This window comes from Aythya ferina, assembly GCF_964211825.1.
Source record: "Aythya ferina genome assembly, chromosome: 16".
Classification (NCBI taxonomy): domain Eukaryota; kingdom Metazoa; phylum Chordata; class Aves; order Anseriformes; family Anatidae; genus Aythya; species Aythya ferina.
The window spans coordinates 2435921-2549761 of record NC_140315.1 but is presented as its reverse complement, the minus strand read 5'-3'; the positions used below and the strand labels follow the sequence as shown (position 1 = coordinate 2549761).

The 113841-nt window shown below is 44.3% G+C and overlaps 4 protein-coding genes and 1 long non-coding RNA gene across 33 annotated transcripts; 3 read left to right on the top strand and 2 right to left on the bottom strand.

The window, feature by feature from the left end:
- Positions 1-477: 477 nt before the first annotated feature.
- Positions 478-14728, bottom strand: YTHDF1 (YTH N6-methyladenosine RNA binding protein F1). Of its 2 annotated transcripts, none has more exons than XM_084537659.1 (5): positions 14551-14728; positions 14204-14228; positions 12785-12864; positions 7031-8557; positions 478-1958 (listed from the first exon to the last, which is right to left on the bottom strand). In XM_084537659.1, the coding sequence occupies exons 1-5, from the start codon at positions 14575-14577 to the stop codon at positions 1932-1934; spliced, it is 1686 nt and encodes a 561-aa protein (XP_084393785.1). In that variant the 5' UTR covers positions 14578-14728; the 3' UTR covers positions 478-1931. The 2 variants fall into 2 exon arrangements, with proteins under 2 accessions (XP_084393785.1, XP_084393784.1); XM_084537658.1 differs by having other exon boundaries at positions 1929-1958; positions 6954-8557.
- A 1101-nt stretch (positions 14729-15829) lies between these two features.
- LOC311445785 lies at positions 15830-17306 on the top strand. The gene is made up of 3 exons (XR_014698625.1): positions 15830-15963; positions 16086-16178; positions 17205-17306. It is a non-coding gene; the product is annotated as an uncharacterized lncRNA (long non-coding RNA).
- A 6820-nt stretch (positions 17307-24126) lies between these two features.
- On the top strand, positions 24127-32947 carry BIRC7 (baculoviral IAP repeat containing 7). 16 transcript variants are annotated; one of them, XM_084538240.1, is made up of 8 exons: positions 24127-24445; positions 25693-26218; positions 28909-29008; positions 29610-29688; positions 29786-29831; positions 30794-31009; positions 31920-31976; positions 32477-32947. In XM_084538240.1, exons 2-8 carry the CDS (start codon positions 25702-25704, stop codon positions 32674-32676), a joined length of 1215 nt encoding a protein of 404 aa, XP_084394366.1. In that variant the 5' UTR covers positions 24127-24445; positions 25693-25701; the 3' UTR covers positions 32677-32947. The 16 variants fall into 16 exon arrangements, with proteins under 16 accessions (XP_084394366.1, XP_084394363.1, XP_084394360.1 ...); XM_084538237.1 differs by having other exon boundaries at positions 32474-32947; XM_084538238.1 differs by having other exon boundaries at positions 24255-24454; positions 32474-32947.
- Positions 32948-35210: 2263 nt separating this feature from the next.
- Positions 35211-82338, bottom strand: NKAIN4 (sodium/potassium transporting ATPase interacting 4). 3 transcript variants are annotated; one of them, XR_014698624.1, is made up of 8 exons: positions 82068-82270; positions 59254-59391; positions 58679-58759; positions 50850-51047; positions 44762-44822; positions 41480-41564; positions 36998-37094; positions 35211-36547 (listed from the first exon to the last, which is right to left on the bottom strand). XR_014698624.1 is itself a non-coding variant. In XM_084538246.1 (7 exons), exons 1-7 carry the CDS (start codon positions 82119-82121, stop codon positions 36538-36540), a joined length of 627 nt encoding a protein of 208 aa, XP_084394372.1. In that variant the 5' UTR covers positions 82122-82338; the 3' UTR covers positions 35211-36537. The 3 variants fall into 3 exon arrangements, 2 of the variants coding, with proteins under 2 accessions (XP_084394372.1, XP_084394371.1); XM_084538246.1 differs by lacking the exon at positions 36998-37094 and having other exon boundaries at positions 82068-82338; XM_084538245.1 differs by lacking the exons at positions 36998-37094; positions 41480-41564 and having other exon boundaries at positions 35808-36547.
- A 9473-nt stretch (positions 82339-91811) lies between these two features.
- ARFGAP1 (ARF GTPase activating protein 1) lies at positions 91812-110868 on the top strand. Of its 11 annotated transcripts, none has more exons than XM_084537523.1 (15): positions 91812-91900; positions 92122-92314; positions 95174-95237; positions 96132-96241; positions 97731-97902; positions 98471-98571; positions 99335-99424; positions 100135-100231; positions 102661-102717; positions 103050-103082; positions 104442-104471; positions 106333-106389; positions 108385-108444; positions 109604-109680; positions 110129-110868. In XM_084537523.1, the coding sequence occupies exons 3-15, from the start codon at positions 95178-95180 to the stop codon at positions 110481-110483; spliced, it is 1299 nt and encodes a 432-aa protein (XP_084393649.1). In that variant the 5' UTR covers positions 91812-91900; positions 92122-92314; positions 95174-95177; the 3' UTR covers positions 110484-110868. The 11 variants fall into 11 exon arrangements, with proteins under 11 accessions (XP_084393649.1, XP_084393654.1, XP_084393657.1 ...); XM_084537527.1 differs by having other exon boundaries at positions 91866-91980; positions 99338-99424; XM_084537526.1 differs by having other exon boundaries at positions 91875-91980.
- Positions 110869-113841: the final 2973 nt, after the last annotated feature.

Genomic DNA, 113841 nt, shown 5'->3' with positions numbered 1-113841 from the left:
TGCAGCATTGCTTCAAAAAATCATCTTAAAAAAAAAGTCAAATTACAGAAGTTAGAGTTCTGAAACACAGCCTGCTGTTGTAAAAGGAACAGTTCCGAGAGCTTTAGCTCTATTTGGAAGGTTCTTTTCTCATCCCAGCACCCAGTGTCTGCAGTAACACATCCTGAAGGCTACAGGGCAACTTCCAACTGTTGCTTCAGCTTCTCTATCACACAGAGAGAAAGAAAAGCACAAGCAGCAAACATGCGTTGTACACATGCTTCATCTGAGGAACAGAAACATTCAAAGCAGCTTAGGTGTCCTCCGCAGAGTCCCGGGAAACCCTTCTGCAAATATCAAGCGCGCTGGTAGCGAACAGCCGAGTTATTATGAGCAAAACACTTCTCCAATTAGATCCAATTCGTGAGCTTGCATAATGGGCTGTGTTAACATAGGAAAACAACTGAAAGTAGGGAAAAAACGAAAATGACATCAGGCTTGCTAAATATGTATTGTTTATTAAGGCTTGTATTCTCCTAGAGGAAAAAGTTAATCCGATGCTGTCCATTACCCCTTACAGGCAGTAACAGTCCAGAGACAGAGTTATATGTTCTAAATACAAGTCTAAATGATACAGATTAAACTTTATTTAAATTGGAGGTCCTTTTGGAGTAAATAGTATTCAGAAGATACTTGCTTTCTAATATAGTAAAAGATCCTCTACAATAAACACGTGCAGATTCAGTGTGCTAGAGCAGCGGACATGAGCACCATTTCCATGCTTAATTGGAACTCCAGTTGGTGACAGGTTCTCCGACGGTCCCCTCACTCCACAAAAACATGACAGCAAATTCAGTTTCTTAAAACAGGTTTTTTTACTCATCCAACAGAAAAAAGTTAGACATACACACTGTCAATTTTAAACATCTGAGGCATAATCCATCATATTATCCATACTATTAGTTCCTACGTTAAAGCTCAGCATTATTGGTATAAAAACTTTAAATGGCATTAGGACTCGGGGGGGTGGGAGGGAGTAATGAAGGGAAGGATTAAAAATGATCTGCAATTAACTAATAACACCTGAAGCTGAAACAGGTTTAAACACATTGTCCAAAACCCCTGCAATGTTGATAGCATCACATTATTAATTATTAAGCTACAAAAACCATAAAGCAGAATTATGGCTGAGAGAAAGCATCTCGCTCACCCTCGGCAGGATATGGTATAACGAATGCACACTGAAGCACTGGTTAACAGAATGTGAAAGGGAAATATTTTCCAGAGAAACAGCTTCACTGACAATTTGATCTTCTACTAGACAGAAAAAAACAACAATGGCGCATTAGCAATTTTAAAAGTGTAATTGTACAGATAAATAAAGAGGCGTAGCAGCTGCACAAAGTGATCTGAAATTTAGATTTCTCATTTCAAAATTCCGAAGTGCAGTATCTTAGTTTTGTTTTGTTTTTAAAATGACAAAAATCAATGCATGGTTTCTTACATTTGCCATGAAGAAACACGGGTTGGGTAGAGGATAAAGGAAGATTTGTCATGTATTCTCCATAATCTCTATAACTGGCTAGGAACATAATTTGTGCCAAAATGAAGTCTTTGGGAAGCACTGACACTTTAGTATGCTCGTGTATAGGTCCACATTAGGTTAATATAACTGTTTACCAACTTAAAAAAATAAAAAGAGACACACCTTTATTAATGATTTCTACAGAATTTTACATAGAAAAAAGATACAAATTAATGCAGATCCACTTGGGCAAAAATAAACTACAAAGATGCAACAACTTAATTTCCCCTGCACGAGAAGATATATTGGAGCTGAAAGCTTTAATTTATCCTGATGCCACGATAAAGCACCAGAATACATAAATTTTGTTTCTCAGTCGAATTTAATATCAGTTCTAGTATATATATCAAACTGTATACGTATATTCTTATTGTTTGTTTCGATTCTGACGTTCCTGCAAAGAGAAAAAAAAGTTGAAAATAGTTAAAGATTTTAGTGAAATGAACAAGGAAAAGCATTTTCAGTAGTATAACAGCACTGATGTGATCCCAGACAATGACATGCTTTGTCAAAAAAATTGCCACTACATTTTATAAATATATTGTATATACCTGACAAACCCAAGGATTTGGTAAGAATTTAAAGTGCAGCTTCAAGTGGAACAAAAATGAGGCAGGTAGATTAATGAACTCCACAGAACCAGTATAATCTTGAAGCATTTAAGAGTTAAGACTGAACTTAAGAGTTTAGTCATATTTAATACGACCAGGATTTGATTTCTATAGAAATTCTGTTCCTCAGTCTTTTAACCTGTTCAGCTATCCTGGGAGGCACTGAGGCATTTGTGTTCTCCCAGCAGCAAGCAGGGAGGACATCTTCAATAATTGCTTCAGGAGCCCCTGAAGGTGCAGAACACCAGAATGACTGCAAGAAAACCTGGATAAAACAAGCTGCTATATTTTGAAGCAAGTGCATTTTTCCAGCTAAGACCCCATACAGAATGAACAGAAAAGGTGCAGTCTCACCGCTTTCTGCGTCATCCCTACTGGTGTTTAAAATAGACTGCAAACTTCAAAACAAGCATGTGAAGACTCTACTTTGTGTACTGTACTTAAACACATAGATGTAGCACCAAATCCTAGGCCAAGAGAAACTACTGTGAAACTACCTAAGCACAAAGAAGTGTCAACTCCCAATTCTCATTTTACTTGTTCTGTGGAATCTTTCTGTATAAAGTTTACCTCCAAATTGCTTGTTGCAGTGTAAACATTATTTGCAAATGTGCCAGTCCTTAAGGAAGTTTTCTGATTTTTTGCTGTGACCAGCTAAGTAGCCAATACAATTCCTGTTATGTTTATATATGGAATATTTATGTCCATTCCTGGTTTCTGCATCCAGGCAGAATACTTCAATTTAAAAAAAAAAAAAAAAAAAAAAAGTGAACTAATATCTTGAATAAGCTCTTAACCTAAGATTTAAGACTTAGGAAAGTTGTTTTTACCAAATCAGCAAAACAAACCATGTGGCATGTTCTTGATGAAAAGAACTGACTGCTGCCTGTCATCTCAAACAACAGGTGGTTGGAAAGAGAATTTAAAACTGAACCAAATCAATCCCATTTTCAGACTTCCATGAAAGCAGTTCTATCCCACTTCAATTTCTAAGGTGGCAGTTAACCTTTACTATACGTCATTGCCCAATAGACCATTCCCATTGTCATCTCTGACAACTTTTTTGGGGTATCTATCCAGTGATTCTTATAATTCTAATTCTAAAGAAGTCTTTCACTCTCACAGACTACTCAGACACTCTGCTCAGGCTTTACAATTTCACAGAGAACTATCTATTGAACAAATTTATTAAGCAGTTCTTCCTACCTTGCTGCTCTTTTTTTTTCCCCTCTCAGGGGCTACTCTGAGTCTTCCTTTTAAAAATGTCTGAATCCATATAGATTGACAGGGAGGAGCCTGATGCAACACTTCATGCTCTTGACTATTGCTGCTTTTTGGAAGATCTCTGAAGATCTAACTCAAGTTCTGTCCTGCATTGCTATTTGGCACTACTGCAAGCAAGTACAAGCAACTTTGTAAGTTACTAAAAAGCTTTGTTCTGTTTGGCTCCTAAGATCCATTCGGAGCCTTCGTAATTTCTCTTCTCCAGGGGAATTCTCTGATCTCTCAGCAGGGAGCTCCTGTTGCACGCTGCTTCTCATCATCGACATTAATACGTGCAGTCATCAGGCACGGGGAAGACTGGTTTTCACCAATAAGTTCCATTCTGGAGACACCCTTCTCTGTCAAACTTCTGCTCCCTGCACCCCAGTATAAAGTAGCTGGCAATCTTCCTGCTAAGCTGTGCTTGTTAAGGTCAGTTGGATGAAAGCATTCATGATTTGTGTGGCAGGAAACAATTAGCATCAATTGTAAAATAGCAATGTTTTTAACTAGTTTTGGAGGAAGGACGATATTACATCCCTCAAAGTTCTGTGTCAACGGGCATGTTCACAGAAAGCATACTGAAAGGAAATCTTTACACAACGCTAGAAAACGAGTATGTCTGTCGTGCACTAGCTAACACTTTACAGTATGTACTCCCAAAAGAAGAAATGCTAAGCTGTCGATGCAAGAACTTTCTGAGATAAAGCTACTCAGCCCTTCCAACACGACAGGACGGTACAGACCTTGGACTAGCTGACTGCCATGGCACAGATCAGAAGCAAGAGCACAGCAGCCCTAGCACAATACCAGGGACCATCTCGCGAAGCACACATTGGGGAGGACGAACGGCTGCATTTTACACTCAATCCACCCTGTCCTACCACGATTTGCCAGTGACTATACAAAAATCTGCAACAAGTTTATGTTCTTTACACGCTGTTTTACTTTGCAAGACAATTTTGTAAAGACTATGCAGGCTTGTTTCTAGGGAGTGTTACTTCAGACTACATCATATTGGATTTTCTTTTTAAAGCTTTTCTCATGTGTTGCAACTTTGCATTTTAAGAACATGAGCTCTGACCAGGGAAGTTGCTCCATGTGGACACAGGCATGTTGTAGTGGCCTAGGGAACTGGCTGAGAAAACAAGCAGGGGCCAGAAGAAGCTTCGTACCACTTCTGCTTTGGCTTCCTCATTTATCAGGTGCCAGATCAGACTGGGAGAAAACAGCTTATTACTATGGCAAATCAGAAGCTGGACTTGCACGCCAGCATGAGCACATCTACCATGGCTTCGATCTACACGACACAGCCCTCGTTCATCAGCATGACCAGCGGTGCTGCTTTGGCACTGCAGTGATTTTCACCCAGCATTACATTACACCCAACTAATCCTCATTTGAGGATTTCAAGGAACACAGATGTTCCTAGATGAGTTAAACTCAGAGAGCACACACTGCAGCTTTATGCTGCACCCCTTATTTACTTCAGGAAACAGTGGCTAGCAACAAACCATGAATATCAAAAAAATCCCAAACCCTGGAACGCCAGTGGCTCGCATTGAATACATTACATTAAGTTTTTCTTCCCTTCTAAACATTTGTGTATAAATGAAGTGTTCAAGCTCTCTATTAAGAGATTAAGAATTTTAGCCTTTTGTAATCACTACAGTGATGAAACAGAAGCACAAATGTTCATCAATTTTACAGCTGAACAGAGTATGACCAATTAAAACCATGGCGACTTGCAAACCAATTAAGACGGTACGTATGTACGTATGCAAACAAGCATTAGAAAAAGCCGTTTGAGCCATACGGGTTACCTTAACTGGCAATAAGATTCTTCAAAAATTCACATAGGAAGGATAATTTTGGCATCCTAGGGAGGATTCAACTTCAATAGCAGGAACTTCACAACAATAAGTTTAATTGTGTGTATATCCTGCAAAGAAGCTCTTCTAGTAATCAACTGGACTTCTAAAATCCATTTATTCAAGGGGGTGGAGGGTGGGGATCAACTTTCCAAGACTATTTTTATTGTCTGGAATAAGAGACCACACTCCCTGATAAGGGGAGGTCGTTGTGACAAGACAAGGGGCAATGGCTCTGAACTAAAGGAGATTTAGAGGAGATACCAGTTAGAAATTCTTCCCTCTGAGGGTGGTGAGGCTCTGGCCCAGGCTGCCCAAAGGGGTCCCTGCCATGGGGTTGAAACCAGGTATCTTTAAAGGCTGCTTCCAACCCCAACCATTCTATGATCATTTAAGAATTCTCTCCCACATATGGGAACAGCTCTTCGACATACACATTGCATGAAATATCAAATTGCTAATTGTCTACAGAACAAATGAAGCGTTGAGGTAACAGCTTCAGGTTTTAGCTTGCGGAACCCTGTGGAGAGTACAGAAGAAAAACTTCAAATCTTAAGCTCTCCTTCCCTGCTGTGCTGAAATATGCCAGGCATGTTGTATCAGATGGCTAGAAAAGGTTGAGCTCAAAGTTCTTGATACATTCATCTCCACTCTCTTGGTTGAAGGGTACATTCTATGAATACAATTTAAAGCAATTTTATCTCAATTTTTAAATGCCAATAAAACCTTTAAAACAGCAACTTCGATTTCAGGCCCAGCAATACATATTCTGTTGTTGGGTTTTGCTTCAAGAAGATTTTGAAGCAAGTGAGCTGCATTAAACCAGCCTGGCAAATTCATGCTTTATTTCAAATGCCATACAAAAGAGGCATACGAAACACTATCAAACAGCTTCAAGCACTACGCAACTAGTAACTACACTATTATTTTGTCCCAACAGCTTTTAGTTTGTCAGTCCTTTACTTCCAGACTGCCTAACTGGAGAAGGGCATTCCTGAAGCTGAGGTCCTAGGACAGCTGACTCTTGGGGCCATAAAAACGTACATAAAAGGTTTACCACACTTTCCCAGTTACTGCCCCAGTTTTTCATACATCCTCACTCAAGACTTCTTTTCAAGAATTAGTAGACAGATTAGACCCGGGAACTGAAAGCCTTTAATTACCCAAATAATGCACGTGACTTCAGCAGCAGAAACCTTTCTAGCAGTACTCCAGCAATTTTATGCAACTCCTTTTCCAGAGATCAACTGAACAAACAACACGAGGCCAGACTCTTCTTGCTCTCAGAGGTAATATACAAACTTCAAATGCCACAACAGATACCAATTTTGATAGATTGGTTCCAATCAGTGTTAAAACACCTCTTATCTGTAAGGCAAAGAGCTTGTGTGGCCACCTTTGACAGAACTGCACTCTGAAACAGAAACTAGCTTCTAATCTATTAACCATTTTAAGATAAAAATAACTGAAAAAATGGACATTGACGTCCTTTACCTGCATCACTGCTTGACCTTTTGTTCTGAAACGCATTTGCTACAAAATCATGTCACAGACAAATAAGCATCAGTTTGTTTTCGGTGTTGTCAAACACAAATAAAATCACCAATTTGAGATGTATGAAAAACATTTTGAATTCCTACTTACATTTTTTCCACCAAAGCAGCCTTCACATTTCATTTTCCCCATATCTGTGTATAAAATAAATTTTTTAATAAGTTTACCTTCCGCACCACCTCCTCCTCTTCTTGGCGCTTTTCATAATGAGAAAAGTCATCAAAGATGGAGGTCGTGTGCTTGTAAGTAGCAATAATTTTAAGCACTTGTTTTGCTTTTTCTAAGGGCACCTCCTGTGTGTCACGGGAGTTTGTAACAGGTTTGTTGTCATTGTTCTCCAGCCTGATGTGTCGCAGCTGGTTGTTGGGCACATCCTTCACAAAGATCCACTTGACATCAAACTTCCCCTTCCACTTGTCCTGAGACCAGACACCTGCACTGGTGCCATAGTCCACAGGTGATTTCATCTCTGCAACTCCACAGAAGTGTCCACTACCATTGACACTGAATAGCAAGTAGACCGGGCCCTTACTATTCATGGACCGAAAAGCACTGTCCAGCCGTTTGTTGCCGTGCTCCGTACTACACCAAATAGAATATTTAATGGAACGATGAATATCATCCTCGGAATAACTCTTTATTATGAACACACGTCCATTTTTAAGGTTCCATTCAAAATCTTTAGGGTTATAGCTGTGAGCAGCTTTCAGTTTTTCCAGAACAGGATGGGACTCGCCACTCGGCACAGGGTTAGGCTGGGTGCTGCCAGCTGAGTTGCTGTCGTTACCAGTTCCTCCACTTTGGCCAAAAGCTGCATTTCTGTTGCGAGGCGCTACCCAGCGATTTTGGGGCGGCTGCTGAGGGCTCTGATACTGTGGTTGAGTCAATGGAGGAGGCTGAGCTGGAACAGGCTGAACAATTTGTTGCTGTGGCTGTGGAACAGACTGAGGAGAAGGTATCTGTTGGGGGGCAGGAACTTTTGCCACAGGGCCCTTATTGTCCCAAGTACCTATGTCCATATTATGCTTTATAGGCGGAGGAGGCAACGCTCCTCCGATCACAGGTCCAGTTTTTGTTTTCATTTTAGGCTGTGGTTTTGCAGGCTTGCTAGCTATAGCAGCCCACGAGGTTGGTTTAGATACTGGCAAGTTTACATTAGATCCACCGTTACCAGAGAGAGCACCTGTCATCCCAGCACTGTTGACAACGGAACCTACTGTTTTCACAGCAGAAGTTGTAACATCTCCGCCGATCTTAAGTCCAACCATTCCCTGTTCAATGCTGTTCATTCCGGGAGCTTTATTTAACGTGTCATTATGAAATCCTGTTTGCCCGTCCACGATGGTACCACCCAGTGAACTAGGCGGGTAGCTGTAACTGCTCCCATATGCTGAGCTTTGAGTCTGCTGTCCTTGGGATCCGCTTGTTCCCCAAGCTGAGAAGGCAGGATTTTCAGGGAAAAAGTTAAAACGGTGTTGATAGATATTATTTCCCAGACCCCCAGGCTGTCCAAAAACAGCATCATGCATAAAATGATGATCTCCGTTACTGAGCTGTCCATAGGTGGTAAGATATGGGATTGGAGGATCTCCTCCCGTAGACCATGGTGCTTCACTGAGAGAGTAGGGAAACCCAATCGATGGTGGATAATAACTGGACAGATAAGGATCAGTCATTGATGGATAGCTACTGTTCTGTTAAAGGAAAAAAAAGGTAACTTCAGATATCTAAAACTTGGTTTACAAATAGCCACAACATTGTACATCACCAAACAGAAAAAGAACAATAGGAACAAGGTAATTAATTTCTAATTAAATATCTTAGTTCACACTCCAAAAGTCAGTATCTAGACATTGACAATATGCTCCAGTGCTATTTTTCACAGTGATGTTAGTACCTGAAATTGTATAAGCTTAGTTACACTATTATGGGGTCTTTTGCGGCCTCTTCTAGGACTACTTATCCTGCCAATACTCCAAAACATTTCAAGAAACTTACGTACCAATACATTTTGTGTCTCACAGCATTAAGGATATTTAGTCTATCTTGATTACCAGAAAGAGCTGCATGGGAGAAGTTTAATATTAAATTGCTTTAATATGGCAGCATACAGAAAATACAGTTACAGTCCTTATTACGGGATTGTTTTGAAGAGCCAACAGTTCCTAAAAAGCAAACCATACCTGAAGCAGTAAAACATGCAAAGGCTACTTCTGACACACAAGGGATCAGAGTGAGATCGCATTTTAAGAGGTGTGCCAAGTTTGATTTAAGTAGACCTAATGACTAGAAACTGAAATGAAGATGATGTGCTAGAGACAACTACATACATATACAGCACGTGACATATTCCAGTAAGCCATCCAATGTTTGTGACAAACCCTATCAAACTGTTTCTGAAAGTCTCCTCCTCCCTCAGTAGTAAAGTTACAAGTGGGCAAGACTTCTTCACTGTACTTCCAAACAGGCCACCTTTCCGCTCTATGAAATAAAAGACTGACTTGTTATAACCAAGCAAATCCTTCTCCAAATTTCCAGCTTTTCCTCCCTTTCTCCCTCCTATTTTTTAGTCCAGATTCAGAAGCTTCCTCCATTTTTCCCAACATACAATTATTTCTTAGATTATTCAGAAAATGAAGCAAAAAGACTCCTTGCTGTAGATGAGCATAATACCCAACCGATAAATTAAAGAGTCAGTTTTATTCCTCATTTTTAGACTTCTCATGACACCCAAAGTAATACCCTTACTTTCCATATAAAGAATGGTATCATAAAATGCCACCAAGATTTACATACACTACTGCAAGCACTACTGAGATTTCAACCTGACTGCAATGCTACTGATTCAAAAGACATCATTGCTGCCACTGCTCATGCTCCCATTATGTGCAAATTATATCCATCATTAACAAGAGGAATATTATCTACCTTCCCACTACAAGATCCTTTAAAACACATTACGTTTTCTAAGATTCCCAAACCAGATGAATCAATATTTGTCATGATTTTTTTTCCTGGGAGACTTTAAATTGTGATTGATATTAATGTATTATTTTTCTGATATTAATAATTGAAGAAAAGTAGAAACACATGTTGTTGGAGGGAGGAGGAGACATAAGTTGTTCTTAGGAGATACTTTTCATATTCCACAGATAAAGAACTTCTTAAGAGCAGTAAGAATAGATCTAAAGAAGGCAGGTGTTTTATTCTAAAATATTTCTGCTGAAGATTCTAGACAATCCCTGAGACTGTCACCTCCTGTAAGCAGCCTGCAAAGTTTCCACAAGGATTCTAACAAGATTAAGGGAAGTTTCAGCAGACATCTTTACAAAGCATTCGTCTACTTCAACTGGCTTTATGCCAGGGCATGTATGAGCAGCCCTGACAGAAATCCTTCACTGCAGCAGTGGTACATGCATTCAACACATTTATCCTGGAACTATCTGCACCCTTCCTGTTATAAAAAAACAACACTGAATTAATTAGGAAAGAAACCCTTCCTCCTGAAGTACTCACACTGCTAGTAATAAATACCCTGTCACTTACAAAAAATCTTTTGGTTCTGGCTGACAGCACATGGGGGATTCCTTCCTTGCTTTGAGCATAGCTTTGTATCTGAGTATCAGACACTCAGGTATCTTCTCACTTAAAAGGTACTTTTAGCATAGTTAATAATAGTTATCACACCTTGAACTTGTTCTGCATTAACTGCTGCTATTTGGATACTGGACCTTTCTGTGGAAAGAAAAAGGCATCCCTAATGAGGTGCAGTTTCCAACAGAAAGATGGAGGACAATTACATTTTATTTAATTAGGTAACGTGCTTAGTACTCATTGTAAAGACTAATTTGTAATTGTAAAGTATTAACTTTAACACAGTATTATCAACCTACATTTGAACTTGAACATCAAATACACATTTGTGTCAGGAGAATGTTTAATTTTTAAAGTATTTTTAAGAAAGAATTCAGTTTTGAGTCTTTTTTTGTACATTAATTGTATTTTACAGCAATTAAAAGGGCTGAATTAGTCTGAGTAAATAACTAGAAAAGACTTTGTTCAGAAACATGGCTGTCCTGTACAAAAATCTCAGTCCTAGTCAATGCTACTGCTGCTTTCCAGTTAGAACTGTAAGACCACCTACACAACTGGTTCCTGAAGCATGCCAACTTCTTGTCAGAGCATAAGTACCAGTCAATGTAGCTATGCTTCAATGGACCTAGACTTTATTAGAATTACAGATGTTCTGTGTCATAGTAATTTTTCCATTTTAAACCTAATAACTGGGATTGTTAAGAGCTAGAAAAATATAGAGATATATTTCCTAGAAATTAACTGTAATAGACAGTCTTTGATTTTTTTCTATGTGGAGCTTAATGCTCAGTACAATTCATGTTACAAGACATCTTGTTTTTAAGTAAGTAAGAACTACATACAAATGTAACGAAGTGGGATTTCAAGAAATCAGAAAAAGGATACGACCTTGATCTCTTTCAAAACTAATTTTGCACAAAGAAGTTTTACTTTATTTTTTCCAAAAATTTCATGCCTTTATACCTGCCAGAGCACAAGAGAATGTGCTTCATTCATTCTTCAACACAGCTCCAGAGAAGGGAACATGCTACTTCTTGAATGATTTTAACTTTGTGCAAGTCTGGACCACGTGCCTATGTTGCACACCAAACCTGCATACCAGGTAGTCCACGCGGTGCAGAGCTAAGACAACCCACATTGTCCTAAATGTATTTGTCCCAACTTCCACAGCAGTGTATCTAGATGGCTTCCAGGATGGAAGCGAGCTCTGCAATATCTATGCTGTGCTACAGTCAGCAGCTTTCAGAAAGCTGCAGGATCTAAAACCTGTAACAGTTTCTTCTCTGTGGCTGCCCTAACAGAAGGCTTAATGCACCTTGAAGCTACCCAGTAGGCACCACTAGAACTGAAGTCATTTGCTTCACTGTTCAAGATTAAGTCACAATTTCCTCAAATGAAACAGAACAGCACATTACATGTTTTCTTTCATCCTCTTCCTTTTTTTAAGCATGCACGTGAATGTTCCTTTGCCAGTAAGTTCAGTGATGTCACCAGTATAAACACTGGCATTTATCAGCTTTAGGCTGAATTACAGATTTACTTTTTAAAACCTACCACTTACCCTTTCTGCCAAGAAATAACAACATACCTCTGCCATGCCTCCGTCTTACCAAAGCAGATTTTTGTGTGAAAGAACTTTTTGCATCTCCAGTTTCTAAACATTTTGTTCTCTTTAAAAAGTTTGTATTTTAAGTCTAAAATTACTTGTATTAGAAAATTTTCAATTGCAACGCTATTTAAGTCCTGGATGTTGATTTAATGTACATTATAATGAACTAAGTTACATTCAGAGTTTGCATTACAGTGCCTTATTCTTAAGAGAATACATTTCTAAGTCTTAAGATATTTCAGAGGACACAGAAGAGCAATATTTGCTCAAGTGTATAAAGCAAGCAGGATCTCTCTGCAATCTTTTCTCAAAAGCAATATCCAGATTTCCACTAGGGCAATCTCCAGGATTATTTAAAAAGACAAATCAGGAGACCCTGAAAGCAGAACCTCCAGACTCTCACACGCAACTCATCTTTCAGATAACTGCAAGACTCAGTAGTCTCTCACAGCTCAGCTATGTCAATAACCTGCAATTTGAGGAGCAATCAGCAGACACTAGTTGGAGCATTAACTTCATTTTCACTTGTGGCCATCTGGACATGCACAGTAGCATTAGTTGGGTGAGCACAAGCACTTGTATTACGAAGTAACACTATATGCCAGTCACTTCTTTTTCCGTTTCTATTTAAGGAATTTGCTCCCTTAACACATCCTATGAATTGAGTGCCAACAACATGCCCAAGAAAAAAAAAAAAAAAGGTTAAAAATACACTAACCTGATTTGACTGCCCAGAAAGGTAAGGTTCAAAATCGTTGTCATGAACTGTATCCTTCTGATGTAATGAACCATTTTGTACTAGGGAAAAAAAAAAGTTACAACACATTATAATACTGCTTAGCAGCAAGTAAACAACCCAGTAAACTGCTTCATTTCGTGTTATTTTATGAAAAGCCATACTTCTTCACAGCATGAAGAAACTTAAAGGGATGACTTTTGTTCCCACTGTTTGTCTTTGTATTACTGTTTACAAAACTAAACTTGAGCAAGTTTAGAAAGCCAAGCTTTCCTGCAGGTTTCCTAATAGACAGCCCCTGTGAACCATCTCTGAACCGAGAAATAATAGTTTTTCACAAAAAGTTTGTGAAAAATAGATAACAACAGGTGTTCTGGTACATAATTAGAACTCAAACTAATTCACAGCTTTCCCAGCATGTGTTTCTTCCAATTTTAAGTTGACAAAAATGAAATCAGATGAGGTTACATTTAATTGTAAAATAATGACTGCTCAGTGCCCCGATGTTCTGCCATTTTCAGGCAAAATTTAAGTCTCATCTTTTAAATGCATAAGTTACAGATATTTGCCTTAATCAAACACCTATTATAGCTACTACTTCACAGAACAGCTAAACTAAACTGAAACCACACAAAACAAGCGTTTAGCAAGTAAGTTTGAGAATTTATAAGAGTATTTCCGGAAAGTTTGCCAGGGAGAGTGGAGGCAAGAGAGAGTATACAAACATAGGAAACAGTGTCAAATTTCTTGTGAGTAGAGGCAGCTGGATTTTTAAGGCATGTTAAGATAAATTTAAAAGCACTTATGAAAGACATGGCTAGTTTCAAAACCTTAGCATTTACACACTTATTAGCAATCGTAGCACAAATCAGTGTATTTTCTTGAACAACTTGTTTTTGAAGTTAAATTTCAAATGAAGAATAGGTATTATTATAAGAAGCCTAGTATTTCCAGCAGTTAAGAAATTTTAAATTTAAAAAATAGTTAGGTTTGTAGGCTTACTTATGACATCTAATACATACACAGTCAACTGGAGTCCAGAAACAGGACTGTATTCATACAGAAAAATGAGCAAAAGTATGTAGAGTGTCTATATGTATAAAATCTTGAACAGGCCTACCTTCATATTTTTGCATGGAATTAGGTTATTTTAAGAAAATTAAATCGTTATTACAAACATGCTTAGTACTAACACATTTATTTGGTATGGTAAGTTCTGTAGCATTAAGTGGAATGCAAGCAAATTCACACGAATAGCAGCACTGTATTTTTGCAGCAAGGCCCAGCTTCCTTTGTTATCCAGATCCTACCAGCAACACCTTCCTGCTAACCTACAGGTATGCAAATAACCCAACTCTTGCAGTAACAATTCCAATGGCAAGATCCCCGCGCGATCCTCACCTTTGTTGTCCTGTCCTTTCGGTCTCTGCAAAGCCACGGCAGGCGATCGAGTAAAGAAGGGAAGAAAAAAAAAAAAAAAAAAAAGAGAGAGAGGGAAATAAAAAAAAGTTAATTTTAGACAAACGGTTACATCGTCACTGCAAAACCCACGGCTGACGGGGGAGGGCTGAGGTGAGGGGGGCGGGCTGAGGGCCTGCTCAGGCGCTGCTGGGGTTTGCCTGAGCTGGGGCTGAGGCGCCTCGGGGCCTCCCCAAGACATGGCCACCGCTCCGGGGCGGCGGCGAGGCACCGTGCCCAGAGAGGGGAGGGGGACGAGGAGGCTGGAGAGCTTCTCCCGAGGGTCTTACCTGAGGGTCCACGCTGGTGGCAGACATAATTCATGCACGGGGCCGCCGTGGTGCAGCGGGAGCGGGCGGGAGGCGGGCAGGGCCCGGCGGGGCCTCTCCCCTCAGGCGGCGGCCGCGGGCCGAGGGGGAGGGACGGGGGCCGCTGGCCCGCGCTCAGCGTTTCCTCAGGGGACGGAAGGACCGGATTCAAGGCCGGCGGGGACCGAGCCGTGCCTGGCCTCACCTCGTCTCGCCTCGCCTTGCCTCACGGTGCCGCGGCGGCCCCGTCCCCTCACATCCCCCCCCGGGCCCTGCCCCCGCCGCCCCGCTGCAGCCACGGAGCCGGAGCCGCCGACTCCAATGGCGGCGGTGACGTCAGCGCCCACGGAGCGCGGGGCACGCCGGGAGCGCACGGCTGGGTTGGGAGGGAGGGAGGGGGGGAAGGCGCGCAGAGAGCGCGGCGGCACCTGTCGCGCATGCGCTGTGCGCGCAGGGCCCCCGGGCACCCGCGCCCACCGCTGGGGCCGTGAGGAAATGGCGGCGGGGCCGCTCAGCGCCCCTTCACGTAGCCCCTCACGGTCCCCCTAGCTGCTGGTGCAGCTGATCCCATCCCGTTTTTTTTGTCAGATTAATGGATTTTATTTCCCCTCCAGCTATTACTGTGCTAAATCTGAGTGAAACGTTGCCCCCGTTCGCGTCTCTGATGCTGGTTTCGCAGGGTTCCCAAGCACACAAGTGGTTTTTGAGGGGTGTTGGCACGAAGCAGGGGCAAATAAGGCTGCTGAGTTACAATTGCTGGGTGCTGGCTTCTGCGGAAGCTGGATTTTGGCAGCTTTCAGGGTGGCCTGGTGTTTCCTTAATAAGAAATCGGGTGAAATAAAAGCAGCGCCATTCTAGTATTTGAGTTGTGGATCATCATCAACTTACTGCAACTGCTGCTTGTGCATAGGTTTATATTTTTATTTTATTTTTATTTTTTCCTAAAGGGGTAGAACACATAACAACGAGAACTGTTGCAACTTCTTGTCAGTTTTTAGGATTCCACATAGAACCCTTTGGTCAATATACAATTTTTTCAGTGCTGCACAGAACAAAAAGTCAGCCCATGCCCTCCCCAAGGCATGTTTGTTAGATTACTTACTATAGTACAGAAACTTGTATGATAATCTGCTTTATATCTGAGTTCTGATGAACAGATCATAAACATTTTGTGATGAGACAGAACTCAGCACTGTGTGGCTATCTTACTGTTTATAATTTTGTAATTACAAGAGACTGTATTGCCCTATTGACTTAAAAACTGAACTATTGAACTAGTGATAGTTCAATCATTACTTGATTGGAGTCTGGCGGACTGGGAGCCTCTTAAGCCACACACACACAAAAAAAGTTTTGTCTTAGTACTTCTACGGAACAGTGGAAACATTTTAGTAGGTATTAGAGATTTGTAGAATATAATTCTAGCTTCTTTGAAAGTTGGTGCAGTAATAAGAGTTATAACAGAATTTTCACTGATTAACAGTCTTACTGAAACTGTCCTGTAATGTGTTATATAGGTTCCTGACATCTGGAGAGTGGAAATAAATGTCCAGAAACCTGACTTTTTCTTGAAAGTATCAAAATATCTGCAGGGATTTACATGTAGTTTGGTAGGTCTCTTTTGCCTTTGAATATAATGCTTGTGTAGGTTGCTTAATACAAACATACACCATTTACAGTTACCAGATACACACAACATTAGGAACATATTTAAGAGAAAATTGAATCCAAATTAGGTACACAACATGTGTATAATATATTGTGTACTTGTTTGAGGTAATAACTAGGCCCAAACTGTGCCTAGTACCAACTTGTACAATGCTCAGAGTTAAGAGTGACATACCAAACAGTAGTTCCAGAGATTACAAACCTTTCTCGTAACCTTTTCATGCTTATTTTTGGGGGTAAAATTGATAAATTTTAGTCCTTGTGAATGGTACTATACAATGCAACCATCCCTTCTTTTAGATACAGTTAAAACCAAAGTTTACTCTGTCTTTAGAAGTTCAGGAATTGTTAGTTTGAGTTTGTTATTCCAATAAAAATATCTGAATTGTACAGTCCACTTTTTGTTCTTTTTCTGATCAGTCATCAAGAGATAAGAATATTACATTAATGCTCAGCACCTGGAGATGCTTTGAGTTCTTTGTCTTAGCTTGCAAGTATTAACTGGCATGTTTCATTTTAATTGTTTGCCAAATGGTTTATGTTATGGCCACCTTTAGTAAGTGTGTGCTCGTCAGAGTCCCTGGGTGAGCTGGAATGGCTATCCAGAGAACATTGCTTCAGAAATAAACGTGAGAAAAATCAAACAGCAAGGCATGAGAGTGAAACATCTGTTAGAAAGAAGAAAATGTTTGTCCTGAACACTTGGGTGATGGGCACTGCTGTGAAGTCCATGTGATTGTGTATGTTCACTAGTCTTGATATAGCAGCTATGTGACTATGAATCATCCTAGCCATGAGTGTATGTAGGCAGAACGTTAGAACTGTATTTCTTTCAGCACCCTGAGGTACAGGGAACTAAAGCTATTAGACTATACCTGTTATTTTAGATTCGAAGTCAGAGCATGTCAGGTATATATGCATGTGTTTGTCTAAATCCATGTTTCTGGGCTTTTTCTCATTTGCATTAGGAAAGTGTGAGTTGCTGCTTCTCCCTGGTGACTTTAAGAATGATCTTGCCTGTCCATTGAGAAGTACACAATCTTTTAGAAACAAACCAGTAAGGAGCCTCAATTGAAGCACATGGGTAAGACACAATATTCAGAATGGTTTCAGCTAAATTGAATTGTTTTATCTCTTCTCAGAATACTCTTGGAGAGAAACAGTGTAACCCGTGGGCTAGCACATGTTTTTGTTTGTTTGTTTTGGCTTTGTTGAGACAAACACAGTGGTATGTTCTTCTCATATAAGACATATTTAACAATACATTTTTCTTCCTTTGTTAACCCTTGGAAATCTTGGAAGAGTGTGTGTGTAAATTACAGAAGATCATTTTTTCTTAAATTGGATTTTACAGGAATCTTATGCTGCCCTTTCTGCTATGAGCAGGGAGATAAAATCAAGCACTGTCATGCTGGAATCATCTCCCTCTCTGCTCCCCACACCCCCTGTGGAATGTAACCAAAGCAAGGATCCAGCTTTAATTTCCATCACTTTAGGGTAAAATAAAGGCAGTCACACACAGTAGTATCTGTTCTTTCCCATTTTTCATGTCACTGGCATGCTTTGTGAAAACATGAGAAGGAAAATGCTATGCAAAGAACATGTCCTGTAAACAGATACCTGACATCTTCATCACGTGCTGTTCACTGCAAGACAACTTCATTGGAAAGCTGTAGCAAGGACCTCAACTGAGCAATGACTGATCACAAGTGTCCTTCTCATTCTTTGTCATCAGCAACTCTTTGTTGCTGTTATGTGGTTTCAATTAACTTGTAAGGTCAGTCTTTGCTTACTTCTTTGAATTGTCTCATCCATTTTTCACTTCATCTTTCTGAGGTGTCTTTCGCATTGGTCTGTCATCTTTCTTCCTTACCTTTCATTCTTGCTATTGATTATTGATATGGGGCAAAGCAAACCTATTCTGAGTCAATTTGCTTAGGAGAAACAGGTGATTGTTAGTGTGAAGAGCTCAAGAACATACTTTTCTGCCTGTTGCCCAAGTAATAGGCAGCTAGGCACATCTCTGTGCCATAAAAACATGTTCCAAACTATAGCAGAATTTAGTGGGAAAATCAGATGTTCCATATTCCTCAATGGCTGATTTTCCACCAATTAAAAAATGTGTTCTATTAAAGTCATAACAATGCCTGACAAATCCAAAAAAACAGCTTTCAACCCACTCTATCTTCTATAACATATTTTTGTAATAGACTGGACACTGAAATCACGAATTTAGGAAACCCTACAAAACATAATAATGACTTGTGGCAGAAACACTAATTCTCCTTGTTCCAAGGAACTATAATGTTAATTTGCTTTTCTTTGAAACCCCAGTACTATCAGTTCCTCTACTGATTTTTGACTATCTGCTGTGCTGCGCAGATTTTTCTTTTGATATGTACTGTGTTCTGTTCCTGTGGGCTGGTATATAAATAGCGTTTGATTCTAAGCACTTTTCATGAATAGTGTTGCAAGCTACATTTGAGCTGTTCCTAACCATTACAGTACATAAAGTCTTGAGGCAATCAGATGCTGTGGTAGTTAGGGCTGAAAGAAAGTATTAGGGGAGGAGATTAAAAGGTTGGAATCCTTAGGAAATCACTTAAAACATGCATCTGTTACCTGTGTATTAGTTCTGGCAGTGTAAGCTTATTGTAAGTGTATTCATAGCAACATTTTTCAGCTTGCCTGAATTAATGCTTGTTAACACAGGGAAGGATTAATCTTTTATTATGTTATTAATGTGTTAAATTTGTTCTTGATTGTTGAAATATCCAGTGAGGAATTAAAAATGACCAGTCATCAGGTGGAAAGCACAGCAAGGGAGACAGTGATGAGCAGAGAAGATCCCTTTAGATATGTGGCTCTACTTGTTTTTTTGGCAAAAGAAAGGACCTTGAGCTGAATGGAGAAGCAAAGCGAGACTTTTAAGCTTTGCCCTAGGGGAATGATTTTGTGTTTGTCTCTGGTGTGACCAGTCACTTTTCACTGTGCCTTGCCATCATTCACTGAATTGGATCCTGCTGCCTGTCCACAGCGGATTTGTTTTATGGATGCCTTGGAGTTCGTGTCAACAGACAGCAAGCAGCCTGCTGTGGTCCCTCAGTGCTGCACTGGAAAGCAGCTGGACAGACAGACAGGCGTCCTGAAAGGTTTTAGTGGTGCAGGAAATACATTGCCAGCAGCTCTCATGAGAGCAGCAGAGTGCAGGTGTTTTGCTGCAGGATGATTCCAGCTGGCCATTCAGTGTGAAGGGAGATCAAGGATAATAGATAAGGAAGAGGCAGCCAGAAGATGAAGAGCAAGACCCTAAATGGAGAAACAGAAGCAGTCACCTACTTCTATGGCAACTAATTTAATGCCTCAGCCCAGAAAGCAGTTACCTCACAAGGTCTGAACTGAGCCCTGTTTTGTTCTGAAAAATGGGTGCTTGTCTCCATGGAGCAGTTAAGGGTGGTTCTGAACAAATGGGAACAGGAATTATTGTAAGTTTCCTTGATATCCTGCCCCTTTACAGATCAACTGCAATGTCAAGCAATGGCATCTCAATCCATGCTCCCAGCCTCCTTGCTTCTTTGATAATGCCAGCTGATACACTGTTTTTCCCCTGTTACAAAAGCCTCTTTCCTCAGGATTTTTTGGATTCACTTTTAGCTGAGCAATGAAAGCACAATAGTCTTCCTTGAGCTAAAACCATACAGAACAGCTTTATCCCATTACATACATGTAGAACTTTAAGATTAGAGACACTGAACTCAGCTGGAGTGTTTCCAAGGGTTCCTGTCACTTCAGCCCTTTTAGGCTCTTTCACATCCTGTCTTCAGCTATACTCTGGCCCTTGTATTTGATTGCTTTCCTTCCAAATCAGGCTGATATTAGCAAATATATTTTTGATTAATTATGTTTACATTTATTTCTTCCTAGAGTGTTTCAATTCACTGCCTGGCACGGGCTTCCAGTTACCCCAAAACAAGCTCAGCAGTGTAGAATTTAATGCCTTCCTCATGCAGGGGCATGGTGGTGATGTTGTTGATCATTATCACTGAACTGTCCTGGCCTCCTGGTTGATGCTTACTGTTTTCCACATTTGTTTGTCTTTAGCTCATTATGCTCTTCATTTTAAGACAAGCTCAAAAACTCAGTAGGACATCTTAATCCTCTGAAGAGGAACTAAAAATATATACAGATTGCTAAAAAAAAAAATCTTAATTTCATACAACACGTTATTGAATGTTACTTGCTTTCAAAATTTTTTGTGTGCTAAAATAAAACCCCATCACTCGTTCTTGAGCATGCTGGCTTATTTTTCTCTCTGCATCATACTTGTCACTTCTTCTGCTACAGTCAGTAGTCCTTATGAGCATTCCTTTGTTGGTGAAATGTTCCCTCTAAGATCTGTTATATGAGTGTCCTCCAAAGAAAACCTTAAACCTGTCTTGAAGCTTGTATGATGTTAAAAGAACTCCGTATTAACAGTTACAAAAAAAAAAAAAAAAAAAAAAAGGATCAAAAGATCATCATTGCTAGAATCAGTCAAATTTTGTAAATTAACTTAGAAGCTGTCTTTCAGCTCCTCTGAACTCTTATACAGCTTTTCCCTCTTTAAGAGGCTTGGAAGATAGGGAAAGGACAATATAGAAGAAAAAAAAACAACAAGCTTGTTCTTGACACTGCCCAAGGCACCTCATAAATCTGACAAGTTACTCAGCTGCCCTGTGTTCAATATCACCATCTTTAAAACAGAGGCAGAGGATATCTGTGATGTATTTTGAGATAGTTTGCCCTTGATATAGGCTAAACGTGGAACCATAGCCCCAGCCACCCCACAGGCTCCCCCTAGGAGAAGTGGAATTGAACAGACCTGGCTGCTGAGTACACCTTTACACCAACACGAGGGTGGGTGCAGCAGTGCTGCCCTGTGCTGTGGTCAGACTTTTTAAGCATTTCATGAAAGCATCCCTGCTTTGCAGCCTGCTGCTAAGGGTGAGACTGTGAAGTCAGCAGACCCAGGAGCATGCCACGTTCCCAGTACCTCCTGAGATCAAATTTTAGACACAACGCAGTTAGAAGCGGTAAAAAACCAACCCATTGCTTGTAAAATGTGTCATAAGATGAGAACTGATCATTCTTATCTATTATCAGGTAACTTGCCATAAGCCATAAATAGTCCCCTAACAGCCTCGGTAAGAGGGACGTTTTTTAAGTCTGTATCTTGCATTTTTAGGATACATTCTTCAAGAACAGGATACATGGAGCAGAAGATAATGTGCAATTGCATACAAATTCATTGTGGACAAAAGAAATGAATCACCTCCTCGTTAAAAGATTCTGTAAATTTCATATATAAGCACTGCCCCCTACTGCTCAAGGGATTTTCATAAATGTGTATTTAATTAAAAATGTTTCAACAACAGAATGTTTAATTAAAATATTTGTATAGGCTTGCCTGTAAGAAAAGGACATCTTCTTAGAAGAAAGTTCCCAATTTATCATTTTATGAGCATAAAACACCTGTGCTCTTACGTTAACAGAAGCAATTTGTTTTCTCAAATGCATAGTTTAGAATAAGATACGTGCATCTTCTCAGGCAGAAAGTTAGTAGAGACAACCACATTTCCAAGTAACTGCACCTCTCAAGACTGACCTTAAAGTCCTTCCTTCTGAATTATGACCATGGGAAAGCAAAGGAATAGAAAGATTTCAAGTTGTAAAGGTGACAGTAGCAAAAGAATTAGTGTTTATCCCCAAAGTAAGGGCAACATGATCTATTCAAGCACTCTTCAGTAAATTCTTGTTGCTATTGTCTTTCATTTTATGGTACATTTTCTTGGAAATTGTAAGGTGCAAAGCATGTATGTGTGAGTGCAAGGTGAAGAAGATAGAGTGATGCTATTGTAGTCACAGCATTACTGCAAGCACTTTGTGAGCTGCTGTCACGCCCCTGTGTGACATCGTGGCAGATTTGATGTATGTCATAACTTAACGTCTGACAGCCTCCTTTTAAAATATGATTATGTTTGTCTCTATTGTATGAAGTGGAAATTAAAGAAGAAATCGTAATTGCACACAACATCAGCAATTTAGGAAAATCACTAGTCCTACTGAGAACCCTTTTACTTCCAGCAGTGATCAATGTTCCCAAGGCTCCCACGCTTTTCTGGCATGGCACAGATCAGTGTCAGCTGCTGTGGTTTGAAAGCAACTCCCCCAGAGGACTGCAATGCACTAGTGGTGTTTGGACCTGACTCAGCTGATAATGAAATTCCTCTGTTTCAGTGGGGCTTTTGAAAACTGTCTTAACATGGCTAGACATTTGCTATGGAGGGTAATTTGTGCCCACTGAGACTCCATTACATTGTCAGGGCCTAAAGAGATTTCAGTGGACATCAGAATCAGACTAGTTAATCCTTAGACCACACTTCTGAGGTAGAAGATGCAGTAATACTTAGAGGGACAGGGAAACTGAGGCACAGTCTTTGACAGCCTAAATCTTCCAAGTCTCTAAGCAGCTCCTTCACTCAATTGCCTATTGGAATTGGAACTATTGGAATACCTGCAAAAGCAGGAACATGCTGAAGGCAGCTGTACTTGAGATGTATGATAGAGCCATCCAAGCACAAAGCCTTTTAGCATCACACTATCATAGTCACTGCTATTATTACCATGTGTACATTTTAGTGATTATCTGTACATCTGCAGGAGCGCTAAAACAGATTCTGTTTCTTCATAAGCATGGTGTTTAAGTCACAGCTGCTAACTGAAAAAAAAAAAAAAAAAACATATAAAAAGGACAAAAAAGTGATTTCCCTAGGAGATGGTAGAGCAGAAGGGCTGGGTGTTATGAAGTCCTGCTCAGTCTCTATATCTAGTGGCAAAAACACTACAGCAAAACAGAAGGAGTGCAAGTACTATCTTAAGTCAAGATACCACAGCTAATATGCTAGGTTTTAACCATAGAATCACAGAATCACAGAATCACAGAATTTTCTAGGTTGGAAGAGACCTCAAGGTCATCGAGTCCAACCTCCAACCTAACGCTAACAGCCCTCCACTAAACCATATCCCTAAGCTGTACATCTAAGCGTCTTTTGAAGACTTCCAGGGATGGTGACTCCACCACTTCCCTGGGCAGCCTGTTCCAATGCCTCACAACCCTTTCTGTAAAGAAGTTCTTCCTAACATCTAACCTAAAACTCCCCTGGCTCAACTTAAGCCCATTCCCCCTCGTCCTGTCACCAGGCACGTGGGAGAACAGGCCAACCCCCACCTCTCTACAGCCTCCTTTAAGGTATCTGTAGAGAGCGATAAGGTCACCCCTGAGCCTCCTCTTCTCCAGGCTGAACAAGCCCAGCTCCCTCAGCCGCTCCTCGTAGGACTTGTTCTCCAGGCCCCTCACCAGCTTCGTCGCCCTTCTCTGCACCCGCTCAAGCACCTCGATGTCCTTCTTGTAGCGAGGGGCCCAAAACTGAACACAGTACTCGAGGTGCAGCCTCACCAGAGCTGAGTACAGGGGGACGATCACCTCCCTAGCCCTGCTGGTCACGCTGTTCCTAATACAAGCCAGGATGCCGTTGGCCTTCTTGGCCACCTGAGCACACTGCTGGCTCATATTCAGCCGACTGTCCACCATCACTCCCAGGTCCTTCTCTGCCTGGCAGCTTTCCAACCATTCCTCTCCCAGCCTGTAGCTCTGCTTGGGGTTATTGCGCCCCAGGTGCAGGACCCGGCACTTGGCCTTGTTAAACTTCATGCAGTTGACCTCAGCCCATCGGTGCAGCCTATCCAGATCCTCCTGCAGAGCTTTCCTACCCTCAAGCAGATCGACACACGCACCTAACTTGGTGTCATCTGCGAACTTACTGAGGGTGCACTCGATGCCCTCGTCCATGTCACAGGACTTACTTGTTTCTTAGCATCAAGCAGTTCTTTTCTGGAAAAACCCCAGGATCAACTTCACATCCTCACCAGCTGACTTGCATTGAGAAAATTTGGGCTATTAGGCCAAGAGAGAATTTCAATGCAAACCCAACCAATCAGGGAAAAAGATGCTTTAGAAATGGCCACTGTGCCAGGCAGCACCACTAGCCTTGTGTGAGGGCTTCTGCTCACTTGGAGTAAGGTCTCTGTAGTGTGAAGGAGAGGAGAGTATTGCCTGAAACTTAGGTTGGGAGGGCTTTGGTTATTGGAAGTTGTTTGTAATTTACTTCAGGTAAGCAAGGTGTGTGTTTTTTTTGTGCTTTTGTTTCCCTAATTGTAGAAAATTGTTGATGTTAGCTGTAATGTGGCTTTGAAAGTATGTTGCTAAGTAGGTGTAAGCAGAGGATAGTGAGAGAGCATTATCTTTTATTTGTGCTATAGCTATTTAATATATTGAGTTGGTGTGGAGTGTTGTTATTAGCTATTTATATGCTTTGTAGAAGATTTAATGCCTTTAAAGTAGGCAAACCATAGCAGCTATGTTTTTTTTCTGTAAGCTAAAACTAAACGTATGTTTCTTCTTCCTGTGCCACATCTTTTTTATAAAAAAAAAAAAAAATCAGCTGGTAAGCTTTTGGGTGGAGTAACTCTCTTTTCCTTTTACTGTGAAGCTTGTTCAATGCTCTATTCTGTTAGTCATCTTCTGGGGGGCAATCAATTTGATTCTGTTATGTGAGTGTATGACCCTTCAAAGTGTGTTTACAAGCCATGTAGAAAGTGTTCAAAGCAGTAGCTGAGCTGCAGCCTAAGTTTTGCAGGGGATGGCCCTTCCCTTAGGTAGGATGGGGACTTAGATAACTGGACATTTGTTAACTTTAATTTCCCCTTGTGTAGAACTAGTACAGGCAGAAAGGGTCCTATCTTTCCTTGAGTTAAGGCTGCCTTTCTTTATCAATTGAACTTAATTATTTTGGGCTGTTTCCTGGAGAGTTCTCTGTAACAGAGATATTTCTCTGTTATGTGAATTTGGCATAATAAGGTTATGAGTAGCCTGGTACTGTGAACTGGACATGATCTCTGTGTTTGCTTGGCTGTAGCTGTTTTCTGCCCTGTCTCTCTTTTATGAGCAAAAATGCAGTCTGTTTAATGCTAGCGTGAAGGCTGAGCAAAATGATTGGGGATTTATCTCACAGATCTGAGGCTGAAAGCTGGATTGGCTCTGCAAGAGGTAGCATAGGTTTTGCTCTCCTCCTTTACTATCTGTTCCCACAAGCATCTCTCCGGTAAACTGGCAGAGGGGATCAGAAAGTGCAGGTCTCCTCCCTTCAGACATGCTAGCAAGGACTCAGCAAAGTACACAAACACCAGATCTGCGATTAGGCTGCAATTCTGAAACAAGCTCAGTGTTGTCAAGAGCACGAGATTTCCAGAATATGCGTGGGGGTGAGCAGGGGGGATGTAGGACAAATAATGCAGGGTGAGTGCTGTCTGACCCTGGGAATCCAGCTGACTGCTCTGGATTATCTCATTCTCTTTCAGAACGAGGGCATGGCGGACACAGTACCAGCAGAGGCTTCTCTCAGGACTGCTCACTTCGAGCTCTTCAATTTCAGCATGAGGGACAAAGCAAGAAGACTGAGGACTTTTTCCCAGTGGCCAGACAGCTCACCGGTGCCTGCCTTGGATTTGGCTGAGGCTGGGTTTTATTTTGTGGGTCCAGAAGACCGCGTACAGTGCTTCTGTTGTGGTGGTATCCTGAAGGATTGGAAAGCTGGCGATTGCCCGATGTTGGAGCACCTGAAGTTCTTCCCTTTCTGTGAATTTCTTTTCCATGGGACTGTGCAGAACCAGCAACAGCTTCCTCTCCAGGGAATATTTGACTGTGTGGATGGGCAGCTCCTCAGCCTCCTGCAGTGGATGGACATTGAGGAGGTAGCCGTGCCCAATCTGCCAGCACACCCAGAAATGGTGACAGAGGAGATGAGGCTGTCAACATTTCAGAACTGGCCGCAAAGTAGTGAGATGCGTCCCGAGCAACTGGCTGGAGCAGGATATTTTTACACAGGTAGGAACACCTAAGAAAGTCTCTTTCCATCTGTGTAATGTTGTGAAAGTATGTTTGTGTACAGTGCTTCCTGGGAACCCATAGCTAAATCTGAATTTACTGTACCAAATGCTGGAGGGAATGCAGAAGCAGAAGACTTGGCTAGAGAGAGGAGTTGACTGTGCCTTGTGCAAGTTTTGCTTACCTGAAACATTCTGAAGAGCAAACAACAAAAGCTCTGCAGGGGCTGTAACCAAGTACTTGAGATTGCTGGCTAACAGCACAGTGTGAGTGTTTTATCCACGCTGCACATCAACCTAACATACTCTGCCAAAGCCCTCAAAGAAGCATGCTGTCCTCTGCAAGTGTGGTCCCCTGTAAAGCAGGATCAGTTGCATTTCTATCTTGCTGTCACACAATATCTTCGTGAATGTGCTGCTGATTTGGGATCCTGCAGCACTTTAAGATTTCTGCCTGGCTATTGGTGCTGCTTCCTTTGCTTCTCACAGCTTTATGCTGAAGTATTTACCAGCACTTTGGTGGTGAAATGTTTCTGGCTCTGTTCTGGTGATATGAATGTGTATGTTAGCTGGTATCTTTACACCAGCTTGTAGCTCCTAGACACGGAAGCAAACCTGATGAATTAGCACCTTTTTTAGCTGAAGCTCTACTTTGAAATCCGCAGTGTTTCTTAAAACTCTTATTCAAGGTAGTTTTTGAAGATGTGTTTAATGTTATTGCTCGCCCAGATACTTGCAAGTACACTTGGTATGGTTAGAAACCACATCCTTCCTTCTGCACGTGCTGCTTTATGTACTGCTTGGGCAGAAGACCCTCGTATGCTGAACTCTGGCTTTTGGGTACTGATGAATCCACTAGTAAGTCTGCCTTTCCCCTTACTGACAGGAATGGAAGGATGATGTGTTTTAAGCATATATTTTACTGGAATTAATGGGTGTTGAGCCTATTTATTGCTTGCACTTTTAGAAGGGTTTGAGGCACTTCCTTTGTATGCCATGTTTTGCGTAAGCCCAGGCTCACACCTCAGCCTTCTCAAAAATCCAACTCAAGGAAATTTATAGGTAGATAACCCATTTGTGGCTCATGTTCATAAGGAATAAGGACACTGGACTTGTATTACCAAACTAGAAAAGATGCTTTTTTGAGCAAAATATGTAATGTTTCTTGTTATCATATGAATGTATGGTGGTTCCTCCTTGAAAGCTTTGCTGGATAGGTATCAAGTCGGAGAAAGTGTGAATCCAGCTTCCTGGATTGAGCAGTTGGAGGAAATCCTTCTAGTATAATCATGACTGACTGTAATTAAATGTTGTGGGTGGGAAATCCTTTTTTTGTGATCTAATGTAGTGATAATTGTGTTAGAAATGTTCCTTCTTCCATGTGATGAAGGGATCTATGGGTTTCATATCTGCACATCAGTAACTGAGATGTGGAGGGAAGTGGCAGTCTGCGTCTACAGACTAAAGTTCCCTCTTTGAGAAAAATCCTGGGTATCACGAATGTCTCATGCTCTCATCATTGCAGTAAAACTGACTTGCCTCTTTCTCCATTTGAGTACTATTTCTTAGCAAGGCTGCCCTTTCCTTTCATCTCTAAATGTTGTGATTGCTGCATCTCAAATCTGCACCTCTGGTGTGCATGTAGGAAGGTCTGTCTAAATAACTGACCTGCTCCTCTTAGCAAACAAACTTATTTAACTCAAGCTAATGGCTTTCTACTTCTGTAAGACTTTCACTGAAGCTTTGTAACCTCAATCTTGTGGTAAATGCAGTTAAATACTAAAAATCTGCACCTGTCTGCTCACAGCAGGGAGCAGCATGTCTGTAGCAGAAGAGCATCAGCTACTTCAGTTTACCTGCTGCTGTTTCTGTCCTTATTAAATTTCAAGGAACAGAGAAGACCAGCTTGGCCAGGAGCACAGGATAAACCATAAAGCACTGTCTGCAGCTAAAAGCTGCCTTGTGCTGGACTTGATTTCTCACTTGCAGATCTGCTGTTTAAGAGCCCCCCACAAAGGCTCACCTGGGGACTGTTAGGCAGCAGCCTGTGATGGCAATCCTCTGCTGCCACTTAAGCTGGAGAGCAGTGGAACCAAATGCTCAAAATAAGCCAAATGGTGCTCTGATGTTCAGAAGATCATGTCTCTGACCCAAATTTACTGAAATTGTTCAGGCTGCACTGAAACTTCCATCATCCTTAGGGCAGTGTAGAGAAATCAAAGCCAAGCACAGCTGAGAACTAATCAGATTGTGAAGAGACTTGCAGTAGCAAGGTGGGGAGCTCGGGACCATATTGCCATAAAACTTTATGCTTATGGGATAGCAGCTGTGTGTGTTGTCTGCTGGTTCTAGCAGATCATGGTTAGAAATGGTGTGTTTATAGGTATAACTGCTTATAGCTGTGCTCTAAATGTAGGTGTGTGTGCACGTGAACTAGATGATCACATGTGGGCTGTTAGCTTGTGACCCAGCTCTGGAATCATCTCAGCCAGCTGCAGCTCTGGGATTTCTGACTATCTTTGGATTTCCTGCCTCTAAACAACTTGTACAATGCTGATAAATTTGTCATGTGCTCAACTGGTCTGTCCTGGAGTCTGGGGTTTGTACTGAATCTCTCCCCAGCTTCTCATCTAGGGCTAGGGGAGCATCAGGTGATGTGAGATCTCATACACTGTTTGATGTCTCTTTCAGGACAAGGGGATGTGGTGAGGTGTTATTACTGTAATGGAAGTGTGAGGAACTGGGCTGTTGGAGATGACCCGTGGAGGGAGCATGCCAAATGGAATCCAAGGTAACTTGGTCTTGGCTGACAAATCTGTCTTGTAGCAAGGCCAAAAGGCACATTGTGTGTGTTGTCTGTGTTTTTCTTATTCCATGAGACAAAAGTACCACCAGCTGAGGGACAAGGCAGTCAGACACAGGTGTACAAGTAAAGGGTGCTGCGTCCAGGCCCTGTTATAGCTTAGTTTCTAGGTTTTTCTACCTGGCTAGAGCCAAGTGGGAAGCTAGTTAAGTAAATTCTGTTATGTTTAACTGCATAAGCTGTTGCTATAGTCTGTAACCATCTCAAAGTCTCTGAAACATTGAGAGGCTCCAAATCCTTAAGGCCAAAGTTCCAGGGTAAGGGACCATGTTCAGGTTTTAGTAGTGGGCCAAGACAGAAAACTTGTTTGTAGGTCTGCCACTTAGTCTGTGTTATTCTCTTCACCTGTGGGAGAACCAAAGGTTGGCCTGACAACTTAATCATGTCTCCTCACCTGCTGACTCTCCTATTTCTCCTAAAATGTAGTGTGTGTGTGTGTGTGTGTGTTCGGAGTCTCTCTCCATGTGTTGTCTTAAAGCCAGCTCTTGAGATACCCTGTACTAATGTATTTAAAACTTTCTGCTTACAGGTGTGAATTTCTGTTGGGGTCGAGGGGGAGAGAATTTGTTAACAGTGTTCAGGAGTCCTTTGCCAGCGCTCGCCCTCCAGTAAGTCATGAATATTTTGTGTGTAGTGAATGGGAGTTTGTTAGCTGAAGTCTGGTGTATGTGCTGCTCTTCTGTGACCATCCTGTGATGTTTTCAGGGACGTTCCAGGGATCAGACTGAACAAGACTCTTCTGCTTCCCAAGGTTGGTGCTGTAATTACGTGGAGTCTTGTCTTCTGTCAAAAGTGGTGTTTGTTCTTCCACCTCACCCCAGCTTCTGTGCACTCTGTAGACTTGGTGTTCTTGAGAGGTGTTTTGATGTTCTAGAAGCAGTTTCTCTTTATTCTTAGGAAATGGTCTCTAGCACAAGAAGCAAATGTACTTGCTCTTGAGACCTTTTATCCTGTTCAAAACAGAACATTCAGCTAGTCTGGATGATGATGTGACTTTTGGCTGCTTGCCTAACCCTACCTGGACTTGTTGGTGCTCTGATGGTTCTGTTTCTGTCTGTGGAGTTGTTCAGACTGCAGTGTTTGAAGTGTATTCAGTAGACCAGAGAACAGCTAGAAGGTCCCAGACTGGTTCTGGGGATCTATTACCATCTGTTATTTGCTGCTGAAAACTTAAGTAGGTGAAATTTGGCTCGTGTAACTGGAAAACTGATTTCCTCATGCTCTTGAAGAGCTTGTCCACTAGGTGACCTTAAGAAAGATTTATGCCTTTTGAACAGGCTGCCAGCTGAATTTCCCACTTAGTGTTAACTGATGAATGGTTGAGCTACATTATGAGGTGAGAGAGGCTTCAATTTGAGTGTTCTTGATCTTCATGAAAGCAGTTCTGAGGCTTCTGTTCTGGGATATGAAAACAAGATTCTGGACTAGGGCCAGACATGGAGACTTCATTCACTGGCACTGTCCAATAATACACCTGAAGTTAGTCTCCTGGCTCTCATGGAATTGCTTTCAATGACTTGTGAGTTATGGTTGGAAGTAAAAGCTGTAAATCTTGATGTTGGTCTGCCTATATAGATAACTTGAGGAATGTTGTGAAATTAATGCCACTTTATATATGAATGACTTCAGAGAGCGGCATGCTCTTCGCCCAGTTACCCTCCCCTGCTTTTTTTTTTTTTTTTTTTGGTGAAGTATCTGCTCACTGCTTTACAGATCTTCTAAGGAACTGGAGATCGCTGTCTCTTCCTTCTGTGGATCCGTTTTCTGTAGCACGCAATGTCCTGGAGATGGGCTTTGACCCATTCTTGATGCTTAGCCTGGTAGGCAACAAGTACATGCTGACTGGGACTCACTACCTGTCTGAGTCTGAACTGATTTCTGATCTGCTCCAGCTAGATTTGGAAGAGAACAGTGTGAAGGAAAGCAGAGGTATGCCTGATTTGCCCACCCATGCTCTTGATGGAAGTTTAACCTCTCATTCACTTGATCTTGAGCGCTGTTGGGACTGTCCTGAGGGTCTGCCTCCTCTCTTCCTAGGCTGGAATTAACAGCAGTCATGCACCTAAGCCTGAAGAGGCTGAAGAATAAGGGGCTGTGATTACTGTAGTATCAGTAACTGCACCTCTCCAGTAGGCTGTGGTGTAGCAGACAGTATTGAAGCTGTCTGCCCGTAACTGCAGTAGCAGATGAACATTGTAGGGTTTCTGCACAAACTCACATCCTCACATCAGTTGATGCAGATGGGCGGACAGAGGCAGTTGTGTGAAGCAAGGCTTTTAGGATGAATGTGTACTCTAAGCCTATTTGAAATCCAATCAAGGACTTCATCAAAAATACCCATAGTTCTGTTTGGATAATGTGTTTTATTTATGTCTGTCTTGTGTTACTTGTCTTATGGAGCCTCTGTGACAAGTGAAGTTTATCTAAGATGTAGTTTCCCATAGACTTTTTCTGGTACAAGCCTACTTTCCAAAGCTCCTGTCTCTGTATCAGCAGGCCACCCCTTTAGCTAAAGCAAAAAATAAAATGACTCTCTCAAAGGTGAGAGTGATTAAATAGTGAGTGAGCAGGTGCTGACTCCTGCTGTCTGATAGATAAACCACCTCTGAGGAGAGAATTCGATTTGGACATATGTCAACCTCCTTACAAAAATACAGTGCCCTAAGCACCAGAAAGCATTGGCTTGACCAGGCTGAGTGCATGAGGTTAACAGTTCTGTAAACAAGTGCTTGACTGAGTGGCACTGACATCAAGGACATCGCATCTCTTTCAACAGTACCCTCTGAAGAGGGAAGGAAGGGGTAGCATTTTAATGCCATCTTCTCTCCTGGTTCTACAGATGCTGAAACCTCATGGTCAAGAGAAGAAATGCAGTCTGAGCAACAAAAGGAACCAGGTGCACTGGGGTGACAGTGGTGGGTGAGGGAACTGCCCAGATACAGTCAGGATAGGTTTTTATAGGAACAGCAGCAGTGGTTATTGTATTTGTTGGTTTTAATCCTGAGAAGGAATGTGTAGCAGTCCAAACGGTGGTGGAACACAGGGACCTTGTTGAGGAATTAGATTTCCTTTGTGAAGCAGGCTATTATTTTAAAATAGCTTTTTTAATCAGGGATGTTACATATCTTTATACTACAATATTGACACCTGTCCCTACTCAGTCCAACATGATTAGATATGCTGAGCCTTAGGTAGGTAAGAGTAAGTCTGTAATAGCTGTAGCTTTTCAGTTTGAGTGAAATTTGCCTGAGAAAGGTACTTCTGACACTTTCCCAGTCAGTCACTGAACAAAATGATGAGCAAATTGCTTTGTGACTACTTAAGGTGACAGGACTGGCCCTCTAGAGCTGTCATGATACTAACTCTTTGGGTTTTCTCTTCTTTTTGGTGAAGAAGCAGCTCCGCTGAGCACGGAAGAACAGCTCCGCCGCTTGCAAGAGGAAAGGACATGCAAAGTGTGCATGGAAAGAGACGTGTCTGTTGTGTTTGTTCCATGTGGCCACCTGGTAGCTTGTAGAGAGTGTGCCCTCAACTTGAGACTGTGCCCGATCTGCAGAGCAGTCATCCGGCAGAGTGTGAGGACTTTCATGTCCTGAGCTATGATGTGCTAAAGAGGAAACATTAATCTAAGCAATCCACTCATAAAACAGAGGAAGAAAAGTAGTTTAATACTGTCTTATTTGCAGGGCAGCCTGGCCTAAAACTTAGCCAGTGCCAGGAGGCACATTTAATAAAGTGATGATTTTAAATGTAATATTCTGTCATGTAGCAAATAAAGGTTTGCCAGTACTATAGCTTGCTAACTGCAGGGGAAAAATGTCTTTAAATTAGCTGTTCTTTCACTGAATAAAAGGCTTATCTTATAGAGATCTGAGTATCTGATTCTTGTATGTGCCCTGCTGGTGCGGATCCCACAATGTCAGAGTGGAATCAAGTTGTAGGTAACACTGAAGGACGGAAATCCAAGTTACAGAAGCATGTAGAGGGAGAAACAACCTTATACTATCCACCAGTTTCCTTGGGAATTCACAGAAGATATTGTGAGGGACCTGCAGACTCCTAACCCCAAAAGAAGGGAGGAGGATAAGGACCAAGCATGCCAAGTTGTGTAAGTGGGAATAATTCTGCATCTGAATGTGACTGAGAGATTTGATACCTGTTACTTAAACACAGCTGTGAAGACTGGAGCACGAGCTCTGGAGTCACTTGTTTAGGTCCAACCCCAGGCACTGAACAGGGTCAAAGCCTCATCTCCTTAACTTTAAGGTGTCAGGTAAATATTAATGCAGCTTTTGGCAACGATGAGAAATTACCAGCTGAGCAGTTTAAACTCTCGAACTCCAAGGAGCTGGTGGGTCTCCTGCCAGCCAGCAGCTTTTGCAGTGAGCAGAGCTGTACCACTGTGCTAAATTAAGCATTGCATCTGGGTTCAAGCTATCATTGGCTTTATTTTGCCACTAAAAATAGCAGTGAAAGCTGCATACATTTTAAGTGGGCGTACTAATCTGTGGAGGGGAAAACAGCTCAGTGTTGGATTAGTGTTATTTGCTCTTAAACTTCAGCTCTGCATAGCTGGAACACAGCCTGAGCATCAACGGGATGACAGGAGGCTAAACTGGCCAGCTATTTCTAGGCTTTTTTTTTATTATTATTAAAGTTGGTTTGACTAGCAGTAGTCCCAAGCGATGCCTGTCACCAACAGAGGGCACTCCTAACCTCTGGTAAGAACCCACTTGAGCAAAGCTTTCAGTTGCTCCTAATCTCACGGCTTGCTGGAGATGCAAACAGGGAGTTTCTGCCCTAACAGAATAGTTATTGTGTAGCCTTGCAGTACTGACAGTAGTAGGTCTAGCACAAGCAGACCAGCAGGAAGGGCTGTGAGAGCATGAAGAAGGAATGTCTTTGCTAACAAAACCCAGAGGAGGTAATTAAGCGTGGAATATGATGTGTAGTGTCTTGTCTCGCTTTGTCTTCTCAGAGTGACTTTTTTCATAGCAGTTGCCAATACTAAATATTAGAAGCTCACCTGATCCTTTGTTTTACTTCTAGTGAACGGTACGTAATTACCTGTGTTCATCATAGAATGGGAAGGGTAGTTGTTGAGAAGCTATTCAGTCATCAGACTTGTATACAATTAATCTTTACTGCAGGATTTTGAAGTCAAGAGGCATGCTGTTAAGTGCACAGCTCTGTGCTTAGTCTTGTTAAAGTACTTAGGAAATGTTTTTAGCTTCTGTAGTAGCTGTGGCATTAAGTCTTGGTCAGATGAGAGAGTATTAAACATACAGACAACAAAATAACTTGAGGAATTCCTTTCTGACTTTGCGCTACCATCTAGAATAATTCCCCTGTGTAGTAATTCCTTTGCTAAATGATTAGTGAAACACTTCAGTTCTTCAGAGCTGAAACATTGCTTTCTCCACCACTTGTGCTGAGTTCTGTTTGTTCTCAAACAGGGCCAGTGAAGAATGCTGGCATCTGATGGAATTTCTGAGGAAAAGATTTTTATTAAACCAGGGAGTGTAAATTAAGGATTTTCTAATCATTTATCTGGGGCCTCTAAAATTCATTTTGCCTTTCTTTAAGTTTTAATGCAAAAATCTTGATGATGAGCACTTTTTTTCTACCCCTTTAGGGAACATCAAGCGGGGCAAGTAGGGAAGCGTAATATAGGAATGGGCTGAATCAAAGTAGAGGTGGAGAAAGTGCTAAGCAGCTGTGTACCCACACTGCTATGCCACCTCTCTGAATGGTGTAGTAACTTGTTCTGCTTTTTTTTTTTTTTTTTTTAGGTTGGCACAGCACTGAAGGTAGAGGTAGTATGTTTGGTCAGGCAGAGCTTTTTCTTCCTCAAATTGAGGAAACTGGTGGCAAAGCAGCAACTCCCAGCTGTCTGTTCTGCTCCATCAGAAGCTGTGGCTTGGACTGGCCAGAAGGAAAAACACCCTTAGAAAACTTCAGGAACATGCTGCTTGTATCTGCACCTGATCAGAACATGAAATGTTTGGCTGCAGTAGGCATCTGGAATGCACGTTGCATATAAATTGTGTATATTCTATTAGCACTAATTTTATAGAACAGCATTTTGTTTCCTGGATCCCTTCCGAATGGGACAAATAAAGGTGCGTCATTTTGTCATTGACTTTAGCACTTAATGTTTTTATTTCTTTTTTTCCATCCTTCCACCACACTTTCCTTCCCTAGCATGGCTTCTGGCTTGACTCCTCTGTGAAGCACTGTTCAGAAATCCCAAGGAACCTTGGACTAGGCAAGACAAAGAATTACGACAGCATGTGGAGTGTACCAGCCAAGGAATGCCATGAATGGCTGGACGAGCGCTCCCGCTGCTTGACACGTAACATGCTAGGAGATTTAGTTAACAAAACTGACACTTTTTTAATTGCTGCAACTCATTAATGCAACTTAATTACAGTTATATCACCCCTTTCCTAGTCCCTGTTCCCTCCCGTCCAAGTTATCCTATCACAGAAATGCCTTCCAGCAAGAAACTGTTGGGACTGTGCCTGAAGCGTGGCTGTGTGGTGAAGAAAGCAGGAACAAAAATGTGATCCAGGAGGAACCAGGGGTGTTTTCCAGGGTCCTGCAGCAGGTAGCAGTTGTGCATACGGTTACACCAGTGTTAATTTAATGTGGATGGGCAAACCCAGAGTAAGCTACAGCTGCTCTGAGAATGGCTTGGCACATTGAAATGGGGCTAAGCTCCGTGCTGAGTAAAGATTTGGTGCTTGTGCTAGTTTTTTTTAGCTGTTTAGCATTTATAGTATTTAAGTCACAGAACATTGAAGTCAGTTCTTACTACTAAGGAGTGAATAACTGATAAAGAGCAGAAGAGGGGAAGAGAGTCCTGGGTGAGGGGAAGAAAGGGAAGAGCTCTCATCTATAACTTAAAAAAAAAAAAAAAAAAAAGTTGAGGGTGTGCAAGGAGCCTAAACAACTCAAATGCAAATAGCCCTTACCTAGTTCAATACAGGCAGGGAAGACTTGAGGTTGTGTTAAGGGATTTAGGCTCTTTCCAGAACAAGGGAAAGGAGAAGGGAAGAAACTAACTACAAAACATGAGATGTCCCAGGGTGTTATGGTGTTTCCTTCTCTATGGATCCGTGGCAGAAGGAAGCAGCTCCGACTTCTACTGTATCTCTTGAGAGAGGCTCCTGGTGAACTTCTTCTGCCTGAGGTCTTCAGGCCGCTGCCATCTGTTGGCGAGTACCACCAGGCTATGGTAGGAATGGTTCATCAGGGCACTTGTAGAGTTAAGAACAGACTGCGTGGTCATCCTTCGGTGTACATTCATTGCATATGAAAAGAAGAGAAGGAACAACAAATGGAATGGAGTTCTCCATCCTGCATTTCCTCTGCTGGAGATCCAGGCCACAGGGGATTTTTTCCTGCAGCACCTTTGGAGTGCAAGATTTATCCATCCTCTGGCTCTTCTTTATTTACGCAGGCCTGTAGAGGAAAAAGTGAGGCAGGGCATCAATACGGATCTCGTATTAAACTTGAGTTAAACTGTGAAGACGAGGACAAAATTGGTTCTGTTTTTTCCCCGTTGTGGGCTTTTAAATACAATGGGTTACAAATGAGGAATAGGACTGAGATCAGAGGTAATGGGGTTAATTAGTGTGCAAGTTTGGAAAGAATGTTATGGATATACCAGACCTGAATATACTGCAGTTAGATGAAGGAATAGTTATGAGCTGGAGTGTTAGGTCCATGGATCTTCAGCCTTTGGAGCTGCTCAAAATTTGGTTAGGAATTTTAAAAGCTAGGGGCATCTCTGGAATGAGGTAGCTTCTTAAAGCACATCACTGCAATTTCAGTGCTGAAGCATCAGTATAAGCATATCTACTTTTGTAGCCAGCATTAAGGATGAGTGAAGGCTTTCAGCTGAAACATCACCTCTTAAACATGCAGCTTCAGGTTGATCAAAACAGTTTGCAAATTCAGGTTGATATTCAGCAAATGTTTTTGTTGGGGGGAAGGGGGGAAAGTCTACCTAGAAAGAAAAGCAGAAGGATTTTGATGTATGTAGTGTTGTGTTCTTGTTTTCCAAAGTGGGCTTAGTATCTTGGTCATTTAAAAAAAAAAAAAAAAGTTTGGAGGAAAAAATGAATCCTAAAGAAGTTTTAGTTTTTCCCACTCCCTCCCACGGTGTTTCAGTCTGGCTATTTGCATACTTGTACCTCTCAGTGAAGCTGAGAGGTACAAGTTTATCTACTGAAAAACCCACTTTCAATGCAGTTTAAGTGGGTGACTGTTGTATGGGGTTTACTCCTCTAATTCAGCATGCTCACAGCTGCTTTGTGCCTGGGGCTAGCAGGCAGGCTGCAGTGCAGAAGAGCTGCTGAGGGTTATTAAAGGAAGCAATTACCCCTGAGAGCCTTGGATCCCTAATCAAGCAGTGCCTCCTGTTGCTACCCTGTCAATACTGGTGTCTCCATCTGATAAAAGTCACACCCTTGGTTACCCTCTGGCCCTTTCCAGTGGTAGATCTAAGGGAAGCAAAGTCAGTGAAATCTGGCTCAATAAATAAAGTTACATCGATAACTTATGAGCTTTACGAGAGTATTCAGTGTGCCAGGTTGTGCCCATGTTGTGGACAGGAGCCTTACAACTTTGCAATTCATTATGGGTCATGTAAGTGTGGTGTTCAAAGGCAGGGAGATGTATTTATTATTTGTATTTATTGCCCATCTCTCTACATTTTAAGTAGAGGCTACTTCCCATCATCCAGCTAGCTCTTGGTTTTGCAATAAATTACGTACAGAATCATGTTATGAGACTAATCTGTATTGTAACTGAGCTTACCCAGTACTGAAACACATTGAGAGAATGATGTCAAAGGCCTGAATGGATGCAGCAGGCAGGAAGTGCTGACAAGTTATCGGATGATCTGGGCCTCCTACTGTCTTGGCAGGCATTGCAGGGTACTGGGAGATAACAGCTTTAGTCAAACTTCAAAGCTGGCTGTTAACCCTTCCGTGGTTATAATGTGATCTCTCTTGCTTCAAATGGGAGCTCTGTTACTGCAAATGACCAAGAAAAGCAGCCCTGATGCCTTTTGCAATGAAGCCTAAGAGGAGATGGTAGTGGAAACAGGCGTGGCCTGAATTTGGTCTTTTAGCTAAGGAAAGGCGAGAGCTCAGTCTTTCCTTCCTTCCTGAAATCTCATTGGGAATGTTCTCTTTTGGTCTCAGGAGAATTACTTTGGCTTTAAATAACTGCTTTATTATCCTGTGGTTAAGTACTTTCACTCAGAAAGTCATACACTAAAGATTTAACTTCCATCAAGTAGCCTAATATTTTATTATTAATTAGTGCAATGTGGTGGTGAAAGTATTCTTACACAGAAAAACTTCCAGAAGGCTTTCTTAAGCCTGTGACTTGAAATAGGAGTTATCCCACTCAAAATCCCCTAAAGTCAATGACATGCACAACAGAAACGGTTGTGGAATCTGAAATAACTGTATTTATAGAACAGTGCCACTGTGTGAGTGGTGGAGAGGCTAATTAAGATGAAGAATCCTCAAAATCATGCGGTTGTAAGCACCAGTACGAAACTGTTATTTCAAAGAGAAATAACACCTGGCTTTTATCACTTGTGTGGCATTCTGTTAACTTCCTTGCCACTGAAGTGAAGGAGTTCAGCTTGAGATAAAGCTGGGTGATAACTGGATTATGGGCTGGAAGTATCTGCTATCAGTAACAGTGTTGGGAGGTGTTTTTTTCAACCTAATTCAAGGTAAAGGTATGTGAAAGGTATGTGAGAGCATCTTTCAGTGCAGGGGGTAGAAGCTGAAGGCCAGAAGTACGGGTGCACACTTTTAAATGCCAAATTTAGCAGCTGATAACCACGGAAGTACATTACCAAGGAACACATTCTACTTCGAACTTTGACAGTGTATTGAAAAGTTACTTGACTCAGAGGCTGGGTAGTCAATACGGGAGCAGGTCTAGTCCCAGATTTAAGCAATGCATACCAGCGTAGGCCAATGTCACTGTTCTGGGGGGCCTTCAGAGTATGGAAATCCCTAATTTGGAGAGAGAAAGTAGGGAAATATGCAAGCCAAGACAAGGGAGAGGACACAGAAGAGAGGAAGGAGTGTGATCTCACTGGAAAAGGACAGGTAAAACTAGGTTGTAGAGGGTAATGCAATTAGACAGGGAATGAATGAAAGCGATTCTGTTAGACAGTTGTGGCAACAGGACAAGATCATCATCAGGACAAACTGACTACTGTCAAATGGGGTGATGCCATCCTAAAATTAAAAATGGAAGTTCATAGCTGCAGTTAGCTCAGAGTCAGTTGTAAAATGTACTTGGTTTCATTCAGGGCTTCCATCAACAAAAACGAGAAAAAAACAAAGCACATGCTCCTGACCCCTAGCTGCTCTAAAAATTAAACTTGAATTTGGATGTATTTGTTGTTTTGCATCTTCTTGGAAGGATACAGAATGTTTTCAGCCATCATTAAATGACTTTCATAGCGGGACAAGGGCAGCTGGCCCTCAGTGCCCCATGTTGTAAAGCTCTATAGCATCGTTAGCTGAGAATCAGGTAGGTATCTACTCCTACTCCCACTCCTGCACGTGGAAGAGAGGCAATAACTAGTCTGGAATAAACAAAAATTAGTGTTTGGCTGCTGTGAAATTTATAGAAGGTCATCTTATCTACTCCTTAGCAGCTGTTTTCACCTCTAGTTAGTCAGGAAAGAAATATTATATTGTGCTGGCAGAAGCTATCAGTGTGTGAGTGATGGTCTGAACAATGGAAATGAACGGAATTAGCTGTGCACTTCAGTAGCTTACCATCTTATTAAGACCCTTGTAAGGAATTTTTACATTGCTAGCTTCTCAGTGGGGATTAACATCTCCCCATACAGAAAACTTCATAATTACCAGCTTTTTTTCACATATGGAATTGTCATTTTAAGTAAAAAAGCAGCCCAAGCCCCGTACTGTAAAAGCACACCGCTGCGCCAAGCCAATAAATCAGGGAGCTGCCTACAGAAGTTCCACGGCTTCTGCAGACTGTAGGAAGTTCCATCCCACTGTGACAAAATGAGAGGGAAATCAATATTTAATCTCCTGTAGCATCTCTTCTAATAATGCTATTGCACCCCCAAAGTTACAGGGAATTTAACTGCTTTGCAGCAATGACTTATTCTTCTGGTCTTGTGCTACGTTACAGGGCGACACCTACAGATTTATCTGCGGGTAGTTTTTCTTCTTCCAACCCCACTTTTCTCCTCCATCTTCCCATCTTTCTTTTTGGCAGAACTCTCTACTAATATTATTCCCCAAAACAACCTTCCTGGGTGGCTGCTTTTACAAATTCCTGCAGATTGAACTGCCTTCTGGCAGCTTGATGCAAGAAGCACAAAAAAATCACTCTTATTGCTGCTTTAGATGGATAATGCTAGCCTTTGTTTGAGATTCTCAATAAGTACCAGCTTTAAACTGGACTGTGTAGAAGTGCACTCGTGTGCCGTCAGCAGTGGAAGGAGAGGAGCTGAGGGCAAAAGCAGGGCTTCAACAACAGCTCTATTACACTGGTGTGAGAGGAGCTGCTGAGGATGCCTCCCTTTCCTGCTCCCCCCTCTCAGCTGAGCTCTTGGGATGGCACAAAAAAAGCTGCTGTTCTTGTGGGCAACAGAATTCCAACACAAATGAAACCTGAAGAGCAAACTTTCCCTGTCCTGCATACAAATTAACACTCATTTTAATTTGCTGGTGTGTTAGCTTTGCTCCTTACAGGCTCTCTAGAAGCATGGGCAGATACAGAGGGAAACTGTTACAAGAATCAAAGTTCGATGTGCTGTTATAGGAGGATGCCCAGTGATCAAAACTGCGTGGATGCACAAGTCTAAGTTCAGTTGTGACTGCCCACAAAGCTGAGATATGGCTTAAATAACTAGAAGCTGCATTTATTTTACCCTGGTAGAGATCTGTCGTTGAGCCTGACATGCCATAATTTAACTTTAGGATTGAGAATCATACTCTGCTGTCCCTCTGGCTTATTCTCAACATTCACTTATTCTCAGCTTCCTCACAGCTCCCACCTGTACCTGCTCAGGCAGCATTCAAAGCCTCTCTCTGCTGAAAAGCATCCAGTAGCTTGTTTACAATAGCATCCTGCAGCTGGCCCAAGTGCTTCCTATAAACCTCACTGCCATCAGCCAAGCTTTGCCCTGGAAACCAGGGGCTGAGCAGAGGCAGTTTCACCCTTCCTGGTGTTCTGCAACTTGTTTGTTCCTTCCATACCTGAAAAGCCTGCTGGAGAAATCAACCTGCGAGGAGGAAAAACCCCAAACCAATGGCACCCCTGAGCCGTCAAGCTCAGAGGCATGCACAGCCTCTTAGCGTAGGAGACGATACTTACAGGTATGTCTGCTTGAACAAAAGGTTGGTGGGTTTTTCATTGACATGGTAGAGAGGAAATGGATCAAATCCACCAATGAAATCAACTGAAAAAAAAATCAGAACTCAAATAAACAAACAAACATGGCCAGAAAGTTGGAAGGAAATGAAAGGAAAAGTCGGTTCGTGTCATGGCATAACACAAAAATCAGTGAGAACAGAAAAATGATTCTTCAGGTATGGATTGCCAGGTGGAAAGTTCTCCCTCTTTTCCTGGATGGATCCCCAAGGCTGGACAAGCACGCCAAAGAGGAGATTCGGCTAATGTAGAACCCAAAGCAGAGAGCTAACAAAAGACCTAAACCAAACAAAAGCTCCAGAAAAAACGAGAGGACCTCCCTCAGCCTTCTGGGGTATTGCTGCCACGCCGTGACTTCAGAGGAAAGGGAGCTGCCAAAGCCTCAGCCGTTCAGCAATGTGCTGAGAGAAGGAAGCTGGGGGCTGGCTCGTGAGTAAATGCCAGCAGAGAATTTGGCAGCACAGCGGTCCCCGTGAAGGTTATATACTGAAGTAGGAATTTTCTTGCCCCACTTGTCTTTCCTGCAAGACAGACGACAGCAGCTTTGGAGAGCTGCGAATACCCCATTGTCTGCAGCTCTGCTATTTTTCAGGTCCCCTCTGCCAGCTCCGTTTCTTTAAATTGTATACAAGTCGGAACAATGCTTCCCTTCTCCAGTACTCACAGAAGGGCGATGTAACTAAACCAGGAATGTTTTAAGGGACAATTCCCCTTAGTAACCATGGAGCAGTTTTCCAAGTCTCTCTTAGTTCCCCTGAAATTAGGCCAAGTCTGCACTACCAAGCTTGGCCAACACAGCAGGGTCAGCACAGGGATGATGTGGTGCGGTTTGTGATCGACCTAGAAAGCCCTGCAAAAACCTTTAAAACATATCCAGCTTAGACTCCTCTCGATGCCAAGTTAGAGCATCTTGTTTGGAAGTACAAAAGCTATCCCATCCATATATAACTGGCATGTTATTAACTATATAAATGCCTGTTCATTTTCCTTTCCTGAAGGTGGCACTATAATTTTAGATTTTAGCTCTATACATTTTATAAAAAAAAAAAAAAAAAAATAGAAAGAATGTTTATTAAATATATAAGAAGTGAAAAAAAAAAAAAAAAAAAAAAAAAAAACAACTCTAAAAATATATTTAGAAACCCAAGGAGGATGTACCCTCACAAATTCCATCTTGATGGGTAGCCTCATGCTGACACTGTGGTTCTGGAACAACTGTGAGTTAACAGGTGAAATCTCTAAAGATTCTAAGCAAACTGGGGGGATCCTTCCCAGCACTTCCAGTGAGATTGAACTTTACTTAGCCACTTAAAAAAAACTGTGAGTATTTTAAAATTGAAACTGTTGGCAGTTTTAAAAGAACAGATGCTAACTATATTACCTCAATTGTGCAGCATCTAAATTAGGAAGGCTTCTTAACGACATGCAATTTACAGTAACTGTCTGTTACCTTTAACAAAGTCATCTCATCTCAGCACCCAACCGTGGAAGCACCCAAAAGCCAAGTCTCTTAAAGAGAAAGTCTGAGCTGTGGTTCTCTGTTGCTACCACCAAGACATCTCAGTGCATCAGGACACCTGAAATACTCTTGCCCACGGTTCAGTGTTAGTAGGTCCCTACTGCTGTGTTTTCTCATGAAAATCACGTTAGCATGAGCTTCCTGATTAATGTGCCTCAGCACTTGTAATTACTTCATGCTGCATATCAAAGGAACATTTAAAAGAAACCACAAATGGAAGAGAAAATTAAAACGCAGCTCAAATTCGTTCGGGTCACTGCAAGGATCTACCACTGTGAGTGTGAAATATTGATGGTTTGTCATTGTTAATTATTCAAGCTGGCATTTTAACTCCAAGCTGGGAAACTGGGAGGAAAAAGGAATTTGTTAGTGGAAGAAAAAATAAAAAGTATCCTGGAATTAACAACCCTGTGTTTCTAGATAATACTTCCTTCCATGTGATTGCCTCTCCTACCAGATCCCTCCCATAAAAATGAGCTCTGTCAAGTTACTACCTTGCAATATTAAAAAGAGTCTCACAATTCAAGCTATTCAGCTACCAGAAGAGCTATCGGATATTTTTTAAAATATTACTTATAACAAAGTGCCTTCACTAAGTGCAATTCCAAGCTCTGAACAAATAATCAATAAAGCCAGCAGAATGAGTTCAGCCGCACAGGAAACAACAGCAAAACACGAGGACAAGTCAGATAAGCAATGCAGCTCATCTCACCCGTATGAAATCAACATTCTTCACATACTTTCAAATAGTCAGCTCAAAGCTGTTATTTTTCAGCTACCATCCATGCCAGCTGCTCTTTAAAACAACAGAGCTACTTGCACAAATCTGACAAAAATCTTAAGGAAGTGATATTTGGGTATAAAGCCTCTGAATCAGATCCTTACCTGGAGAGAACTGGCCTAGACCCACTGATTTCAGTAAGAATATTCCAATTTAAACATTCTGAATTCAAAAACAGAAAGGCCAAAAAAAAAGCAGAATTCACATTTATTTGATCCCTACATATCCATTCTTTTGTTTGCAAAAGTATTGGTCTCAAGAGGATATTGAGAGGGACAGTAATACAGGTCCAGGCTACAGGTGCCTGGATAGATCCCGTAGACCCAACCATCCTTATGAATTCTCTGAATTTTTGCTCTTTTCTGACCCATCACAGTGAAGGTATGACACTTGAGAGAGTTGTCAACCAAACACGAGAGTCAGCTCCATCATCCTTCCCGTAATTCAGATGCAGTGCTTCTTCTGCTTTTAAATTAATTTGTCAGGATGGTTCTTGGTAAGAAATCTCATGCTCTGCTTCGTCCTCAGCTTATGGCACATGATACTCAGCAGGTGGCCCAGCTGAGTACCAGGCTTTGCTGTAGTTTCTCCTGCTTAAATTTCAGTGGCATTACTCTTCAGCTATAGAAGCCTGAGAACAGAAGAAGCTGCCCAGTTTCTCTGAAGCCTAGCCTGAGTGAGTAGCTAACACCACGCTTTTTTTGTGTTGGAAGAGTAGCCAGATTACAGCATGTAACACTTAGTGACGTGGGGAGAAATATCACACAGTAAAAACAGCTGATCCTTGCAAGGTAGGCAGGACCACATCACATAAAGGGAGAGATGGAAAGTAGTCTGATGACAACTTGTTCTTGATAGATGAACATCTGAGATAGAAAGCAAATTTAATAAACCCTTTCCAGGGGATCTGTTGATAAATACTTACAGCTGTCTTCTTCTTCTGTAAAAACACTAACAACATAACAGGCGTAGACAAAGCCCACCAGCTGGAAAATAGAGAGAATAAATCATTTCAGCATCAATCTTACACGGCTGGTCAAAACCCACTTGGCATGACGTTAGCAGCCAATATTTATTCTCCACTTGGCAGCACTACCGTAACGGTGGAGCCAAGTCATATTGGCTGTGAGGTGGGGAGTACAGGTGGAGGCTTAGAGGAGGACACTGCAGGGAGCAGACTCAAAGCTCAAAACTTGACCCATCCTCACCTTCAGATCGTGACCCGCTGTCACTAGAATGGTTGGCAAGAACATGGGCTGGCTTTGTTGATACTGAAACTAAGTTTATGCTCTGTAAGTGCTAAGTTTATGCTCTGTAAGAAGTGATGGGGATGTAGGAACTGAGGGAACGTTTTAGACAGACCTCTACATACAGGGATAGGTTTTATTACCAGAGGTTCAGGTTTTATTAACAGAGGTTCAGCTCCTCAGCTCTGTATTCCTGTGATAAGGGGAATGAAAGGGAAGAGAAATTACACTGGTGTAGGAGCAATCAAAAAGATGTGAGCAGTTTTTATGCAGATGAGGTAGAAACTTAGTTAACCATGAGAACAGTGCTGCACTGGCAGCAACGTTCAGAGCCACTGAGATCTTTTGTAATGTAGGCTTGGAGATCTGAAGTTCATTGGAAGGAAATCCCAGTCTTACTCTAGGTCCCCATTTTCTAAGGGTCTTTCTATGGAAAATAAACACTGCTGCATGGAATAATCAAGCACTCACTGGGCCTGCAAAGTAAACGGGCTGGGGCATGGTGAAAAACAAGCAAGACAGTAGTGATGGTCTTACTTCACAAACTGCAGAGGCTAGCAGGAAACTGCCAGCTCCTGGGAGGAGGACGGACACGGGGAAGGAGCAGTAACACAACGGGGTGCCTCTCAAATAGCCGTCCTGGCGTGGCACGGCCCTCATGTCAACCCATTGCTCGGAGCAGTGTTTTGAGCAGAAAACTAGAGTGAACGTTAAAAAAGCAATTTATGGGAGCCCAGCGGGTCTGTGCTTAGTTGATAGAGCTTTGTAGGAGCTCTGAAGTATCAGAACTGCCGTGTTCAATTTCAGTAGCAAGTTGTTACCCAGCCTGAAAAGAGAAATAAGCTTTTGGTACTGTGGGAATTAAGCATTCTAGATTCAGCAAGGTTTTATTTTGCTCTGCCTTCTTCCTGGTAATCAAATATCCTCTCCATCCTTCATTTCACATCTTTACATAGCACCCCACTTAGCGAGATCTTGGTTGACAGTAACCGTATTAGTAAAGTTATTGTGAGGCGTAATTGTTTTCCACTGTGAACTCAATTCTCCTGAACAAGAGCTAGGATGTAACATGCAGTGACTCACTCCAAGGGAAGACAGAATGATGCATGGTGAAGCTCGGAAAGTAGAGTCCATTCATTTTTAATATGACAGAAAAATACATCACAGCAGAAAACAAAAGGCAAGATAATGAGATTTCTACTGGGGAGTTATAAGACATTCTTGATTTCTCCAGCTCTCCCAGACAAAAGAGACCTTGTTGGACGGGAATGGAATATTTCTGTAGCATCATCAAACCCTGTATTGCCTTTACATCTCCTATAATCATCCAAGAGACGAGCCAGCTCTGGGTGGGCCCTATGGAAACACATCCCCGTACCTCAGTGCAGTAGAGGTAGCTCTGACATTTTTTGAGTTTGAAGGTCCAGCCATTTGTATTTCACAAGAGATAAAGGCCAAATCACAGGGCTGACACACACACAAATATCCAAGCAGGGAAGATGCATCTTGAATGCATGCTCTGATTCCAGAGGAGCTTGAGGAAGGCTTTCTCCTTCCCCAGATTTTCTGTCATGCCCCAGAGCAGGAACTTTGGATTAACAGCCATGCAAAATGGCATCAATCATCCACTATTATTATATGCTATAACATATGCACACAAACCTTATCTAAGGTTGCCATTCCTGATATCTGGGTCAGGGAACTCCTAATTCCAGCTCTGTTGGAGCGGAAAGTTTTGTTTTTATTTCCTGATAAAAGTTTCAAACTGACGTGACTGATGTTAAAATTTTTCTTTGCATTTACCTTATAACCCATTCCTTCTTGACAAGAGTTTCATCAATAATAAATTGCTTATTCAGCTGAACATTTTTTTTTATTCAAATAATTTCTGCAAGTCTTGCAGCCTGCCCAGAGTAGGAGATTTTCCATGGCAAAGGAGGGAAGAGACCTACAAGATAAATGTGAGCACATTTTTACACTGGTTGACCTAAACCGTAATTAACCGTATCACCTCAGGGGTGATGTGAGCTCCTGGGACTCCCTGCATCTTGCTTCCTGCGTGAATTGTGAATGAAGCAGTTACAGAGAAACGCCGTTCCTATCGCCCAGTTGTTCTCAGTCTGCTGGAGCACGCCGTGAGTAGACTCCAAGAGACAGCAGTGGTTGCCTTCTGACTGCATTCTTGATGAAGATGTGTCAAGCCCCCAGACACCACCACAGTTATCAGTAATTAACACTGAGCAGAAGGCTTCAAAGGCCAAGAATTCAGAAGTAATTTTGCTCTTGCTCAAAACGTGGTCTTCATTGCTGATTTCAGTAAGAGGGCTTTAAGCTCTTCTATCCCAGGGAAATAAATAGCAGGAATTCTTAGATCTTTGTGAATCACATAGGAAAGGTGGAAGAGGAGGGGAGAAGTCAGTGATGTAAAACGACACTAAGCTATTGCTCTAATTCCCCAAAGAATGTTCCCGGGCTTTAGCCTCTGCTGCTGTTTCTCCACTTGTTCTGCATGTTCAGTACCAGCTTCCTCCAGGCTGCACAAGTATCCGATTAAGCTTTTTATTAGGAACACATGTCGCAGGCAGGTGTGTTCAGTCAGCCTGTCGGACAGCCTGGGAACGCACACGCTGCCGAGCAAGGGAGAGGATGGAGCGAGGGGATGGAGCTGGGATGTCACAAGCATTGTGCCAGCCGATCAGCAGAGCAGAAAAGGCAGTACGTGTTCCTAAAGAACAAGGAAACAAACCAGTTCCTCGTTCGTCTGAAGTTAACTTTTAAATACTGAGTTGAAGAGTGTTCATGGAAGAGCAGCACCGAGGTAAAGCACTAGAGGCACAAAGACTGAATTACAGGAAGATCTAACGGGAGGGACCAGCTGGCTGCAAGCATACAAAATACTTGAAGGATGGTAAGGCAAATTTTAGAAGGTGTTACTGCTGCTTGTATAAAATCTTAGCTTTGATCTGCATCTGTTCTGGTGAAGATTCTGGGCTCTTCAACTCTTCTCTCCAGAAAAAAGAGAAACTTCCCATTGCTTTTTTTTTTTTTTTTTTTTTTTTCCCCACCACAGAGTATGTGCAGAATCTCCTTCTCCAGGGCAGATGTACTCCAGGTTTCACTTCTAATCAGAGCTAATGAAGCATGTGTGCTCTCACTGAGAGACTGGGGGGAAATAAAGAGCCTTCTGACCAATTCCCAAGCTACAAGAAAGCCAAACCCAGCCTGTGAGAAAGCTATTGTGGCCAGATAGTCAAAATGGAGCAAAATCCTTTGATTCCCTGACCTTCTTTACTCTTTGGATGCAATTACAACCACTGAAAATCTAGCTTCTGCCAACAGCAGAGCATCTCCTGCGCCTTGCTTCTCACATAACATCTGCTGTCAAAGCCTGAGCTGCCGCCTTCCTGGGAGCCTTCCAACCTGTCAGTCTGAGCGAAAGCAGCAGACAGGCAGCTCTCTCGGTTGGGAGGATATTTCCAATTTCCACCCCAATTCAACGAAGCCTGAGGAAAAGCCTAGACCTCCCCGCTCCCAGAACTACCATATGGGCGGCCCAGAGCTATGCCAGGTATTTCAGACCCAGAAATCACTCCTCTCCCTGCTGGCTGGCGAGCTGGGGAGATGCAAGATGAATCCTTGGTAAGATAAAAACAAAGCAGATTTTTTGACACTGGCTGCGGTTGCATTTCCTGATTAGGTTCTTAGGATTAGTTTTACAGTTACATTTCTACACCAGTACAGACTTCAAGAGTTTTTATTCTAATTGGAGCTTTTCCTCCAGTGTCTTCGGTGCTCAAGCACTGAGCAAGATTTTCATTCTGGGCCCTACAGCTACTCGTCTTGTGTGTGGTGACTGATGTACCCAAGTTTGATCCCGCTCCAGTTTAAAGGAGCTGCTTTTGCCTTCGAGGGGTACAGACAAGCTCTGAACAAAAGCAGACTGAGACCTTATGCATCTTCCTCAAACGTACACCCAGGAGTGGGATAATATAGCCAGCAGGAGTCAAGATGACAGCTAGTACTGTGGTTGCCATATGGGCTAAGGTTTGCTTTCCCTTTGCTTTGGCATGCACGATGAAATCCAGTGAGATGAGCTCAGCCTTCCCCAGGCACACAGCACGGTGCACTGTAGGTCCTTGGGAGTCTCGAGGAATTGGGACTTCCAGAAAAGAAGTAAAGAAGTCTCCTCAGCTGGGTACTGCATAAAGAACATGGATATCACACTACTGTATCTGGAATTTAAAAAATAAATTAAAAAAAAAAAAAGGGAAAAAAAAAACTATCCAACAACTTCTAAAAAACACTGAACAAAGCAAAACCAGCAGAATGGGACAATTTTGCTTGTTCCTTCCCCTTAAAATGGTGCTGACTACTGAGGCCTCAAATGCGTGGGAGATGAGGAGGGAACTGGGTCATGTCCCTGGCTGCATCCCCTGAGCCATCAGCTCCTCCTCGTGGTTTTTGTGCTATCGATCTGGCCTCTCTGCCAGCCTGCTGCTCAGTACCTGCCTGGCGCTCTGGGAAGGACGGCAGCCTGTAATAAAATCTGCCTTAAAATGAGATAAAGAGCACAGAAAGAGATCCTGGCAGGGATCAAAGAGTTTGACCCTCAGAGGCTAAGAAGGGAGAGAAGTGGCTGACTGGTTTCAGGCGAGGTCTGAGTGAGAATACGAAAAGGCTTCTTTCTGCCTTACCTCAGCAAAGCAGAGGGGAAAAGCTCTGTTTTTCCCACTACATGACAAAATTATATGAACATTTCAGAGCTGGCAGGAGCTACAGGCCTGGGGCTTCAATATTCTGCTTTTATTACAGGACAAGCACAAATTTACCTCACTCTGCACAGCTCAGCCCATATGGCTTCCTTGCATACAAATATTTTACCCTCATTTCCAGGGTTTAGGATGTAAAAACCCACTGTGAGTTAAGTCTCAGGGAAAAGGATAGAGAAGATATTTACCTAAATCATATTTTATCTTATAGTTCCCTCCTGTCTCCCCAGCTGGCCCCTTGTGGTGGTTTACAGATGCAGAGGGAGTACTGGCCTGTGCCCTGGAGGAAGCAGAAAACACTCCTGGAGACACAGACTGCTGAGTAGCAGTGTGAGCACTGAGCTCAGGACCAGCTGCCTAAGTCCGTAAGACACCTTGAAACAAAGCCCTGTCCCGGTCCACGTCAGGACTGGTTGTGGGCTGGACCTCGAGCCTGGGACACGGTGCTTGTGGCAGCTCGGACGCGTAGAAGGATGCTAACGGTGACACTTCTGCACTTCAGGTCCTCCTGTTCTGACTTCAAAATGTGTCAGTTGTCTCACCAAATTCAGGAACAGCACCAGATCAGCAGCAATCCTGCTCCACCTAACAGCTCTTTATAAAAGAAAACGAGCTCTGATCTTCTGGATGCATTGGTTTTCCTTTCTCATACACATGCATTGAAGCAACTCGCAGACACTTTAGGTCGGATCCTTTTCCCTGAAGGAAAACCCACCAAACATTACCAGCATAAAGCCTAGCAGGGGCGCAGGGTGACTTGTTGCTGGCTGGTTGTGTGATGCATTACCCCACATGTTGGGCTGCTGCTGTGCATGTCCAGTTTCTCTGGCAATATCATTCATAAGAACCCATGAACAAACGAATAAGAACATTTTCAAAGGCCTTTGCAATCAGATGATACAAACTGGGACACAAAGTGTAGGCCAGCCTCTGTGCCTGGAAAAGACAAAGGGCATCTCCTCAGCAGTTGCTCAGGTGGGCTCAGCAGCGTACTCACCGCGATCAGGATCTGGAAGGAGCTGTGCATGACCTCGATGTACCGGTACTCCAGGGCACAGCCTATCACCGAGACGTACGAATGGCTGTCCAGTCCTTTGATGCCGGACATCGAAGCCTCCTTCCTTACGCAGCCGGGACCATTTTCACTCCACCACGACTGATGCCGGGAGATGTTAAATGTCAAGAGTTCGCTGTCCTAGAGAAAAGAGTTGCAAAGAGACCTCCACTTACTCCAAGAGCATCTGATGTGCTGCCAGATGGGGGTCATTAAATCAGTGGAAAACCTAAAGCTTCTGAGATCCCCACCCTCAAGAAACACTAGCACTGATCAAAATACACTGATGCTAGATTTCAAATCTGGAAGAAAAAGGCAAATGAGAGCACAGAGCACCCCGTCACAGAATCTTGTGCTATGGGCATGGAAGCAACACAGAGAAATGAAAGAGAGAAACTTCATCACCCCAAAGCAAATCTCAAAACCCAGCAGATCTTCTTGTGTTCCTAGCTTTTAACCCACTTACCAAGTTCCCCTACTGTTTCTAACTGTCCCATTTCCTTCCACTCCTGACATCTGGTGTTTCTGCTTCTTCTGTTGACCCTAGCACTGACAGCCTCAGGTCAAGTTACCCAGCTGAGCTGACCTCAGTGACCGCTGCAGCTTCTTACAAACACTTTTGCTGCAATTCCTTATGAACTCTACCTCAAGAGAGGCTTTTTTTATTTTAGTCTGAGCTTCGCTAGTTCAGTAAATAATGCCATTGTGGGGGTTATGTGGTGAAACATCACACAAGTAGTGCAGGAGTTGTGTGCAACCAGCTGCTGATTTCAAAATAACACACGAGAAAAGCATGAGACCTGCTGGAGCGTCCTGAGTGCTTTGGGATTTTGAGCCTATGGGACACAGCAAAGCCCTCCCTGCAGATGGCAAAACACAAACTGAGAGCTGGCAGAGTGGGTCAGGAAAGATCAGCCACATCGCTCCATAGATGAGTGCTAAGAGTGGTCACTCTGATGCAGAATCAGCCACAAGGGAGTGGAAGTTTTATTCCGAAGGTTAGATTACAAAACAGATCAGGCAGAGAAGTCATGCGTCTCTACAGGGTAGAAATATGTTTTGGATTCACACACCCAGCCAACTCTTTCTAAAGCTTTTAGCACCTATCCATGTGCTACTTGGCACTGGTCATGCCAGGGTCGTGCAGACCGCCTGCAGGAAAGAAGCAGCTCCCAGAACAGCAGCAGAGCTTGGGGTATTCACACTTCCTAACACAGGAATCCAAACGTGGCAGCTCCTCTGCCTTAGTTTCCCACAGTCCAGAGGGAAAAATGGGATGAGAGCAGCGCGGGATGAGAGCAGCCACTCTAGGCTCTGCATTGCCCTCAGCCCAGAGGACTGGTCTCTACTGCCAGTACAGGCAGCATAGCCAGGTAAGCCTGCAGATACACTTCTGCATACCCATGTTTGTATCCAGGGGCAAATTTGAGTTACAAGAGCAGAAAACCTGAATGCCAGACAGTTAACTCATGAATAGAGACCGACCGCCCCAGCGCGCGCATTGTGTGGGTACCCTCCGCTGCACCATGGATCCTGAGAAACAGTTTGCAAAGCTGTTATTAAAATATGCTGCAGGAAGCACGTGTTAAGAAATGTGGACAATTAAGTGAGGAGGCAGCTGCCAAGTTCCCGACATAATCACTGCAGCAGATGGGATGTTTTACAGTAGATGGAGGAGGGCATGGAGATGAAGGATGGCACCAGCGCACGAGAAGCCTGAATGGAAAGACAATAGAGAAAACTATTAACAGTTGGGAATTTAAAGGGAGCTGCCTGCGTTTTTAAGGCCAAGGGAAATAATTAGGTTGGCAGCTCCAGGATAACACACTGCAAGGAGCTGTGCCATCTACATTGCTGGAGTTTGCTCCTGCAGCTTGGCAGTTTTGACAGAAGAGTCTCTAGCTTGCTCCCTCTGCTGGGCATTGCTCTTCGGTGGCCCACAGAGATCCCATATATCAACTAAATTGCATCTTTTCTGCAAAGCTTACTCTTTCTCTCCCAGCTTTGCATGTTCTGACACATGGATTTTCCCCAGAAAGGCGCTTCCCCCCGCAGCCAGCCAGCCCTCCAAGCTGCTGGGCTCTTCTCACAGACCACTGGAGTTAGGGAAGGAAAAAACCAACAACAAAAAAAGACTCAATTCCTCTTTCTTTGCCTGAGGCTTTCCCCAATTAGCACAGTAACAAAGCCATTCCACGGGGCACCACAGGATCTACTCTTTACCCCGGTCCCCAGGGCTTCCCTTTCCCAGCTCACAGATGGTGCTTTCCCAAACCTTCTGCCTCGCTGATGCAAAGAGCCCCTCCAGTGCTCTTCTCTGCTCCTTCCAGAGGCATCTGTGTGTATTTGGCAAAATAAGGAGCAGGCTGCTCTCCTTCCCAAACCTCTGTAATGACTGATGGATGATACAGAACTGGTTCTGGCTTAGCTTTACTGCAGAAGCTGAACTTGTTCGTGAACGAAGCCTGGAAAAGCAGAATGAATGCTGGACTGGAGGTGGGCAGGTGGAAGGTCCTGAGCAGCAGTCAGTGCTGCTCATCTACTGTCACACTCCAGCTCTGCACAGAAATATTATAATCTGCTAGGAACCGAGTGGAGCAAAGGAGCACATTTGAATTCTGAAGGGACCCCCACAACTCCCACCCACGAGCCAGCCATCGCAGATGGAACAGGAATACTGATTTTGTAGCAGATGCCTTTGGGTTCACAGTGCAGAGGCAACAGCTCTGCAGGGCACCAGGGCAGCACAAACGAAAGGCTCTCGACATGCAGAGCAACGCTGTCCCTTTGCTTGTCTCCCTGGCTGGGGTCCTCCGAGAATACCTGAGTGGATGAGGCATAATGAAAGAGCATCCAGGAAAATCAGTTAATTGACCTCCAGTTGTTCAGTGCTTGCTGGGAGATCAGGAGAACAATCCCAGGATGTCTCCTGTGGTTTGCCAGCATCATTTGCGAGGAGGTGGTTGAAGAGAGATGTAACTGTGAAATAGGAGCACTGCTCTAAAACCATCGGAAAAAGATCAACCGCGAGAAAATTTTGGAAACAGCTGTTTCCCAAGACCTTTCTGTAAAGCATTTGAAGTCTAAACACACCGAAACACTCTCGGAAGTTGAAAGCCTGCAGGTTGAAAGATACTAATGAGTCCCAGAAGTGAGCAAGCCCTGCTGTTGGGAGGGCGAGGAGCTGTGTAACTGCACTCCCCCTTGTTCTTTGACAGGCTGCTAGCTGGAGGGCTATCGTTCCCTCCTTAACCTTCAGCCTCGGGAGAAATACGAGCAGAGAGTGCTACGAGCCCCTCCTCAAGAGGATGTTGAAGGCCAGCCAGAAATCACACTTGGCTCTGAACTGCCGTGGCACCTTGTTGCTATCTATTTGCCAGCAGTGTGAGAAGGAAGACGACAGCACTAAAAGTGTCGTACCTACATTTTAGTGTCCATTTTCTGCTCCCAGCCTCTGCCCACCGTTTCCCACGGGGAAATTCACACCTAGCTCTGACCCTCAGGGAGGCAGCTGTGTTACAAAGCTTCCTTTCTCTACAAGATTTTTTAGAAAGCTTTTCTAACATTTTTAAGGGACTAAATCAGAGGTGCCTTGATTTTTTCTTGTGAACATCCTTCTGAATTATCCCCCCCTTTATTTCTTTAATTATCAGGCAAGGCAGCATTGTAACATCTTGGGAAACAAGTCGAACGCTGTATGGGAGCTCCCAGAGCTTGACAGCAGGATTTTATATCCATTAAGTTGGAAACACTTCTTATCAAAATGGGAAATACGATGTTTATCTCCTAGTCATGTGTGCTGAATAGCTGTATCACCCTGAGACTGCAGCACAGCACTTCCATCGTTTCTCAGCACACTTGTTGACAATGCCACCGCATTTAAAGGGCAAATCCCAGGCTTTCAGCTTCTAAATTCAGGTGGAGTTGAGGGACAGTTGTGATTCGGCATGCATTTAACCAGCCTCCTCACAGTATTTATTCAGGTACGAAGTTATCCCAGAGATGCCACCCAGAGTCTCTGGAATACAAATGACACATGTACCCCATCTGATGAATAAGGACTTTCTTTTTCCTTGTGTTTCCAGAGGAAATTTAGACCACCAGGGCTCTGAATTCAGATCAAAGCACTGGGTAGACGTGAGAGTGGGGAAAAAAAAAAGGGTTGAGGTGTGAAAAATCACCCTTATGAGATGAATAATTCCAGGGGGGAGAGACAAAGGAATAATGTGAATAGACGACAATTCCTCAAATGTCTCCGAACGCTTCTCAAGTACGTGATGAAGAGCCAGTCAGCATGGCAGCAGGACAGACAGATGCTCATGTGTCTTACCAGCGGGATTTTAATTATTAACTCAGTCTGACAATTCATACTGAGGTGTTGGAGGAGAGCGTGCTTCGCTCTGAGAAGGGGAGAAGCTTAACACAGGACTTCAAGCACAGCCTGGATGGTCAGGAGGCAGCTTCCAGCAGCTCGCCTTACTCAACGGCCAGATGGACCAAAAAAAAAAGAGAGAGATAAGAGGAACAGACCAGAGGAGGAGGACCAGCAGTCTGGAGAGTGGGCTAGCCACACGTCCCACCAAGTAGAGCGACACAGAGCGGTACAGAGCTCTCTGACAACATTTCTCCCAGATGCTGGCGTGCTCAGAACCGAGCAGGGACAGCCAGCAAGGCAGCACTGCCAGAAGCCTCTCCTAGCACGTCCCCATCTCTCTGCCAGTGCTGAGATGCAACCTTTCAAATCCAGACTGCTGTATCTCTTGCCTGCTCGCTGGCAAAGCGCTTACAGCCAAGCTAGCATATGCTAACACCCAGGGAGGCCTTTCCAGCAGCAAGGGAAGTGCTTTCTTAGCCGCTTGCGCAGATCTATTTGTGTCTGTCCACCTAATGAAATTCTGCCGTGCCATGTTTCACACTCCTTTATTCCTGCTAAGAAAAGATCACAGAATAAAAAATGACAGGGTAGAAAAGTAGAAATCAGGCCAGCTGAGCTCTTCAAGAAGTAGAGAATAGATTCACAGAGCAGGGAAGAACATTTTCCCTTTGGATTACAAGAATTCAGAGTAGTTATAACCACCCTGAGCACAGCCAGCCAGAACAGCCTTCCTCAGGGTTTCCTTGGCCAGGAGAGAGTGAGTGCTGCAGGAGGAGCCTGGAGGACAGAGGAGCACTTCAGGAATTGTCGTGAAAGACAAGAGGAAGTAGAGGAAGGAAGAGACAGAGATGACCCAGAGAAGGAAAGGGGCAGTGGAGGAGCAGTTGCTTGGTAAAGGAAGGCAAAGAGCAAGCCCCAAAAAGTGCTGTTCAACAACTGTGCACCTACATCCCGTATTCTGCAGATGACATGGTTTGTAACAGTCTCTTAACCCCTGTGCTGCCTTGTTTATGGGCTGAGAGAGGCCCTTATCTCCCAGACTCCACAGCTGCAGTGTCCCTGGTTTCTGTTTATTCAATCAGCCAGGCACAAAAACCTCAGCCCTGCGCTGCCTGGCATCCCCCTGCCTGCGTCCTGTACTCTCACCGATGAGTTTGGATAGAGGCATCACGGCAGAGAGAATTACTTGCAATAAGTGCACCTAACCATCATAATTTCCCCATTTTCTCATTCTCCAGGCACATCCCAAACTTGTTGCAGCAGAAACCCTTGGGTCCTTTCTCCCTTTTCTCACCCCACCTGAGTTATCTATCCCCTGTCTCCGTCTGGGCTGTCACCGCCAGCCGCCGAGGTAACAAACTCCATTCTTTCCAGCTCGGTGCCCTCTCTGCATTTTGTCATTATAAATTAGCCAGCTGCTGACAGATCTCCCCGGCAGGCTGTCCTTGTCAGGAGCACCGCGGGGCGAGCAGGAAAGCAGCTCTCCCCTTCCCTCAGCTCCCTCCCACAGCCCCACCAGGGATCCCGGAGCAAACAGCACCCCAAAACCTCCCTCAGAACTACCAGCCCCTCGAGGGACTTGCACAGGAACACAGCAAGCGTGAAAACACGTGTCTGAAACACTCCCCATGGAGTCTAGTAGGTAACGAGTTAGCCTTCACCTCACCAGCTCCATCAGCAGCGCTCCAAAGCTCTTCTAATATCTTGAATCCACCTGCTTACTGCCAGCCTCACTACAAACTTGGATTTCCCAAGAAGCCAAGGTGCCCAGGGCACAAAGGTACCTGCTGCTCCAAGTGCCCCCAACCCCAGTTGATACTCGCCCCCCTCCCAGAGCCTGCTCTACACGTTCCCAGCCGAGCCCAGGTGTCCTCCTGGGGCCCGATCCCAGGACTGATTCGATCAATGAGACCCTACAGATGTCAGCTGGCGTTGGATCAGGTTGCCAGAGATGCAGCAGGAGAACAACACTGCCCACGTCTAGCCAGCCTGGGAAACCTCACGCCGTCCTACAGAAAGTTTAACTCCTGCTCCAAGTGCATCTTTCCTTCTTATGTGGAAATGAGGTTTTGTTTTGTCATTGCAAAGACAGAAATACCTTCAGATACAGGGAAGGGGGAGGAAAAGCAGCACCGTGAGTTTTTCCTTACAAGGCAGCCTTTTTAAATGGAAGTAACACATGAAGAATAGAGGCAAGGCTGTAAAGGATTTTACCACCAAACCAACATAAGTAATCTTTGGTTTTGTTCCACCCCCTAGGTGCCACTAAAGCAGCAGTGCGACATTTTCATTGCAGCTCTAGAGAGAGGTTCACTGAGTCGGTAACGGTACCTCCTGAAACCCAGCCCTACCAAAAGGGTCCCCATCACAGGGGACATCCTGCAGGCTACGTAAAGCTTCATCACGTGCTGGCTTTGCTGAAACAAACGCCAGCACAGAGCAAGGTTACGAGATGAAGCTCCTCTGGGGTGGAGAAGGCGAAGTTTGTGAGGCTGTTTGAATTGCAGAACAGCAATCAGCCGACACAGGGCAGGTCGGGATTAGTGAACGCAAATATCAGCTGGATGGGAGCAAACACTGGCTGCCAGGGAAGCTCCCAGAGCAGTTTTTCAAGCCAATGTTTTCCCTCAGAAGGGAGCTTTAAAATAGTTAGATAAGCTTCTTTTTTTTTTCCTTGGTCACAGCCAAGACCAAGATCATCTCAGGCTGAGCTTCCAGCCCCTGAGTAATCGCTGTTTTGGGCGAGAGCTCCCGCGAAGTTCCTAAAGATAGTTGTGAGGGGAAACAGAGATTAATTGGGGAATTAAGAAATTACATTTTCTTATCTGTAAAGGATTTGTAACGTCACTCACAACTCGCTGTAGGGCTAATGAAAAACATAGCGCGGTTCCAATTATGACAGCAACTTAGATGTATGACCTGGGAATTTAGGCCAAATGTGGAGTGCTCTGAACTGAACCCACAGCCCATAATCGCTCGTAGTCTGCTAAGCTGCAGCAACACTTCGTACTTCATTGCTTGCAGCCCAGGCTCAGTTTAGGGCTTGCCTCCCATTTTTATTATTTCTGACTCAGTCCTCGATAACCAGGCAGCAATACTTGGCTTATTTCAGCCTTCAGGAGCTTCATGGGTATTAACTCGCAACACCCCTGGACAAGGACTTATCCCAGCCACTTATTGCTGACCAGCAAAGGACTCCAGAAACCACATGAGCCCTCCACACCACAAGCACTGCTCCTCCCTCTGCAAGAAAAGCAGCCCCCCAGTACGCAGGAGGCCAGGACCAGCTCCCAGCACTTTAACCCCACAGCAGCCTGCCACCCCTCTGGCCTCCCTGCTAAACACCATTTGTTTTTCTACAAAAGCCCAGGCACTTACCCCCGGAGCTCCTACTTACCTTTGAGAGCCCTCCCACTTCTAAGTAAAAACAGATGATGAAGATGTTCCAGGTGACCCAAACTGCAGTCCAGATGGCATACTAGAAGGGAACAAGACGGGGAGAGAGAAGCAATAAACACGAGGAAGTCACTGAAATTGCTTTATATGTATGTGATCCAGCTGGGGACAGTGAAACGCACTGAGTCAGCACCGTAACAATTTTCTTTCCCTCTGTTTCTCATGTGCAGAAGCTCTCTTGCCTAATTAGAGACACAAGGGCAGAGCCGTGGAGGGACTGGAAGAGCTTCTGCTGTGTCCAAGATCTCTTTCTCCCTCTCTGTTGTGTGGTGTCCTGGCATTACTTTGGTGCTAATAACAAATATCTGAAGTCTTCCAAGTCTGGAGTAAGCACACAAGTGCAGCACACCAAACAACGTGTTCCTTAGCACAGCCACGCACCTCCTGCTAAAATTGTTTGCAGTGCTCGTTCCTGATTTCCCAAGGGCTTTCCTCAGTGCCTCATCGCTTGCTGCATCCCAGAACAAAGGCTATGAAGGGCCTTGAAAGGCTCTGAACAAAGCGGATGTTACTTACCACCACTATGTAGCGAGGTCTGTATTGAATAGTGCCAAACAGGCCAAGGATAACGATGATGATGTGGAGGAAGTTGGCTAGGATGGGGGCCCACTGGTATCCCAGGAAATCAAACACCTGCCTCTCTAACGCTGCAAGCTGGAAAGGAAAAGAACAAGGAGAGTTACAGCCTCTGGACTCACGGTGTTCCTTGTCAAGGCCTTGACACGCTCCCTGAGCAAATCCCTGCAGCAGCTGGAGTGCTGACTCCCACCCCAAAGCAATTTGCTGCCCATGAACCGGGGCAGTAGTACAGGATGTGTGTGCACAACCGCCCTTCTTTGCACCTCTCCTTCCCTCTCCAACAGCTGAGCTGATGAGGAGCAGGGAGCTCCAGTGCCTACGTGGGGCACGGCCTCTCTGTGCGCTTTGCCACGGGGAGGCTGCCCTGGCAGAGGGGAGAGGTGACAGCAAGACAGCAGCGCCTTAAACGGCTGCAGCAGGACGTCCAAGAACTCATTTATCAGAGCCGTCAGCATCACTCCATCATTCCTGACACCTCTCAGCTTTCTGCTTTCCAGCACGCATCCATCAAGGTGAGAGGGAGGAGGGAATTCTCTCCTCCGCCTTCCCCCAGCAGAAAATGCTGCCACCCAGCAAAGAAATTCTGCAAACACATCAGCTTTTTGGAGGACACAGCGTTCCTCTCCAGCACTAATAGCCTGGTTCAAGGCTAGGTCTATGTCCTGGAAATAAAACTCCACTACTGTTGAGGTGCTTGGTCTGATTTTCAAAACACATTTGCATAAAGATGTGCTTTTTTTTTTTTTCTGTAACCATTGTATTAGGCAAGGAACTGTTCATCTGGATCCGAACAGCTGTGTTTGGCATGCAGCTGCAAGAGCAAAACAAACACACAACTGCATGCTGGCCTTTACATCTCCACAGTCCTTAAATATTAATAAGGGAAACAGTGAGTGGAGGGGGCAAAATGGTTCCTGCAGGTTTGTCCACTGGATTTCAAAGAATATTTTTTTCCTGTGAATTTCAAACGTGTGTTTCATTAGTGTAGTACGCTGTGATTACATTATGACATTTCATATTTATTTTCACTTAAATAAATCATTACAATTTACCATCAATAGTCAATTTAACTACTAATTAGACATTAAGCTTGGATGATCTTAGTCTATTATGTGTAATCAGCTATGAAATGTGAACCAATTTTTTCCTGGTTTGGCTTTTAGATGATGGCAGGTGGGGGCCAAGCATTGGGGCTTTTGTAATGGTTTAAGGCATTTAAGGATGCGAGCGGCTGCAGGACCCAGCCAAGGCACGCAATGAGGGAAGCCACATCTACCAACTGACCACTGTTCCTCCTTCTTCCCAAATAGTGGGGAAACCAACTTCACATCTCTTCTGGGCTGTAAAGGTATTGCAATTCTTAACATTATCTTGGAAGTTCAACACAAATCTTTTTTTCAAAGAACTCTGTGTCAGGGCCATCAGTCCTGGGCAAGGGGGATCGGTCGGTGTGGCGGTGAGAGCTTTCCCCCACTGACATCTCTCCTCACCAGCAAAGGGGCGCAGGAGCCTGGGGAGGGAACGGAGGCAGTCTCCTGAGCTTTCTGCAAAACAATCATCTTCCCTTTGAAGCAAGAGGCTCATTCTGACCAGTTTGAATCCCCTGGAGGATGCTGCGGGCAGACCAGGGCAGGCGCTGCCCCATCTCCCCCAGCACAGATTGTCTGCAGCTCGTCTGGAGCAGCTGGAACAGGTTAACCACTTAACCTTTCAGGAGGGGATTACTGCACATACCTTAACGATATTTGGGGACTTGGGGTTCTGACTGGCTGGCAGCGGGCTGCTTGTCCGTGAGCACCTCATCCAATCAGGCATTTAATTGGCTTTGTGCAGTGCACTGGTGCAGCAGCGTGTGCTGCCCGGAGCTGGCACGGCGCTGCCTGGGTTGGCTGCGGGGACACGCGGGGCTGTGCCCTGCAGAGATAACATCCCCCTGCTGCTGGGTGCACCAGCACTCAGCCTCACCTCCTGCCTTCAGCCCCCGAAAAGGGGATAAGGATAGCTCCTTCCTACCCATGCTGCCTGTCTGGGGTTCTCACAATCAAGATTCACGGCATCCATCTCTAGAGAAGTGTTCTCTTCTTTCCATTAGGGATGTGTAAAAGGGGAAAACATCTTCTTGATGTTTCCTGGCTTGTTTGGACCAGGGAAAACATTGCCCTTTGACCTGAGAGGTACCCAACCACCCTGGAGATGATTTAGCTGTCAGAAAAGCAGCCCAAAGTTACCCTGGGCTTGTCCCTGTCCCCTTAGGAATCTAGGATAATTAAGAAAACATTTGCTAAAACCCAACCAACAAGCATGCCACTCATTACGCTGCAGTTCTGTGTGCAGAGCACACCCATTAAACACTGCTGAGATCTGCAGGTAAACAGGGCTGAGGTTTGTGCAGGGCTGCCCTCGGCCTGGGGCTGGAAACAAAACAGCAGATGCAGGGAATGCAGCTGGAGCCTTCATGCCTGCTTCCCTCAGCCTGGGCAGAAACAGCAGGGCCAGGGTTTGCCCCTGCTGACGTGTGCAGATGCACCCGCACCCCTCCACTGAGCCCCTCTTGGATCCTCGTGCTGAGCAGGGGAAATGCCGGCTTTTGCTGCCGCTGCCAAGGCTCCGCAGGGTCATTTCCTCGCTGTAGCATTCTCTATGATGATTCACACTATTCTGCTGAGAAACCCTGTTATAGTCTGGGGATATTTGTTGTAAGGAGAAATTTCACAGATTGGGGAACAGGTTTCAAGCCATTCAAAGCTGACAGGACCTTTCCATCAGGGAGAACAAATTTTTCTCCTTTATGAGTGTTCTTATTAAAAATAGTATTCCTTCTGCTCTTTTTGCTTTCCTAGACCGCAAGACATTTTTACCTTTCACTCCTTAAATTAAATTACGTGTTGCGGTACTAAAATCAGAATAGCGGCAGACTTTCTTCTGCTGAAACAAACCACATTTCTGCTGATCCGAGTGAAACTGGAACAGCAAATAAGCACGTGAAGCAACTGTTAGCCATGCAAACAAAATGAGCTCAAGCTCTCCGCCAGGCTATCACTCATTTATACAGCTGGGAAAGATAAGAAAGGGAGAGAAGACGTTCTGCAGCTTACAGAGAGTCCTATATCGAGGCTCACACAGAGAGAGGTGTTGTGAGCCAGGAGGATGGGACGTGCTCAAGGGCTTTGCACTGTTAAAGCCTCACCAGAGAGGAGATGCTGTCCCCGAGCTGGAGGGGAGCATTGCCTGATGGACCCTCCTGCAGAATAGGAATGTGGCCCTAAAAAACATCTCTGAATGTGGAACAGTTTCTTGTCGGAGGGTTCAAACTGTCCCAGCTGTGTTTGTGATGGCTCTGGCAGCACAGTGTCACTGGCAGATGTTGCTGCCTGCAGGACGCTCTGGGGTGATTTAATGTGGGCTGGGGGGTGCTTGTTGAAATTTTGGCCCTCCCAATCTTTCTGATCGCCTCCTCTTTGTTTCATCTGTTGTTCCTGTCATGCTGGTTAGCTGGGGAGTCCAACCTTTTCCCCTTGTGCCTCCATACTGCTAAGGAAAAAGAGGTGTTGGTGAACAAATCAGTTACCATTATCCCCTAATTCCCTGTCCTTTACACTCTTCTATCAAGGCGATTCCATCAGCTCGATTTGCTCTCCTCAGTTTACTTAGACAGGGACAAGGCAAGTTTTTATGTACTGTCTTCATAATGGAAAGATTTCTTCCATGAATTCATCAAATCATCTCAGTTTCAGTTTTCTGTAGTGTTAGTGCATGACTGGAGACAAACCTTCCCAAAATCCAGTGCTGTGTAGCCGTGGGAGTTCGTTTGAGGTTTGCCCTTTTATCGGGCCCATAGCTGTGGTTTGAGCTGGTCAGAAAATCTCTTCTTCCTCCAGAAAAGGTTTAGACTTTTCAGGAGCTGACTTTGAGGAGTGGTACCTGGTAGCTTCAGGTTTTGACAAGGCAGAATTTTCCCTAAAATCAAGAGACATTCCCTATATGAAATGTGAAAGAACTTTTTACCCAGAAACCCAGCCCATTTTCCACGAGGACAATAAAAAAGCCACTTTTAAACTCTTGTGCTTCCCATAACTTTCACCACAAGGACACAGCCTCCTGGACCGCTCCAACTCTGCTCTGCCCTCGTTCAGAGGTGAACACAGCCACCCTGGATCTCTGTGTGTGGACCTAAAGTTTCAGCACAGACAGAATTGCGATGTAAGCCCCCAATATTTGCTCTCTTGCCAAGCTGAACTGCGAAAGTGCCTGAGCTGCACCCCTGGGCCAGCACCGCGCTCCTCGGATTTTCAGCCCTGCCTGGCTGAGGCCCGACTCGTTGACTCAGCTTCTGGTTCCCTGCCAAGCGGCCTCGCTTTTTAAGAAGATGCTCTTTGTTTGTCTGCTGTGCAAACACCACCGGGGCGGCCAAGACTTTCACTGAGAAAGGTCACAGGCCTTTTCTTGAGGAGGAAACTTGCGCTGATTTCCTGCGGTATTTTGGCCACGCGGTGGTTGATGGCTCGAGTTCAGGGCGAAGTCACAGCACTGCTGTCCCGATGAGACATCATATAACGATGAATGCTTGAGTCCAGCGAGCTGAGACAGCAGGAAGAAATTAAGAAAGTCTCAAATGTCTCATTTTAAAATGTATCTTTTTGGGGTTTGAACACTTTTTTTTTTTCCTGGTTCTTCCAGACCAGAAGTTTGGCAATGCCAGACACTCGCCCTGTGCATTGTTGTTGCTGTTATTGTTGTTGTTGGCATTATCATTCTTATTACACTGTAATCTTTCTGTACAATTGCTTTGTTTTTGGAAATGGTGAAACAGGATGAGATCTAAGGAACCCTAAACCCATGCTGCAGTGCGATGAAAATCGCAGCGGTGAGCAGAAACTTCTCTGTACGCGGGGGCTTATTCAAGGTGAAGATTTTGTGGGTAGAAAAATTAGGGAGTTAACCAACAAGCTTGCTTTTACCAGAGCGGCTGCATCTCTGAATAAATATTAATGGTCTTAACAGCTGTTTAATTGAGTTTGTCTGAAAAAGAGCAACTCACTGAGCTTGTGTTTCACATCCCCCTGACCGAGGGGCTCGTTTGCTAGGTGCCACGTCCTTGTCTCTTCCCAAGTCGGCATCTCACGTGCTGATCCACGCTGCCTTCACGAAATCTCATTTTTCTTCACTAAGTGTTGTCAAGGAAACCTTCCTCGGGGCCTTGTGATCCCCAGCTCCCTTCCCGGCATCCCTCGCCGAACCGCGGAGGTCAGGGGACTAATTGCACGGGAGGTCTCCGTTTGTCACTCTGTCCCCCAGCGCGGTCGGTCCCGCTGGACACAATGAGCCCCATTCTCTGCTTGCTTGGGTCCGTTTCCTCCCCTGGAGCTGCTTGAACCCCTTCTATTCACACAGACCTTAGGGAGCAGACCTTGTATCTTTAAATCACTTATGTTTCCGAGGCAAGCTGGTCACTCTGAGGGCCTGGGAGACAAATGCCACTGTCCCGGTGGCTTTCTGGCACCGCTGCCTTTCACAAACATCCAGGCTGCGAAGATCTGTGATTATGCAGCCCCACATGCCTGAATGCTGCTTAGCATTCCAGGAGAGGCACCATCCTCCATCCTCGGTGAGCACAAGGGATGAGACCAGCACCGAGGCGGTGCAGAAGCCTCTTGGTTTCACCTGGAGCCCCGGTTTGTGCACAGCAGCATCATAAACCAGAGCCACGCCGTTCCCCGCGCTCCTGCCTCCCGATAGCATCGAAGTGCTGCACGCTGCTCTGATTGCTGATTGCCAAGATTAGCAATCAGCCCAAATTAATAAGCAGGTGCCTTTGTGAGCCAAGCAAAAAGCGCTCTGAGAAGAATGACAAACTCGTTCGGTTTGTAACCTATGTCAACACTCAGACCTAAGTTTTCCAAACATCATTAGATTCAGCTGCTGTGCCCACAAGACCCCCTGCCCCCAGCTTTTTCTCCTCCTGCAGTTTCAGGGCTCTGCTTCGGCTCTCCAGCTTTGCAACAGAGAGGGGGCACTGGAACAAAGGGGATGTGACTGCTTCCAACAGACACAAAAATAATGAGTTCCTTCAACAAGTGCCTGACTTTTTCATCAGCCAGCTGCTCCGCAAGGCACAGCCTTACCCCGGGCTCTGTGCTCGTGGCAGCCTTGTTCCCCTCTCCTGCTGCAGGACTTGCAGCCCTACCCCAGCCCACCTCACACCAATGACCCTAAGAAGGGGCCTGGGGGGGAGCCTTCTCCCACCAGTAGCACGAATTTCACTGTTGAGTGAAGTCTATTAAAGACATGCCATTAACTCCCCAGCCATTTCCCTCAGGAGATCTGCTACCATTTACGAAGCCATCTAAACCCTATAAAGGCTGCGAGGCAGAGCAGCGTTGGAGATCAGCAGGAATTTAATTTTCTAATAGAGAGATTTATTTCCTACCAACAGGGCGTTACAGTCCGTGATCTCTGCCTCTGCTCAGCCAGGAAGGCTGCCCAAAGTTTGGGTTTGTTTGCCTGGCAGGGATGCAGGGAAAAAATACAAATACTTGAAAATTAGCAAAGGGGATGTTAGCTATAGGGACTGACCCTATACCCTCTGAATTGCTATCTTAAACATGATCTGCTCAGCTAAAAGAGACAGATATCAACCTCCTGTGGCATTTTGCTGCTGGAGGGAGGGAGCAGGCACATGGCCAGGACTTGCCCAGGACACAAGGCTGTTCAGATGCTAACCATGCAGCTCTCTGGAGTCTCCTGGATGTAGGAGCAGCAGTTTGGGAACATTTTGCAGAGCCCCATGTGGACCAGAAAGATTTCAAAGCCATTCAGATGTTGGACCAAGACTCCCAGGGCGTATAAAGCTCATGAGATACCAGTTGGGCTCACCCAGTTTAGACAAAATTATTGCTATCCTTGCTATTTTATAGACATTTATTGCGAACTGCAATTTTACTTTCCCTCTGGTTATCCTGGAGTTGATTTATAGCCTTAAATATGCCACGGGCAGCTTCCCAGAGGAGGAAGAAACTCTTGCTTCAGGCTCGAAAAAACAAGCTCAATTCTTCCCCGTGCTGCCCACATGCAGCCCAAGGAAGACTTGCTGTATCCGAATTCCTCTGAGAACATCTCCCAGCTTTAGCTAAAGGGACAAAATTGCTCACATTTGGTGTCCCCTGCACAAGCCTCACTCATGCCTGGTACCTGCAGCACTTTCCCTTCAGCAAGGCTTAGTGTGCCCAGTGAAATGGAAAAAATGCCTCTCTGGGAGCACCTCAAGCTGCTTTTCCCAGCCAGGGGAACATGAGGATGCTTCCTGGTGTGCGTGTAGGGCAGCAAAGCACCAACAGGACCTCAGTGGTGCTGCACGGAGCTCCCTGCGCTCCCCGTCCCGCTCCAGCCGCACCAGCAGCTGCTGTCCCCCTGCACGCAGCTCTGGGGCTGGAGCAGCTCAGCCCCTTAATTAGGTCACGAAGGGATCACACACAAAACACAGCCAGGGCCTCAGAAGGGAAAACACATGCTAGCTCTGCAGCCGGGGCAAAGCTCAGGAGGGGAAGGATGCCAGAGCAGGAATAACTCTTCCCAACTTCGCCCGCAGGAAAGCGCAGCACCCTGTCTTGGTTTCTGCTCAACAGCTGGGTCCCCCCCCTCCCCGACACCTTAGCTAAGTGGTAGTGTTGCTTTAATTTCCTCTTGCTCCTGCCGCAATGCCAGATTGCTTGGATATTCGTAAACAGAAGGAGTTTAATGAAAATTATAATTAGAGCCCCGCAGTGCTCTTGCAGGTCGCCTTTACGCTGGGCTGCCTATTTACATTACAAATCAGGCTGGTGTCACTGCCGAGTCTGCAGCCAGGGGAGGGAATTCATTAAAAGGGAAGTGCAGGGTGGCTGAGAAATAGGGGAGAAAGCAAATGATATTGTTATTATTAATAATCGAGGAAATTGGGAGCTGCCATGGTCTTTCTGCGACTCCGCTCCGCGAAGAAAAACCCATTTGTAGTCATCCCGCAGCAGGAGGGGAGACAGCACGGCCACCCAGAAATTTCCACTGGTAATTACAGCACAAGCAGACCCTTTTTTTTTCATAGAGCATCTGTTTCTCATGGAAAGCAGAGAGGCAATGAAGATTTTATCTCCCCCACCAGGACGCAGAGAAGTCCTCTTAGCACTTCTGCTTCCTAATACCTAGCTGTGAAGTTGCGGGGTCAGGGAAAGACAAGTGAAGCCGAAGGGCTGGATTTCCCAGGATTTTATAGCTTTCCCATTCCACCTGCCAGCAGCTACACGTGCTGCTTGTTGCCTCGCTGTGACTCCATGAGCAGCAGCTCCTTGAAGAAGACAGAAGCCCTCGCTTTGTTCAGCGCTGGAGCACCCGCTAACGCGAGACGTGGTGTCCGTCCAGCTGGAGCCACGTGCGGCAGCGCCCCGTGAGATCTGGGCCCAAGGAGCAGGAGGGAAAATCCCATGGGAACAACATGGAGGCTGGGTATGGATGCACTGACACAACCTGGATCCTACAGAGAATAGGACAAACCAGGATCCATCTCCTGCGTTTTGTTCTGCTCCCCCACAGTGCTGCCGCAGAGGTGTTAACCTCCTGTTTTCCCAGCTATGGAGTGAAATTAGAAATAATCCCCTCATTTTGCACAAAATCTTTGATATTTCATATTAACACATCAGCAGGAATCCTAACATTGTAATGGTGTTTTCCTTGGCTGCCAGCCTGCCCATCAGGATTACAAGAGGTCTCATTTTAGGCTGGGAACTTTCCTGTGCTGGTCGCAGCACCAGACCCTCACCCTGCCCCTCACCATCAAGTTCACAAAGCGGAGCTCTCACCCCACTTCCAGGCCTGCATCCCCCCAGATTCAGCCCTGCTGTGGGGTCCTGGTGCTCAGCAAGTCCCAGCAAAGGATGCCAAGTCAATTCAGGCTCCCCACTGCTGCCTGCTCCAGCTATTACCCTTACCTTGCCCTCCATGGTCAGAGGATGTAACTTCAGTCTAATGAACAGCTGGGAAGTCAGGACAGAGCAGATGAGCTAATGCCACAGAAGTGATTGGATTTATATATCAAATCTGACCCTGGAGACTTTTCCTTCTGCACGTCATGACACTATGCAGAAAGTTTTCAGACAAATTAGAAGCTGGAGGTGTTTTAGGAGTTTGGCCACGAGCGTGCCAAGTGATTCGCTTGCATTTCAGGCATGCTGTCATCAGGATAAAATCACCCGTACTGAGACAGCCGAGTTTTAATCATCTCTACTAACACTCTGTTGTTTATGCTCTGCCAAAAATAATAATAATAATAAACCTAACATGAAAATGTGCTTATTTCAGTTAAAAAGCAGACACAGGGAAAATTCCCCTTGTGAAATTGTATTGTGAAAAGACGTAGCCATTCCCCAGTTCCAGAATCTGTATCGGTGCATACTGACCAACTCTCTCCTAAAGAATGTGCTCGGAAACTTCCAGGCCTGTCATCAAAGCCCGAAGTGAGAAAGCATCGGGAAGAAAAGAGTATTTTGGAAATGAAACCCATTTAACAGTCCAGCTTCTGGTTTCAGTAAAATGCTTTTGATAGGAAGGGTTTTAAATTGGAACAAACAGGCAAACAACCATTTTGCTACAAATAGGGACTGGCAGAGGCTTTTGGGGTCTTGCAGGAATTTTCCAATAACCACAGTCCCCACAAACAACTTCACTTCTATGGAGTAGCTAAAAAATGCATCGATCACTGTTGACTTTCATGTTCCGCGTGCTTCACTGGGAGGAAATCAATCCTGCTTAAATCATGGATTAATTACTTTTGTAATCGCAGGTAACAAACCCAGCTTCCCTCGCCTCCCTCAAGACCTGTACTCTAGGGATGCTTCATTTTGGCAGCCACTCGAGGAGGAAAAGCCAAGACCCAAGGGCTGGGGACTCCTGAGGTGCCAGCCACTTCTCGGCGCTGCTGAAACCTACACACGGCCCCGGCGACGTGGTCCTGGAGTTTCCCTGGGTTCCAGGTCCCTGGGGTGCCAGGTCCCCTGGGTGCCAGGTCCCCTGGGTTTCTTCCCCAGCTGCAACCTCCCCATGGGCATTATGGATTGGGAAGCACAGATCCAGCTCTCTTTTCCCTAAGCTAATAAGAGCAGGAGAACAGAGACACATAAACTGCTCAAACAGATTAAATGAGTAAGGGTGAAGCACAGTGGAGATGGTGGAAGGTTTAGGCACCAGAGGGTGCTGGCTTCAAAATGTGAGAAGGAGCCGTGGTGGAAGTCGGTCAGCTCGTGGTTTTCGTGCCCACCATTCCCCACACCGTGTGTTCCTGTAGGTGTCAGCTACGCTGTGTTTGAGAGGAGGTCAATGAGACAGAAGATCCTTATCGGGGATTTATTGGCAATACGGTATTGTGCTTAAAAAAACCACTGAGATTTAACAAGTTCTCTGACGTGCAGTAATGGCATTGACCATACTACTTTTTGTGCTGCATTCCCTTTGTTTTGGCATTTCAGTCCAGGCAGATGATGAAACGAGACCCGTGACGCTCCCTTTGATGGAGGCGAGCTGCTGCCTTTCTGACGGCGTAAATACGGACTCGGCGCCTTTTAAAGAGCATTATTTTAAAAGGAAAGCCCTTTTGAGCGAGGCCTGGAATGGGGTTATTTTCCACATGACCAAGCGTCAAAAGGAAAGCAGCAACCCCGTCCGTCCTCTTAGCACCCTTCCCAAGTCCCCCACGGGATGGATTCGTCCCAAGGTGAAACGGGAGCGAGTCCTCGATTTATTATCATTTCCTTCTTGTCCTCCTTAACGCAGCTCCTGCCAGGATGAGTTTGCTGGGGGAAAGCGGACGGAAACCAGGCCTTTCAGCTAAATAGGACTGGGGGGAATTTTGCCTTTGGGGGAGGGGGCGGATGGGCCTCATTAGGAAGGGAAAATGTGCAATGTGGGGCTTTCGCCACCCGCTGCCCGGCCTCCCAATTAGGGCGGCTGAGACAAGAGCGGCGTTCTTCCACGGGGCTGTTTGTGCAGCGTCACTCGGCCATGGTTTATCTTACCAGCATAATTTCTCTCGTCTGTTGTGCTACCCGATTTGTTTGGATTTTTTGCAGTCTCCGTGTTATCGGGGGCGTCTTTTGGCCCCCCACCAGCCCACTCCCCAATTAAGCGTCCAGGAGCATCCCACAACCGCCAGGCCCCTCCTCGGCTGCGCTCCTCGCACGATGTTCTCCTACCCTCCCCTGCTGACTTGAGCTCATGGTTTATTCAACAGCAGAGCTGAATTTCTCTTTTCCCTCTCTCTCTCTCTTTTTTTTTTTTCTCTCCCTCTCCTTTTCAACAAGCCCGCTCAATAGATGCCACTTTGGCAGCTCGCTTCTTTTGCAGCAAGTCTCGGCCGTGCCGGTTTGGTGACCTTGCCAGGGTGGCAGCTCTGAAGTAGGGCACCCGTGAGCGCTTCTGCCTCCTCCAGCCCTGAAAGGGGACAAAGACTTGCCCTCTATTAACATCTCTTACAAAAGCTCCGTCCACACGTGGCCCTGCCTCCCTGCTGCGGGTATCGCTCCCCGTGGGGGACGGAGCTTGTTCCTCGTCCCAGGAGCAGCAGCGTCTCTGGCTTGTCTCTGCTGCAAACTTTCTGATCGCCTCGCTCACGTGCTTTCACCTTCTTGCTTGCAGAGGTCTGCCTGCACGGATTAGCTAAAATAGAAGAGTGCTAATCCACATTATGGAAATTCAAATCCTCGTCGCTACATTAGGTTGTTTCAGGGAAGTTTAATCTGGCAGGGCTGTGCGGCGAAACCCACTGCTTTAAGAGGTAACAGCACCCATGCATCCCCTCTCCTACCAGCGTGCAAACACCACTGGGGTAAAAAACAGCATTATCCTCCTTAACGTAGCACCTCAGGATTATCACAGTTTCTGACGTGGTCCAACAAAATCCCATTGAGCTGAATGAGGGACTTGCTGCTGCGTTCCCACTTGGTCTGCCAGCGCTGTTTTTCCAGGATTTCTGCTAGAAAATCCATGTAGTATGTCACCACCCAACACCGGGGCTCCGTCTGAAACGCCCTTTGTGGGTGAGTGCCCAAAATGAGTGAGGAACTTCCCGCGGCCCTGGGAGCCACCACGAGGGAAAAACTTGGCAGACGTGAAACCTGGGTTACGTCTCACGCTAGGAAAGCATCCTCTGGCAGGGCGATCTGCAAAACGAGGTTACTGCCCCTCCGCCTCCTGTCACCATGAGCTGCTTCAGAAATTCATCGCACTTTAAATGATTCACTCCAGTAGCCATTCAGCCCCAGTTCATAGATTGCAGAGCCTTTATTACGCAGCCATATATTTAGCGCTGGAATAGTTCTCAGCAGTTGTAACGGCCCTGTCATCTGAGGCATAAAACAAAGAGCCATTATTCATCAGAGGAGAGACACAGGCTTTGTTGTCTGAAGCCATGGCAGAGTTTTTCTATCCCCGTATCTGTTCTTTCAGGCTGTCACACAACCCAGTTTTAAACTAGTTCAGTGGCAGCCCTGGAAGTTCGAGTGCTCCTGTAACTTCTCCTAGCCAACTTCACAGCTAATGTTTTAATCTGGCAGCACAACTGATCCTGAGCACCCAAAATATACGGCTGGTGACTTAAAAGCAGCAAAGTTCGCCTTCTCAGAACAGCTTGAGGTAGATGGTAGCCTCTGGCTAGGTAGGGAATAAAAGCCACATGGGTTTATTTAAAGATACGAGCATGCATGGGTCACAAGGATGGATGAGCATGTAGTTTGTGCACTGTTTATACCCAGGAGATCTGGGTTTGGGCTCTGATGGCAGAGATTTGTGGGGACTGGAGGACCCAGGAGTATTACAAGGTGTGTGTGTGCCGGGTCCTGCAGGACCCTGCAGCCCACCAGCCCTCCCGTGCAGCATCGTGGTGTCCCTGAGTGTATGTCCAGCATGGAGGTGGAGGAACCAGCCCAGTTCTCAGGATCTAGACACCTCAGTGATGGATGTACTCAGCAAGAGCCTCCCACTGCCCTGCCTAGAACCTCTGGGAAGAGCAGTCACATTTGGGGCCAGAAGACCTCTTCTACTGTGAGCTTCTGTGGTGCAAATGAGCCCGTGAAAGGCAAACGAAGCAGCACCATTCCCAGAACCAACTGCCAGCACCTTCTCCTCAGGCTTCTGAGAGCAGCTGAGAACCTGCACAAATGCAGAGCAAAAAGCACAGAGAAAAGACCCGCCTGAGAAGGTGCTGTGCACAGGCTCTCCCCAGCTGTGTGCACGGCGAGGCAGCCCCATCCTTCCTTTGAATCTTTCCTCTCCAAATAATGAGGTGGGAAACTCGAAGACCCAGAATCCTGAAAAGTGGCACAAATTTGCCCTTTCCCAGCTTTGTAATTAGTTTTAAGGCTGGCAATGCCATCTCCAAGCCCCCATGCTCATTTTTCTCCGTGTTCTCACAAAGCAGAGGGCACAAAACGGACCCACCATGAGATCCTGCTACACTCCCCCAGCACCCGAACAGCCAGCAGCCTCCTAGCCTAATTAGCCAAAATGTATTCTGCACATATTTAGCATTTCTGAGTAATTAGGATAATCAGATTTCTCCCCTAATTCTGTACGTATACAATCTAAGCAGGTGTATGGCTGTTCCCACAATGAGCCCACAAAAAGCGCGTTGTCTGCTGGAGGTGCGGATGCCAGCCGCCTGTCAGAGCCCGTTCTTGTCTCGCACACGGAAATCTGCTGCTGATGGATTACCAGGAGCCATGGGAAATTAGGAACTGGGTTTGATGTGGGTAAGAAGCCAGTAGTTCGGATATTTGCACTATCTAAAAGCACAGAGCCTCCAAATCTGGCCAGAGACTTGGCGGCTCTTCTCGCAGTCCCCCAGGGGAGTGCCGTGAGAGCTGCTCCTCTGCCCTGCAGTCGAACCAGTGGTGTTTGGGGTTTCCCAGAACCCACGTTTTGGGTTCTGGGAAGTGCCACAGCCCACCCAAGGCCGAGGGCTCACATGTCAGTCCTTCTTGACAGGGTTAATCAGCTGCAAGACCATGCCCTTGCTCTTTGGACCTGGCAGCTCATAAATACATACATATGAGCTCTGGTTTTTCCAGGACTGTAAGTACAGCTCACAGAGGCACTCCAGGCCAGCTCTGTCCTGTCCTGCTGAGGGTCACAGGGTCTTTGGTTCATGGCGAGTTTTTCTCCAGCCAGCTTCATGCAATAATTCCCTCTGGGGAAGCAGACAAAGGCTGGTTTGGTTTGGTTTGGTTTGGTTTGTGCGTCCATGACTGCATCCATCTCTTTGGGATTTGGACTTCATGCCTTCACAAAAACGGGACAATTTCCAGCTTGATGTTGTGTCAAGGGTACAGAATCTTTGAAGAGGAGCAAGGAAGCTCTCAAGCCCCGTGGCATGGAGCGAGGAGCTGCTGAATATCTGCACCATGGCAGCAGAAACGGGAGGCCCTGCCACACATCCTCCACAGAAAAACCATCTCGCTGCTGAACTTGTAGAGCTGTAGAAATAATGTCCAAACCTTGCAAGAATGAACAAAACCAAGCATGACCAGGGTTTGGCTTCCTCCTGATCTCCAGGTAGGGGAACCTTCTTGGTACTGGGAGTAAGAGCTGTTACCACAGAGATCATTCTCTGGTGGAGCTGAGGACAGACAGTGACAAACTGTTAATTGTGGTGAGGCTGTTTATCCGAGATGGATGAACACACCCTACAGAGCTCCATGCAAGGTTACACTCCATATTTTATAAGTTCTGTGTGGGTAATAAAATACTCCGTCCCCTCCGTCAGCGTCCTCTATCTCACCTTCCCTGTTCAGCTGAGACGCTGCTTACAGATGAACTGTCTCAGAGAACAGCACTTGGAAAATATAATTCAGCACCAGGCACTGTAATGGGCCCAAGGCTGCTGTCAGGGTCACCAGGGACAAGGGACAGGTCCCTGTTCCCCAAAAAGGGGTCACAGGAGGCAGTGTCCCAGGCTTTGTGTATTCACTGTAGTTGTGTATTGATCTGAGCACCGTGATTCATTTTTTGTCAAGTATACTTAGCTTCCGAGGAGAACTTGAACCAAACTTTCCTCAGTGGTATTCAATTCCTCTGCAAACCGGCATCTGTGTGCCTGCAGAAAGAAATAGGACGATGCTCCTGGTTTGCTAGAGCTTTGAGCACTGCATCAAAGAGCTGGAGAAGAAAATTTCCAGAAGAAAGCGGATGTTTTGCTGGCCTGGGAGAGCAGGGAGCAGGCGGGCAGCTCAGCGCCGCGCTGAGAGGTGTCGAAGGAGGCTGGCACAGCGACTCCTGACGCCTGCCTCCTCCACGCAGGTGACAAAGGCAAGCTGTTGTCTTGATTCCCACAGTATATTTTCATTAAGCTGTGGCAGATGGCAGCGGAGGTCACTGCTTCCACACCGTCAGCCTTTCAGCCGAAAGGTGTCAGGGAATCTGACACCTCAATTACCAAAGCGAGACTCATCCGCACAGCAGCCGGGAGGAAGGAGGAAGGGGGATTAGAGGAGCTTCTCTCCTCATTTCCACAAATCCGCACCTTTGAGAGAAAATCTGGGATGCGAGCTTCCCCGATAAACAACGTATTTGTGTCGAACGTCCTGCCACAGGAGCAGCTGTGCTGAGAACCAGCCGCAGACAGGAGGAAAATGGCAATTAAATCCGTGCGGAAATGAGACCAGAAAGCATCCCTTGGAAAAGACCGCGATGTTAATGAGCTGCAGGGAAGTCAGGAGACGATCCACAGACCTTCCCTCAGCAGAGAGCTGCCGCTCGCTCCTCTCCAGGCTGCGAAACTTGGAACACGAAGCGAAATAAAACTTCTGTCCCAGCGAGGAGCCAGAGGACATCACCACCAGCTTCGGTGTGATCCACACAGAAATCAGTTCTGCAAGAAGCAGCAGCCCTGCTGAAACCCCATCTCAATGGGGTTTCGGTGATTTCAGTTTTTCTCATCCCTACTGCTAATAACCACTTTCCTGTTATTACTTTACTAGTGCTGCTTCGCTTCTTTTTACTGCTGTTAATCCTTGCTTTTGTAACCGTTGCTGCTATCCCCGACAAGAAGAAGATGAAATAAGATTGTGACCCTTACCAGAGCTCCATAAACAAGCCAAGCAAGAGCCGTTTATTCTTATTTTGAGATCTCGTGAACTTTAAGAGCCATAATATGATTTTTGAAGGACTATAAAATATCTCAGATTGGCAGTTCTACTGGGTGTTATTCACCGAGTTTCCTTCAACAACAAATACACCAAAAAGCAGTGTCCTATAAACAGGTAACAAATCAACCCAACGAGCCAGTGCACTGCAGCAACCCCAAAGCCTGTGCTTTCTTTTTGAGAAGTTCTCCCCTTAAGCCCCAGTCCTTAGGAAGTACATCGGAGCTCCCAACGTGATGACATCAGAGATGTTTGGAAGATGAAAATATTCAGACCTCAAAATTCCGATAAAAAACACCAAAACCAAAACTTCTTTTTGGTGAGACTTCTCAATTTTTTTTTTGACAGAAGCTTGAAAACACTTCTGAAAAGTTCAAAACAGCTGGGGTTTGGCACAATAAAACTCCCATCATCTTCAGCAAACATTGCTAAATGCCAGAGTATTTGCAAGAAATGTCCTTTTTCTTTTTTTTCTTTTTTTTCTTTTTTTTTTTTTTTTAAAAAAAAACAAAGACAAAAACAAAAAACTTGTGTTTTAGATATGGGGAATGGAAAAAGAATGCACTGCCTTTGACACACACAAAAAAAGTTTCCACTTTGTTGAAAATGTTCTTCCTACCAAGTCTCAACACAGACACAACCAATGCAGCCAGGTCTGCTCACCACATTTACTCCAGCCCAGGAGGAATGGGGACAAAGGGAACCCCACAACCATAGGGACGTTAAATCATAAATTATCTCTGCTTTTTAATAACAAGGAAAGGTCTGGTTCTACCAACCTCAAACCCAACGCTTTGTTAATGGGAGAAGGGAAAGCTCCAGCTGGGGCACTCAGACCTCGCGAAATCATATGCGTTTTCTTAAGTGCTCAGAAAGCGATAGGCTATTCCAGGGTTTTCCTGGAGGAAAAGCCATCACAATCTGGCCTTTGTTATCCAGCTTATTCTCCAAGAGTTCCTACTGGAGGGCCCCTGGAGCAGATTCTTGGAAGGGCTCCATCCTGCACCCCGGCCAAAACGAGCCGCGTTTCCGTATATTATTAGCACACAATGGAGCAACGTCAGCTCCGCGCTGGGAAGGGCCCCTGGCAGGCGCAGCTCTCCCGGCCCCTCAGCCCCACACCAGGCAGGGGAGAGGCTCCCTTTTGGGGGAAAACCAGGTCCTTTGCTTCTTGCGTGGCCCCGGGGCTCGGGGAGAGAAAAAAGGGGAGGCAAAACCACAGAGCGTGGTCGGGCAAATGCAGCGCACCAGCCGAAATAAAGCCCTGGGAGTCCGAGAAGAGTTGACCAGCACCAGCCCTGCCCTCAGCTGCTTTTTGGCTTGGTCTTTGCCAAATGTCAGTCCTGGTCTGAAAGCGCTAGATGGGTTTGGATAGTAGGCACAGAGCAACTTGGTTCCTGTGAATCGCGCAGGGGCTGTGCCACCGTGATGGGGAACACGGGCATGGGCTGCCTCAAACACCCTGCGTGTACCCCAAACCCCTCTCGCCTTGTGCTGCTTTTGGGCTCAGACCGCCGTGCTGCACCGTTACGGCCTCCAGTTGTTCAGGAAAAAGTAAAAAAAAAAAAAGAAAGATCTCCGCATGCAAAAATTCAACTTTTTGTAAGAAAAGCCCCACAACTCCAAAATTAAAAATGTTCGCCAGCACAGCAAGCCTTTGCCAGCACATTTTTGATTTTTCGCCAAAATATTCTGGCCAAAACTTTGGAGAAAAACTCGGAATTGTCTATGGAAAGCAGATACTTCTCATGAAAATATTCATTTAGTCAAATCCCCAGGTTTCTACTGAAAGTCAGCATCAGTGGAAAATGCTGACGAGCTCTATTATTGGCACAGCTTTAATTTTCCTTTGTCTGGAACAGACACGGAGAAGACAGCATCTGTCAAATATAGCCTTAGACTTATGTTATTATTTAGCCCGGAGTATTGTTCAAGGACTTCGGGAAAGGATCGAGCCATCACGGTGTTGGGTGCTGTGCGTATGCACAAAAGACAGTCCCTTCTCCAGCGGGATTGCAATCTAAGCACAAAACCTGGAGAAGATAAACAGCTGGGGAGAGCGCGAGGCAATTTTGGAGTGGGCCTGATCAGCATGATGAGCAAAGGGACACCGTGCTTCCCTCTGCACCTGCTCTCGCCTTCAGTGCTTTGTGCTCAGCCGTGCCACAGCTGCCCGGGCTCAGGGCTCCCCCAGGAGATGCATCCAACTGCCCCGGCTCCGGAGGCAGCTGACAGAGGGGGAGAGATGGGCCTTGCTTTGCCCACCCTGCCTCCCGTTCAAAATCTCCCTGGGATGGAGAGAAAACCACCTCCGCAGCCCCAAAATGCCGACACCACCATCCCGCTTGCCTCTTGGAGAGGAAAACACTCTGCCAACCTCCCTCCTGCAGACCCAGGGGCACTGACCAGCTTGAATCCGCCCATTTTAACTCATTTTTTTTTTCTTTTTTTCCCCCAAATCCTGCCTTCTCAGATGCTCTGTGCAACCCCACGTGCCCGTTTTCTCCCCTTTTGCCCCAACCCCTCGCGTGCTCTCCATCGCCTCGCATCTCGCCCAAGCCGCCGCGACCGCTCCAGTTACGAGGGAGCAGCTAGGGAAGGATCTGTGCTGGTTCCAAATACTTTCCAGCACTGGTCACCCCCTTCTGCAAGAGATTAAAAAGGCATTGCCGAGAAGGGAGCGAGGGAGAAGGAGCAGAAGAAAATAAATAAATAAAGGTATATAGTTACTTTTGGTTAGTCTCAATCTGCAGGCCCGTCCCAGGGCGCCGTGTTCTGTGCTCATTTGAAGTGTTAGTCACTTTTTCCATTAGAAGCTCTTATTCTAGGGGGATTTATAATGTATCTGTAAAATTGTCTCCAGGCTTTGCTTGGCATCTGAGCTCTCAATCCATGGACAGAATGTAAAGAAACTGCAGTTGTTTGATTTATTGGGACAGGGCATGGGGAGGGAGGGAATTTTTCCATGCTCAGCTTGGTGGAAATAAATTCACGTAGTGCCTTCAGCGCATGATCGCTTAGTACTCTAGAAAACACTCTGTTTGGGTGCAATCTCAGGCTGTCGGGGAGGAAAGAAGCAAATCAAGGATTTTTTTTTTTAAATATTTCGCTGCCTGAGCCCCAGCTGTGGTTCCTCACCGTGACCCAGGCTGCAGCCCCATGGCCCTGCTGGCTGCTAACCACGTGGATGCCTGCCCTTGACAAGCCCTTTCCAACCCTAATTTCTAGGAGGGATGTTCCTGAACCCCTGTAGAGGCTCCCTTGCAGGATCCGGGTGCTGCTCTGCTCATGGGGAGGCCTGCAGTCTCTTTCCAGCCTTGCCTGGGGCTTTCCCTGGGCAGGATTAGCGAGGGCGCGAAGGTGCTGAAGGCGCCGTTAGCATCTGGAGGAGAGGTACTAGAACCAAGCGGTGACAAAACCCTTGGGAATTTCAACACCGGAGGAAATTAATAGGACAGAGCATCCCCCTGCAGGCCTGGCCAGCACGGCGATGGGGTCAGACACGTGTTTCTTGTTACCCTTTCGCCGCTGGGACTGGGGTGGGAGGCTGCAGCAGCTATTAACCTACTCCCCAAGCTCTGGGCTACCACAGTCCCACACCTCGCTCGTGGCCCTCTGTGCTGGGGCTGAGGACAAACCCCTCTATGGGGTGGCCCCAGTTTAGCCGCTCACCCCAACTTCTGCTGAAGACAGGGATGGACGGGGAAGAAGGGAGGGATTTGGGACAGCAACGCACAGCAGGACCCACGGGAAGAAGAACCCCAACCTCCTCATGGCCTCCCTCCAGCACAGACCAGCCAGGAGCGAGAGCTGAAGGTGGACGTTGCGAGGAAACAATAACCTAAAATTGGAACACGGCGAATTATTTATTCAAACTACAGCCTCGCCTCTCCCCCTCTTGATTAGCAAACCGCTGGGGAGCCAGCCCTGATTTTCTGCAGCCGGCCGTGTTTGGCTCCGCTTGCCTCTGCCGCGAGCGCTCAGCCCGTGGGGGGCTGAGGATCTCGTTGGTATTCGCGCTGTGTAGCAGCTCCTTGAATTCACAAGTTGTTCTGCTCTGCCACGGGATCACAAACTTTTTTGTTTGGGGAGCACACACAGCAGCGATTAATATGTTTTCTGCTTTTGGCTTTTTTTGTTGTTGTTTCTTTTTCCCCAGGGAAACATTGAAACTGCAGTTTGCAAACACTTCCCCCCACACCAACTCAGCGACTTGCACCTCATAAGAAAGCAAACTGAAAAAAAAAAAAAAAAAAACACATCGCAAGCCAATTCTGTTTCATTTTTGGGGCAGGGGGGTGTTATTTCATGTTTCCATTCATTGTTTACAAAAAGCCCCTGTGAAGCCTGGAGGAACTGACATGAGAATATGTAAAGAAACCCAAGGCTGTGCTGCAGAACTGAAGTGGGAAATGCCACAGCTGCAGTGCTCTGCCTGTTCAAGTTAGAGGCAAAACATCCACTGCCCACAGAGGAGCCAGGGTTTCACCCCGGGACTTCGGCACTGGGAGGCACAGAGCTTGGCAACATGCAGGAAAGACCGTGAAGGGTTCAAAGTATCAAATGAAGCAGAGCAGAGACACGAGAGGAACAAAGGAAGTTCACGTCGTTATAATTTATTGATGATCTTGGCCTGATTGCTTCAGTGTTTTGTCTCAGCAGAGCCCACTCCGAGCAGCAGTGAGTCCTGCAGGTCACTTGGCCGTAGTGATGTGGAAATGATGCGAAGTCTTACGGACAAGCATCACTTAAAATAAAATTAATAATAATAAAAAAAAGCACCAGGCTGGACCTCACCCTCACCCAAGCACTTGCTGGGAACCAGCCAGGATCTCCTGACCTCACCCCCATCGGAGCGGAGCTCCAGGAATTCCCTCCCCATAGTTCACATTTTTCCAGCTCTACCAATTCACCCCGCGAGTGCCATGGGAAATCGCCACGGCCGAGGCATCCAAACTTGCTTAAGAATGAGCCAAACTGATTCTTTTCTTCCAGGAGGAGGGTCTTAAGGAAAATAAAATGCTGGGGGTTCTTTGTCCCCGTATCTTGGATACGAAAAAACTCCCACGCTTGTCAGGAATAAGAACAGCACCAGCAGCCCGTGGCTTTTTTCTTTTTCATTTTTTTTTCCCTCCGGTATATGCGAGTGTGTGCCTTAAAGCGGGATGGCATGGTGATGGGGTTCAGAGACAGTCAGGGTGGAGATGCCAATTTCTAATGTAATACGGGGCACAGCTTCTTTCTTCTGTGATCACGGGTGAGAAATCAAAAGAAATAATCCAGGAGACTAAATACACTCCCCGGCCATTCAAGCCACTCATAAATATGCCGAGGGAGGCGCTTTGTGCGAAAAACTTCTATTCTGCGTTTTGTTTAACTCTGAGTCAAATCTTCCATCCACATCTTGCGATTGTGCTGCTCACAGTTCACGGGGGTATTCCCACTCTGCTCCCCTCTCTTTTAGGGCAGAAAACTAGCAGGTTCCCGTTTTTTCTCATGAGAGGCTCTCCCACCTTCAGCCAAGTGCCTGCTCGCTGCCTCTTGGCAGAAAACAAGCTGCTGTAACAGCGAGCGACCCCAGCACAAAGAGTTTTAGCTGGATTCGCCCCTTGGCTCCAGCTCACTCTTCAACAACTTAGAAGAAAGATTGCCATTCCCTGCACACCCCTAGCGCTCCAAAATCAAGCAAATTCAGGAGATCTACATGAAATTAAGTACAAGAACGCTGTCATTTCCTTTTTAATGCTGGAGGAGCCCTGGAGCCTTCAGCTATGGACAAGAAGGGGACCCTCAGGTCCAGGCGGGGTGCGCAGGGCTCGGCACAGCCAGACCTTTGTTTGCCACCGGCGTGTGCAGAGGGATGGGGACCCCTCAAGGGACACACCGGGCAGCTTATTCCTAAATAAATGGACATGGAAGCACGTCGGATATGAACACACCACCCCGAGGCTGGCTGAAATAATTCCCTTTCAGCCTGCGCAGCCCCATCCCATGCAGGGTGATGTAGACCCAGTGGGTCTGGGCACGGCTTAAGTTTGCTTTGCCTTTGAGCATCGCCACCGAGCCCGCTGGGACGCCTGGGTTGTGTAGTTGGAGTTGATAAGCACAAACTTGTACATCGAGGAGTTAAAAAGCAAGCAGGCAAACAAACAAGCAACCAAACCCAAGGCAATCAAACCCAAAACAAGCAAACCCAGAGCAACCAAACCCGAAGCGACAAGACTCAAAGCAACCAAACCCGAAGCGACCAAACTCAAAGCAACCCAAAATCCAAAGCAACTAAATCCAGTGTAACCAAACCCAAAAGAACCAAACCCAAAACAATCAAACCCAAAGCAACCAACAAGAAACCAACCGACCCCACGTTTCCCCGAGGTTTAAGCACCAACAAGCTCCGCAGCGAGCCCCGGGCTGCCCTCACCGCCCCTTCCCCTGCCGACCCCGGGCACCGGGGGGCTTCGTCCCAACCTGGGGGGCTTTGTCCCAGCCCGACTGCCCCCTTCCCGGCCCGGGCAGCCCTCGGCACCCCCAAATTCGCTCCCGGCACGAAGGGGGAGGCTCGGCTGGGGCAGCCCCCGGAGCTCCGGCACTTACCAGCTGCAGAGCGCAGAGGAAAATCAGGGTGCAGCGCCCGGTGCAGCATCCCATGGTCCCCGAGCGCGGCCCCGGGGCAGGGACAGGGACAGAAGGAGAGGGACAGACGCACGGACAGGGACACGGGGACACAGGGACACGGGGACAGGGAGAGCCCCACCGCCGCCCTGCGGCTCCCCGCGCCCCCGCCCGCAGCACGGAGCGCAGCCGCCGCTGGCAGCCGGGCAGGGCGCGAGGGGAGGAGGAGGAGGGACGGACGGACGGGCGGACAGACGGGCGGAGGTCTCAGAGGCTGCCGGAGCCCCTCCAGGAGCCGGGGAGGCAGAGGGACCACTGCTTAAAAAGGGCGATTCCCCGTCGGACGCTCCCGTCCCGCCGGGTGCCGGGGCTGGGACGCGCCCCCCGAGCCCCCTCCTTCGGCTGCTGCCGCCCCCCCCAAAGCCCTCCCCGGGGCTGAGCCCGGCAGCGCCGCGGCCCGGCAGCTCCCCGACCCCTTGCGAGTGCCCCCTGGATTTATTTGCATGATAATGATCATTTGCAGGGTCGCCCCGGTGGGGCAGCCCGCTGCACAGGGGTGCTCGGTGGGTGCTGGGGCAGGGGGGGTGCTGGGCAGGCTGTGCATGTAGGGCACGGAGCCTGTAGGGCGTCCTAGGAGATGGGAATCGGGATTTCTTCCCCCATTCCTACATGTTCTCCTCACCTTCTACCCCGTGCAGATGCTGGCTCGCTCACCCCAACATCATTAAGCCCCGAATTAAGCTAAAATGCAATGGTTCTTACCATAAACTTTGTCAGCTAAAGTGCACGGGGAAGACAAGCTCAGGCAAGGGGATAAGGCAAGGAATTCCTTAAAATGCACGTTTATGGGCATTTAAAGTCAGGTTTGTGCACGAATCCCACCTGGCTGTTTGCAGAAGTGCTCAGGGGAGCACCTCCTGCATGGAGAGCTTCCCCGGGGACATCCCAGCCCCACATGTAGACAAGCAGGGCAGGCTGCTTCAGCTTCAAACAGCAAAACCACGAGCACCCAGCCACCTCCTTCACCCCCTGAGCCCTCCCCGCTGCCTCCTGCCCATGAGGAGGAGTGGGACCAGGAGGCAAGGGCTCGTGTCACCTCCTGCCAGGGGCTCCTGGCCAGCCCCAGGAGCAGGGCGCACACACACGTGTGCTGGGAGCGGGACCTGCTTAGTGCTAAGCTCCAGCACAGCAGGATAAGAAGCTTTGGGGGAGACTCGTCTGATGACGACGTGCTCTCTTGGCAGCCTCCAGCGACTTCAGCGGTTGTGGGGTGAAGTTTGTTCTGCCACTGCTATTTTTTTCCTTGGACACAAGACCGGGGTTTGCTCCTGCCGCCGAGCAGAGCGTGACTTTGGTACCAGGAGGCATCAGCTCCACGTCCCTCTGAAAAAACACCAGGCTGCTGCTTGCAGTGGTGGGAGAAGGAGACGGCAGCTGAGATGACAAAGGCTCTATCATCTGGCTGGAGGGAAGCGCTGCTTGATTATCACAGAGAGCCCCAGGGTTAGTCCTGAGGCGCTGTGAGTGTCAGAAACCTGCTACTAACAACGTTGTTGTCATTCAAATCAGCCACGGGGAGAAAACCAAACAAACAAGCAAATTGTGAATACCTAAGCTTAGGACACAGGCTCTGAAATGATCACAAGTCCTACTGGTTTTAAATGGTGAAGTGTATTGATTATCTGACCTGTGCACCGAGCATAACGAGGGCAGCAATTAGCGCAGTCAGATACAATAAAACACACTTTATTATAGGTGAAAGGAGTACACCCGGAGAAGAAACCAATTTATTTCCCCCAGAAAACCGTGGACTGAAGAAGCTGTGGCAGCATTCGTCTTCCCAGGAAGGTGGATTTGGGATGGCAGAGGCAGTAGGAACAAAGACCAGATTATTTTTTAATGAATGTCGGTGCATTACGAACCTTACGAACCTTACGAACTGCATGGGGACATCCCCCTGCACTGTAGGGTCAGGCAGCCTGACATCAGATCTGTAACAGAAGCTCAAGGCCACCAGGAGGGGTGTGATGTGCTCTGGAAACTGCTGGGAGCAGCGTGGAGAAGGCTGGGCTGCAGCTGTGCCCCTTACTACCTGGCCTTTGGGGTGAATGTCAAGGTTTTCTGCACCTTTTGTTATCTCCTGCTTCTAAAAACCTCCCCTAAGCATCGCTATTTTCCAGCACAGCCATCCTACAAAGGAGACGTTGTGAGAAACAGCCAAAGGTACCGCTGCTGAAATAACAAGTTTGACACAAACAGGCAGGATTTCCCCACCCCCCGCACTTTCATCTCGATAAACCAAGGAAAAGGCAACTGCATGTGGGCTGGGACTCCACATGCATCTGAAGGCGAACACTAAATCATCTTAGCCTCTTAAGCAGGGCAAAACAGCAGTGATAACACAACGGTATCTCAAAAAGAGACCTGGAGCTCCCAGAGCCTGGTTTTGCAACCTGTATTGGGGATTTTTTGGCATGGGTATGGCAGGAGGCCCTCACACAGAGGGGATCTGCCCCAAAGCTTCCAGGTACACCCCTGGTTGGGGTTAGCGGGGCTGCTCCCACGTTGGAGGCTGCTCTTCAGCCTCAGCTGATGGTGGGCACCATCAGAGGTGTGTGAGCTTTGAGCCCGGTGTTTTGGTCATTCTTTGCAAGCCAATTAAAAAGCCTCCTGCAGAGCTCCAGAAAACCCCTTATCTCGGCGATGAAACATTCACTTAGCTGAATTTGGACCTAAGTGAGTAAAACACATGGAATTTAGATCTTAATTGGGTATATTTAATTAGGGGTGGATTAGCTAGGCGCTGTTGGAGGTGTACATAACACAGTGCCACCTCTGATGTGTGCTGTACCACGAGGGATGTGCCATGGGCCACTGCACGGGGACACTTGGCTTGGCGTGGCCACAGGAGCTGCCAGCACCTGCTAAAAGCTGTGAGCACCCTGAAGCCATCTGAGCTCCTGGCGGTTCCTTTTATCTTCCTCCAGCCTCCTCCTGGGATGAAGTCCAGCTGGGAATTATCCCCAGGTACACATGAGGCTCCAGAGACTGAACGTCCCCGTTCTCAGCCAGAGCTTGAATGAGGAACCCAGTCCCATCCCTTCAGAGAGAGAAATTTGCTGTGCCAAGGGCGGTTAACCTGAGACAAGAGGACTGGTGGCTGCTTGTTCCCGGCTGATGACATTTAAATAATTTCATGGTCGCCGTTGTGCTTTGGAAGAACCCAAGAAGCAAAGTTGGCAAGCTTGAAAGAAAGCAGCAGTGCCTCCCTGCAGCTCCTTATCCCTCGTGTCCACAGCCTCCTCAGTCTGACAACAAGAAGCACACCCGGGGCTGGAGGTATCAACCTGGGACACATTTTTTCGCAGCCCAAACCCTGGAGCAGTCAGAGCTGGAAGCTGTAGATGCTCTCACATCCCGCAATGCGCATGGGTGCTTTATTCCTCTCACTTCATTGACATTCACCTCCTCTCCGTTTTAATAACCCCAGCTGGGTCACGGCAGCTTTACGGACGCCTGATCAAACACAGCGGTGTCAGAGTCCTCCAGCCCTATCAGTGCCACGTCCAAAAGCCAAAATGTGCCTTTGTGGCTTTGTGCCCTTACTGCTCCCTCGGGGCCAACAGCAGCCTTTCCAAGGTGGCACGTCACATCCCGTTCTTCTGTCCCAAATCAGAACGAAAGCTTGCTGCCAGCCATCTGATCGATGGCTCCTTTCCTTTGTGTGCAGGACTCTGCAAGGGACACATTCGAAACAACCAGTTGGAGAACTGGAAATCAGTGGGAGCTGGGTGAGCTGCAAAAGCTTCTGCCCCAGGACACTGGGGGTGCTCCGAAGGAACGGATGAAGATAAATCAGGAGGAATGTTGGATGCTGTGACAGGACCTGGCCCGTTGTGACAGAGGTGTCACCGCTCACCTCGTACAGCAAGGGCTGCAGAAGGAGGACTTGTGATCCTCCCCTGTGTCCTACTGAAGATGTTTTTATATAGGAAAGGATTACTGAGCCAGCTAGACAAAAAAAAATCTCTTTCTGGAGAAAGAGATTATGGAAAGGGCAAGCACTTTTGATCTTCACATTTTTAATTTGTGATGTTTTTAAGCTCCCATTACCCTGGGGTAATAACAAGGGAGTTGTTTAGTGCTGCTGAAGCCAAGAGTACCCGAGGAGAGGACCTGAGCGGTGGCAGCAGCACGCACACGTCCTTCCTCCACCAGAGGGACCAGAGATAGAGAAGCAAAAAGTGAGCAGCGCCGCAGTGCTGCACGCTCAGCCTGTGGTGCCCAGAAAGAATAAGCACGCTGCTCTCCCCCTCTGAAAAAAAACAAACAAACAAACAAAAAAAACAACTTTGAAGAAACCAGGGCAGCACTGTGAGGCTGAAGCAAGAGTTTTAAAAATCAGTCTCATCACTACACAAGCGAGGAGACAATCTCAGTGACTTTCGTGTCTGGAAATAGTTTCCCAGCAGCCCAGGGCAACCTGTAAAATTTATCAGAAGCAGTGCGTGGAATCTGTCATTTTCCTTCTGAAGTCTTGGATGCTGCTTGGGGACGGATCCTGATCAGACTTTTTGGCATTTCTACACCTCCATCAACCACATTCTGCGTTTGTATTTCCCTACTGTTGGCTCGCTGAACCCCACGGATCCTCATCACCCTTTGACAAGGAGGTGGAGGGTGGCAAAGGTAGGAGGCAGCTTCAGAGCTCTCCACTGTGCCAGAGCAACAGCGAGGTGCAAGATTTGTCCACATTTAGTGATCCAGCCACCTTGTTCATACGATCAAAGGTTTGCATGAAGGAACCATGACCGATATCACACCGTAATGCATTTTTCCTCCTGGGGAAGGAGGAGGGAGTGCCCCAAGGGTTAATTCCCGCAGGAAAAGCAAGCTGTCACAGCTGACAGCCCAGCTCCCAGCCCCTGCAATCCGAGTCGCTGGCATGATTGCAGCCACATTTCCAGCTGCAGTTTCTCCAGGCGGTGTGACCAAGAAGTAATTCAGTGCAGCTGCCAAGGTCCCCGGGTATCGATACCAAGTGATTATTCGAGGCTTCCATGCAACAGTTGCATTTCTCAAATGATAGGACCAAACGGGCCAAAAGGCTGAGAGCAGCCTCTGATTTTGGGCGGCCTTTTTGTGGTCTTTCTTTTCGCCAAGCTGCTTCCCTGAGTGCTTAGGATTTGAGTTTTCCTCCCAGAGAATTCCCCCAATCAATTTAAGAAGTTCTCATGTGATACAACAGAGAAGAAATCAATAGTGGGGTTCTTTTAGGGTGCCTGCTGAAGGGCCGGGGGTCAGGAGGCAGCTGCACTGCCCGAGGTGGGGAGTGTGCAGCAGGAGCACAGCCAGTCCAGCACGGACAGGCAATGACCAGAGCCTTTTTCTGCCCTGTTTCACCGTATTTTCTCCCCTCCCAGCCCTTTTCTGCCCTTTTCCAGACATATTATTTCCAGTCCCAGCCAGTAAGACCTCGCGTGCATTAAGAAGTCAGCAGTGTCAGGTGCCACCAGGCTGAAGGAGCATTTTTTATACACGGTTAGTTGAGGAAGAATTAATTACCTTGGAAATAAGCCTCCAAAAGTCCCTTCTGAATCCCCCTGGAGGTGGCAGCCCTCCAGCAGGACCGCCGGGCTGCTGCCCCCTGCCCTGGTGGTGCCGACCCAGCACGATGCCACGTGTGACATGGCTCAGCACCACGGTGCTGGCTGCTGCACACCCCTAAAGGATGATAACACAAAGCTGCAGCCCTGCTTGTTAAATCAAAGCTTTTCTAGTAAGAATCCCTGCTGTCTTGCATGAAGACTTCCCGAATTTTGCCTCGCTCCCAGAATGACAAGGCGTGCGTAGGCAGAAGGTCCGGCGGAGGTCTCCAAACACAAGTGGCTGCTGAGGCTTTTCTCCAGCTCTACGAAATGTCACTGCAGCAGCACAAAGGAAGTCTTAGTGCCCTGATTGAGCACTGAGCTCAAACCAGATGTGAATTTCCTACAACAGGGCCCAGGGCCCTGCATTTTGGCTGTGGGACTCGCCTGAACTTCTCCTGCCCCAGCACCAGCAGGGCCAGTGGGTAACTGGTGGTGGTTATGGCTTTGGCAACATCAATTTAACCAAGAAAATATGTCAGAAAAACCCTTATACAGGGGTTTCTTAGCTGAAAAGGAAGGACAAAGCCATGTTCCCCTGCACAGTGAGAGGGAAGTGATTATTTCATTAAGTGCGGGTGGCATTTCCATAGCCTAGTGGCAAAATTCATTGGAGCTGGGTAAGGGTGCTACGTCGTGGCTGCCAAATGCCATGAATATCAATGGCCCTGAATGCTGTAATTAATAACGAGCAAATATTATTTATTCAGCACAGAAAATAATAATAATAAAATGAATATTTAATAAGAACTGGATTGATGTTTCACCCCATGGCAGAAAATATTTCCCAGATTACTTTTCTCATATTCTTCTGTGTCATAATGTTAGCAGGAATGAGCTTCTGTCAAGATTTACAAAAAGAAGACACCTCCCTGAAGTCGTGCTGAACTCTCAAACCCATTCTTTTAAAAATGGGACTGGGTCTTTGGTGGCACAGGTGACAACATGCTCACTGGGTGCTCTCCATAGCACGTAATAAATGAAAATGCTGAAAGATCATCCAAAAAAGGGTATTAGCACATTCCAATCAACTAACAAGACTACTCATAGAGCTAAAAGTTTGATGTTTTATTATTCTTCACACAGTTGCAGTTACTTAAATCATAAATAATGACAACGCAGAACTCGAACGGGGACATTTATCATGCGAACAGGTTTATTCCTCTCTGCTCTTGAGATTTATTAAATAGATTTATCTAACATGGATATCTTTGATTCTTTTTGCTCCCCTCCAATTTAATCGTTGTGACACCCTGCACATTACCCTGATGTAGCAGATAATCTCAGGTGCATTGGGAGGCAAGGGGGCAGTAAAAATTGACATCTGCTTAGTCCACCACAAGCGCCACCTGTACTATCATATTCATCCCACATAGGTGTTACTGAACAAGGCAAAATAGAGGTTTGTTGTTTTGTTTTGTTTTGTTTTTCCTTTAATCTTTGATGGGCTATGAAGAATCTCTCCCAACCCCACACTCATTTTGACAGCTGTTTCAGAAGAGATTTTTTTCAGGTGTTTTTTTTGGAATTTAAATTGGGTGGCAATACTACTTCACTTATGTCAGGGACTGCAGTATTAATTATACAAAATCAAGTCTTATTAATAGATTAGAAAGGCTGCAGGAAAGCTGTAAAAGAGGAAAATGTGAAAATGAGCATTCTTTGCTTTAAATCCTCTTCCAGAGACATTTTTTTTCACCTAAGAAATTTCATAGCCATCATTCAAAATCATTAACTTACAAGCAAAGCCGCATGCTATGTAGGTTATAGCAATAAGCTTTCACTTGTGATTATTCTTCACTGCAATTTTGATGCATGTATTTATGATTTTTTTGTGGAATCGGGCTTCAGTTTTCTCTGCTTTCAAATCAGACTATGCTTCATGTTCAAATGTTATCTTTTTGTAGCCCAGTAAAATTACTTCTACTTGCAAAATCTCAGCATGGAATACAGCTCAAAGAGCCTGTGCCTGCCTAATGTTTTATTATTTTATCCTATAATTTGTTATCATCGCATTTCATATGTGGTTGACTCTGGGCATAACAATTATAACAATGGCAATTGTGCTAAAAATATTTGTAATATTTGTAATATCTTTTCAAGCTAGAACCAATTCGTAGGTAGTGAAGGGGAAGAACTGGGAATACAATGCGGGATGTATTTGCAAATGTTTCTTGCTGGCATTATCTACTATCTTATAATAGATATTTGTCACACATTGCAGGGATGGGAAGAGAGCTATGTACCCAGCCCAAATTCCGGGAACAGAGCAAACTGGAATGGCCAGCGAAAGGCGTGCATTTATTTGCTTGCTAAGAAAGGCAAATGCCTGTGGCTTCCCCTCATTCCTGCTGCAAACCAGCCGATCCCATCCTGCACCCTTCATGTGTGTAGGTAAGTCCTTCTGTCTCACTGTACGTCAAGTGCTTAAAGGTGTGCAGGGCAAATTGCAATGTTGCTGCTTGTAGTGAAAACAGAAGCACTATTTATGCTTTGCTGGTAGTAGCGGTTTTGGTCCCAGGAAGACAAAGCTGCCACTGCAAGGGTTGCTGCCCAGAGAGCAAACATGCACATTTGGTAAATTAGGGAAGAACACAGAAGACATCGGTGGCTTAGCCCTGCGTCACGACAGATGAAAAATGTTGCACAACACTGCTCCCCTGAGGCTGTGAGCACAAGTATTGAACGCGGGATGCGAGCCCACCATTGTCACCGCTGGACTCTCAACCAACTATACAGAAAAATGAAGATTAATATTCTCATTAGATCTTATAATTCGGCGTGCGCATAATGGGAACCTCATTGCCCATTAGTTCATGTTTACCAGAAAATAATGGTGCTTATCAGAAGAGACCACTTTGTCCTTAACTGGAAGAGCAAATTATTTCAGCGGAGTTTGCTTTATGTTTCATACCCCTCCCTCTCTCCTTCGAAGGCACACACATTTACGGGCCCATTATCTTCTTGTTGATGCAGGGGGGTTATGTGTGTAGCTACCATTAACGGTAATGAAAATGGCTCTTGTTAATCTCCCATGTGCTGATAGTAAGATAATAGCCTACTTATTAAGTATGAAGGCCAGAATAGGAGTTGCACCGAAAATGAGCAGCATATAGTCTCCATGGGATTCATATGTAAATGTTAAAGCCTTGCTCCGGACTGTCTACAGTTGATGATTAAAATGAAATTAGTGATTATTATCTACGTGCTCTCTGGGCACAGGCCTGCAACCATCACAAAGCACTTGCACGTTGCCTTTTCATATCCTCTCATTCCCCATCACCTTCAGAGCATCGCTGGATGGCAACGAAAGGAAATCTTCCTCTGGGAGCGCTCAGCCTTGGGTGCAAGCCCCCAAAACCCCCAACCTTGACAAAATTCACTTGTGTGGCACCCCACGGACCTGCAGCCCCGGTATCATTTGGGATCTGAGCCCCCAGGTTTTCAATTTAGAAGTAAATGTCCAGAAAAGACTGAAGCCTGTGGACAAGGCTGGGCTTGGTTTTGTTTGGTTGACGCAATTCTGTTTCTCTTCCCTTAGGAAAAGGATAACATAAAATGATAATGTAACATTTTTAAATATTTCCTTTACCAAAAGCAGGATTTGGAAATAAAGAGTCGTGGAATTTAATTCTGATGAGCAGCTTTTATTTGAAAACACACACACAAAACCTTCACATCAACACAGAAGGCCTGAGGCCAGCAGTATGAAAAAGACCATCTCCCACTATTTCCTCCAACACTTCTTCTTCCCGTTTTTTTTCATCCACTTTTCACGTCACGATTTTCACCCCAAGCCCATCGGCGGTTATATTTTTGCCTTAACACCCCAAAACCAGGGCAGGCAGCCTCTCCCTTCACCCTAAATCTCAACCCCAGCCCGCTCTCCCCGCTCCGGCCCATGAGGACCGGCGGCTGCCCCCTCACACCGGGGCCCCTCGGGGGGCTCCCGGCCCTCAGCCGAGCCGGTCCCCGGCCACCCCGGCCCCATTCCGGGCTGGGTCCCGGTCGTGGCCCCGGTCCCGGTGCCGGCCCGGAGCGGGTTAATGCCGGCGCCCACAATTCCTCGCGGCCCTGCAACGTCGCCGGCCTCGCTGAGGGCAGCGGCTGCGCCGTGAGGCGCCGGGCGGGACCGGGGCTACCGGGGGTGCCGGGGCCGGCTTCCCGGTGCGTTCCCCGGGTCTCCCCCGGGCCCTTTCCACAGCTTTTGGGCCGGCTTCGGGGCTCCGCTCCCCCGGCAGCGAGCGGTGGGCTGGGGGGTCGGGGGGGGGGAGCGGCGGGAGCCCGCTGGCGTGGCAGGGGGAGGCGTTGTGGTGCTGGGAGCGGCGTCCGGTTTTCATCTCTTTTATCTCTTTTATTTATTATTATTACTTTTATTTTTTTCTTAGAAAGGAGAAGCCGCCGTGCTGGCGGGGATCCTGGCCATGTTCTGAGGCAGCGCTCCGGGACTCGCCGCGGATCCGGCTAGCTGGGTTCACGGTCAGCCTGAAAATACCCAGCAAATATCCTGTAAATATCCTGTAAATATCCTGCAAATATCCTGCAGATATCGCCAGCCCCTCGGCCTCCGTGAAGCTTAGGGTAAGGTGGCGGTGGGTCTGAGAATACAGGGCTGCAGGCCTCTGGTAACGGATTTACTGCCACGTCAATGCCTATATATGTGAATATATAATATATACTGAAGTGGACTGTTAATATGTAGATAGATATGTGTGAATGAATTGTGTTTGCTCCATGGAATTTGGTTAAAAACTTCCTTCAGGCAGCAAAGCCCCTGTGGGCTTTTCTCCCTGTGGGACCCGCTGGGATCCCTGTGGCACACGAAGTCACCACAGGCATCGCTTGGTGGGTCACGGAGCTCCTTGCAGGCCAGCTGTGTGAATTTGTTGCTGGATCAGAGGAGCAAAGTCCCTTTACAGCTCATTTCAACCTACGTGTATAGTGCCACTCCTGCCTTTCTGCATGGTTTTAGGGAACTAGACACATCGAAGCTCCTATGGTGCATGTCTAGTTTTGCTCTGGAATTGTAGAGTCATTAAGGTTGGAAAAGACCTCCAAGATCATCAGGTCCAACCATAATCAGATTGTTTGACGGAGAAGTAACAGCATGAGACCAATCTGTCTGAAGCTGGATGTTTCCACCTTGTAACCCTTAGTCTGAGATACTGACATTTTCAGTGAAAACTTATTCCTAAATTAAACATTTTGTTTACTGCTCATGAGATGGAAATGCTCAGTGCTTATTTAGGCTGTCCATCCAGTTGTTACTTGGACGTTTACTGCCTGAAAGTTAAGCTGCTGTTGAGGGATGATGAGCCCAGTAGGCTACCATGGCTCAGGTCAGCTGTGGTAATTTAATTGCTTATCGTGAAATAAAACTGAAAGTAGACTAGGCTCTAAACCAGTTACATGTTCTTACAAAGCTTAGAGCTTGACTTTTTTTTCACCCCACATCCTCGTCTTTCAATTCCGAATGACTAAGAGGAAGAGAGAAAGGCAAGAAGCTTGTGGCCGTAGTTATCCCCTCCTTTTCATGGATGAAGCGGTCTGGGTGAAGCTCCTGGGGGCTTGATATGGGAAGCTGGTGTTTCTGGGGTGGGCATGTGTTCAATCTGAAGTTAGATAAAAGGATTTCATTCAAAAAAGCAGGTATGGCAACCCAAGGGCAGTTGTTTCCTCTGTCAGTTTGGAGGGTAATTTTACTCATTAACCATTAGTTACAGTAACCTTTTCTATCTAAACTGATTCTTTCACAGTTTATCTGGTTTTGTTTAATGTGAGTTAATTGAAATAGAAAGGCAGCATTATCTAAACTTCAGTGAAAACACTGTCCCTTAAGTTATACAGAATTAAGTGCTTGTCAACAAAATGTTTACAAAGGAATTAGTGCTTCAGATAAAGGCAGGGAGTTCTGCCGCAGATAACTTCCGCTTTTAATTGTATCCATGCGTAGATAAAATTTTGAGGATGTTTCTTTCCAAACCGTGTTGTCTTAGCTGGCGATGCGTATAATTGTATTTGCACTGTTCTGTTGCACTGCTGTGGCTGGGAATCACAGGAAATCTGTTTTGCTTTAGAGATGTCTAATAAATTGCCACTGTCACATTCCACAAATTTAATGGTAGTTCTTGTACTTGTAGGGTTTTACTCTTTTTTTAAAGTCTTCCTTTTCTAAGTAAAGATATTCTCCCTCCTCTGCTGGGTTGCAGTAATTGTTTGCAACACTTCATCATTTACCTTTTAAAATGACTTCACAGTTACCAATCCTTTTTATAATTTGAGAACTCAGGACTTTAATTAAAAAGCACAGTGAACAAATGCCAAACACTTGTAGAAGTGAAGATGCTTCTGCCTCTCAGACCAGGATTTGATAGAAATGCTGACCTGTTATTTTTTGCATTGTGTCTTGACTGACCAATATGCTTGGCGTTCAGTAGTTGGTGCTGTTTCTAGTTAGCCTGGTGACTTCTGCGTGTTTTATTACATCCTAGAGGGTCCTTTTATGGAGTAGAAATGGAAAAAAAATCAACTGGAAGTGAAAAGGAAGAAGAGATATTTAAAATTAATTTAAATGTTGTACTACTGAATAGCTGGAAACGTGATTTCATTTTTTTATCTTAACTTGCAGTCTTGTGCTGCATCCTACACTGCATTTCTTCCAATCAGGGTTGTTTTGTGTCCTTTGTTTTTTCCAGGCTATATGCTGTGAGTCGCATCTCTTTCTTAATGTGAATTTTATCTGTAGCTTGCTATTGCTCCAGGCTGCTGCATTTCACGCTTTGTAACAAATAGAGTAAGATGATGTGGTCTGCCAGCCAGAGATGACTTTGCTGGAATTAAAATTCTGTTTTGTGTAAGAGACCCCAGTAATTGCCTTATTTTGTCAGAATTTCCTTGATAAGGAAACTCAATACTTATGGTAAATCAAGTTGTTTTTTTTGTGTGTGTTTGTGTCTTCTAATAGAGTGTTCTTTTAGCAGTGTATTCAGCACTATTAAGTGCAAGAGTCTCTGTTATTCTATGCTTAGGTCAGTTTATTTGTATGCATATGAGCCCATGTAATCATGAATGATAAAAAAGCACGTTCAGAAAGGGTGATGGATGGCTCTGGAAGCAGCGTCAGTGTCTGTTTTGGTGGGACATATGCCATAGAAGGAAGAGTTTTCACGTTTATCCTCTCCCTGCCCTCAGCTATGGCTGAATTATAGCTTTCCAGCGAGATAGGATGACTAAAATTCCCCAAACTGTATGAAGTAAGTGGAGAAGTAAGATTGTGGGTTCTTTTTTTTTTTCTTTTTTTTTTTTTCCTATTTTTCCTGTAATTGCTTATGATTCAGTGGTTTTGTTTGTAAGCTCTTTTCATCATGCCTGTGTGGTGCTGAACATCTTACCAGTATCATACCCTTTAACGTGACTCACATCTTGTTTTTTTACTTGTAGAATCATGGCAAGTCCAAGAACAAGGAAAGTTCTTAAGGAAGTCAGAGCACAAGATGAGAATAATGTGAGAAAATTATGATCTTTAGTTTCCTATAATTAAATTTTCTTTAAATCTACTCCAGGTGTATGTTGCTGCCCATAAGGGTTAACCTATTTGTAGCACTTGTATGTCTAATTAACGGTAACATATAGAGATGTGAATATTTCATATTTGTTAGTTCTAGCAACTTTTATTCATATATGTATTGTAATGCATGGCTGTACATTTGGCACAAGTCTCTCAGAGATTCTAGGAATGCTGTAACCCTTAGTTTCTGAGCAAGTGATGTCTTGGGCATAACTTAATTAAAACTATCTGTTTCAAGTGGCTTGATAATCCCTGCCCACAGACAGGTTCATTTTTGTTTACGTATTAAATTTTGACTGGTGACTGCATTTGTAAGAACTGAGGTTATTGTGGTGTAGGAGCAAGAAAGCTATTTAAAAAAAAGCAAACTCCATTCTGATCTGCTATTATCTTGCAATTTACTGCCATGCTGTAGTACCTCTGAATGAATGTTTTGAACTTCAAATGTTTGCATTTTGCGTAGTAAATTTCAAGAACTCAGTTTGGTTAATTTCTTATCCTTCAAAACAGTCTGACTATGATATCAAGATGACTTTTTTTGTGCATTAATTTCAACCCAGTTATTTATATTTCCCTACTGCTGTTTGGTACTTGGTAGAGTAATTTTACAGTCCAGTTCGGGTTAAGTTATGAGTTTTTCTTTCCATTCAGCATAAATAAATATTTAAAGAAAGCTTATACTCTAAGGAGAGGTGTTTCCAAACATGAAGAACTCTCCCTTCTGAATTTATTTCCTGCGTGTGATGTTTTCATGACTTGACTTTTCAAGTTGTACTTTAAAAACTTCACGTGGGCATTGCAAGTTAGAGATGACTTTATTTCCTCTTACAGGTCTGTTTTGAGTGTGGTGCGTTTAACCCCCAGTGGGTGAGCGTGACCTATGGAATTTGGATCTGTCTCGAGTGCTCAGGAAAACACCGAGGCTTGGGAGTTCACCTCAGGTCAGCCGTCAGGCTAAGTTGGGTTACCTTGGGGTGTGCTATGGCTGTGAACAGAACGGGTGGTTTGGGAGGGGTGTAAAATGTCTCAGTTTCAGCATTCCACAGGCAGGTTTGCCTCGTGCTCCTCTCCAAAGTGAACTTTAGTGTCTGGGCCTTCTCTGTAATTAGTTGGAGCACACCCTGTATTGGTGCAGCTGTGTTGTGCCCAGTTCTAGAAAGTATCATCTCCAGCTACGTCTTGTGGGTGTGCTGGTGTGTTTGGCAACATTGCACTAGTCCTCCTTTTTTTTTTTTTTTTTAAATTTTGTATAATCTTCATCAATTAAAACTGAAGTAGTACTAGAGCAGCTTGAGAATTGTGCAAAGAAAGTCACAGCATGGTTGCAGAATGCTTCTGTACTGTATACAAGTGTATAAAATCATTTTATTCCATTCAAGAGATATTTTTTTGTTAATATAAATGATATATATATATTTTTTTTCCAAGAAACTTACTTCACTGAGCCTGGATACTGTGGAATAAGAACTGTTAAGTGTTGCAGGGACTCACAATATGTAACAGAGGCAGAACGTGGCATAGCTTCCCAAACAAGAGAGATATCTAAGTCCAATAAGGAGACCACCAAATTAAGGAGGCCATTCAGAATTACGCACTTTACTTTTCAGGGAGGTGATCCTGAAGCTAATTAGTGAGTACAAATAGTGTAGGAAATGAGAGTGGGGGACATACTCCATGCATTAGATGAAAGAAAATACAAATTACTGAGACAAAGATATGATGAAGGGTATTTTGGGACAAAAAGAAATTGGTCAACTTTCAAGTTTTAAAGAGCCTTGTTGAGGAGGATGATTCAATTTTTTTTTCTCTGTGACTTGTATTTAACAGTAGGGCTTTTTTTTTTTTTTTTTAATATAGTGTAATGAGCAGTAGGTAGCAAAAATTTATGCCCCAAAGCAGAGCTGGGAAGTTAACTGCAGTCATAAATGCCTGGGATGAGGTCATGGTAAATGTTAGTGTAGGCTGTTCGAGACAGCTGAGTTGTCAGTACCTGATGGTTATTATGAGCAGAAGCATGAAATGGGGCAGGAGGTGTTCTTGCAGATTACCTGAGTGTAACTGTGAAAACATGAAAACAGACAGGAAAAGGAAATTTCAGAGTAAAGAAGTCTGGGAGAAGTTTTCTTTTATATAGTGCGCTAGGTTTCCAAGCTTGTTGGAGAAAGTGTTTTTTCTGTTTCTTGCCTTCTCCTGACAGTCTCCTTTAAGTGCCAGAAGTTTATTTTTGTTTATTTCAGTGAGGGTTTGAGCACCTTTTTAAGATGCTTTCTTTCTTTACTTTGAGAGTGTGTTTTTTAACATTTCTGTACACCCAACCTTTGATATAGATTGCAATAAGCTTTTTTATTTTATTTTATTTTTTTGTCCCAGCCAATGTAGCAGGAAATTATAACAATCTGTGATTATTTTTTTTTTTAAATTGATTTGCAGTTTTGTACGCTCTGTAACTATGGACAAATGGAAGGATATTGAGTTAGAGAAAATGAAGGCTGGAGGTAACAGCAAATTTCGAGAGTTCTTGGAGTCTCAAGATGACTATGATCCCTGCTGGACAATGCAGGAGAAGTACAACAGCAAAGCTGCAGCTCTTTTTAGAGATCAGGTAAGTTCAGTGGTGTGTGTCCTCATCCTGTGCTGTCTGAAAACCTCCAAATATTTTGTCAGCACTTGGTAAGTCGTCTTATGTGTGTGATATATAAAAAACACAAACAAAAAAGACAAGTTGAATTCATGAGCTTAGAGACTTAGAAGGATACTGCATTTTTATGCTGACCCTGCCACTGAGGTGGTAGGAAGGTACACTCTGTGCTCACAGGGATACTCATGCAGCTTTGAGGGAAAAGAAGTGAAGTTTGAGTTTTTTCTTTGAAGGTAGGCATAGAGAGTATTTAAATTCTGCATTAGTGTTTTAGCTTCCCTATAGAAGAGTGTAAATCCACCTTTATCTCCATTATTAGGAGATTAGAGCTTGATGTCTTTGAATTGATTTAGTCTTTGGTTTTCAGACCAAATAGGCCAGTTTGGAAGAAGGTGCTTAAAGTCACCTGAAGTAGAATCAGTGTTCAATTTAACATTGCTAGTCTAACATTAAAAAGAAAAAAATGAGCTTCTCGTGTATATCTCATGAAAATTTGTACCTGGGGTTTTGATTGTTTTCCTGCCCCTTTTAGGTTGCTACAGTAGCTGAAGGCAAGGAGTGGTCCATTGAAACTTCTCCTGCCAGGAACTGGACGCCACCTCAGCCTAAAACGTCTCTCTCTTCCACTCATCGGTATGTATTCTTGCTATTTAATGTTGGCATAGCAACATCAGGATCAAAACCTGATGCTTGAATGTCTGCTGGTTTTATTCTGTTGATAAGTGCTGGCTGAACAAACATTTCTTTGCTTCCTCATATTCCTAAACTTCAGCAAGAGCTTTAATTTCTGTAATTCCTCTTCCCTCCACCTTAATCTTAAAATAAATTAAAAAAAAAAATGTGGCAGAGACAATTGAGTAAGAGAGGAGGACAAGACATGCTGTTTTTCCCTTGACTTGTAGTGCACCTGAGATTCATCATCGTGTCAGTCATGCACAGTGTGTCACAGCCCTACCTTAACTACAGTTCTGCTCCAGTTCGTGATTGAGTGCTAGTGACAAAGAAGCACAGGCTTTTCCTTAAGGTGCTAATTACAAATAAGAGCATCAAAGCTGGACTGCAGTTTTGTTTTTCTGCTTCTGCATGTATGTTACTCCTTGCAGAAGGAATCAAGTTAACTGAAAAAGCAATTATAAATCAGATGGACGAGTGCTTTGTGCCTGGCCATCATCCAGCAGGTTCAGTGGGCTAGCAGTGGTCTGAGTAGCGTAGCCTGTGTTGCTTTATTCATTCAATACTCCAGTGGCTTTTAGTGGTTACATTACAGTTCCCTACGTGATAGACTAAAGAAATAATCAATTTTGCGCCTGTTTTATGATGATCTATGACAAGATGCAGTGCTGAGCTAGTGGTTTTTGCTTTACACAGTTTGATTCTTTTAAATCTTTCATTTCAGTAGTTCTGCTGGACAACCTCAGAACGTGACTGCCTCTTCTGACAAGGCTTTTGAAGACTGGTTAAATGATGATGTCAACTCCTATCAAGGGTAATGCAATATTTATTAACTTTTTGTGTGCCTGGCCCTGTAGTATTACAAAGAGTGGGATGTTACACTGCAGCTGTGCAACTATGATTCTGATTCACTGGGCCATACTACTTAACAGTTCCGTCTTGCTCATGATTAAAAACATTTTGATAGTTTATGATGAGGGGAAAAAAGGAAGGAAGAAGTCTTTTAATGTATTTTTGTAACAGAAATGTTTGGATAGCATTCAAGAAAGAGCTAGTAAATCCAAATATTACTGTGGTAGGCTCCAAGCTAGGGCATTCTTAGTTTGTATAGCATCTTACAGTGTTTTGGTTAAAATGGGGATGTTGATAAAGCTGACACTGTTTTCCTCCTCTTCTCGTCCCATTTTCATATATCTTCATTAAGATTTATTCAGATTTCTGATCTGAGTGATGTGTTGAAGAAACATTAAGAAGACATTAGCTTGCATATGAGACACCTTAATTTGCAGGGGTTCACCAGTGGATCTTTTTGGGTATTATGTCTCTATGAAGTGGGTGGTTTTGTGTTTTTTGGGTGCTAGGTGACTTAGGAATTAAGTGCTCATGCAAATGTAAATGCTACCAGGCTTTTTCTTTCAAGTGTATTTTAAAGTCTGTTAAATAATTATTCTTTTATACTTTTGTTTAGCATACATTCATTAAAATCACTAATGCGGATCCTATTTATTCATTTTCTTACTGTAGTGGCCAAGAGAATCGCTACGTGGGGTTTGGAAACACGGTAACCCCTCCAAAAAAAGAGGATGACTTTCTGAATAATGCTATGTCTTCGCTGTACTCTGTAAGGAAGTGTTTGAAGATTTCTGTGACCTGAAGTAGTATTTCATTCTGTTTCATCCTCTGTTACTGGAATATCAATGGAGAAAAACTAAAGACTGCAAGTAGTTAGAGGAAGGTGTAGAGGACTGGGATTATTCTGAGTGTGAGAAAAATACTGGAGGACTTCAAAAGGTGAAAAGAAGGGAACATTTTGACAAAAGTTAAGCATGTCTGAGATCAGTTCCTTGAAATGAGGATATAGCAATGAATTAGGAACTAATACTCAACAGCACTGCCCTTGGAGCACAGAAAAACAAATGAATAAAAGATTAACTTGACAGGATAATAGTAGTTGGGGTGGTAACACTCCAAATAGATGAACTGTATTATGTGCAGTGGAAAACAATTGAAACAATCTTGTATATGGTGCTAGAAGCCCCGAACAGTGATAAAAACGTTTGAAATATTTCGGCAGGGCATGAAGACCTAACAGCATATGGCTGAGCAGTTGTCATGATTAAAGTAGAGATGGTGAGAGATGTATTGTTGAAAGAACATGGGGAATAAAGTCAGGTGCTTTGATGTGCTGGAAGGTAACAGCGCAGGATGAAATTTGGCATTTGCAATCTCTGAAATGTTGGAAGGTTTTCTACCAGGATTAGTGGTCGGTGGTCTTCTGGTGGTCTTCTGTAGAACATCATCATATGATTTGGATATAGGAAGTCTTGTGTTAATGTGCTTGGAAGTTGTTATGGGTGGTTACTAATCTTTAAATTTGAGCAATTAGGCTTTGGAACAGACTTCTGGTTGTAGTTAATAGTGAGGAAAAAATCAAAATTTTTAAAGATGTATCTGGTAAAACGTAAGGGTTTAGATGCTTGTGATAGGGGACTGAACTACCCATTGGGCACACTACAGTTCTGTCTTCCTCTACAGCTGGGAGGCATGTGAGAAAAATTACTAAATTCTTGTAATTGACACAAAACTTTTAAGTAATTCCCTCAGAAGTCTTGACTAGTGTAGTGGAATACAGTCTGAATATTGAGAGCAGGCTCTACTAGAGAATAACAGAAAAAGGTAATGCCTGAGCCTTTGACCAGTATTCCAGGTGATCCTATAGTATACTTGTATGTCTGCTGAATATTTTCTACTTATGTCATAAACTGGAGGCCAGAGAGTTAAAATTAGAAAGCACATCTATAATGGATTGCAGATGTTCTAAGACAGCAAGAGTTGGTACTGTGTTGTCTGAGTTACTGTCAACTATTACTTGAATGCATGATCTGATTGAAACTTACGATTAAAATGCCCTCTTGTGACCACAGATGCATACTACAGTGTAATTTTAAGACATACTATACATCATAGTGATGTGTATAATTATACACATCCTTCTGATGTGTATAATTATTTTTCCCCATGCATACTACATTTGCATATATACATTTGTTTTCTACTGCTATTGTATTGGAGCATTTCTGTTTTCTGTGTCCCTAATTCACACTTACTATGCTGTTCAACTCATCCTGTAACTAACAGACATAATTGCAATTTAGATTTCGTTTGAGGCCCATGTGATTGCACTTAGCGTAAAAACTACAAGACATTGCCTTGTCTGCAAAGAAAAAATCCTGCTGTTTCTGCATTATTATAAACAAAGAGAACCACAAACATATTAAATATTTGATGGGCAAAACCCAGAAATAAACATGATTTATTTTCACATGCTTTGCTGGATGGTTTCTGGATGGATGTGTTGCTAACAAAACATGAAATCTAAACAGTTGAGAAATGATTTTTAATTATGTTAAAAAATTAGAATTGTTTTCCTGCTTCATTTTCTTTTAGCTGGCTTCTTAGCATCAGACAATTGATAGTTAGAAGAAAACTTTTCATGTTCATTATATAAAAGTCTGCTAAGAAATGTCCACGTCTTGACTGTGGTGGTAGTTTTCAGATCTTCCAAGAACCAAAGAGGCATAATAAAGTTTTGCTTATTTTTAAAGCTGAAGTTTGCAAGAAATGAGCAGTTTGATGCTTTACTTGCTGCTTCATATTTTGATTTTTAATTCTTTTTTATTATTATTCATTCATTTGTGCATGTTGTTGAAGTGCTAATCTTTGTTTAGTAAGGTTTTAATGTTTTTACATTCTCATACTTTTCTTGAGGGTGGAAGATTTTTTTTCATGTAGTCATTTTTAGCAGAATAACATTGGAAACTCAGGTTCCTTCAAATTGCAGCCATCAGTGTTTTGGCACAAGTAATGGAAGCTTGTTGGTCTGTTACAGACCAGCGTGAGACCACAATTTTTCTTCTCACTAGCAACTAATTCTTACGACCATGGGGCAGGCTGTATTGGAAAATATTTTGTCTTAATTTAGCGTGAAATAGGCAATAACTAAGTGTTCACTATTATTAGTATTCACATACAATTTACTTTCTTTTAAAGGGATGGAGCAGTTTTACAACTGGAGCAAGCAAGATTGCCTCAGCTGCTAAAGAGGGTGTAAGTAAATAGAAAACATTTCAGTGTAATTCTTGTAAGCTAAAAGAGGTTCCATTATTGTGATCTGACTTCTATTAGGGATGTATCTTTAAAAGTATTACCAAGATATATTAAATTCACCTCTATTTATCTTTGCCTGTGCCATATGAAGTAGCTGCACAGTGAATGTTCATCTCTGCCTAAAGTTCATTTCTCATGTTTCTGTATAATCATTTTTCTAAATTGAATTCCATTCATCTTGGGAAGGGTCACAGAGCATTTCAAATGTGTGTGTTTACTAGGAATGAAACCTTTCATTTTAAAATTTGAATGTATTTATTTCTTTTTCACAGGCTACCAGATTTGGATCTCAAGCAAGTCAAAAGGTGATTATAAATATATATATATATATATATATATATATATATATATATATAAAACTCGGTCTTACTGACAATAATTGGCTTTAAATGTCACGCATTTGCCTGTACCGATTTATTCAGATTTTTGTGTTTAGCCTTCATGGTGCACAGCAATTTTTAGGTTCTTGCTTTTATTTCCATGGGAATTGCAATCAACTACTGTGATCAAATTAAGCAGGCAACAAACACTGATAGTCTGCTGTATTAGTAGCTGTCAGGTGTATTCAGTAGGCAGTAGAATGAAATGCTTCAGTTCGTGTTTGCGGATATGAAATACCCATATTTTTGTGAAGCTTAAATGCTCTCTGTCTTCAAGTAGTTTTCTTCTCTAGGTGAACTAATGTAAAGCAAGCCATTCCTAAATCCTAATAAGATACTACAAATGTGAACTGCTTAATATTGTTAAAGTAACTTGCTTGGGTGCATTTAAAAAAGAATTTCTAAAAATGTTTCCACGTTCAAGCTGAAGTTAAAGCAGAAGCAGCTAGACTTGAATTATGCAGAGCTGTGATATAAACAAGATCTGTTTGCACAGAAAAGATTTAAATTCTAATGTGAAAATCTGGAAAATAATAGGATTCTTAAAATTCCAATGTTCTGAGAGAGGCGGCTTATATGTTTGAATGTATTTTGTAGGGTAGTACTTTGAACTGTGACTCCCTTTACATGTGTAGCCCTAGCCTGGCGTACTTTCTGATCTGGCTAGGGTGCTATTGTGCAACACGAATGTGAACCTGCAGCTGTTGGTGTTCAGACAGGAGATGTATGCTGTAGGATACCAGTACTCTGGCAAACACGTGCATGTTTTTCAAGATTAACAGAAATGTCTCGTGAATGCACCCAAACTTGATACTTAGAAGCTTCTAAAATATTTGCTGCTTGGCTTACCAAAGAAAAACTGTATTATACAAGTCTGCCTTTTTCACTCCATGCAACAGTTTCCCTTTTAGAAAACTGTTCTTCCCTTAGTTTTATTAACATGTAAATAAAATGTTGAGTGTAAAAGCTCATCACATCTACTGACAAGAACCACAGCAATATGGTGCCCTGGAGCCTAAGCCGTGTTATTGAAGCTTAAATTTCGTTCCTGAAACATCTGTTCTATTGCTCTGTAAACAGATTTAACATCTTTTTGATATAATGCATTGACTAGAAGTGTATTTAGTGTGCAGTGACCAAACACGCACTGTTTGTATTGTCAGTAGATGTTAAGTTGAAGAAGATTCATACTACTTAACTTGCCTAAAAAAGTGCTTCCAATTTTTTGCTAAAAGCTGCTTCTTCTACCTTCCTTGCTCTTTCTCTTTCGCTGTCTGGGTAAAGTTTTGGGGCTACAAGCAGCAGCCAGAGCCGGTAACGCCCTCACATGTTCTTGTGCATGAACTCCTTGTCACTGTTCGTGCTGAATATGCTCATTTGCTCTTGAGCTGTCTTTTTTTTTTTTTTTTTTTTTTTTTTTTTTTTTTGCCTTGAGTCAAGTCTGTTTAGAACAATTTTGTGTGTTTCATCTGGTAATGTTTCTTCAAACCTACTTGAAATAGGTTAAAATGGATAGAGATGTCCAGGCTCTGCACTCTCAGAAAGCATTCTGTACTTCTTTCCATGCTCCTCATAAACAGCGATTTCAGGATTTCCTTTTGCATGTCTGATCCAGGAATGCAGTATACACAGAACTACTCTGGGGTGTTGCTTGAAGGCAAACTCTTTAATAAATGCACCATTACGTAGTGTTCGTAATGGTTTGTAAGGTGCTATCCTAAATTCAAAAATAGTAAAGATAAATGATTCGGAAGGAAACAACTACCCAAACCTCCCTTTGGTGTATTTGTGAAATTAAGTGGTTGAGTAAATGGGTTTATATGAGAATTCTTCTTGATACTAGCAATAATTTTACTTAGCACAGCTCAACCGTTGGTATGTTATACTCTTTATTCTGTAGCATAAACAGTCAGTTTGGCAGGTTCAGTAGACTCCGAGGGATTTATTATTGTTGAGAAGTCCGATTCAATCCCCTTTGTTTATCTTGAACACTTTCTCAGCCTCACTTGCAACGTAGACGAGCCTTATATGATTTACATTCCCATTTCTTATTAGATAGAAATGGGATTACCTTTTTCCTTTGTCTTCTCAAATAATTTTTGAGCTGGTAAGGACCAGAAGTATTGGAGATAATGGTGGTTGGGTAGAAGGGAGATCCTAGCAGTGATGGGGCTAAGGAAAGGGCTTTATAGACACCTGGGATTCTGTGGAGGAAGGAAGTTCCTTGCTGTTCCATCCTGGATAGATGAATACTCACACCCTAATCAATGTTTTTCATGTATAGGATGTAAACCCATAAGAAATTAAACGTTATTAGTCTTTACTAATGGTTGGGAATGATGTTTGTCTGGCAAGCAAGTTGGCCTTCTTGGACTAATTACTTTAATTGAGAAATTAATCAGTATAATGTGACAATTCTGAAGAAAACTTTAAATCAATCAAAGGCTTATTATGGTGGTAGGGAAAGGAGTGGTTTCAAATGAAACGTTTGCAAGCCTTGCTGTCTTTGTCAGTATCATCATTTTGTGACTTGCTCTGTGGGCTCACATTTTATAACATGCCTCTAAAGTGCAACATGCTTGTGCATCATCTTCTGGATTGGAATAGATTTCTGAAGTTCACGGTTTTCTCTCTCTGCATACCTGGAGCCTTAGAAGAGATTTTAAATCTTTGTCACAACCTTGCCTCTTGTGTATTGCTTGGAAACAATTGGGTTGTTACTAATAGATGATGACAGCAGCACTGTGAGACAGAAGAATTGGTGAAAAATGGTCTGAAAAGACCGAATTCTACAAGTAATGTCATGGAGGGGAGTGGGGAAAAAGGCAGCTGAGGTCAGTGCTTCCCAATTCTCAGCAGCAGGCAGAGAAGGGGCCCCTCTTCCAGGCTGTTGCTGGTCGAGCCATTGCTTCTGCTTCCAGTGCAAGGTCAGATTTTGCTTGGGCTCTGGGCATCTCCAGCAACCTACTGCCGTGTGCATCTGTGTCTGTTCTCTGCAGCACCGTGCTGTGTGTGCTTTCAGCTCATTCTGCTTGTACAAATCAAAGCTCAAGGCTTCGTGTTCTTTTTGGAGACACTGCTGAGAAACTACCCTGTGGAAAACGTTGGCTGTGGTTTTTGTTTTTGTTTTAAGGAAAATATAACTGACTGACTTTTTGTTTTTGCTTTTAAATAGGCATCAGAGTTAGGTCAGACATTAAATGAAAATGTTCTCAAACCTGCACAGGAAAAGGTAATTTTGGATCTAGTAAATTACTTACAGAACATGCTTACAATGACTTAGGCAGGGATTGTTTCCTACTGCCACAACTGCCCAAGCTGTGAAGTGTCTTTTTTTTTCTCCATATACTAGCACAGCAGTGAAGGGGAAGCATCAAATAACTCGAAGCTAGTATGTCAGCAAAGAAAAGTTAATGGATGTATTTTCCCTTGCCAATATTTTCCATGTCCACAAGATTGTTAAATCTTTTATTATTAGATGTTCTTTTTTAGATTTCATGATTTCAAAATGGAAGGTGGGCTAAGATGAAAACACACCCCAAATGGGGAGAGAAATCAGTTTTTTATTATTAATATCTTTGAGTGTTAAGTTCTTAGTATTTTCCCCATCTTCCTATCAGCATTTCTTCATATTCAGCAAAGCATCTTTGAACATCTATAGTTCAAAGGTGCCTCATGTGTTTAAGGTGAATGGGGACAGTTTATCAATAGAAATTAAAAATATTTTTGCAACCTTTATTTAGTGTTCATTCAGAATCTTCTGGTAGCTAATACCAAGTTTTGCTTGTGTTCATAAGGAAAGCATGGTCTGAAATAAAACCCTCTTTAGTTCTAGTTGTGCTGTTTCTGGGAAACTGAGATAGTCAGAAGAAGTTGTTTTTTTTTTAATCTTTCTCTTACAGTTGTTAGTGATCACGAACATGTAGCTAATAGCACTTCCAACAGCAGTTATGTGGAAAGCACACACACCTGGGGAAATAAAGACAGTCAGTAGTGGGCATATAAAAAAAACACACAGGAAGGTCAGTTCTCATAAGTGATTAGTGATAGCTGATACTGCCATTTTTAATCAAAGATTCACCCTGGTGTCAAATGTTGCCTTCCTGTTTCATATGTTCAAAGAAAAGAAAAAAAAAGTACATCTTTACCATTTGTCGTGCATTTGTTCTGTGCTTCTAGAATTTTGGATCAGCTCCAAAATTTTGATGAAGTCGTTTCTGAGAATGTCGTGATCTACTTACCTACGTACCTTTTCCCAAAACGTGTTGTTTGATAAAAACAGATTGATGTTGCATTCATAAGAGAAGTGATGCCACCACTTTAAGATGTGGATCAATTTTGAATTTGAAAAGTATGGTTTAATCATTTAACAAAATAAATTCTATTGCATTACCTTTATTAATTTAATATTCTTTACATAGCATTTCAAATCACAGGAGAACACTCTAACTGGTTTTGTATTCCCTAGAATTTTCCACAATTTATTGCAGAATGCTTAGAAATGGTAATTTTAGGGTGTGTTTTCTTGAGCTGACTTATTTTATAGGACAATTTCATGAGGAACATTGGACTCTACATTTAAAAAAAAAAAAAAAAAAAAAAAAAAAAAGAGGAGTTATTTCCCTTAGGAGGTTGTGCTGCTAGTTTGCATTGTTACTGTCACTGTCTGAAGTACGTATACAGTAGTTTCTGCCTGACACACATAGGATTACACAAAGTCACCTGCTTTGGAGCAGCTGCATTTATTAACTGGTGGCAGACACCAGTTATATTCTAGTTAACCAAAATTCAAAGCCCTTTTAGTATTTATGCAAGCACGTATAAAAGATTTTGAATAAAATGAATCTAATAGGTTTTTAATCTCTCCAAATTGTGTCCTTTTGTGTAGTAAAACATACTTATAAAATGGCAAGTTGGCAGGTTTTTCGGTGTCTTTTTTATATGCTCAGCGTTAGTGTAATGGTACCTTCCTCAGGTTCAATGTATGTCAGTAATACATTCCCCCAAACTTCAAAGGACTGAGCTTTGCTCCATTGGAGATCAGTGGATTTATGTCACTTTCTTAACCTTGATAGCTTTGACTTAAGTATATTTTGATTCACTTCAGTTGTTTTTGCTTTTTGTTTTGTTTTTAACTCTGTTTTAGCTGTTACCACAAGTAAATTTGTCTTAAGGCTTCAACAGTACTTTGTTTTATGACTAATGACCAACACTTTGATTCGTGTAGGTGAAAGAGGGGAAAATTTTTGAGGAGGTCACCGTGGGGGTGTCACAGTTGGCCAGCAAGGTATGAAGAGGCCTTCTTCCCTTTAAGGAGGCCAGACAGCAAGCCAGTCTCCATATTCTTACGAAGTGTTTTTAGTGAAACAAAACCCCAGCACAGCTTCAGTCTGTACTTGTGTTGAATATAGGTAAATTTGGAAGATTTTCAACATGTAGTCCAGTATTTTACAAGTACTACATGGGTATGATGCAATCCTCTCCTCATAATGGTTTCACTGAGGATGTGATGTAGAGCTGCAAGACAACCAGCATCTTAAACACAAAGAAATGTCTGCTATAGAATATGGAGACAGCTTGCATTACGTTTGGATGGTTAAACTTACTAATGCTCTACCTTTTTTCTTTGTCTTCTTTTGCAATCATTGCTTGGTAACGTGGTAAGTGCTCTGTACAACTGCTAGGTACAGAAGTCCTGCACAATCTAATGCGTTTTGATAATTTGTACAATATTACTTAAGAAGATTTGTCTTTCAAGCACTAGAAGCTGTATCGTATAACAGTTCAGTGTCTTGAATGATAGGAATATTTTAATAAAATAAGTTATGTTACCTGTTCTGCTTAGAGCCTGGCAACCTTAAATCTGAATTCTGGGGTTTTCTTCATATCTCTGACTTAGAATAGTGACTTCCATGGATGTCACTTCAGAATTTGTGTTCCTAATCCAAAGCCACTCCAAAATAATAACCCTGAAAGGATTCTCCTGGCAGTCATATTCGTTCTAGAACTCTGCTTTTGGCCTGTTCACATTAGCTGGTATTAAAATAATATATGAAGGAAGTTTATAAAACATTAGAAATATAAACAATAGTTAAATGAAACATCCAAACACCACTACTGTCATTAAATTTAATTTTATGTAACATATAATTTCAGCGTTTTTGTCGAGAAATTGTAGGAGAGAATTGAAAAACTGTTACTGAGAAAAGTGGGTGAAAATGCTGAATTTTAGCTACTTCTCACAACTTCCAGCAGCATGGTTCAGTCAAATGTGTTCTCTTTACATCAACCATGTAATTATCCATCAAAAATATTAGTAAGTTGAGGGAAATTTATCATGAAATAAGTTATCTTCATCTCAACAAGTAATAGAATGTGTTGTGGCTTTTGCTGTTGGACTTGGATGTTGGCTTGGTCCAGATGAAAAGTGTGTTCTTCCTCTCTAGGTTCAGGGAGTTGGGAGTAAGGGATGGCGAGATGTCACCACTTTCTTTTCTGGCAAGCCAGATGATCATTCTGAAAGGTATTTCCTTTGTTATTATTTTCTGCATCTCTTCAAACATGTGATTTTATATTCTCTGCAACATAACAGCACTAGGTATTTTTTAAATATGAAGAAATTGTTCTGTCTCTTGGGAAAGCTTTCTACGTAGTCCTTCCATAATGTCATTCAGGGGCACATGAAGCTCTTTTCAGTCTGAGAGCAAAATAGTGCACTGCACTTTGATTTTTAAACTTATGCTAAATGCACCACTGCCTTTGTATTGTAAGCTTTTACCAAAAAATCTGTGAACTCGAATATAAGCTTATGCCATTCTGAACAGTACATCTAGTTCTGCCTTTGTAGTTTTTGTTTGAGCAAAGGGCAGTAGCATTATCATTTTCCTTGTGGTCATTTCTGTTTCCTGTCATGTTTGTCATAACTGATTTATTTCTCCCTTCCTTTTTGTCTCCGCCCCTGCCCATAAAAGACCAGCTGAGGGAGACAGCTACCAGAACAGTGGAGGGGAGGGCTACCAGAACAATGCTGTAGATCAAAGCTTCTGGGAGACCTTTGGCAACTCAGACCCACCGAAAGCTCATAAATCTCCAAGCACTGAGAGCTGGACCTATGTGGACAATTCCACAGAGAAGAAGAGCTCCGATAGCTGGGACGTGTGGGGCTCAGGAACAGTCTCCAACAACAAGAACAGTAACAGCGACAGTTGGGAAAATTGGGAGACCAACTGGGAAAACACAGGAGGGGAGAGCAAGACCAAAAAACCTCCTAAGGCAACAAAAAAGGCATCTTCGGCTGATGATGGGTGGGATAACCAGAACTGGTAGAACTGTTAACCCTGTTTTGCACAGCTAGGAAAGGGAAACTGTGCTGGCTGATTGAGGGGAGAAAGTTTTACACACAACTGGAGTATCTTGGTTGACCTTACTGATGTGTTATTTTTTGTGCTTTCCATTAATTCTCCTTTCCTTCTATCCCAGTTTAGGGGGAAAAAAAAAAAAGCGTCTGAATCTTTTATTACATGAAGATGTTTCTTCCAGTTTTAAGGGTAGTGATTAAATATATATCCTCCTTGCACTATTGAAGCTGGGTACACTGACTTTAACAGCAACGTTCAAAAGAAAAAAAAAAATCAATCAGTGCAAGCACACTTCTATGCCACAACCTTGCATGTGTAAGCTCACAGGTACCCATCCAGTCTTCATATAATTTGAGATGACCTGAGGTGTTTAATGCAAATAAAGGACGGGCTGTATCTTGAGAAGATAGCCCTTAAAAAAGCAGACTGCAGTTGAATAGATCTAGTTCAAATGCCTTATGGATTGCTGTGACAGTGTTAGGTCTGGCAATTCAAAACGGTCTTGAAGATACTTTTTATTGGAGCTTTTTTTTTTTTTAAACTTTTTGAGATTTTTAGACTTTACCAGTTATTTTCTCCCCTTAGAATTAGTAAGGAGTCTAGAGCTAGATGATTATTTGTGTAAACTCATTGTTCTGACAGCCTATCAAGGGATATTCAGAATGGCTGCTCCTCGCCCTGTGTAAACCCTTACCCCTTAAGCAAGAAGAGCAGCTCTCCTACACAGATAAAATGCAACGGTGTGTGTGCTCCTTCCTTGCCTACACCCGTCCCACAGTTTGAGTATTTTGTAAGGTCTGTCTTTTCTCTTTCTTCCTTCTACCCATCTATTTTATCTGTTGTGATAAAAATGAAATCTTTCTGCTGCTCATAGCCTTTTAGACATCTGTTTGGCAACTTGGCAGTGAAATAACTTTATTTAAAAAAAAAAAATCTAGTAAGGAAAAAATGCATGGAAAATATGAGACCATTGAGAGAGGCTGGCAGCAAGCCCCCTTCAAGATGAGTAGATGTCTGGATTTAATAGTAAAGCTTAATTTAAGCAGATGTTTTCCAAATTAATCTTTAATATGTCAAACTGTGTCATGTACTTCTCCACGTTTTCTTCCTGGACCTTGTTAAAGAAATACTGTTTTGGAAACTTCAGAAACTCCTTGTCAGCATTAAGGGATGGAATAGAAGATTCAGTTGTGTCTCAATTTTGACCCAGCAAACTGCTTTGCATGATACAAATCATAACATTTACGGAAGATCTATGACTCCTTTTAACAATAATGGTGTCCTGTGTATTCCCTTTTATTTTTGGGGGTGGATTGTAAATGTGCACTGCCTGAAAATAATCAACTCACTTAAACTTTAAATCATATCATTACATAGTCTGTATTGGTAGCAGCATGGAGTTCTTTACTGTGGACCTTGTAAATCTTTGTACTTATCCAAAAAGCCTTTCATTTTTTAAATTAGTTTATTGCTCAAGCAGTTGATTGACCCAAGTTGTTGAAATTACCTCAAATGATGTTCCATTTTTTTTCGTTGTTACGGAGGTTTTCAATCATATGGTAATACCAGATGCCAAAAAGTAATGATATTCAGCAGATAAACAACAAGCAAAAAGAGGAAAGAGAAGGAGAATCATGAATCACCCCCAAAAGCAGCAGCTATTAAAGGCTTGCAGTCTTAAGTGTCTGTAGCCTGATTCTGTATTCTTTTAGTATGATCCCTCAGACGGTTAACAAAATATTTTTCTGGTCTTCTCTAGTCCTGTCCTGTTAGGATTATTTTGCTTTCCCCTCTTGCTTCTATTGATGCAGCAGTCTCTGAAGCTCGTGCAGCAGGACGTGGTGCTGCTCGTGACCCAGGCACTAGTTTAGGCTGAGCCTTGCGAGTTTCCTGAGGCATCCTTGCTGACATGCTGACCCTTTGGGAGCAGAAGAGGCATGAGAGATCTCAGTTTACAATGCTGCTTGTGGTGCCATTGCAGAAGTTTACAGCCTTGACTATAACACAAGGATTTTGTTCAACTTTTTCTCCCGTTATACCTTTGTTATGACTGAATTGCATGTCAAACCTAACTCAGTATTTTTATTCACATACCTCTGTTGCCTATTTTTCTCCTGCACAGCACGGATCTGTAATGCATATCTGTGAGGCGGTGCTGCAGGTCCTGGCTAACAGTCCGATTCTGTGAAATGACAGCAAAATGCATCTGATGGGTTGCGTTGTCTGCCTGCTGCTGTCTGGAGTGATGCGAAGCTGATTCAGCTTCCTGCGTACAAATTCGGTGCAGTTTCTCTTTCATAAAGCTCCTGAAATAGCTCATGGCAGGGCAGGCTTTATTGCAGCCCAGCGGTGTTTATTTCAGTCGGCAGTGGTGTGACGTGTTTGCGTATGTCACAGCCTAGGAGAAAAGTGGTTTATTTATACATCACTTGTAGCTATGATTGGTGTGAGCCTTTGCTTTGTTCTTCTGGATTTATTTCTGTAGTTTTGAGACTTTTCTATGTCAAAGTAAATAGCGAGAGCCCTACTAAGGTATTGCTTTGGGCAGTGATTTTTCTTCCAGTTCAGGAGGCAGTGGCCGACCAGTTGCCTGTTCTTTGCAGTCCAGTAAGAGACACAATACGGTACAGCTCCCAGAAAGCTGGTAGTGGAAGAGACTAAAACCCAATAAAATGGCAGAAAGTGTAACTGCAGCCACAAAACTTATGGACCACGTGGTTTCAGTTTGATGGGCAAATCGGTATTTTTTTATGACTTGTCTGAATCTGAATGCTTTATGATGTCTTCCAAAGAAGAGGATGAATGAAGGCATTTTCTGTTAGAGAGCCCCTGTTTTACTGGACTTTTTTCTTCTCTTTTTTTTTTTTTTTTTTTAATGTTTCTGAGTACATGGTTTAGAAGCTTCTGCAATTTGAATTTGTGTATGGAGGGAGCGTTTTTAATGGAACTTTTTAATCCCTTCTCCTCTCCCCAATTGCTTTTGTTCTTTTCTCCCGATTGTGAGCATTGTAAACAGGCAGTGGTTACAGCTTGCTGATGCTGCCTGTCTAACTGAAGATGTAGCTGTCGAATCCGAGTGAGTATGTGGATGGGCAAAGCTTTGGTGTGGCTGTGTGCACCTCATCTTTTTGGTGGGTGAGCAGCCTTGCTTTCCTTTCAATGCCACACCATTGAGTAACAATTGTAAATCGTACGAGCAAATTGCCATGGAGAGAGTGCAGTAGGTGAAATCGATACTGGTACAATTGGACATTGCAAGGTTGGACTTAAATTTCCTAATGTTTCAAATTGTTTTATTCCTTTGTATGGCTTCACCTTTGGAAAAT

Coding starts and splice junctions, on each gene's coding strand:
- NKAIN4 (XM_084538246.1), bottom strand. CDS start 82,121: ATGGGATGCTGCACCGGGCGCTGCACCCTGATTTTCCTCTGCGCTCTG. Junction 58,760..59,253: donor GACCTCGCTACATAGTGGTG/GTAAGTAACATC, acceptor GTTCCCTTCTAG/TATGCCATCTGGACTGCAGT. Junction 41,565..44,761: donor TACAGAAGAAGAAGACAGCT/GTAAGTATTTAT, acceptor TTTTTTTTTCAG/TTGATTTCATTGGTGGATTT.
- ARFGAP1 (XM_084537523.1), top strand. CDS start 95,178: ATGGCAAGTCCAAGAACAAGGAAAGTTCTTAAGGAAGTCAGAGCACAA. Junction 98,572..99,334: donor TCTCTCTCTTCCACTCATCG/GTATGTATTCTT, acceptor CTTTCATTTCAG/TAGTTCTGCTGGACAACCTC. Junction 102,718..103,049: donor CCTCAGCTGCTAAAGAGGGT/GTAAGTAAATAG, acceptor TCTTTTTCACAG/GCTACCAGATTTGGATCTCA.
- YTHDF1 (XM_084537658.1), bottom strand. CDS start 14,577: ATGTCTGCCACCAGCGTGGACCCTCAG. Junction 12,865..14,203: donor GAAAGGACAGGACAACAAAG/GTGAGGATCGCG, acceptor TTTTTTCCCTAG/TACAAAATGGTTCATTACAT. Junction 8,558..12,784: donor TTTCTGGGCAGTCAAATCAG/GTTAGTGTATTT, acceptor TTCCTTTAACAG/AACAGTAGCTATCCATCAAT.
- BIRC7 (XM_084538229.1), top strand. CDS start 25,624: ATGCAGGGTGAGTGCTGTCTGACCCTGGGAATCCAGCTGACTGCTCTG. Junction 26,219..28,908: donor AGCAGGATATTTTTACACAG/GTAGGAACACCT, acceptor TGTCTCTTTCAG/GACAAGGGGATGTGGTGAGG. Junction 29,832..30,793: donor AGACTCTTCTGCTTCCCAAG/GTTGGTGCTGTA, acceptor ACTGCTTTACAG/ATCTTCTAAGGAACTGGAGA.